Genomic DNA, 144,179 nt, shown 5'->3' on the forward strand with positions numbered 1-144,179 from the left:
GTCAGGAGATGAGCATGGCCCAGATAAACATGAACCCTGAGAGCCATACTAAGGGATGTAAACTCCAACAGGAAGGCCATGGGTAGGAGTTTAAGAGGGGTAGTAACATGATCAGAGCTCTAGAACAGTGCCTGGCCATGTAGCCGGAGCTCAGTACATATCCATCCAATGAATAGATGGAGGGCTACATGGCAGTTGTATAGAAGTTGGGAGGCAATAAACTAAGCTAGAGGTAGGGAAGCCAGTTAGGAAACTGATTTCCTTAATTACTAAGGGTCTGAACTGAGGTTCTGGAAATGGAGATAACAAAGATAAAATGGATTACAGGGAAATTAAATAAGGTTCTTCCCTCTCACCAAGGGTCCCCCCTTGTCAGATGGGTAGAATACCTTTGCTTGGCGCCCCAGGCTAACTCTTCACAAGCCTCTATTACCCCACTTCTCACATTGAATTGAAACTTTCGGTTTAATTAACTAGTAGATGAATTAGTGATTAAATTAACATGCAGAGGGGCTTCCCTGGTGGTTGGCAGTGGTTGGGAGTCCGCCTGCTGATGCTGGGGACACAGGTTCGTGCCCCAGTCCGGGAGGATCCCACATGCCGCCAAGCGGCTGGGCCCGTGAGCCGTGGCCGCTGAGCCTGCGCATCCGGAGCCTGTGCTCCGCAAAGGGAGAGGCCACAACAGTGAGAGGCCCGCGTACAGCAAAAAAAAAGAAAAAGAAAAAAAAAAATTAACATGCAGAGCATGTTGGTGGCTTTAAATGCACATGAGATAAACTTTTACGCCCCAGGCATCTACTCTATTAAATTCCTATAGATCTGAGTTATCTGCCAAGTCCTTGTTTGAACTAGAAACATTCCTATACAGAAGAATTTTGAAATTCTCAGGGCGCAAAAACTTACTCTTTGTGTAATAGAGATTTTAAATTGATATTATATACTTCAGGACGTAAGGTTATGTTACTTCCTGTGATTGTTTTAAATGCAGTTAATGAGAGAATTGAGAACAAGGCCTCAGGGGACAAGCATTTGCAGGAAGAAGCTTGCAATGCAAAAATGCTTTAAGCCATTAGGTGGTACACACCTTTTTTGGGGGGGTGGGGCATTCTCTATTATTATGTTTTAGACAAAATATTTATACTCATATGGTTAGAGTAAATTTAACCAGCATGACAAACTTGTGATTTCATGGATGATAAGGCTAACTAACAACCAACATAATCAATTAAGAAAATAATAGTACAGACAATACTCAGATATGGCAAAGATTACCAACGTGATTCATGAATGTTAGGAAACGATCAGCTCTCAAATGCAAGGAGTAGGACTGACCCTTCCTATATTTCTTAGTAAATTCCAGTTAATTTTCTGCAGTGAGTCAAGGTTAATTTGTTACTACTACTATTATTACTACTTTTTAACTCAGGCAATTGGAGTTTTCACCACTAGGATTTAGGTGTGTGCAACCTTTCCAGTCTCCTCCCCATTCAGGGCTCCACTCTACCAAGTACCTCCTATGTATGTACAAGGAGCTGATATGTTATATCATTAGATTATCATATTTAACTTTCACATCAAACCTACAAGAAAGGCATGGGTATTTCTCATTTCCATGAGAAAACTGAGGAGCAAGAATGTTGGGTAAATAATGAAGCTGCGATTTCTACACAAATCTGCCGAATCAAATGTCCACGTTCTTTCCACAACACACTGTGCCTCTTCATCAACTCATCCTGTGGAATTCCCGGCATTCTGAGATGGACATGCTACACCTGAAGTTAAAAACAAAGCAAAACAAAGCTGACCAGAGGAGAAACCCAGCACCGCATACATAAGAAGAGAAACAACATTTAATAACAGTCCTTGAAATCTGCACCATGCTTCATTGTTCACAAGCCCTCTCAAATACAGCACCTTCTCTTCTTTTTTAGTTTTAATTATTAATTTATTCATTCAACACACATGTACTGAACAGCTATTTATGTTCCCAGCACAAACAAGTACATAGAAAATGTCACACCTGGTAGATAGGTGCTGTGAAGAAACTTAAAGGAGGTAAGGGTAACAGAGTCATGGGGAGCAGGGCAGGATGCTCTGAGAAGGAGGCATTTGAGCAGACACCTCACGAAGTTAAGGTCAGAACCATCATGATATCTGGGGGAAGAGGGTTCTAAGCAAAGGTAACAGCAAATGCAAAGGTCCTGAGGTAGAAGTGTGCTTGGCATGTTTAAGGAACAGCAAGGAGACCAGTGTGGCTAAACTGAGGGAACTAGTGGTAGAACATGATTCCGGAGAGGAGGCCAGATCATGTAGACGTTGTAGGATATGACGCAAGTTTTGGACTTTACTCCAAGTGGGATTAAAAGCCAGTCAGAGTTCTAAGCAGAGAAATTCCATGATAAGATTTCCATTTAAAAGATCACCCTAATGTGATGCACTGTTTGAATATACCTGCCAAAACCAGGGGTCTGCAGACTTCTCCAGTAAATGATAAATCAGTAAATATTTTAGGCCTTGCAGGCCACACAGTCTCTGTCACAACTATTCAACTCTGCCACAGTAGGGCAAAAGCAGCCAGACAATTTGTAAACAAATGGGCGTGGCTGTGTTCTAATAGAAATTTATTTATAAAAACAGGAGATCAGGTCAGAGTTTACCAACTTGGCTCCAGACCTAATTTCGGGTTTACGGGAAATATAGGCACATGGGAACAAAGTAAAAAGCACCTAATAGGAGTGTACAACTTTCTCTAAGAGAGCTAGCCTGGCTCATAAAAAAAAAAAAAAATCAATGTCCTGGAAGGAAAAAAAAGACAGAAGGGCTGAGTTAGATTAAAATAGGCCAAAGAGACAACATGTATCTTGAATGAATCCTGGTTTGAAGCATAGCATTTTGAGGACAACTGGGTACATTCAAGTATGACGTGGATATGGAGAGGATATTAGTAAATCTGGAGTGTAAACAATCATCTCAGGTGTGATAATGACACCATGATTCTGTAGGCGAAACTCCTTATCTTAGGAAATGGCTGCTGAAGTGTTAGTGAGGAAAGTGTAGAAAGTATGAACAGAAATTCAAGAGTCAGCATAAAATACAGCCAGATGAGGCAAACATGGCAGATGTTGAGTTGCTGTACAGGGGATCTGGACGTCATTCATTATGCTATTATTTCAACTTTTCTGTAGTCTGAAACAAGGTGGTGGGGGTAGAGGAATCTCTCTAGCTGCCCTGGGGAGCACCGTCGGTGGAAGGCAGGAGAGGCTACTGGGAGCCCAGTGAGCAGGCCGCTGCACCATCTAGGCAAGGACCTGTCACCAGTGTGGCCTCTGACTGTCCTCCATCCCCAGCCCGACTCCCCACCTCTCCCCAGGCTCAGGAGCAGCCTACTGCGTCAGGCCTATGTGGGGCAGGGCAGAGAGGACAGCCAAGAGAGCAGAATGGCCTCTCTCTTGCTGGATTTCTGGCTCACACCTCCCCTTGGGTAAAGGTCAGAAATCTGGCGTTTGGTCTCAGATCAGACCCAGGGGCAGATTTCTCTCCAGTGGCAGAGGAGTTGCCCTACCCCCCCTACCCCTCCCACCAAGTCTTAGGAAAGGGATTCTTCTCCACACTGAAGGGCATGGTATCTTACTATAATGGAAACCAGAGCAGGTCTCGTCCCTATTAAAAAGCTTTGCCGGCTCCCCACTGCTCCTTTTCCAGGCTTGCAAGCTGTGTGCCAGGTACTGCTGAATCAAGGATTTCCTGTTTATTACCTCCCTGAATCTTTTAGCAATCCTGTGACGAACCCCAGTTGATTCATGGTTTGCCAAGCCCCGTGGAGATCTCCATCTAGAATCCAGGCCCTGGCTGAGCTCTCCAGTTTCAAGGCTTCCACTTCCCCTCTTCCAAGATTCCCGGCCCTTTCATTCATTGGTGATGCAGAACCCTCTGTGGTCCTGGGAAGATGAGCTCTCTCAATTCTTGGGCTTTGAATATGCTGGCCCCTTTTCCCGGAGTCACTTTCTCTTTCCTATCTCTGTGGTCAACTCCCACCCACTCTTCGAAACTCAGCCCAACACCCAGGTCCTATGCACTTACAGGTCTCAGTTTGCTTTCACTGGCAGTCCATGTTTTGGCCCCCAGTTTTCAGCCGAGTAACACCTAGCTAGCTTGAGATGGTAATTCTGTTTCCCTTGGTGGGGCAAGTATATTTTCAGCCTTAGGAAGGTAGGTAACCATAATTACAGTAGAGATTGTGGCAACACATTTTGTGATATTATTTTGTATACGGTCTAGAAATGTATTGTTCAAGAGGGCAGCCACTAGCCTTATGTGGCTGCTTAAATGTAAATTAATTAAATAAAATAAAAATTACATTTCTCAGTCATACTAGCCACATTTCAAATGTTCCACAAGCACATGTGACTTGTGGCTACCCTTTTAGACACCACAGATATTAAACATTACTATAATGGTAGAAAGTTCTCTTGGATGGCACTGTTTTAGGGTTCTCCAGCAGGTCAGATGAATCCTCATCTCACAGACAAGCTAAAGGAGTGTTTCTCAAAGTCAGGTCCAAAGGGACAAAGTGGGGAAAAAATATTCACCACTCATTACAAAGGGTTAAGCTCCCTAATATATAAAGAGCTTTCAAAAATAAATAAGAAAAAGACCAACTACCCAATAGAAAAATAGACAAAGGATATGAACAGACAGTATAGAAACTGATATGGCCTTTGAACACATGAAAAGACACTCAAACTCACCCACAGAAAGAAAAGCCAAAACTACCCTGAGGTGCCATTTCCCACTGATCAGATTGGTAAAAAATCCAACATTTGAAAACAAGGCTGTGAGAAAACTCTTAGACATGGCCTAATAGAGCCTTTTCTCAAAATTACAAATGCATATTCCCTGTGACCCAGAAATCCTATATCTAAGAATTCATCTTACAGATTTACTTGCACATATGTCAAATGAAATAAGCACAAGGTATTGGGTTGGGCAAAAAGCTCATTTGGTTTTCCCATAAGATGGCTCCAGTAGTGCTTAGTTGTCTTTTTTTTTTTTTTTTTTTTTTTTTTTTTTTTTTTTTTTGCATTACGCGGGCCTCTCACTGTTGTGGCCTCTCCCGTTGCGGAGCACAGGCTCTGGACGCGCAGGCTCAGCGGCCATGGCTCACGGGCCCAGCAGCTCCGCGGCATGTGGGATCTTCCCAGACCGGGGCACGAACCTGTGTCCCCTGCATCGGCAGGTGGACTCTGAACCACTGCGCCACCAGGGAAGCCCCTGCTTAGTTGTCTTTAATGTCATTTGAAACAATTTTGTTAGATTGTATTGTGACAGCTGTCACATCAGCATGCATTTTTAAAAATACTTATCAAAATTGGTGAATTTTTGTGTGGCCATTTTAATATTGAAGATGGAAGGAAAAAAGCAACATTTTTGGCATATCATGCTTTATTATTTCAAGAAAGGTAAAAATGCAACTGAAACACAAAAAAAGATTTTTGCAGCATATGGAGAACGTGCTGTGACTGACAGAACATGTCAAAAGTGGTTTGCAAAGTTTCGTGCTGGAGATTTCTTGCTGGACGACGCTCCACGCAAGGTCGGGTAGACAAGTTGAAGTTGATAGCAATCAAATCGAGACATTAATTGAAAACAATCAAAGTTATACCAGGCGGGAGATAGCCGACAAACTCAAAATATCCAAATCAAGAGCTGAAAATCATTTGCACCAGCTTGGTTATGTTAATCACTTTGATGTTTGGGTTCCACATAAGTTAAGCGAAAAAAAACCTTCTCGACCGTATTTCCACACGCTATTCTCTACTGAAATGTAATGAAAACATTCTGTTTTTAAAACAAGCTGTGAGAACGGAAGAGATCATGGGGCAAGCGAAATGAACCACCACCAACCACACCAAAGGCCAGTCTTCATCCAAAGAAGGTGGTTATGTATATGGTGGGATTGGAAGGGAGTCCTCTATTATGAGCTCCTTCTGGAAAACCAAACGATTAATTCCAACAAGTACTGCTCCCAATTAGACCAACTGAAAGCAGCACTTGAAGAAAAGCGTCTGGAACGAGTCAACAGAAAACGCATAATCTTTCATCAGGATACCACAAGACCACATGTTTCTTTGATGATCAGGCAAAAACTGTTACAGCTTGGCTGGGAAGTTCTGATTCATCCGCCATATTCACCAGACATAACACCACCTTCGGATTTCTATTTATTTCGGTCTTTATAAAATTCTCTTAATGTAAAAAATTTCAATTCCCTGGAAGACTGTAAAAGGCACCTGGAACAGTTCTTTGCTCAAAAAGATAAATTTTGGGAAGATGGAATTATGAAGTTGCCTGAAAAATGGCAGAAGGTAGTGGAACAAAATAGTGAATATGTTGTTCAGTAAAATAATTGGTGAAAATGAAAAATGTGTCTTTAATTTTTACTTAAAAACCAAAGGTACTTTTTGGCCAACCCAATACTTCACTGTGGCATTGTTTGGAAACAACCCCAGTCACCATTAATAAAGAACTGCTAAACAAACTTAGGGGCATACATGTGCAGCTATTAAAAAAAAAAAATGTAGCAGCAGTTCTCTATATATGGAAGCAGAAAGATTCCTCTAGATAACTTAAGTGAAAAAAGCAAGCTCAGAACAGTTTGCATACAATGCCACCTTTAGCGTAAAAAGATAAAACAAGGAGAGTAGAACCCAGAAGGATCTGAATGGATCTGTCCATGTGTGAAGAAGCTCTTCCCAGACACAGAAGAACAGCAGTTAACTCGGGGGTGAGAGCATATGAGGCAGAAATGAGAGCAAAGCTTTCACCAGACACTGCCTCTTACTATTTGTTTTGACCTAAGTGATTCTACACCGTCTCTTCTAATTATTAAATAATCTTTTAAAAACGGATTCTCCGGGCAACCTGTCTCAAAATCAATGAAGATGCTCATTAAAAATGCAGCCCCCTGACCCTCCGCAGATCTCCAGACAGGCAGAGGCCCAGCCCCAGTACTGTCAACAAGCTCCGCCCAGGATTCCCACGAACCCGCCTGTCTGAGGACGCAGAACCGGGTCAGTGGACTGAGAAGCCCTGCTCTTCCCAGCTAGCGGAAGGGCTGAGACGGTAAACTCCTAATCTGTCCATCTGCGCCCCTTCTCACACTGGGCTTGGAAGCTCTCAAAGGGCGGCCTCGAGGAGGCCCAGACTCACCTCCCTCTGGCGAGTCCACGTGGATGGTCCTCTTGATGACTGTGGTCCACTGCAGGCAGCGTATGACAAAAGGGTTGGGCACCGTCTCCTGGTCTTCATCAGGGACTTTCTGCGACAAAGAAGTTGTTGAGAGGGGGCAGGGCCTGGTCGGGGGCTCCGGCGCTCCTTCCATCCAGCGAGGAGCCATCACTCCAGGTCTTTATGGATTCACTGCGCTCGTGGAAACAACCTTTTTTCACGACAGACACCTAGTCCACGGTGGCAGTGAGACATGTTGTCACCTAGCTTGGGGTGCAGAAGGCTTGGTGGAGAGAGCACAGTCTGTCGCCCGAGGCTGCCCAGAATACCCGGCTGGGATCTACTCCCGCCGGCACCGCTACCGCCACCCTGCGCTCGCTCCAGCTCTTCGTGTTTCCAGACGCACTGCCCCCTCCTGTCCAGGCCCCGGGCTCCAGCACCTTCTTCACACCATAACGTAGAAATAAATAGACTGGACTTCCTATTCTCATTGTGGATGAAGAAACAGAATTTTCTCAGGAAAATTACAGAGACTTGCCCAAGATCACAGGCTAATTTAAAGCAGAATTTTGCTTAAGAATTTAAGGCAGGATTCTTCTGAGAAGCAGAATCCAAGATTGCTAGTTTCTGACGCTGTGAGGCTTTCCTGTGCACTAAGCAACCTGCAGTCTTCCCGTACTTCAGTTAGGGCGGGGCTGCAGACTCCGCTGGAGCAGCCAACCCAGATGTATCCGCAGCGAAGGAGAACAGGACAGAGGGTTTGCGCATGCGCCACCCCAGGCTCCAGAGTAGATTTCTGGTTGGCGGGATTTCAAACATCTTACCTACCGTTGATGTATACCCTTTCATTTATTCATCCGTTCATCCATTCATCATCATCATCATCATCATCCTCGCTACTAATATTGAACATCTGTGTTGTGCTGGGATATGAAGTTATAAAGTCAACCAAGAGTTTCTGCTTTTAAGGATCTCAGAGTACAAAGGAAGAGATATATAAACAAATATTTGTATTATAAAATGGGGGATCTACTGGGATTCTGAAAGTACCGGGCCTTAAAGATGGACACCGTGCAGAGTTTGCATTGCCCTCCACCCCAACCCTCCCTGCCCCCAGCCAGCGATGCCAGACACGGAGACAACAGTCTTTTGCAGGGAGAAAAAGTCTTTATTGCAGGGCGGCCACGCAAGGAGACAGGAAGCAGAACTCTCAAATCTGTCTCCCAGATGGCAAGGTGAGGTGGATATTTAAAGATTGGGCTCTGGGGCTGTGAAGAAAAAGGGAGGGTGCTGTGCTTACAAAGGCTAAGAAAGTAAAGCTTAGTAATACTAGGAACTAAAACATTCTCATAATTAGAACTTGCTCATCAAGTTTAGTCCCTTATAGTTTCTTTGTATTTTGTTGCTTGAGGAGACGCTTGTCCAGGTGCAAGCACTGCAGCAAAGTGTCCCACGTCCCAGGCCCTAGGTCCCAGCCTGTCTCAATATCAAAGGGTCACCAATCGGACAAGCAGGTTTATTCTGCCCAAAGTTTGATCAGCCATCTTGGCTCCAGCTGGTTTCAGCCCGTCTTGTTGTGTTAGACGCAGAGGGGATTTCAACAAGTTGTTTCTTTATCTGCTGTTCTGTAAGACAAGCTCAAGAATTTGTGTTCGTTACCAATTTTTTTCTTTTAACCCTATGGGGCAGGCTCTCACTTGTGGGGAGGGAGAGTGTGATGTAGGGAAGGCTTTAAGGGGGAGAGGTCACCTGAAGGATATGTAATTTGGGATGAGGAAGAAGAAAGGATTTTTCAGAGGGGAGGCATGTAGGAAGGCACAGAGTTACTGAACATGCTGGTGTATTTGGAAAAATGCATGTACACCCAAATGACTGGAATATAAAGTGTGAGGAAAGAAGTGTAGATGTCCAATTATATATGGGATAAACAACAAGGTCCTACTGTATAGCACAGGGAGCAATACTCAATATCTTGTGATAAACCATAACGGAAAAGAATATGAAAAAGTGTCTGTATGTGTATAACTGAGTCATTTTGCTGTACAGAGGTTGGCACAGCACTGTAAATCAGCTATACCTCAATTAAAAAAAAAAAAAAGAAGTGTAGAAGTCGAGGTGGAGAAGGGTAGGGGAGAGATAGTTCACTGCCAGAACAGATCTCATAGCAAGAGGGAATCCAGGAGGAGGAGAGCTGATTTTAGAAAGTAGGAAATATGGCAATATTTGTGTGTGTGTGTGTGTGTGTGTGTGTGTGTGTGTGTGTGTGTGATGTTAGAGCACTAGATTCTGAGAACGGAAATAGAGGGAAGAAAAAAGGGTCTCAGACTTATCTGGAGTAGAAAGATAAGTTGCTGGGCTTTTCAATTCTTAGATCCTTTTACACTAACTGCTCTCCTGTCTCTTTAATGCTCTTTCTTTAAAGAAAGATTTAAAGCAATGTCACTCCGTAGGGAAAACAAAACAAGGGAAAGAAGTATATATGTCACTGCCACTGATCAGTACCCATGTCACTGATGATCTTGTTCTATGCTTACTTTTCAGGTAACAAGTTTGTGTATTTTTTTTCCTGTCTTGTTTTTATATCTGTTGCTAGAAAATTCAAAGCAAGAGAAAAGAATCCTCAATAATCTACCACTATGAGAGCAATTAATCACTTGGTTCCAAAAAAAAAAGGGGAAAGAGGTAGGGTACAGAGGACCTAGAAGAAATCAGTGGGATCAACCGCTCATCCTTCTGTTTGTCCACTCTCTGTCTCATTGTGGGTCTTCTCAAGGTCCTGGGATTACCCTTTAGAGTGGATATAACTCATAATGGGTGTGATCTTACTATTAATTTTTAGGCAATGATTTTACCATATGGAACTCCCTTCTTTACTTGATGTTCTTAAAGGAGAAGCTAACTGGTCAGATTTCAGTGAATCCTTTAAATAAGCAGGGGGTGCACTGCAGCAGTGCTGCCTCTCCAGGGTTCACCTTCCACCTTGTCATCACAAGTAGGGGGGCCTGCTCTTCACCGGCTTAGGTCCCCATGTAGGGACATCAGAAACCCAGGCTTTATTCTTATAAGCTTCATTACTTCTAAAACCTACTTATCAAAACAAGACTATAATTATTATTGTCTCACATGCTTGGTGAGACAAAGCTTAGTAATACTAGGAACTAAAACATTCTCATAATTAGAACTTGCTGATCCGAATGAGTTGATTATGTTTACCTTCTTATTCTAGTATATGCCATGCATCAAAAACTTGACATTAGGGCTTCCCTGGTGGCGCAGTGGTTGAGAGTCTGCCTGCTGATGCAGGGGACACGGGTTCGTGCCCCGGTTCCGGGAAGATCCCACATGCCGCGGAGCAGCTGGGCCCGTGAGCCATGGCCGCTGAGCCTGCGCGTCCGGAGCCTGTGCTCCGCAACGGGAGAGGCCACAACGGTGAGAGGCCTGAGTACCGCAAAAAAAAAAAACCCCAAAAAACAAAAAAGAAACTTGACTTCGTTCTCTTTTCTTTATCTCTGAAATGGAAATATATACAAGAAATTTTCAAAAGGAATTAGTATAGATTTATATCATACTTTAATGAAGTTATTATACAATAAGCATTTTTCATGCTTTTATCTATAAAGATATAGGGGATATATATATATATTTATTTATATATATATCCCTTCATAATTTACTCTATTTACTATTGTTTTCCACTATATGTACTTTATTTGGCTTTTAACTTTTCGCTATTATAAATAAACCTTTATATGCAAGTAGCTTTTTCCATAGTTAATTTTCTTAGCTTTGAGTCCAAGGAAACAAATAATGAACCTAAGTATGTAGTAGTTAGGAGCACAGGTTTTGGAGCCAAACAGACCAAATGCCAAATTCCAACTCTGACATTTACCTGTGACACAATTTATTTTTATTGTTGTCTTGGCATTTTCTTCTGAAATATTGGGGTAATGCTACTTAACTCACAAATTTGGTTGTGATAAGCAAAATAATGCTTCTATATAGCAGTTGAAACAGTGCCTGGAATAAGTAAGTGCTTTGTTATTGTCTACATTTTAATTATTGTCCACTAGATTACAAAAATGTTTCTCAAATGTTTTTAGTAATATGGAACGACACTAACAAAGTGTGAGAGCACCAACCTGCTTTGCATATTTTTCTCTCTGTAAATGTTATAGGAAGTTTCTAATTTACTTTTTTACTTTCAATTTACAAGTCTAAGACATGAAGATACCAGAGCCTAATTAATCCTTACCTTTGGAGGTATGAAGCATCTCTAATTAGAGTAGCTATTACACATTATGTGTAAATATTTAACTGGCACAAAAGCTCTCTGTCGGAAGACCTGATCTCTTCCGTTATAGAGATAAAAAGATATTCTCACTTTTTTAATTGTAAACATATCAGAGAGGAATGAAGCAGCATAGAAGTAGCAACCTTTTTTTTAAACACTGCTGTGTATATGCCAGAATTTTTGCTAGACATTTGAATCATATTTTTTCTAGTGTCATAATGATCCCTATTGTACTATTTACATTTCTCAGATCACTGTATGTAATTGTGATTTATTTGCCACGTTCCCTTCTAGGACAGAGGCGTGATAGAATGAGGACAACTGTGGGAAAAGGGATAGGACTGAAGGGGCAGAGAAGCTACCAGTGATAACCTGTGATGATCAGTTCTGTCCTGTAATCATCTCATCCCAAAGCCCCATAACTTCCTGTTCTGATTGTGTCCATTAGGCAAAGCAGCCTGCACCATTTTCCCCCATGGAAACAGTGGGCAGGAAACTTGCCTCTGAGACCACACAGTTTGTCATTGGAAAAGCTACAGGCAGTCCTTTCCACTCACTCTGCCCAAACCCCTTCCCAGAGTTGAGGCAGAACAGTGACATAAGGTCCCTTAAATTATCCAGTAGAAAGAAGCCTAGATACCTTTGTTCTAACGCACACTGTTGCAGGCACTGACTTTGAAGCTCACTTCCTTTGGCTAAAAGTATGTGACTCCAGAGCACAAGCTAATTAATGTTATGCCAATATTGCTTTTCTTTGCCACTGAGGAGATTGATTAGGTATGTATCCTGTTTTTATTTAAGCTGTACAGCTTTTCCATTCATAACTCTAGGGGAAAACCATTGCTGTAGCAAATGCAAAGACCCAGGGCAATGCAGACTCTGGGTGCTGATTTGGGGTTTCTACCGCTGTTACCAGCCAGAGCCAGAACCGAGCTCAAGGTCAGCTGCTCATCGCTCAAAAGTCAATGTTTGAGAGACAAGGGTTGGTGGAAAAAGAAAGATGCTTTCTTCAGGAAGCCGCCAACCTGGGATGATGGCAGACTGTTGTCGCCCAAAGCATCTCCCTCTTGTTGGTTAGAGGGAAAGGGCTGTATAGGGAAAAGCCAGGAAGTTTCAGGGGTGTGCAGGCAGGGGCCATGTGCAGAACATGGCACCTCACTGAAGGCCTAAGAAAACCGGGTAGAACTTAGAGCTGCAATATGGGGCAAAGCCATATTGCTTTGAAACTGGTCATTTTGAAACTGGTCATGTGGTGGTCTGGTCAGCGTCATCTTGATTGTTTAAAGCAGTTAGTCTTCAACTCCAGGGTCTCCTTGTTCCCATTTCCTTGAGGCCAGTTCCTGGAATTGTGCAAGCCATAGATTCAGTACTGCTCAAGATGCAGCAGCTTACATTATGGCTATAGTCTGGTCATCTGGCCAGCTTTTTCCCTCTGGTGGTGGTTATAGTATCTGCAAAACAACTCAGGAATGTGTATTGGACACTGTTATCTATGTCCTTCAGGGAGGAACTACAGATTCTGTGACTCTATTGTCCTAACCGTTAATTGCTTGAGCCTTTTGTGACTCGGGATGCCTGGGAGACTGCAGCTTTTCTACAAACAAGAGACAGGGAACACAGAAGGGCTTTCGTAACTGGGAGGGCCTCACAGGGTTCTGCTCGGTTTCACTAATGTGAATGTGTGACCTAGGTTGGTTCTTTCCCTGATTGGCTCCCAGATTCCTCCTCTGTGAAAATGAAGCGGTTGGGTCCTTGCTTTCCTTGGTCCATTCCAGTATAAGCATCCTATGGACTAAAGTGTTTAGTAATGGGCAGGAGATGACCATAGATTTTATGGGGCTCCACCTAGTGGCTTTGCCCCATATTGCAGCTCTAAGTTCTACCCGGTTTTCTTAGGCCTTCAGTGAGGTGCCTCAGATAGTTTTGGTTTGCCCATCACACAGTATGTTCGTAATTAGTAGAACAGGGGAGAATGGAGCGGAGTGGTAAGAAGGGGAGAAGGAAAAATACTTATTTTGACTCTCACATTTAGTAAAACCTCAAATTTAGACTTTGCTGTTATCTGTAATTGAGATAATATAGACAGCTATTGAGTCTGTGAATGCATGTGTTTAAGCATTAATTAATTAAATGTAAACATTAAAATGTGATTCAATTTTTGAAGCCATGTATCAGTATCATCATTTAAAATAATTAGAACTGCAGCCTCAAATAATGGAAGAAGTTTAAACTATTCTTACTTTCGAGAAATCTCATATGTAGAGAACACAGTCACTGCATGCCAAGCAAAGTTCTGCTGTGGTAGATTCCTTGAGAGAAAAGTTCTTAGGGGAGGTAAGAAAAGCATGTAAAAATAATTAGTCCTATAAAATAATGAAGATGTTTTCACCGAGCACCTCCTCTGTCATTATGTTGAACACGGGGCCTAGAAAGATGCAGGAGACATGGTTCCTAACATCCTCAAGAGACTGATAGTTCATTAGGAGAGGCAGATGTTTATAAACATATTCACAATATTATATATAAGTATATAAGCTATAATAGAGAGTTTTTTTGGTTTTTTTCAGTAACTACAGTGGTAATACAACAGAGACATCTGTTTTGTTGGGAGAGTTAAGGAATGCTTCATGGAATCAAAGGCACAGAATATTGTAGAAGAATAGAATAGAAAAAATCCTTCACAGAATATTGTAGAAGAATAGAATAGAAAAAATCCTTCACAGAATAGAAGCTGGTGCTTAAAGGATAATTCAGTATTTTCAAATAGGATGGGAGGAGCTCTTCAGAGAATTTGAAGAGCATATAATGGTGCATGTTAAGTGGAAAATGATTCACAGCACTGATGTCAAATGTGTAAGTGTTTAGAGACTGAGGAAAGTAAATTTATCTTTTTCCTGTTCTAGTTGCTTGGACAGAAGCCCTGCCCCTACATGCACTTTTTTTTTTTTTTCTGAAAGGACTGAAATCAGCAGTCATGACTACAATGTATGTTTGAAATGAGTGTTGACGTGTTTGTAAAGAATATAGGCTTTTGAGGCTACAGACCTTGCTTTGAGTCCTAGCTCTGTGCCTTCTAGCTAATTAAACACGGGAAGCTGTTTAGCTCTTTGAGATTCCTTTACTCCTTTGAAAACATGAGAAATAATAATAATCACTACATAGAATTGTTATGAAGATTAAATGTGAGCACAAATAATATCAGGAACGAAAGTGAGGCATTATTATCAGATATGAGAGAAATGAAAATGACAGAATAATGAAAGACATTTGCTAACAAATAGTGAAATTTTGATAAAATGAGTAAGAGTAAGTTATTTTATTTATTTTTTAAAAAATTTTATTTATTTATTTATTATTTATTTGGTTGCCCCAGGTCTTAGTTTGTGGCAGGCTGGCTCCTTAGTCACAGCTTGCCAGCTCCTTAGTTGTGGCACACGAACTCTTAGTTGCAGCATGCACATGGGATCTAGTTCCATGACAAGGGCTGAAACCCGGGCCCCCTGCACTGGAAGCTTGGAGTCTTAATTGCTGTGCCACAGGGGAAGTCCTAAGAGTAAGTTACTTTAAAATGCAATTTATTGTAGCATACATAGATGTATTATAAAAATTGAATAGTTCTATATCTAGTAAAGAAATGTGTCTCAAAATAAAAACCATCCCACAAAGGAAACTCCAGGCACAGATAAGTTTAGTGGTGAATTATTCCAAACATTTAAGCAAAAAAATAACACCAACCTCTGCTAAATTTTATTAGAGAATAGAAAAAAAGGGAACACTTCCAATTTTACTAGGCCAGTATAATCTTGATAACAAAACCTGATACGGACATTATAAGAAAGAAATATTACAGGTTAATATCTCATAGATGCAAAAATCCTAAATTGTATTAGCTGATAACTGAATCAAGTGAGATTAAGGTGGGTTTATTTCAGATTGTTTCAATATTCAAAAATCAATATAATTCACTATATTTAGAAAATTATATGATAATCTCAATAGTTGCAGACAAAAGCATGGATACCTCTCAACATCCATTCATGTTATAAACCTGTAGCATACTAGAAATAGAAATAAACTTCTTTAATATGTTAAAGAACATCTACCAAACCTTCCCTGTATACTTCACAATTAATGGTAAAATCTTTGAAGTTTGCACCATGAGATCAGGAACAAGATTAAGATGCCCACTATCACCTTTTTTGTTTAACAATATACTGGAGATCCAGTTAGAACAAATGGTGTGACTATTGGAAAGGAAGAAATAACTGTCATTATTTGTGGATAACATGATTATAGATGTGGAAAATCCGAAAGGATCTCCAGATAATCTATAAGAATTAGCAAGTGAATTTAGTAAATTCAGCATACAAATATCAATTTGCATTTTATATACCAGCAAAAGTGATTAGAAAAAAATTTTTAAACTACATAGCTAATGAATGATGTGCAAGGTCTCCCTCTACACAGAACACTATGAAACATTATTGAGAGATTTTAAACGTACTTGGCTGGATCCAGATCAAAAACAAAAACATTCAAAATTGCCCATAAAATGTTAGCACTAATTGCACGCAAGCCCCCATTAGGAGACAACCTATTAATTGCTCATCATAGGATGGTTTTAAAAAAAGTTCTGTGAAAACTGTCATTGATTTCAAAGCTTTGTTCATGTCTGGCGGGAAAGGTTGTGGTATGTCTTATGAGTGTCTGGAACATCAGAGGAGCTAAAGAAGGTAATGTTACTAGTGATCTTCAAACTGCAGCTGAGTGAGGGTGAAGAAAATGGAGCGGGCTGGTGGAATAAATTAATTTTTATGCATGTAAAGCTACCATGAGGATCCAAAGGCAAGCAGCAAGTCACCTGACTTAGTTTTTCAGCTGCAACTAAGGCATTGTAAATATTAACAATAGTTTCTGTCTTTTGATTCAAGATTAATGTGGACCCCAATCTAGCTTTTTTTGTAAAAGTCATTTATAGTCTGTCCTCTAACTGGTGACACTAAGGCCACATGGTGAGAAATATTAGGACAATGGTATTCAAAGCATGGATAAATTTTTTGTACCTACTGTTAGGCTTGTAGATTTATTGAGCACATACTATGTGTCAAGTGCTTTAGAAGAGGTTTTACACATATAATAGCTGTTACATATTTTGGTACCTTTCTTAAAGATAAGGGAATGAGACTAAGGGAATGAGACTCAAAGAGGATATGCAACTTGTTCAAGGCACCCAGATAGTTAAGAGTCAAAAGTCAGTTTTGAACTCAAACTTACCTGACCCTAAAACATGAGCTCTTTTCTTTATACCATGATGCCTGCAAACCTGATGTGTGATAAATTGTTTAGCCCAGTATCTGATATATCATTAGTATTCAATAAGTTCTATTATTATTGTTATTAAAATATGACTAAGTCTCATAAGGAGCCCCTCTTTTTTTTTTAATGAGTTAGAGCCTGAATCTCTATCCAATCAACGATTGCTTCTTCTTGGCGGCACACCTTATGAAAAACTATAGGGATGATAATGCAAAACATGGTAGAGGTAGATCTCTCTAAGCTTTTCTCTCAAGAAGTAACAGTTATGATAGTAAGTGAAGGAAGCTAGGATTTAACAAAATCTGTATGGTGGGCTATTTTCCCTCTACTGTATTCCCTTGGTAACAAACCCTTAAAAGTCTGTGATACTCTTCAAAGAGAAAAAAGTTTGCTCCAGAACTTTGAGGACTGGTCTATCCCTGCAGTGTATTAGTCATTGGATAAAACCTTAATTTATTTCATAGATAGCAATCCTGAAACCACCATAAATAAACTGCTAGGACCTAAAATAGTTCTTCCATCTTGAATGGGTTAGATTCTTGTGGCCAATGGATTTGCAATAAAGGAATCTCTTTCTGCCTTTTGAGTAGGTGACAGATTAGAAAGATGCACTATAAAATTCCCCGTACATACTAGTGTGAACTTCAGAATTACGCCTGAGTAGGTATATTTCAAACAGTAGGATGATTATGGAAAGTTACAACTACTTATCTTAAAATTTTTATATAAGCTAGACTGCTTAATATGGTTAAATAAAAAATCAAAAGGAAGAGGGACCATCTGCGCTCTTTGATATTTAGTTAATGCAACATATCAAAATTATACATTAGCTTTGTGCAAACAAGAACAATAAAATCTTGAAATTTAGCTCTTTATAATTACTCAAATTTTCAGGCAATGTTTCCTCCTCCTCACTTCTCAGTTCTACCTGTACAGATCTTAAATATCTGCATGGCTCAGTGCTGCATCCTTAGCCCACTTGAAGACTTTTTTCCCATAAGGCCTGTTATGTGGTCACTTGTATGCATAGTTTCTGTATAAATATCTTTCTTCCTCACTGAGATACACAGGCTTTAAAGACAGTGATTGTTTTTAAATTTAGTTTTGTAATCCCGAGAGCCCACCGGCGGGCCTTCCATCTAGTAGGTGCTTGACAAATGTTTGGTTGTTGAATAAATAGCAGAAAGATTACTTTGAAAAAAATGCAATAGAAATTAGAAACTGAAAAGAGAAGGTAGGCTTAAACTCTCCATGGGAAAGGACTATTTTTCTTTTTGCTATTCTGAAAAAAAAAAAAAAAAGTCCAATAGAAACGCAAGAAGCTGTTTAAAGTGTTTGCATGATAACAAGTAGGAATGAATAACAACATTTCTAATTCACCAGTTGTTTTCAAGGAGAGAGAAAGGCAACTTTTTATTTAAAAATACAATTAAAAAATATTACCCACATGTGAACCCACATTGTGGATTGTCTGTGACAAATACTTCATCTTCAGCAATCTTTTTATTCATGACACTAGGTATTCCAGGTAAGAGACAATTCCTATCAGAGCCCATTTCTCTCTAGGAAGTACAAACTCTTTTTTTATTTGAAGGTAACAGTTACTATTTCTCTGATCATTCCTTCCTGGATTCATTTCATGCCCCACAACATAACAGCCACTAGTGTTCCCACTTTACACCTCTTTCTCACAAATCTCATCCACTGTTACGAACTCAGTTAGCACATTATATAGGTGCCTGTTGTTTCAATGCTCACCTTTATCCCAAGCTCCAGTCATACATCTGTAAATTCATCAGACAGTGCCATTTGAATGCCCCATGACAACCTCAAAATCAGATTCAGATTAAATAGACTCTATTTTTTATTTTTTAAATTTTACTGAAGTATAGTTCATTTACAGGGCTGTGTTCATTTCTGCTGTACAGCAAAGTGACTCAGTTATACATATATATAATATATTCTTTTCCATTATGGTTAGTCACAGGCTATTGAATATAGTTCCCTGTGCTATGCAGTAGGACCTTGTTGTTTATTAAACTGACTTTAAATACCAAGTATTTGCTAGGCACTTTCTAGACATGCTTATCTCTGTCATCTAACTGCAAAATAAAGAAGATCTTAAATTTAAATACATAGGCTTCTTTCACCCCATACAATGTTGCACTATTATAAGAGCTACTGTGTATTGAGCCACCTAGTGTGCTCTATGTACTGTACACGTTACCCTTTATACCAGAGATCTTTTGAATTGAAAAATAAATAAAGGTAGGTGGTATTATTTTCATTAAAAAATATTTAGACTCAGAAAGTTTCATATGCCCAAGATTTCATATAGCAGAGAAAGGATTCAAGCAACAATTATTATGATTTCAAAGGTAAAACTCTTTTCACTACCTCACCACCTCCAACATTCACTGTCTTATTCTTAAAGCATAGTATGGTGGTTAAGAGCATTTACTAGAGTCACCTACTTGAGTCTGAATTCTGGATGTTAAACTTGCTATGCTTATGACTTGAAGTCAAGTTACTTTACTTTCCTCCGCCTCAATTTTCTCATCTATAAAATGGAACTAATAAAAGTCCATACCTCACTGAATTATAAGAATTAAATGAAATATAAACAACCTAGTACAGTAACTGGCACATGGTAAGCTCTCAATATATTTTCCCTGGGAATCATCTAAAAGTCAGTTATGCTATCTTATTAATCCTTTATTCAAAATTCTCCTGTATCCCTTTTCATCTTTTTTCCCCTTAATGTCCATGGTCCAAATATAGGAAGCTATCATGTTGAATGACTCGTCCATTTTCTATCCTAGCAACACACTCATCCTGTATCTGCAGCCATTCTGGGGCTGCACTTCCCTCCAGAATACCCGCTCTGTTCTTCTTTGTCTAATCAGATCCTACCCACCTCTCCAGGCCAAGCTCAAATTGGTGCTTAACCAAATTCTTCTCTGGTTAATCCAACCAGAAGTCTTAATTTCTTCTTCCCACTGAGAAACCAGGAGTTAACCTTGTTTTAGGATTGAGGCAGGGGATAGATGGGCCCCTGGGGCAAATGGTTCGAGTTCCTTCCTTGTGGACAGATACTCCGAGATGGGAATAACAGGATAATTGAGAGAGGAGGCTGGGCCCTGCCCAGATAGAAGATAAGACACCACATATTTCTACTCTCGAAGTCAGGAGGCCTCCCCGACTACACAGGTGCAGAAAGCCTCCTTGGATGTCAAAAGGGGAGTGATGCTAACTGATGCCAACTGATGCTCACTACCCATAGGCCTCTTTGGTAGAATCCATCTTGGCTAAGAGATGCGCACGCACACATGGGAAAATCCCGAGATATACCAAATATGGACTTTGAGCCAGGCAAATTAAAATGATTGGCCAAAGGAAACCAGGAAGAAATGCCCCGTATAAGTGATTTAAACTGTCACGAGGGCGTGACTCTCTGAGCCACCCCGTGTGTCTATCCACACATACTGTACTCTTTTTTCCCTAATAAATACTTTACTCGTTTCACTACTTTCCGTCTTTGTGGGAATTCTCTTTCTGCAAAGCCATAGGGCCAGGGCCTTGTCACTGACCACTGGTCTAGTGGCTAGGATTCAGTGTGCTCACCGTCGCGACACGAACTCAATCACTGGCCGGGAACTGAAACCCTGCTTCAAGCCGCTACAGGCCAAGGCCACCAGAGATCAGGATTAGATAGGGTTTAGAATTCTCAGGTGGTCTTAACCATTCCTGTGGACCTCAGATTGATAAATACTACTCCTCTCTCCACACAACAGTCTTATGACATAGTTATAACCCCGTCCACTGAAGGACAGATTTCTGTGAGTCGCATCTGGCTTTAGGGAGAGAGCCTCTTGGATACTTGGTTCCCTACAGAAATCATTCTCTACTTACTGTTACCATTCACTTATTAATCACAATCAGTTGTGAATATGATGCATATAATTGCTGATATTATCAAAATTTTGTGGCAAGAGAATTAGGCTGTGTATTCATCAGGGTAATTAATTCTAGCTGCTGTGGAAAACAAACTCAAATCAGTGGATTAAAAAAAAATTTATTTTTTGCTCATACTACAGTCTGCCTAGGGTCAGGTGATTTGCTGGAGATCTTGGGGTAGTGCTGGCTTCCAAGCAGTGACTCAGGGACATTGATTTCCCATTGCACAGCATGATTTCCCTCATGTATAGTCTCCCTCATTTCTAGGCATAGGTCAGGAGAAAATTAGACTGGGAATCACTGGGGTGGTTTATAGCTAGGGCTACATAATAGTATACCTCCATTCACATTTTACTGGCGAGATCCCAGTCACGTGACCCCAACCCAACTACAACAGAAGCTGAGAATTACTTTTCTTGTGTTCCCTGGAAGAGGAAATGGAATTGATCAGCATCCAGCTTGTCTGTGACAAGTCAACAGTCTCCCCTTGACTGATAGCAATTCATACAACTCCTCTGAAGCTGTTTCTTACCTGCTTCACCTGAAAACTAGATCATGTCTTAAGACTATTCCAGTCACTCCCAGATAATAAAGCATCACTTTAGTTCCCAGAACAATCTCAGTCTAGTAACTGAAATGTCCAGTCTGAAAAAATAAAACTATGAAATGCATTTGAAACTAAAGTTTTCCTCTTTCCATCCTGCATCTCCATCATGGTGAGAAGCCAGTTATGGGATAGGAAGCATGATGGGCTTCTTTTCACTAGCTGCGATTCTCGAGACTAGGATAGGCATAGGGAAAAAACAAAGAGATCACATTCAGAAAATATCAGGCTTTAATTGTGTGGCTGTAATCTGGAGCTAGTGCTCTCTGGGCATGGTAGATATTCAGTGATTTTTTTTTCCCCCTCATGAAGCACATTTGTGAGTTCTTTGGAGATTTCCCAATCAGGGACATTTGATTTCCACACCCTGGATGTCTGCAGTATCTTCACCTTGGTTGTCTACTAATGATCCCTACCCTTTTCTTTATGAATCTAATAAACACTTTCATAATGACGCTGACTCTTGGACCATTTATGCTTCAGACTGGCTCCCTATTATGCAATCTTTGTTGGGTCCTTGACAAATATACATCTCTCCCTGACATCAGTGGAAACTAAGCTATTTCCCAATGTAGATACTGCTTTTCATTCTGGCACTAGGACAATAGTCACAGCCTATTCATTTTAGATTTCTCAAATGGTGATTTCTTGAAACCTTTCTCAGTGTGTCTGAAGTAAGGAGAAGCACACCTTTTCCTTTATCAAAGAGCAAGTGGTGAGGAAAAAAATATTATAACATTCTCAACTCTTTCCTTCAGTATTTCTCTCAGTATTGAACCTCAACTCAGGAGGTGGCTTTCTAGTCACATTGTTTGAGAAAATCTGCATAGGTAGTTTAAATCCCTTTGAAATTTTGGGGGAGTGAGTATTGTCATATATTGCTTTGTTTCTCTGTCCTCAACCAATAGTGAGAAAATTACCAATTTAACATACTATTAGCTTAATAATAAGTAAAATTTCCAAGGAATCATTTGCTTTTAAAAAATAAATCAGAATGGATTGACGAAATGACATGTCTCATTCATTTGCATTCTGATTGGGAAAGAAAGAGGAACAATTAGAACAGTGCACTGGGCATCATATTGAGATTTTTTTCCCCAGCACTATTTATTAATAAACCTTATGTTTCCCTTAGTTTTTTTTTAATTGATTTATAATTAACATACAATATTATATTAGTTCCCAGTGTATAGCATAGTGGTTCAACATTTTTATATGTTATGAAATGATCACCGCAATAAGACCAGTTACCATCTGTCACCATACAAAATTCTTCCAATATTATTGACTGTATTCCCTATGTGTACATTACATCCCCGTGACTACTTATTTTATAGCTATAAGTTTGTACCTCTTAATCCCCTTCACCTATTTCTTTCAACTCCCCAACTCCCTCCCCTCTGGCAACCACCAGTTTGTTCTCTAGGAGTCTGTTCCTATTTTGTTTTATGTGTTTGTATTTTTTTTTTAATTCCACATATAAGTGAAATCATACTCTATTAGTTTTTCTCTGTCTGATTTAGTTCACTTAAGCACAATACCCTCCAGGTCCATCCATGTTGTTGCAAATGGCAATATTTAATTCTTTTTAATGTCTGAGTAATATTCTGTTGTGTGTGTGTGTATATATATATATATATATATATATATATATATATATATATACTACATCTTCATTACCCATTCCTCTATGGATAGACAATTTAGGTTGCTTCCATATCTTGGCTATTGTAAATAGTGCTGCAATGAATAGGGGTATATACATCTTTTTATTTTTTATTTATTTATTTATTTTTCTAGTTTTGTTTTATTTTATTTTATCTTTCTCCATTCTACTTTTTTTTTTTTTTAACATCTTTATTGGGGTATAATTGCTTTACAATGGTGTGTTAGTTTCTGCTTTATAACAAAGTGAATCAGCTATACATATACATATGCTCCTATGTGTCTTCCCTCTTGCGTCTCCCTCCCTCCCACTCTCCCCATCCCACCCCTCCAGGCTGTCCCAAAGCCCCGAGCTAAAATCCCTGTGCCTTGCGGCTGCTTCCCCCTAGCTATCTACCTTACTACGTTTGTTAGTGATATACATCTTTTTAGAATAGTGTTTCATTTTCTTCAGATAAATACTCAGAATTAGAATTGCTGGATCATATGGTAGTTCTATTTTTGGTCTATTTGAGGAAACTCCATACTGTTTTCCATAGTGGCTGCACCTATTTACATTCCTACCAACAGTGTATGAGGGTTCTCTTTTCTCCAAATCATCATCAACACTTGTTATTTCTTGTCTTTTTGATAATAGCCATTCTGATAGGTATGAGATGGTATATCATTGTGATTTTGATTTGCGTGTCCCTGATGATTAGTGATGGTAAGCACTTTTTCATGTGCCTATTGGCTATCTGTATGTCTTCTTTGGAAAATGTCTTTTCAGGTCTTCTAACCATTTTTAGTTGGGTTGTTTGTTTGTTTGATGTTAAGGTGGTCAAGGGACTCAGCGCTTAACCTGTGGAATCTGATGCTATCTCCTGGTAGGTAGAGTCAGAATTGAGTTGAATTGTAGGACACCCAGCTGGTGTCAGAGAATTGTTGGTGATGTGGGAAACCCTCCCCCATACCCTGGGAATTCGGAGCAGGATCACTGCAGCCTTTGAGGTCCCTCAAGTTTCCAATTTCTTTTACACCAGCCCTGCGTGATTGCTGAAAGCTTTGTGATTTCTCTTTCCCCAGAAAAGGCCATAGGCTTGGGCCAAACCCAGTCCTCAGCCTGCTGTTGGAATGGGCAAATGTCCTTAGTGGGGAAAATGACTGGAGATCATCAGCTCACTTACCCAGGGCAATCCCTTCTCTGAAATTTTAACCTGGTTCCTGTTGTTCCCACAGAATCTTGCTACCATTCTGAAGTTAATCTTTCTGTCTTCTGAATAATTTCCTGATATATATATATATATACACACACATGTATATGGCACATATATGTATATATACATATTTTACAATTTTTGTCATACTGTTTTACAATTTATTTATGTCTATGTCTCTTAGTGATTATTCATGGGGATATATTATATCATTTCATTTTCACAACACCTAGCATAGTGACTGCTTTCAGTACATAATTAATAAATTTTGTTGAATTGAAATATGTTTGGTTTATGGACTAATCTGCCACTTCCTTAATCCTGACTAATTTTGGAATGTATTTTCTTAAGTTAACACATATTTTTAAAATAAGATAGAATACAAGACAGTGATGAATCAGATATGAAAACTTCCTTAAGACACTTAAAGTCTAGGGTAGAACAAAAGGCATAATGACACCTCTGAAGTGTCTCCATTCACAGAGGGTTTTTTATTAATTGTCTGAGGGGTGAGGAGTTTCTGGGTGGTACATTTCCATTTCATAACTCTCTTCTACCTCTTTCTCCTGGATTCCATTTCTTCTGGTATTTTTCCCATCAGGCTTGAGAATTTCAGAAATGTAGAGCAAGCCCGCTAGCTACATGTTTACTTAAGAAAAAGTTCTATATAAGATTGTTTCTCAAACTTGACTAAAATATAAACCTCCCTTAAAAGGAAAATATTTTCATGGATTTCTAGTGTTGTCTTAACTTGTTTTTATTATAATGTTAATAAAATATGTTTAAGAATAAAAGTAGGTATAAACTCACTAGCTCTTTTAGAACTAAAACACCAAAACACATTTATAGATTATATACATAAATGTAGAACTTATTTTATTAGAATTAAAATATTAATTAAATGTGAAAGATGATGTCAGTTTTGAAATTTAAATGCCAATTTTGAATTTAATAGCACAAATACGCATTTGCTCGTTTTATATTTTACTTTGTTTTCTTTTCTATTTATTTTATTATTGAAGTATAGTTGATTTACAATGTCATGTTAGTTTCAGGTGTACAGCACATTGATTCAGTTTATATATATATATATATATATATATATATATATATATATATATATTATTTTTCAGATTCTTTTCCCTTATAGGTTATTACAAAATATTGAGTATAGTTCCCTGTGCTGTGCTATACAGTAGGTCCTTATTGGTTATCTATATGTTTTACTTTCTGTTTACTTGATTTTATTCTTTTGAACAGCTCAGACTAATTTTTAGATATTTTCCCTATCCCTACCATTTTAATTTCATTTTTAATAGAAACATGTTTGTAACTACCAAAACATTATTTTAGTGGGCCAATTAAATTAATGTTGCATTGTAAAGTGTAATACTGGAAAAATTAAAGGACCATTTAAAAAACTCTCTTCATTTTATATTTACTACTATACATAGTACCAATGAACTTGTATAAGTTGGTATGTAGAAACAAATGATCTGCCCAATATATTTGCTTGCAACTTGATTTGACTGTTTGGGCACAGATCAGTGTGCGTTCAAGCCCAAGTCTAAGTTTTTTATTGCTGACATCCAGTCAAAAATTGCCAGCACCCAACATGTTCTCTGTGCCCCTATAAACATTGTTGAGCTTTGCTCTGGGATGATGTTATGTTAGAAACAGTTTTACCCTTTGGGATTTACTTTTAATATTTGTTTGGAAGAACTAGAGAGCATTTAGTTTCGAGCTAATTTAGTCCTACTGCTGAGACAAGAGCCTTCTGAAAACTCTACCTAATACCCCATGAATTATGAAATTTTTCAGCCTAGCTGGTGAGAAGACACACTAATTTCAGCCCTGTGTGAGCTCCAGGTACTGTGCCTTCTAGAACATTCTTTTTCCAGGCCCAAATAGTTTCCTTACACTTGCTGATCAGTACTTTGCGGAACACTCAAGGGGTTCCCTCTGTATATCTCCCAAGGTCTTTCTCTTTGGGCAGCTCTGCCCTTTATAGTACTTTATCCTGGGAACTCTAGCTGCCTTGGTCCCCCCAGACTTCCATCCTCCTCTAGACAGTGTGCTGGGCCCTGCCCGAAGTCTCACTGCCTGAGCCATGTCCCAGAACCTCTCTCTCGATGGTTGTAGGGGCTTGCCTTACTTACAGTTTCTCAGTGATCACTGTTCTTCACTGCCTGATGTCTATGACCAATGCCTTGAAAACCATTGTTTCAAATATTTTGCCCAATTTCTTGATTGTTTCAGGAAGGAGGGTAAATCTAGTCTCTTAACTTCATCCCAGTTAGAAGCGGAAGTGCCCAAGCTCCTTACATCTCGTGGCTCCTCCATTCTCAGTATAAAGCTTGCAAGATCTCTGTGCTCTTTTCCATCAAGCCATGGAAAGAGAAAGAGCATGGAGGATCACATGCAAGTAATTTTTATGAGTCACGTCTGAAAGGGGTTGCTCATGTCTGTGCCATCCCCCTGGCCAGACATCGATCACATGGCCAAACTGAAAAAGGAAATGGTTTTTGGTGAACGGCAAGCCAGTTTCTGCCACATTGCACTTTTATGGGCACCACATACCTATTTTACTCTTCCTTCCACATAATAGAAGACACTTATTCTGTGTCAAGGGAGATAGCCATCCAGGTATTTATGATCTTTAGGTAATGCTCTTTATTCTCCATTGAGTCTGAATATACCTTTAATTATCTTGCAGCATATGAAACAACATATTAAATTATTTGCTCCCCCACGCCCACCCAATATAAAGTATTGGAGCAGAGATGGGTTAGCTACAGCTCAAGCTTCCGTTCAGACCAAGAAAAGAGTGGGATTCTACTAAAGTCAGTGGCCCATAGCGATGGTGAACATTCTGTCAGGCAGGCTTGAGGAGGCCCCTTTCCCCTAACAAATGGGGGAGGTTCCTTGACTAGATTTTATTCTTCTTTCTGAAAAGAACATTTTCAGCTGTTGTTTCCTGCAGGCCCTGAGTCCTCCTTCTGGGAGGTACTTCCCTATTAATTATCCTCCCTGACCTTTTATGGTGACAGTTGAAATTAGTCTGGGAGCAGTCCTTTCTCAGGGGTTGCATAGATTTCATACTTCTTTTCTGTTCTTGAGATTTTGGAGCCTGTATGTGTTGGAGGCATGTGTGGTCAAGATATCTTTAGTATTAGTTCATGACTTCTTCTGTGTGTAGCCCATGCATGATTCTGCATGCTTTCTTCTTCCACAAGCTATTATATTTTTGCTTCTTCTTCTTGGCCAGAACATAGTCACATGGCCAAACCTAACTGTGAGGAAGGCCAGGAAATCATACAGTCCACTTGCATCATCAGGAGAAAGAGCTAAAAACTTTGGTGAACAGCTAACCCGTTTCTGCACAGACATCAATGCTGTGGAAGGTAGAGTAGGAAGATTGGAAGAATGGAATCCTTGATATCCTTGAGCTACTCAATCAAGTGTCACTGTATCACCAGAGTTTTCAGTGATGTTAGCTAACATTCTTTTTATTGCTGAAGAGTTTTAGTTGTATTTTCTACTACTTGCCGTGCCAAATATTGTAATTCATACAGTCGCCAGTTGAATTTTCCATTGACATCATCTAACAAACACCCCCTGATGACTTCCTGTTATCTATTTGTGTAAAGCACAGTCAGAATGTTTAATGCTTGGGTTTCCAATAAAGTATCTGATGTATCAGGCTTGCATCCTGGGAGATTCAGTTTGGTCCAAGGGATGAGGCTTCAAAATACATAAGACAGGAGTTTGGGGGCAGGCTAATTCCAGGTTTGAGAGTTAATCTTGCAGCAGAAATGTGGTATAGGATGTTCCACTAGGGTCTCAGAATCTATAACCACATCTTTGAACTTCCCTAGAGCAGAAGAAAATCTACAGATTAGTCTCTGGTGCAAAGTTGACTTCAGTTTTTTGTCTGTTTGCTTTTTCCAGCTGAGAGATCACCTGAGTCCTAATCACACTTCTTGGTGATACCCAATCTGAACTCATGTCTTAAACTAATTTCAAACAACCTTACTTTCCAAGGCCAAAATAGAGCTAAGCATAGTTTCACTTTCTGGTGTCTGCCTCCCTTTGTTTCCTTTATAAGAAGAGAAGCTCACTTTCCCATTTCCTTTTTATGCTTTTGGGAATCATTCATTCATTCGACAAATGTTTACTGAATGTCTACTGTGTATCAGACTCAGCAATGTAGAGAAAAGCCACATTGAGCAACTTCCATAAATCAGGAAGCAGAAAAGCTCATAGAGCATTCGGGCAATATCTAGCATGGTACAGCGATATTAAGGGAAAAACAATATAGGCTTTGAAGTCAGGTACTATTGAGTTTAATCTCCAATTTAATTACTTACAAACTGTGTTAATTATGAAATTAAGCTATCCTTTTCTGTGCTTCAATTTCTTCATTGTAAAAATGTGGATAATACCGTTATTTCAAGGTTAGATTAACAGCTAAATGGTACAGATTTAGTGAAAATGCTTGGCACAGAGTACAATGAACCCTCTCTTTTTTCCTCTTTTTTTTCTTTCTTCTCTCTCACCTTCCCTCTATTTTCTTTTACCTTCTCTTCCTAATTTTCTGTTTTCCTTCCTTCTTTTCCAACACCCTAATTTCCTAACTACCTTTTGCAGGTAAACATGCTAATGGCAAAATTTCCACTCTCCAAGATTAAACTGAAATCCCAACAGATACTCCTCAGCACAAATACTCTGGATTATATGCCCTTTAAATATCTAATCAAGACTATAAGTAAAACTATCCCTTATGAAATCTGTACTTCCTTTCCTTCCTAGACTACTGCATGGATAGTTTTTTCTTCTGACTCTAAAAGTAACACATCACTCGCCAGATGGGATGATGTCTATTGCTACTTCCCAGACATATCATGGGAGGGTTACTGTAGAGAGCAAACAGACATCCAAAATAATAATCACAAAGGGCTAAAAACTAAAAAAAATGGCAATGCAAAACATTTTATTGGAAGACAGAAAAGCATGAGGATTTAGCAAAGTTTCTAAAGCTGTTTATTTATCTAATTGACCATACTTGATAAAAAAATTACTATTTGGATCTACTTCATTTTAACAAATAATTATAATAGGTGAATAATGAAAATAAATAGGTTTGATTCTATTTGCTGTATCTTCATCTTGAAATACAGTATTCATTTTAGTGCTCTAGAAATTGAGTATATCATATATTATCATATATTACATGTAGCATTTTATAAAGGATATTTTTGTGTCATTTATTTGTTGAATATCACCCCAAATTCAATCTTTAACTAAAAAAACCTTTTAGTCTTTATTAAAACGTGTGAAATGCTTTGATGCATTCAAGATAAAGAGTGCTAAGTACTAAGTATAATTAGATGTAGAAAATTTGCATGTGCTAAAAATTATGTTCAAACACCACATTGATTTTTTGTAAAATTCACATTTTGGATGAACTCCGAAAATATATGAAAGATAATTTATATAGCTCAAGAAGACTATTTTTATTACTCCCTATTTAATTTTGAAAAAAAAAAAGCAGAGGTTTTATTATCTTTTGGAAACAAAATGATATTTTTTTAACATGTCATTTCCTGTGATACATCCCTTCCTACGTAATATGTTAAAAATAAGAAAAAACCTCATTAAGACTCTAGTGATGTTATATTTAACGAGCTCTATTTGGGTTGAAAAGTGATAATTTGCTAAGCTTCATCTTAGATACACTTTTAAGGGACAGTGATCTGATTGTTTGGAAAAAATGTATTTCATAAAGTTTGAAATGAAGGAAATCACCATTATGTAAACAAGTAGAATTAATAAATCAAGGTATATATATAGTATTGTTATAACTGTATTTATATATCTACATATTACATATACATTCCAAAAATAGAAATTAATAATAAAATAACATGCAATATAATGTTGGCAGTGATTGTGTTAGATGATGAAATTTTGGCTGATTTATTTTTTCTACTTTCTATATTTGCCAAACTTCCTAAAAAATGCACCTATATGAATGTATAATAGAAAAGGAAAAATAGCTACTATTTGTCTCAGAGAGTAGTGAATGAAAATTCAACATTTAATATATGTGTTAGCAGAAGCATTTATGATTTGCTAGTAACTCTCCAAAAATAAATTTTCTTTTTGGTAATTATATTTTGTTCCTTCAAAAGGTGGACAGTAGTATGTTACAGATTTGTGAAGAGAAGTTCAGAAAATTATTACTATTAAGCAATAATAGTTCATATTTTTTGAGCACCTACTACTTTAATGCATTAATGTAGTACTCAGAACAACCATATAAACTAGCACTATTTTTATCTCCATTTTACAGGGGAAGAAACTGAGGCACAGAGAAGTTAAGTGTCTTGCCCATGGTCACACAGCTAATAAATGGCAGCAGCAGAATGAACCCAGGTGGTTTGGCTCCCGGGTCAAACTGAACCAGTATCCTCTGCCTGCAGGTACCAAATGTCTGCTCTGTGCTCTTAAGTTTTGATTTTGCATCATTGCTTAATGGAAAGGATGAATACTTCAGATCTAGACGGTTCTGGGTTTAAATCCCAGTTCAAGTATTTACATGTACTATATTTTTGGAAAAGGTATCTAGCCTCTCAAGCTGGATTTCTTCATAAATAAATGGCAATAATGGTACTAGTCAGCCATAAAAAAGAATGGGCTTGAATTACATACTGGATACAGACATGAAAAAATCTCCAAGACACATTGTTAAGTGACTTCCCCACGATTATACAGGTAGCAAGTGGTAGAGCCACAGTTCAAACTTAGGTCTGCTTGAGGCAAAAGCAGTGTTTTAGACTTACAGAGGGGCTGGGGAATCAATTCTAGTTGGCAGAGTTCAGTGATGCTTTCTTAGAGGAAGTTGAATTCTTTTTGTCCTTTAGGTTTACCATATGAGCTATAGAGTTCTTTTAGCCCTATAGCGTAAGCCTTATATTTAGTTTTACAGTAGAGTATTGGTATTCAGTCTTATAGCAGAGTTCTTTTCCTCTTATAGTATGGGCAATAGGAGTACCAAGAAGTTATAACTTACTTTTGTATAGAGATCTCTTCAATTTCCTAAACGATTGCTTAGTCATTTATCTGATTTGATTTTTACAGCCAGGGAGGATGATAATATTCATCACATTTTACTGCTAAAGCATCTGAGGCTCAGAGAGATCCAATGATAGCTCAAGGTCACACTCCTAGTGAGTTATAGAGCTGAGACTAGACCCAGTAATTTGTCTTTTTCAGTGGAATTTGAAGAAACATGAATGCAAAGTTGAGAGTTACCACTGGCCTCCCAACTTAGTATGCCCCAGGGATCTGTTATGTATGTTTCCTTCTTTCCGCTGAAATGACCATTACTTTCCTTGCTGGGACCCATAAATATAACCTTTTTAATAATGCTTGTCAGCCCAGTGTTCCAAATCTTGTTTTTCCTAGTCTGTATAATAAATGCCAGGTGGCACTAGCTAATTAGCAAACAGCAGACAATGCACATTGATACATAACTCTTATTCTTCCAAGGCCCCTATTTACTGCCAGTGACTTGTGACCTCACTGTGAACCCAGATGCCATAAAGCTACCACTGTGATTGGGGTTAGAATACATGTAATCTTCTTAGCCTTAGTTGAAACTGTGAAAATCCCTTTCATCTTCAATTATTATTTATTTGGCCCATTACTCTAGAGGGCAAGGGGCTGTCTAATCCTCCAGGCTGAGCCTCAGGAGTCGGTTTTAGTAGGAAAGAATGCCAGCCTTGCATACCAGGAGCTTGGAAGACTGGGCCATGGAGCAGAGAGGCCACGACCCCCATGGGGCAGGAGATGGGGAAGCTTCAGGGCCTTGCTTGTCTGATGGATATTTTCCAAGGGAGCTCCTTTAAAAATGACTCAAGAAAAGCTCCTAGCAATGTAAAATTTTCCTAAATGGAAGAGAATTCACAAAATGTAAAACCTTTTATTAAAATAACAAATAATAAACTGAGGTGCTAAGAGTGACCCAGGAGGCACTGGTTCAGGGGATTCAGCTGATTGAAATACTGCCTTCCCAAAAGATCTCAAGTCGGCAAAGCCAAGGTGTGCTCGTTGAAGATGCACAGACTATCCCAGAACAGCTGAGAATGTTGGAAGATGTGTTTAGCAAGACCATATGCCCAGATTGAATTACCTCAGAGGAACTCAGCTTTAATGAGTCAGTGGTAAAGACTTGGCTGAAGTACTGTTTCATCAAATGGAGGAAGCCGCAGCAAAAAACCTAACACTTGCCCTATGGGGCCTGGAGTTTTAGATGTATACGGCCCTGATCTTCCTGAGACTTCTGGAGGTCCTCGTGCCATTTTATTTTTGGAATTTATCATGGAATTATCAGCTTCAAGAAATCTAACAGGCAAGTCTGGGGGGCCTCTGATCTTCCTTGTGTCTCTGTTCCCTATAGCATAAGCCAATTTGTGCAACAGTATGCCTTACCTGGCGAAGATAATACCAGCTGTCTAGATAAGCATCTCGTCTCAGAGGCTCACTGGCTGAAGGAGGCTGCCACCAGTCAGTATGACTTCTGACTCAGGAAGACTGCTGCTGACAAAGATCTGGAATTCAGACGCTGATCAACAGAAAGATATTTCCAAACAACTCTACTGGTTAGACTTAGTCTAAACAGACCAAAGCTAAGAGTTTTTTGTTGTTGTTTTTTTTTTTTTTTTGGTAAGAACAGCAAAAACAAGCTCCCACCTTTCCTCATTGTCACATTTTCTGTATTTCCTTTGAGTTCTTCCTAACCCAACTTTCTGAAATAAAGATGGTCATTTGATGTGGGGTGGGGGGGCAAGGGATTATTGGGGAGCAGCAGAAACAGGTCACTTTCTCCTGCCTCCCAGCTTTCCCCAAGTGAAGTTTACCTCAACGAAAGGGTCTTCCAACAATAATACAATTTAAGAGTTCCTGCTCCCCACAGGCCATCTATTACCTGTTTCACAAAACACCTAGGTTATTGCTGAGGCCTGGGCATGTTAGGGCTTGCACGTCTATATGCAACCTACAATTCCAGTGCTGTTTAAACACTTCCAATGTGGTGCACTGGTGGGTGGGAAGTGCTGGGTAGTAAATTTTCCAATAATTCTCAGGAAGCTGCCATGAGATTGTTATGAGAAATCAACTTAATTGATCAAGCTGTATATTTATGTTTTAGGAAGCTGTCACATTTCTTAAAAAAGTAGATAAATAGATCTAAACATCTCCTGGAAATCGACTAATAAAATACTCTCAATGGAAGACTTGGAAAAGCAAGCTGAGGAAATCTTCCAGAAAGCAGAATAATGAGACAAAAAGAACAAAACAGTAATTGTAAAAAGTCTTAATAATAGTAACAATGCTTCTGGAAAATCACGTGCATGGGTATCTAGGTGTCAGAAATTACTTAGTGACTTAAACAAAGTATATTATGTAAAATTTCAAAATGCCAAAAGTAAATAAAAATAAATAGTAAATCCTAAAAGATTTCCAAAATAATTATACATTAATTTTCACCAATTTTTAAGTCAGTATATGTATATTGTAGAGAATTTAGAAAAGCATAAAGAACAAAAATCACCAATAAGTCTATCATTCATATTTCGTTAAGTTTCCTTCCAGCTATATGTATAATCATGCACATATGTTAGCAAAATAGGGATGAATATATATATATGTATATATACATATTTGTTTCATACGTAATTTTATACTATGCTTTTTCCAAAATAATGTTATATTCTAAACATTACATGGCTCTAAATATTCTTTATAAACATGACGTTTAATGGCTGTAAATATTAAATTTTATGGATATGACATTGTCTTTTAACCAATTTTCTATTCATTGGTACTCAGATTGCTGCTAAAAATAGTGCCGCTTTAAATAGCTAGTGCATAAACCTTTGAAAGACTGTCTGATTATTTCTTTAGGATGGATTCTGACAAGCAGAGTAACTGTTTAAATGGCATTAACTATGCGTTGGATAATTATGCCTATATTTAGGACTCAATGCATATGGCCAGGTTATCTTGGAGAAGGTCTAAACAATTTAGAGAAGATATTCAAAGGGGGTTGCAGGGGTGTGAGGTGAAGTGACCAGGTTGACTTGGGAGTTAGTAGCAGAATCACAAATGGAACACAGTCCTTAAAACTTCCAGTCCAGCAGACTTTGGACCCCCCACCCCCTTCCCATTGCTTTCTGTAGAAGCTGGCAGCAATGCTCAAGTTCCTTGTAGAAAAAGACAGGCAGCATATAGCACCCAGGACTCAGAGTGTTTGGCAGTAATATGAGACATGGTTTCACATCGTTCGTATTTTCCATTCTCATTGAAACATTTACTGACAGTCTGTGCCAGTCAGCTTGTAAATGAAAGTGGGGTCCGGCTGCTCGCCGCTCAAAAGCCAATGAAGAGGACAGGCTGGTTGACTGACTCCTGAGGAGGACCTTCAAGATGGTGGAGGAGTAAGACATGGAGATCACCTTCCTCCCCACAAATACATTAGAAATACATCTACATGTGGAGCAACTCCTACAGACACCTACTGAACGCTGGCAGAAGACCTCAGACCTCCCAAAAGGCCAAAAACTCCCCCACGTACATGGGTAGGCAAAAGAAAAAAGAAGAAACAGAGACAAAAGAATAATGATGGGGACTGCACCTCTGGGAGGGAGCTGTGAAGGAGGAAAAGTTTCCACACACTAAGAAGCCCCTTCACTGGTAGAGACAGGGTGTGTGTGGGGGGGGAAGCTTCAAGCCACGGAAGAGAGTACAGCAACTGGGGTGCAGAGGGCAAAGCAGAGAGATGCCCGCACAGAGGATCAGTGCCGACCAGCACTCACCAGCCCGAGAGGCTTGTCTGCTCACCCGCCGGGGCACGTGCGGCTGGGAGCTGAGGCTGGGGCTTTGGAGGTCAGATCCCAAGGAGAGGACTGGGGTTGGCTATGTGAACAAAGCCTGAAGGGGGCTAGTGCGCCACAGCTAGCTGGGAGGGAGTCCAGGAAAAACTCTGGAACTGCCTAAGAGGCAAGAGACAAGTGTTTCAGGGTGCATGAGGAGAGGAGATTCAGAACACGGCCTAAATGAGCTTCAGAGATGGGGCGCGAGCCATGGCTATCAGCGCAGACACCAGAAACGGGCATGAAATGCTAAGGATGGTCCTGCAGCCACCAAGAGTCCTGTGTGCAAGCACTGGTCACTATCCACACCTGCTGTCCCGGGAGCCTGTGTAGTCCGCTACTGCCAGAGTCCCGTGATCCAGGGACGACTTCCCCAGGAGAACACACGGTGCACCTCAGGCTGTTGCAATGTCACGCCAGCCTCTGCTGCCACAGTCTCACCCTGCATTCCGTACCCCTCCCTCCCCCCAGCCTGAGTGAGCCACAGCCCCTTAATCAGCTGCTCTTTTAACCCCCTTCTGTCTGGGCTAAGAACAGACACCAGAGGGCGACCTACATGCAGAGGCGGGGCCAAATCCAAAGCTGAACCCCGGGAGCTGTGCGAACAAAGAAGAGAGAAAGGGAAATTTCTCCGTGCAGCCTAAGGAGCAACTGATTAAATCTCCACGATCACCTTGAGGTACCCTGCATCAGTGGAATATGTGAATACACAACGGATCATCCCAAAATTGAGGCTGTGGACTTTCGGAGCAACTGTAGACTTGGGGTTTGCTGAATGCGACAGACTAGTTTCTGATTTTTATGTTTATCTTAGTATAGTTTTTAGCACTTGTTATCATTGGTGGCTTTGTTTATTGGTTTGGTTGCTCTCTTCCTTTTTTTAAAATTACTTTAGTTTTTTATTTTAATAACTTTTATTTTATTCCTTTTTTTTTCCTCCCTTTTCTTCTGAGCCACGTGGCTGACAGGCTCTTGGTACTCTGGCCGGGTGTCGGGCCTGAGCTTCTGAGGTGGGAGGGCTGAGTTAAGGACATTGCACCACCAGAGACCTCCTGGCTACACGTAATATCAATCGATGAGAGCTCATCCAGAGATCTCCATCTCAATGGTAAGACCGAGCTCCACTTAATGACCAGCAAGCTCCAGTGCTGGACACCCTATGCCAAACAACTAGCAGGACAGGAACACAACCCCACCCATTAGCACAGAGGCTGCCTAAAATCATAATAAGTTCACAGACACCCCAAAACACACCACCAGACACGGTCCTGCCCACCAAAAAGACAAGATCCAGCCTCATCCACCAGAACACAGGCACCAGTCCACTCCTCCAGGAGGCCTACACAACCCACTGAACCAACCTTACCCACTTGGGGCAGACACCAAACACAAAAGGAACTATGAACCTGCAGCCCAAGAAAAGGAGACTGCAAACAGAAAGTTAAGCAAAATGAGAAGATAGAGAAATACACAGCAGATGAAGGAGCAAAGTAAAAAACCCACCAGATGAAACAAATGAAGTGGAAATAAGCAGTTAACCTGATAAATAATTCAGAGTAATGATAGTAAAGATCATCCAAAATCTTGGAAATAGAATAGAGAAAATACAAGAAATGTTTAACAAAGACCTAGAAGAACTAAAGAGCAAACAAACAATGATGAACAACACAATAAATGAAATTAAAAATTCTCTAGAAGGAATCAATAGCAGAATAACTGAGGCAGAAGAAAAGATAAGTGACCTCCAAGATAAAATACTGGAAATAACTACTGCAGAGCAGGATAAAGAGAAAAGAATGAAAACAATTGAGAACAGTCTCAGAGACTTCTGGGACAACATTAAATGCACCAATAGTTGAATTATAAGGGTCCCAGAAGAAGAAGAGAGAAAGAAAGGGACTGAGAAAATATTTGAAGAGATTACAGTTGAAAACTTCCCTTATATGGGAAAGGAAATAGTTAATCAAGTCCAGGAAGCGCAGAGAGTCCCATACAGGATAAATCCAAGGAGAAACACACCAAGACACATATTAATCAAACTATCAAAAAGTAAATACAAAGAAAAAATATTAAAAGCAGGAAGGGAAAAGCAACAAATAGCATACAAGGGAATCCCCATAAGGTTAACAGCTGATCTTTCAGCAGAAACTCTACAAGCCAGAAGGGAGTGGCAGGACATATTTAAAGTGATGAAAGGGAAAAACCTACAACCAAGATTACTCTACCCAGCAAGGATCTCATTCAGATTTGACGGAGAAATTAAAACCTTTACAGATAAGCAAAAGCTAAGAGAATTCAGCAGAACCAAACCAGCTTTACAACAAATGCTAAAGGAACTTACTAAGACAGGAAACACAAGAGAAGGAAAAGACCTACAATAACAAACCCAAAACAATTAAGAAAATGGGAATAGGAACATACATATCGATAATTACCTTAACTGTAAATGGATTAAATGCTCCAACCAAAAGACATAGACTGGTTGAATGGATACAAAAATAGCACCCGTACATATGCTGTCTACAGGAGACCCACTTCAGACCTAGAGACACATGCAGAGTGAAAGTGAGGGGATGAAAAAAAGATATTCCATGCAAATGGAAATCAAAAGACAGCTGGAGTAGCAATTCTCATATCAGACCAAATGGACATTAAAAGAAAGACCATTACAAGAGACAAAGAGGGACACTACATAATGATCAAGGGATTAATCCAAGAAGAAGATATAACAATTGTAAATATTTATGCACCCAACATAGGAGCACCCCAATACATAAGGCAAATGCTAACAGCCATAAAAGGGGAAATTGACAGTAACACAATAATAGTAGGGTGCTACTATTAGCACCCCAATTTCACCAATGGACAGGTCATCCAAAATGAAAATAAACAAGGAAACACAAGCTTTAAATGACACATTAGACCAGATGGACTTAATTGACATTTATAGGACACTCCATCCAAAAACAACAGAATACACTTTCTTCTCAAGTGGTCATGGAACATTCTCCAGGATAGATCATATCGTGGGTCACAAATCAACCCTTGGTAAATTTAAGAAAATTGAAATCATATCAAGTATCTTTTCCGAGCACAATGCTATGAGACTAGATATCAATTACAGGAAAAATCTGTAAAAAAATAAAAACACATGGAGGCTAAACAATACACTACTAAATAACCAAGAGATCACTGAAGAAATCAGAGGTAATCCAAAAATACCTAGAAACAAATGACATTGAAAACAGGATGACCCAAAACCTATGGGATGCAGCAAAAGCAGTTCTAAGAGGGAAGATTACAGCAATACAATCCTACCTCAAGAAACAAGAAACATCTCAAATAAACAACCTAACCTTACACCTAAAGCAATTAGAGAAAGAAGAACAAAAAAAACCCCAAAGTTAGCAGAAATCATAAAAATCAGTTCATAAATAAATGAAAAAGCAATGAAGGACACAATATCAAAGATCAATAAACTGAAAGCGGTTCTTTGAGAAGATAAACAAAATTGATAAACCATTTGCTAGACTAATCATGAGAAAAACGGAAAAGATTCATATCAACAGAATTAGAAATGAAAAAGGAGAAGTAACAACTGACACTGCAGAAATACAAAGGCTCATGAGAGATTACTACAAGAACTATATGCCAATAAAATGGACAATCTGGAGGAAATGGACACATTTCTTAGAAAAGCACAACCTTCAGAGACTGAACCAGGAAGAAATAGAAAATATAAACAGACCAATCACAAGCACTGAAATTGAGACTGTGATTAAAAATCTTCCAACAAACAAAAGCCAAGGACCAGATGGCTTCACAGGTGAATTCTATTAAACATTTAGAGAAGAGCTAACACCTATCCTCCTCAAACTCTTCCAAAATATAGCAGAGGGAGGAACACTCCCCAACTCATTCTATGAGGCCACCATCACCCTGATACCAAAACCGAAGATGTCACAAAGAAAGAAAACTACAGGCCAATATCACTGATGAACATAGATGCAAAAATCCTCAACAAAATACTAGCAAACAGAATCCAACAGCACATTAAAAGGATCATACACCATGATCAAGTGGGGTTTATACCAGGAATGCAAGAATTCATCAATACACGCAAATCAATCAATGTGATACACCATATTAAAAAATTGAAGGAGAAAGACCATATGATCATCTCAATAGATGCAGAAAATGCTTTTGACAAAATTCAACACCCATTTATGATAAAAACCCTCCAGAAAGTAGGCATAGAGGGAACTTACCTCAACATAATAAAGGCCATATATGACAAACACACAGCCAACATCGTTCTCAATGCTGAAAAACTGAAACCATTTCCTCTAAGATCAGGAATAAGACAAGGTTGCCCTCACCACTATTATTCAACATAGTTTTGGAAGTTTTAGCTACAGCAGTCAGAGAAGAAAAAGAAATAAAAGGAATCCAAATCGGAAAAGAAGAAGTAAAACAGTCACTGTTTGCAGATGACATGATACTATACATGGAGAATCCTAAAGATGCTACCAGAAAACCACTAGAGCTAATCAATGAATTTGGTAAAGTAGCAGGATACAAAATTAATGCATAGAAATCTCTTGCATTCCTATACACTAATGATGAAAAATCTGAAAGAGAAATTAAGGAAACATTCCCATTTACCATTTCAACAAAAAGAATAAAATACCTAGTAATAAACCTACCTAATGAGAAAAAAAGACCTCTATGCACAAAACTATAAGACACTGATGAAAGAAATTAAAGATTATAAGAACAGATGGAGAGATATACCATGTTCCTGGATTGGAAGAACCAACATTTTGAAAATGACTCTACTACCCAAAGCAATCTACAGATTCAATGCAATCCCTATCAAACTACCAATGGCATCTTTCACAGAACTAGAACAAAAAATTTGACAGTTTGTATGGAAACACAAACTATCCTGAATTGCCAAAGCAATCTTGAGAAAGAAAAATGGAGCTGGAGGAATCAGGCTCCCTGACTTCACACTATACTACAAAGCTACAGTAATCAAGACAGTATGGTACTGGCACAAAAAGAGAAATATAGATCAATGGAAGAGGATAGAAAGCCCAACAATAAACCCACGCACATATGGTCACCTTATTTTTGATAAAGGAGGCAAGAATGTACAATGGCAAAAAGACAGTCTCTTCAATAAGTGGTGCTGGGAAAACTGGACAGCTACATGTAAAAGAATGAAATTAGAACACTCCCTAACACCATACACAAAAATAAACTCAAAATGGATTAAAGACCTAAATATAAGGCCAGACACTATAAAACTCTTAGAGGAAAACATAGGCAGAACACTCTACGACATAAATCACAGCAAGATCCTTTTTGACCCACCTCCTAGAGAAATGGATATATAAAAAAATAAAGAAAGAAAGAAATGGGACCTAATGAAACTTAAAGCTTTTGCACAGCAAAGGAAACCATAATGGGACGAAAATGCAACCCTCAGAATGGGAGAAAATATTTGCAAATGAAGCAACTGACAAAGGATTAATCTCCAAAATTTATAAGCAGGTCATGCAGCTCAATATCAAAAAACAAACAACCCAATCCAAAAACGGTCAGAAGACGTAAATAAACATTTCTCCAAAGAAGATATATACAGATTGCCAACAAACACATGAATGGATGCTTAATATCACTAACCATTTGAGCAATGCAAATTAAAACTACAATGAGGTATCACCTGACATTGGTCAGAAAGGTCATCATCAAAAAATATACAAACAATAAATGCTGGAGAGGGTGTGGAGAAAAGGGAACCGTCTTGCACTGTTGGTGGGGATGTAAATTGATACAGCCACTATGGAGAACACTGTGGAGTTTCCTTAAAAAACTAAAAATAGAACTACCATACAACCCAGCAATCCCACTACTGGGCATATACCCTGAGAAAAGCATAATTCAAAAAGAGTCATGTACCACAATGTTCATTGCAGCACTATTTACAATAGCCAGGACATGGAAGCAACCTAAGTGTCCATCGACAGATGAATGGATAAAGATGTGGCACATACATACAATGGATTATTACTCAGCCATTAAAAGAAACGAAACTGAGTTATTTGTAGTGAGGTCTATGGACCTAGAGTCTGTCATACGGAGTGAAGTAAGCCAGAAAGAGAAAAACAAATACCGTATGCTAACACATATATATGGACCCCCCCCCCAAAAAAAAAATGGTACTGAGGAACCTAGGGGCAGGACAGGAATAAAGACGCAGATGTCGAGAATGGACTTGAGGACACGAGGAAGGGGAAGTGTAAGCTGGGACGAAGTGAGAGAGTGGCATGGACATATATACACTACCAAATGTAAAATAGACAGCTAGTGGGAAGCAGCCGCATAGCACAGGGAGATCAGCTCGGTGCTTTGTGACCACCTAGTTTGCTTTATTTTGGATGCCAGCAACCGTCAGAGAGGGTGGACGTCTGTCCAAAGGCCAATTCCACCCCCCCACCCTTGACAATCAGCGGGCAAGAGCTTTTATAGACAGAGGGAGGAGGCTCAGACAGTCATCTTGAAACTGGTCGTCAGTGGTCTGACCAGCGTCATCTTGATTGTTTTAGGTACAGTTAATATTCAGTTCCAGGGTCGGTATGTTTCCATTTCTCTGAGGGCAGTTGTCGGAATTGTGGCAGCTTATGTCATGGCTACAGCCTGGTCATCATGTAATTAACTTCTTCCAGTTGGTGGGGGTTTCCGTGTCTGTAAGACAGCTCACAGGATATGGCTCAGAATATTACCTATAGCACTTAAGGAGGAACTAAAGCTCCTTGACTTTGCTTAATGACTGAACTATTTTTATTTGGTCTCCTTTTGCTGTTTTCCTTCGTTTCTGCATTTTCTCACTTCTCTGATTAAACTTATTCTTTGGTTAAAGTTTTTCCACAAAAGCAGGATGAGGACTTGGGGTGGGGGGGGAGGAAGGACCATAGGGTCCTGCTCTGTTTCAAGGACATTTAATGCAGCCTAGCCTGAATGACAGAATGTATCTTGAGCCCTCAGGTGGGGCATGGCAGGGGCTGTGCCAGGTGCTGGTAAGGAATCACATTGGAAGGATATAGACTGGGAAGAAATCTACAAAAAGAGTGCATACAGGACATAGACAGTGAGAGGGCATATATATAAACTGCTATTACATAGGTGTACTTGGGAGGGGGATGACCTCTTCCTGTCTGACTCAAGGAGATTTATCATTTAGGATTTGCTTTGGCTGCATAGAACAGAAAATGCAACTCACCAAAGGGTTATACCTCATTGTAGTTTTGATTTGCATTTCTCTAATAATTAGTGATGTAGAGCATTTTTTCATGTGCTTTTTGTCCATCTGTCTATCTTCTTTGGAGAAATGTCTATTTCGGTCTTCTGCCCATTTTTGGATTGGGTTGTTTGTTTTTTGGATATTGAGCTGCATGGACTGTTTGTATATTTTGGAGATTAATCCCTTGTCGGTCACTTTGTCTGTAAATATTTTCTCCCATTTTGTTGGTTGTCTTTTCGTTTGTTTGTGGTTTCCTTTTCTGTGCAAAAGCTTTTGAGTTTAATTAGGTCCCATTTGTTTATTTTTGTTTTTATTTTCATTACTCTAGGAGGTGGGTCGAAAAAGATCTTGCTATGATTTATGTCAGAGAGTGTTCTGCCTATGTTTTCCTCTAGGAGTTTTATATCCAGCCTTACGTTTAGGTCTTTAATCCACTTTGAGTTTATTTTGGGGTATGGTGTTAGGGAGTGTTCTAATTTCATTCTTTTACATGTAGCTGTCCAGTTTTCCCAGCACCACTTATTGAAGAGACTGTCTTTTCTCCATTGTATATCCTTGCCTCCTTTGTCATCGATTAGTTGACCATAGGTGTGTAGGTTTATCTCTGGGCTTTCTATCCTGTTCCATTGATCTATTTCTGCTTTTGTGCCAGTACCATATTCAGAATGGCCATCATCAAAAAATCTGCAAACAATAAATGCTGAAGAGGGTATGGAAAAAAGGGAACCCTCCTACAGTGTTGGTGGGAATGTAAATTGATACAGCAACTATGCAGAACATAATGGAGGTTCCTTAAAAAACTAAAAATAGAACTACCATGTGATCCAGGAATCCCACTCCTGGGCATATACCCTGAGAAAATCATAATTCGAAAATATACATGCACCCCAATGTTCATTGCAGCACTATTTACAATAGCCAGGACAAGGAAGCAACTTAAGTGTCCATCGACAGAGGAATGGATAAAGAAGATGTGGTACATATATATGATGTAATATTACTTGGCCATAAAAAAGAATGAAATAATGCCATTTGCAGCAACATGGATGGACCTAGAGATTATCATACTAAGTGAAGTAAGTCTGACAGAAAAGGACAAATATCATATGATATCGCTTATATGTGGGATCTAAAAAAATGGTACAAGTGAACTTATTTACAAAAAGAAACAGAGTTACAGATGTAGAAAACAATCTTATGGTTACTGGGGGGAAAAGGGGGAGTGGGATGAATTGGGAGATTCAGATTGACATATATACACTACTATATATAAAATAGATAACTAATAAGGACCTACTGTATAGCACAGGGAACTCTACTCAATACTCTGTAATGGCCTGTATAAGAAAAGAATCTAAAAAAGAGTGGATATATGTATATGTGTAACTGATTCACTTTGCTGTACAGCAGAAAGTAACACAACAGTGTAAATCAAGTATGCTCCAATAAAAATTTTAAAAGAAAGAAACAAAGTGTTAAATAAGATAGAATGTATTCCTCTCACACATAAAATAAGTTCAGAGGTTGTGAGTGGAGGAGTGCCCCACTGAAGAAGTACTTTATTTTTAATGACGATTGAGCTGGGAATGGTGACAGGTCCAAATAGGGAAGATAGAGTAAGGGAGATATCCTTAGGAAACAGCTGCTTGATGAGATATCAAGAAGGACTGAAATGAACAGGATAGGATGAATGCAAGAGATTCTGGAGGGAAGAATCAGATAATTGGTGTCTGAGTGGAAAAGTAGGGCACAGCAAGAAGGGGAAAAAATGACATCAAGGTTTGGGAGGGCCGCATCTTTGGGGGAAGATAAGTTTCCTTTCAGGCATATGGACCTTGTGGGGAAGGCTTCGATCAGTTTCTTGAGAGCTAAGCCTGGGCTGCTGTGGCAGTCACTCCAGGACAGTGTAGGGACCTCGTGTGAGGTTCTGAAGTGTCAGCCTGATTATGCCGCCCGTGAAGTGGTGCTTTGGTTCTCTCAGGAAGGCACACCTCTCAGCACTGATAAGTGGAATCAGGATGAGAAATGTTTGGCTGGAAAATTACTGAAACCTAAAACACTGATACTCTGTATCAACTGGAGAGACCTAGAAAAAAATCGTTATGATGATTGCTGGGAATCCTCCTCTAAGACCCATTCAGTGCACATTCTTTTTTTTTTTTTTTTTAGTTTTTTTTTTCTTCTTTTGAAAACAATAATGTTACCTGTAAAAATAAAATGTGAAATATAGAAAGGTAGGAAAATATATAATAAAACAAAGCAGTAACTTTATCATCCAGAGATCATCTCTGATAACATATTTCTATATCTTTATGTGTGTGTGTGTATGTTTGTATAATGGAAATTATGTATTTTATGCCAAACTGGGTATATATTTTGTAATTTTTTTTCCAATTTTAAAATGCTGTGAAAAAACATTGTGAATATCTTTCCAGGTAACTCAATATTTTTCTTAAACATCATTTATATAGGTTGTATAATATGCCATCACGTATTTAAAACATTATAATATTTAACCTGATACATATTTAGAAAGTGCCTGTTGTTTTCCAATGATAAGCAACGTTCATGAAGTTAAAGTTTTATAAATCTCTCTCTCTGTAATGATTGATTATCATAAATTCCTACAGATAGAATTTTTAGGTCGAGGGGCACATACATTTTTAAGGTTTTTGATACATATAACCAAATTTCTCTCTAACAGCTTTTTCTTAAATTATAATCCCACCAGGATCATGATAGTGTCTATTTCTTCGCACCCTCATCGCTATTGGATATTTTTAGTATTAAAACATATTTGTCAGTTTAAAAAGTGAAAAATGTCTCATTATTGTTTAACTCTTCTACTTCTGTTACTGTGGAAAATATTGTTTAAATAATAAAATATTATTATTGGCTTTTTGTGTGGTCATTTATTTGTATCCCTGTTCCTTTATCTATTTGGATATTTTAAAATATTTTACAAGAGCTTTTTTTAAATATATATAGTGTATTCTATTTTTGCCTGTCTTAAATGTCAGACATTTAAGCAGAAAAAAATCTTCCCCATTTTGCATTTGCTATTTGTCTTGCTTCTGGTGAGTTTATATATATATGAGTGTGTGTGTGTGTGTGTGTGTGTGTGTGTGTGTGTCTAAAATTCTTTTCCTTTTTATGATTTCTTCCTTTTGCATAATGCTTAAAAATCCTTTGCCCACAATAATATTGAATGGATATTCACCTCTATCTTCTAATAGTACTTTTAGGGAGTAGAAGAAATGCACTAAGGGATCTGAGATAGAATCAGAAGACTCAGGCTGCAGGGATGTTTGGCAATAAGGAGGCAGGAGTCACGTGTGACTGAGTTTCCAGGCTTGGTAGACTTTGCGGAGGGTGGGACCAATGACTAAAACCAGGAATACAGGAAAAGGAACAAGTCTGTTAGGGTAGATAATGACTTCAGCTTTGCACATGTTACATTTGAGATGTCCTCCAGAAAGCCTGGTAGAAATGCCCAAAAGGCAGCTGGAACAAGGGTGTGAAATGCATGAGCGAGGCTGGGGTCTTAAGTACAAATATAGAAATCATCAGCAGACACTTGATAGTAGAACAGCATTTTCTTTTCAGCGCATATCCTGGGCCAAACACTATGCCGTGCACTTCACTGCATTACTTCCTTTAGGCTTCTGACAACTTTAGGAGGTAGAAGTTATTATCCTCATTTTATACACAAGGGGACAGGCTTACAGAAGTTAGATTACTTTACTGAGGTATTACGCCTGGTTAGTGGTGGGCCTCACATGTGAAATCAAATAAGATGGTCTGATTGCTGAGTTTAATCTCTAGCCCGGTTTTCTCTCCTGTCACGGGAGTGGATGAACTCAAGCAGGCAAAGTCGGAGTCCCAAGGGTGGAGAATTGCCCTCTGGAGTGGTGGTCAGCAAGGAAGGGGAGAAGCCAGTGAAGGAATCTGAGAGGGAGATGGAGGGATGGAGGGTCAGGTGTGCACACGCTGACTGACAGTCTAAGCAGAATGCCCACAGTTTGATGACAGGGGCTTATATTTTATGTATTCCTGTAGATAAATGAGACCCCACTCCTGACCCTGACCCTCAGAAAAATCTGTCACAGTGCTTTATGCCGAAAATATTTCTTGATTGGACCCTGATGGTGTGTCAGTAACTTTCCTGAGTTATCCTCCGAGCGAGAGACCGTACCAGTCGCTGTGTCCCCACTTGTTATGAATGAGGGGCTCATTCACGGGAGAATCTCAGTATTATTAAGCGATTGACTTCTCTGAGAGTAACAGCGGTAGACTCCTAGGTTTATACCCTCTACACAGGCTGGGTAAGATCACTCCCACGAACGAATAGCATGCCACTTTTTACTTGTGCTGCCCTTCTCCCTGAGTTGTTGAATGACTGTGAGATATATCCTTGTAACTTTGAATCATACATTTTTCTTTTCCTCCTTTATTAGATATTTCCCTACATACTTAGGACTTTGTAAAATATACAGTCAACCCCTTTTCCTTACAGCCTGAATATTTTTAGCAGTTTAGCAGAAACAAAGCTGGAGTAAATGTCTGGGCCTGGAATTTATCACATGCAAAAGGAATGTGTTAGAGTAGGAAAAGCATAGATTTAGGAATTAGGAGTTATAATTTTCATTCTGTCACTTTTGGGCAAATTATTTAAAGCCGTTGAGCCCCATTTCCTTTATTATAAAGTGGGGATTTATACTAACAGAGTGATTGTGAGGTTTAAATAAATTAGCCAAGATAAGTGGCTTGGAACCCAATACAAGGAAACTGAAATTCTGAGTTCATACAGAATCATTTTGCTCCATGTTCTTCTCAAATGCTTGCCTTTTGCCCATTCCATAGCTCATTTCCACTCATTTCGTGTTAGGTGGGTTAGAAGGAAAATGAGTCCTAACTCACCATGTCTGTCCAATGCAAATCTAATGTGTACATGATTTCAGTTGTTGATAAATCTATTGCTGGCAATGATTTAGGGCATAGTCTGGTTTTCTTGGTTCAGACGAATGGAGGGTTCAGAAACTCCCTTGCAACCATTTTCTGATGATAATCAATAAATATCCTATTACAGCTTTTCTTTCTGGTGAAAAAGTCCAACATCAAAATTCTTGTAGACTGAAATGTACTCATTTCAAGCACTTCCCGTTCAGAATCCATCCTGGCCTCTTTCCAAATAATCTAAAAAGTGTTGTGTACTTCCAGACAACAGCTGCACCTCTGAATCAATACTGGATGTAACTCCCATGGCAAGTTAGCACGGGTTTTAGACAAGCCTACTAGATGAAAGGGGAATTCTTTGAAGATAAGAGAGAAATGAGCCTCAGCCTTAACTTGGCAGAGCTAGTTATTAAAATAGTGATTTAGGAGATTTTTCAAATGCCACTCTTAGTTGTAGATCTCATTTGAGAACTCTAACCCTCTGCTTCAGGTATGAACATTCTTTAGGACAGCCCTGGCTTGTTCCTGTGGTTTGGTGTAATTATTAATAGCGCCCCCATTCACTTTAAAGAATCTTGGTTTTGATGATAAAAATTTACGGTCTCCTCTCACAGGCCTTTTCAGAGTAAAGTCCATCTTTTTGAAGACTGCATTGATCTAAAAAAAATTATCTTACCTGTCCTACAACAGAGTATTTGGCACTCTGTCTTACAGTCATTTAAATATTTCTTCAGAACAATAATTAAGAACTACAAAAGCTAATGAATAACTCCTTATGGCTCTCATTGCTGAAAGCAAATAAGGTAACTTCCTAGGGGCTCACCTTACACAGCTGGTCTGGGAGGGAAACATGAGGATTTCAAGTTTATGTTTGCAAAGCCATTTCCAATGATTTAAATTAGTTTTTCCACTTCATATGTGTGAGTATATGTCCCCACACTGGACAAAAAGGAAACGGAGTCTTAGAGAAATCCGACTCTGCTGTCTGGAGTACCATTCATCCTTGAATTCTGAGCCTTTGTGGTCTCATTCCCCCTTTAGAGACTCGGGTCACCTGCCTTCCTGTTCTTCAGGAGAGGGTGTGCTGTGGTTTAGCAATTTGAGGGTAGTAAGATTGTCAAAACATCCCCGGAGATGCTTTTAGAGTTACTGCGGAAAGCAGGTTTCCATGGTGCAGGGCGGCTGCTGGGAGGAGTAGCCACATGGCACAAACCCAGGTCCTTTCTCTCTGGAGAGAAGGAGGGCCGGCTTGTCAGGATAAAGCCGGGCATCCTTGCGGACAGTCTGAGGCAGATGGAGTCGCAGGCTGAGACAAATGGGTTCTTATGAAGCCTCATAATCTGGGAGTACACGGAGGACAGAAAGACAAGGATGGTCTACCTGTTAGCTAATGCCCTTTTCATCTAAAGAAGCTCTAGCCTGAATCTAGTTTATATTCTGTTCCCACCTACCTGCCTTCCTGTTTGCAACCTAGCTCTGAGTAAAGGAAATAAGTTCAAAGCAAAGCAAGGGAGCACAGAAAGGTTTGCCCTCCAAAAACATGAGCTTGGAGAGCCCTTATCTTGGGGAGAAAATATACAGCAGCTGAGGAGAGAAGAGAGCCATGAAACCAGAAAGGAACTATGGCATAATGTTTGCTTTGAAATGGCCCTTCCACAGCCTTTCTCCCAAATCTCCTTAAGTGGGGCTGGTGGGGGGATGGAGTGCAGGATAGAAAACTCCACCTCTCGGGTAATGGTGCCATGGTGGAGGTAATTAGAAGGCTGGGGTATCACTCTTGCCGGAAGATGTCTAGAAGACCCAGAATTCTGAAATTTTAAAGTCAGAAGTACTCCCCAGAGATCTTGCAACCCAACTCCCTCATTTTACTTAGAGTCTTTCAGGATTTTACTGAACTGCTAGCCTGGGGTACTCACCAAGCTGCTTCAGTCTACAACATTTAAGAATTATAAACCGAGAGTCATTTCTTCCCACTGTGAAGCATGGTCATGAGACCTAAATGAGTGACTCTGGAAACGAACTGCAGTGCTTCCTGCATAGCCAGGGAGCTCACTCACCATGCTTGGCGACTGTCCCCAGAGAGGCGGTGAAGGAAAGCTGAAACTTTAGGACCCGGTCCTTAATTTTGCATTCTTTTGCTTAAAGAGTCCCCTCCCCTCAAGTGTATAAGCTTCAGGTCCCAGAAAATCTGAATTTTGGTCTGCCTGCCCCACACAGTAAATCTAAACATCTGATGCTCCAACAGGCTCCTGATCAGAAGACGAGACCAGGTGAGAGAGGATGACTCAGCTGGATTGGCTGGGGAAACATGCTGGGGCCTGTGAAGAAGTTGGATCAGGCATAGCGTGGAGAGCTGGCTCACATGATGTCTCAAACTTCCACCCCCTCCTTGCTTCAACCACCATTAGCTTCTTTGCTTTCCTTTCTTTGTTTCTTTCTTTGTTTCTTTTTTTTGTTAACTTGTGAAAGCTTTACTGTTTTAAATTAATTTTTAAAAACAGACCCAATCTCTAATCAACGTACAATGAATGATCTAGTTTTTCCATTTTGGGGGGTCAATTTTGTTAGTTGTGTTTTTCAAGGAATTTGCCCATGTTGCTTAAATTTCCAAATTTATTCACAGAAAGCTGTTCATAATATATTTTCATTATTTTTTTTATGTCTATAAGAACTGATACTGACAATTTGTGTTTTCTCAAATTAGTTCTTGATCAGTGTACTAGGTGTTTGTCAATTTGTTATTTTTTACAAGGAACCACTTTTTGGCTTTGATGATTTTCTTTTTTATATTTGCTTTTAATGCCATTGTTTTGTACTCTCATCTTTATTTTTTTATTTTATTCTACTGTTAAAAATATTAGCTTCTTGCCCAGACCAAACTTGTCTTTCAGATCTACAGAACCAGAATTTTAGATCTGGTGGGGTCTTATTTTGCCATCACCCCTAGTTTTTTGCAGGCTCTCAAAATGGCTTAGGCACCTCAGGTTCCTGATCCACCCACCTGCTCCCATTCATGAAGCCTCAGTGTTGGCCAATGCTCTAAGCAGACAGACTACGTGGTCCACTTATTAGATATAACCTGCCTGGTGTGTCCCTGTGTGGGTAGAAATCAACTAATATATTACAAATTGTGTTTATTTTTCAGTTGTCTGTCTCTACTCACAAGAAGGTAATGCTTTTGAGACTAGGAATCTCTGTGTTATTCCTTATCATCCCAAGCACGAATATATATCTGTTAAAAGAATAAATGGGAAAAAAACCAAAACAAAACTCTTTCATACTGAAAGATTTAAGTCTGAATCTGGCTTTCTCCTCACTGGCTGTTTGACCCTAGGTACATTACTTAAAATGTCTAGGCCTTGGTTTCCTCATTTGTAAAATGGGAAGAATAATGGTATCTATTTGTTTTTTTTTTTTGCGGTACGCGCGCCTCTCACTGTTGTGGCTTCTCCCGTTGCGCAGCACAGGCTCCGGACGCGCAGGCTCAGCGGCCATGGCTCACGTGCCCAGCCGCTCCGCGGCACGTGGGAGCCTCTCGGACCGGGGCACGAACCCGCGTCCCCCGCATTAGCGAGCAGACTCTCAACCACTGTGCCACCAGGGAAGCCCACAATGGTATCTATTTTTAAGACTGCTGGGTCGATTAGGTGACATATGTATAAAACCTGGCACATAGCAAGTGCTGGATAGATGCTTGCTAGTATTACTACCACGTAAAATAATCTGACTAGTTGTTTAAATTGTCTTTCAGTGCTGCTCAGAGCTTTTAGGATAGGAGAGGTGGAGGCTAAAAGCATGGATGCCCTCAGCATTTACAGCCCAATTATCTTCCTGGTTAGACGATTACTAGTTGAATAGGTGTGAAGGTGCTCAGTGTTCACACCCGCAGGCTGCTGACAGGTCAGGATTACCATTACCAGATCGCCAAGGAAGAAAGGAGGCTGGGGCAGCTGAAATGACTTGCACAAGGTCACTCACCTCGAAAACCAGGGCGTGCCGGACCCAAAACCAGCTGTATGCCTCTTGAAATTGTAGTACCTGCTGCCTTGCCTCCACGCTCTCTCTGCCATATGGGATGGTGGCGGGGCCCATGACCTCAAGAGCCCTGTGTTCAGCCAGGCTTTTTACTACCGTCTCGGCAATTCACTTAATTTTTTTGACGCTCTCGCTTGCAAAACTTGGAAAATAAAAACCACACCTCCAAGCTTTGTGGCCAAGATCACAGGCGAGAAAAGCACTTCGGAAACTGTAAAGTGCTGTACGAATAACCTCTGCAAAAGGCATTTGCCTTGAGGCCCCCTAACTTATCGGGCCCGGGAGGCGCTCGGGTCTCCACCCCTCTCCAAGGCCGCGCGGCGCGGGGTAGGAAGGAGGATTAACCCCTGGGCTCCTGTCTGGGCGTTTCTCCAGGCGGCCGCGGAGGAGTTCCGCCCCTCGCCCCGTCCAGTCCCGCCCCGCCGCCTCCGCGCTCTCTCGCCCGCACTCGCGCTCCGCTAGTCTCTCCCGCCCAAGGCCCAGCTGCGCTTCCCCGGCCCGCACTGCAAAGCAAGGCGCGGCTGGCGGGCCGCCAGGATGCAGGTCCCGCACAAGGAGCACCTGTACAAGCTGTTGGTGATCGGCGACCTGGGCGTGGGCAAGACCAGCATCATCAAGCGCTACGTGCACCAGAACTTCTCCTCACACTACCGGGCCACCATCGGCGTGGACTTCGCGCTCAAGGTGCTCCACTGGGACCCGGAGACCGTGGTTCGCCTGCAGCTCTGGGACATCGCAGGTGAGCAGCGGGGGAGGGGATCGGGGGCGGGAGCGCTTCGCAGCGGGTCTCCAGTCGCTGGGCAGCGGCTTGCGGCCAAGTGGGAGACCCAGATCTCCTGGGCGCTGCGCCGCAAGAGAATTTTCCCGGTGGGCTGGAAACTTGGTGTCAAAGAAAACAGTTTCTCTCTCGCGCGCAGAAATTTCAAGTGCATTCACTGGAGCTTTGGGGCTGTTGCTTTATCTCCCTCCCACAGCCTCCCCTGGGATCTCTCGCCCCAGCGCGGGCCTCCCGGGGGACCCAGAGGGAGAATACCCGGAGTTGCATTCAATTCTTGGTCTCCAGCTCATTTTCCGGGCACGGGCAGTCCCGCCGGTGACGCGGCCCTGAGTGTCCTGCCCACCCTTCTGTGCTTGGGCCATCGACGGGAAGCCCCTAGACCGGTTCACAGCGGGAAACAGGAGAGTTCCAGGCTAGAGGAGTTTACCAATTCCAGTTTCCAACCTCTCACTGCATTCCAACTTTTGCTACCCCCCTTTTCTACCCTTCAATCAAGCAAGTTGGACGTTCTCTGCTTTGAGAAAGCCGAGGAACTTTCTGTGTATGTATTGGGGGTAAAGTATTATTTCTCTCTCTCTTTCTTTCTGTCTCTTTGTCTGTCTGTCCCTCTCTCTCTCTCTCTGGCTCTCTGTCATCTATGAAAAGGAGACTGAGTATTATTTTAGGGCCATTTTTGTCTAAGGGTCTATGACATTAGCCACAGATTTCTTGATTTGTCCCTAAAGTTTTCACTGAGAGGTCTGGAAAATGAGAAGCATCTTTACAATGTTTGAAATCAGAATTTGATTCCTAGGGTTTGTACCAGAAGTTAGGCCTTCAGTCTAAGCTTGGGGTATAAAGAGTGAGTCCTTGGACAGAGGCTGTTGGCAACCTGGGCATGTCCAACCCCTCATTACAGTTACCGGCCCTGCCACTCACTTAACCTGCTCAGTGGCTCCAGAGAAGTCCCTTCAGCTCAGCTGCATCCCTGTTAAGTTGGAGAGTGGTTGGACAATGACATCTTAGGACCCTTCCTGCTCAGAAGTTTTAAGGTCCTCTGGGATTCCCTGTGAACCCCTTCAAATAGTCTGCTTCACTTCTGTCTATTTCATAGTCTGTGGCACTAGGAACCTTTATAAGTGCTGGACCCAAACTGACCGCTTCTCTTGCAGAAAACAGGTTCACTTTAGCTGGTGCGTTTGACTGGAAACTCTTTATCATGGCCTGAAGCGAGAACAAATGTGGAAATTTTTCAAAAAGGCGTTTCTGGTTCTGGGGACTCTAGTGCCTCTTTAATCATGAGCTTCCAGGTCTTCTGATAAAACTCTTGGCATCTGAACAGATTCATGCCTTTGGTGTCATTTTTAGCAGCTCTAGTAGCACAGGGGTTATCAGAGACCAGAAGGTGTCATTGGCCACTATCTGATTGGGCTTTATACCTAGAAAATCCTCTATGAGTCTGTGCACTTCGTTGCTGCTTGTTTCAGTGTCTGACAACTCTTTCGGCTGCATCAAAGTCTCTAGGACCGAGGTTTAGAATTAGCTTACTGTTTGAAGGGGATGTAGCTGTAATTTAGATTTTTATGTGAAAAGCAAATAATGATGTGACCTCAGACATGTTACATAATGTCTGTGGGTCTCAGTGTCATCACCTAACAGGGACAATAGTAGGGTATAAAGATGAAGAGCCTAAATTCCAGAGTCGAACTGCTTCTGTCTGGATCCCTGTTTTACCCCATGTGTCCTGGGCGATTTTAGGCAAGTTCCCTAACTTCCTGGTGTCAGTTTCCTTGTCTGTAAATAGACAGAATGCTTTCTCTCAACAAAGGAGCAAACAAGAGATGAACAGCCAGCAAATGCTCGCTAAACCCCTTAGTACTTACTACCTAGGAGAGCTGCATGGATTGTTGTTACACGAGCTACCAATTTTTTTGAACATGTATAAATGCTAGGCAAGAAGGACGTGATATAAATGTGCTCATTAAACCTTATTAAATGATAATTCCTGGTAAACAATGAGCACATATAATCTATTCCAAACATCCAGCACTATTTTTCAGCTTTGTCCATATTACAACATGCTGTCTTGAGCAATTTCATTCCCAAGGTTCGAAATACCTCCTGAGTCATGAGTCAGTTCTGAGGTGGCCATGGAGGCTATAGTCGCAGAAGTCTGTATAAGTAAGAAATCTGTGGAGCCTTGGAAAGTTAGTCCTACAGATACAGTGGCGTGTACCATCTCTGTAGGGAAGCTTCGTTTTCCCGGAGCTCTGATGTTCAGTGCTAACCTGTCTTTGGCAGCTTCCAGCCCAAAGGCCCTGTGGGCTGAGTTAGAAGTTGGGCAGCAGGCAAAGCTGGTTGGGGGGAAGTTGGGCCATTGCGGGAAAGGGTGACTGGAGCGCAGTACTGACATGTTTCAAGCTGCATAGCTGGTCCTGTGAGGAGTGAGTTCATAGGGAATCCAGCCTCAACTTCCCAGCCAGACTTCAGTCAGCTAAGTGTATCTTATAGCACCTTCAGATCAGCCTGTCTGTCCAACCTCGGGGAATGCTTCTCTGTCTCCTTCGTGCTCACTTCTGGTGTGTGTCTGAAAAGAACAGGTCGTGAAAGCTGGGGGACTCGCGTTGAGATTGCCGGGAGTGTGGATGAGGTAGAGGGGACATGCCCTGTCTTGATAGGGTATCACATCCATCTGTTGGAGAGGGAATTTTTGCTCAATTAGACTTTTAATATCCATTTGGTTAAATGCCAAGTGGGGTCCTATTTGTTCAGCTAATTCCCATGATGTGTGTCTTGTGGCCACTTAGACGGGCCAGTCTGCCCCTGAAAAAAACTCCAAGAAGTACTTTTCAGGGCTTGTGAAGTAGACCTTTTTTTTTTTTTTAAACACCTTTATTGGAGTATAATTGCTTTAAAATGGTGTGTTAGTTTCTGCTTTATAACAAAGTGAATCAGCTACATGTATACATATATCCCCATATCTCTTCCCTCTTGCGGCTCCCTCCCACCCTCCCTACCCACCCCTCTACTTGGACATAAGTACCGAGCTGATCTCCCTGTGCTGTGCGGCTGCTTCCCACTAGCTACCTATTTTACATTTGGTAGTATATATAAGCCCATGCCACTCTCTCACTTCATCCAAGCTTACCCTTCCCCCTCCCCAAGGACTTGTGAAGTAGACCTTTAAACCAGCGTGATGAATCCCACAAACCCCATAGGGGACAGCAGTTGCCCTGTATCCCAGTGATTCTACCGTAGAGGAGCAGCTGAGTTAGCTCTGGGTTCAGAAACTCTTGATAGAGTTAGAGAAGTTAAGTCACTTTGCCCAAGGCCACCCAACTAATAAGTGGAAGAGCTGGCTTTGAAGCAGGTCTGTCTGATTTGGAATCAAGCCATGCTCTATAACCAAAGGCCTGTGAGTGCCTGGTGCAGAGGTGGCCCACTGGGGTGATGCTTTCTTCCTTTTTAATGGCACTGCTTCTTTAGTAGATAGATTATTCTTGCCTTCTCTCTCCTATTTCTAACATGTTTTTGGATGTTAATCAGTACCACTGTGCAGAGAGTGGAAGGAACTGGAATGAAAATCTATTTCTGAAAATTTGATTCTTGGTTATAGGGTTTTTTCACTTTATAGAATTATCAAAAAAAAAGAAAGAAAAGTTCACACTTGAGACTCTCCTTTCCTGCTCCTCTCCAAATCCTGATGCTGTGATTACTCCATTAGCACTTTCAAAGAGAACTACACAATTTTGTCTAGAACTCTTGATGTGATTTGGGAACTGGCAACAGGAATTAGGACAGTGATAGTAATAGTAGCTAACATCTTTTAGGCATTTATTCTTACAATTATCTGTGCATATTTAATTTTTAATTTTCCAGTAAAATAGTTGGTTAAATGGTAGTGCTGGAATTTAAAACATGGCCATTGAATCCAGCACCCAGGTTCCTAACAGCTTTGCTCTACTTCCCACAATTTAAAAATAGAATATTTTAGAATACTAATTAGAATACTAATAAACGTATTATTACTTATTCTATCCATAAATTGTGGATATTCTAAAACTGGAATACTTGACATTGGGCAAATCATGAAACCCTGCTGGATCTGAGTTGCTCCATCTTTAAAATGGCAACTGTTTCATTTTCCTGTGATATCACATATTCATGCTGTGTTATCTCTTGCAGTCTCTATCAGCTTTAATATAGTCTTACTGTGCCCAGTTAGTACGTGGCAGCTTATTCCAACTTCTTTACTTACTAGCTTTGTGACTTGTGCAAGTTACTTAACTTCTATTCCTTGGTTTCCTGTCAAAAAACTGGGGACAACAGCAGAATCTGAATCTTAGCGTTACAAGAATGAAATGAGTTAATTCATATAAAGCTGTGCCCGACACATTCGGAATGTTAGCTATTACTCTTGTTTTAATCGCTATTACAAACTACTTTCACATACATTTTCCTGCTTGATCTTTCCAACGTTGCTGAGGATATTGACAGAGCAGGTAGTGTTAAGCCTATTTTGTGTGAGATCAAGAATCAGAGACCCAAGGTCACAAGAGCTCGCACGTGACGGAGGAGAATAGGAACAGCAGGTCTGTTTAACTTCATCTTTTATGCATATATATGAGAGAAATGACCAGGTCTGTTGGTCATCAGAAAACCTGATGCTAGACTTAACAAATACAGTAGAAAATAAATTAAGTTGGCAGGTAATTTAGAGAATGCTTCTTCCCCATGTGAAAGTTTCACTGCAAGACTCTCCTAAATAATAAATTCCCCTATATAGCTAAAACAAGATCCAGAAAAATATTTCCCTGCAGGGCACATCTATACTAACTTTCCCCACCTAAGCTGTGTGACAAAGAAGCATTGGAGGACATTAATTATCCAACAGGCAGAGTGACAGCGGGGGGTAGCCCGGGTCTAGAGTCAGAAGCCTGGAGACGCTGACTGCCCACACCAGTGGCCGTGAGATTCATCTGGGTCACACTGGTGTGTTGTTTCAGTGTCTGTAAAGTGCTTCCACATTGTGAAATTCAACTGAGGGAAGGGATTGGACTTGAGCATCTCTTCAATATCTGTTTCTAAAAGACTAATTCTCCAGGAAGTGTTAGAAGTGTTTTAAATATCCACGTAATTAGATCTAAAAATGTAGAAAGAGCTAAATTTGGCAAACACTGTGTCAGGCCCAAAAGTAAAAATGCATGGCAAGTCTGGGCCACTTTCTGGTGGGCACTTTATTGCCTTGTTTCTAGCCTGGCTAATTATAGATTTTCTAAATACCGTGTGGATTAACATGCTATGTGCTTACAAGTAAATAGTATGTACACTGAACAAAACAGTGAACTTTCAAAGTGAGGTGAATGATGGGTGGGCAACACACCTCAGGGCTTCTTGCAGGGAGGTCATTAGAATCTCCATGTGTCAGAGACACAGGGGCATTAGGCCTGTGGGACAAGTCCCCTCATCTAGGCTTTAGAGGACTAGTTCCTCTAGACAAGAGGGCACATAGCAGCCTGACCAAGGAAAGCTAAGTCATTTGAGAGAAGGAGGGAATGCAGGGAACACCTCCTGTGTGTGTGGTTGGTTTCTTGAGCAGATGTGTATATTAAATGCCTGGTATGTGTTAGGCACTGTGCTAGGTGAGGGGAAAACAAAGAAGGCTAAAGAACTGAACAAGACTTGATTCCTGACCTCAAAAAGTTCACGGTTTAGTGGGCACGACAGCACAGAAGCAAATCATTGTAACGGTGAGTAAAGTGTACTGATATCGGTAACTCCAAAATACTCTGGTGATGCAGACGGGGTCCTGTCCACACCACATCCATCCGTTCTCTGAGCAGGTTGAACAAAGCCTCTAGCTAGTGTGATATTTCCTGTGTTCTTACCTAGCACAAGTTACTCCCTGTGAGGGACTTCAGGGCCACATGACGTGAGACAGAAGTTCATCCTCTGGCCCTTTTTAATTCTGTCTCCTTCTCCTGGGGAGCTCATGCATTCCCGAGGCTTTAAACTCTATGCTTATAACTACAAAACTGTGCTTATAACCTTGCCTTCTCACAAGCTTCAGGCCTACAATTTCGTCTTCCTGTTGGACATCGTCTTTATGATATCTCATATATATTGCAAGATCAGTATGTCATAGCCAAGTTGCATTAAAAAAACAAGATGGTTGGTTTTTTCTCTTAATAAAGTAATATATGCTCAATGTAGCAAAAATGGAAAGTGCAAAAGAAAACAACAATACAACAACAAAGGAATACAAGCAGAGAATATCTACCATCACACCATCACCCCCTTTTTTTTTTTTTTGCGGCAGGCGGGCCTCTCACTGTTGTGGCCTCTCCCATTGTGGAGCACAGGCTCCGGACGCGCAGGCTCAGTGGCCATGGCTCACGGGCCCAGCCGCTCCGCGGCACGTGGGATCCTCCCAGACCGGGGCATGAACCCGTGTCCCCTGCATTGGCAGGCGGACTCTCAACCACTGTGCCACCAGGGAAGCCCCCATCACCCCTTTTAATGAAAGTAGTAAATGATGCTATTTGTAAACCTCAACTAGACATATCTTTCCACATACTGGTCTTCCTAGTTTATGTGAACTATACTACTTTTTACCCAGTCACTCAGACTTGAAACCTCTGCCGTCTTTTCTCCTTGTCTTTTGAGCCACACATGCTATCAATCTCCATGTCAGTTAGTGATTATGCCTCTCCTGTCACAGCCTTAGACCAGGGACAGCACTATTATTATGTACCTGTTTTGCTGTCATAGCCACCTGGCTAGTTCTAGTTTCTTCCTCCAACAGTTCTTATGTGTGCTAAGGTCAAGTTTATCTTCCCAGAACATCACTTTGGTGGTTCCCCATTGCCAATAGATTATAAACATCATGGTGGAAAGAATTAAAGTGGTTGGGATGAGGTGATTGGAGGGATGGTGACTAGAAGGAAGATAGATTCTAAGTTGTAGAGCTATAGAGGGAGGAGTTCATGGGCTCCTAGAAAGAAGGAGTAAATGGAGCCCTTGAGGCCCACCCAGGTCAAAAGGAAACCCAGGATCTGTTTCATTCTGGCTTTGTCAGAACACAGGTACTCTCACTGAGGGTCAAAATGGTACTTAAATATTTTGTTCTATTTTACTGCATTTCATTTAAAAGTCTTTTTATTTTTAATTTATTTTAATTTTTTAAATTTTATAGCATCTTTATTGGAGTATAATTGCTTTACAATGGTATGCTAGTTTCTGCTGTATAACAAAGTGAATCAGTTATATGTATACATATACCCCCATATCCCCTCTCTCTGTGTCTCCCTCCCACCTTCCCTATCCCACCCCTCTAGGTGGCCACAAAGCACCGAACTGACCTCCCTGTGAGATGCAGCTGCTTCCCACTAGCTATCTATTTGACATTTGGTAGTGTATATATGTCCATGCCACTCTCTCACTTTGTCCCAGCTTCCCCTTACCCCTCCCCGTGTCCTCAAGTCCATTCTCTATGTCTTGCGTCTTTATTCCTGTCCTGGCCCTAGGTTCTTCAGAACCTTTTTTTTTTTTTAAGATTCCATATATATGTGTTAGCATACGGTATTTGTTTTTCTCTTTCTGACTTACTTCACTCTGTATGACAGACTCTAAGTCCATCCACCTCACTATAAATAACTCAGTTTCGTTTATATTATGGCTGAGTAATATCCCATTGTATATATGTGCCACATCTTCTTTATCCATTCATCTGTCGATGGACACTTAGGTTGCTTCCATGTCCTGGCTATTGTAAATAGTGCTGCAATGAACATTTTGGTACATGACTCTTTTTGAATTATGGTTTTCTCAGGGTATATGCCCAGTAGTGGGATTGCTGGGTCATATGGTAATTCTATTTGTAGTTTTTTAAGCAAACTCCATACTGTTTTCCAAAGTGGCTGTATCAATTTACATTCCCACCAACAGTGCAAGAGGGTTCCCTTTTCTCCACACCCTCTCCAGCATTTATTGTCTGTAGATTGTTTGATGATGGCCATTCTGACCTGTGTGAGATGATATCTCATTGTAGTTTTGATTTGCATCTCTCTAATGATTAGTGATGTTGAGCATCCTTTCATGTGTTTGTTGGCAGTCTGTATGTCTTCTTTGGAGAAATGTGTATTTAGGTCTTCTGCCCATTTTTGGATTGGGTTTTTTTTTTTTTTTAATATTGAGCTGCATGAGCTGCTTGTGTAGTTTGGAGATTAATCCTTTGTCGGTTGGTTCGTTTGCAAATATTTTCTCCCCTTCTTGGGGTTGTCTGAAAGTCATTTTAAAACCTCAGGATTTGAGAGTTGTAAGATCTTGCCTGGGGAAATTTATTCATTCAGCTGATAGGCATAGGGCTTTAGGGGGGAATGAAATGGGCATTGGTATGGAGTCTGATATTCTGGTAGAGCATAAAGATATTTAAAGATAATCATGGAGATAATTATTGACTGTTTTGATAAGTGCCCTGAAGGAGAAATGTCAGGTGCTGAAGAAGGTCAAAACGTGGCATCTGCCATAGCCATGGTGTGGAGGTGAGGGGACGTGGTGAGGGCTGTGGGTAGTCCGGCATTGCCGGAGATTACAATGTAAGGAGGGAGGTGGTGAGAGGGAACGGCAGTCAAATTAGGAGAGGATGTATTTGCTAAGCCAATGGTTAAGAGTGATAGTTCCTTACATTTATCAATTTATCAAAGTAAACTTTGCAGTTTAAACAGCACAATGATCCTGCCAAATGGGTCATATTATTTCCAGTTTTATAGGTGAGGAAACTGGGCCAAGGGTAAGTAGAACATGGTGCCTGGTACATTATAGTTGCTCAGTAAAAGTGGTTTGGTGTTAAATAGCCAGTGGGGTTGGACCTTAGAGTCATTGCTCACCTGAACGCATTTTGAAGAGAGTTGTCTTGTGGTAGGTTTAGAGCCCGATTGCTCCCTCTTCTGAGAATTCGCTTTGGGAAGCCCTGCTTTCAAACCATTGAGAACCCTTTTTATTATTTTACTCTCTTTGATTCTGGGAGGGATATTCCCAGATGGATATGGTGGCTCCTGGGGTGGAATTTGGGTTTATTCTATCAAGGAAAGATCCTCACCTTCTAGGTGGGTATACTAGAGTAGTCTCCATCAACTTGGCAAAGTCAAGTCTGAGACTCTAGCCTGGGGTTCCAAATTATTGAGTTCCCCTATTTTTTTTCAGCTGTTCAAGAGCTTCATTGAGAAGTTATGTTATCTTAAACTATTCATTGAAAATAACTCAGGTTTTTGTTTTTTTTTTTTTTTTTTTTCCGGTACGCAGGCCTCTCACTGCTGTGGCCTCTCCCGTTGCGGAGCACAGGCTCCGGATGCGCAGGCTCAGCGGCCATGGCTCACGGGCCCAGCCACTGAGCGGCATGTGGGATCTTCCCGGACCGGGGCATGAACCCGTGTCCCCTGCATCGGCAGGCGGACTCTCAACCACTGCACCACCAGGGAAGCCCTAACTCAGGTTTTAAATTTCACCATTCCCCACTCCCTTTAGTTTTCCATTCTTACATATTAATCAAATCCTGTCTTTTCTACCTTGACAAATAACTCTATCTTATCCCTCCTTTCAGTAGCCATGTCTTCTTCACAACTTATCTGAACTACTGTAGCATCATCCTGATGCCCATCCCTTCCTCAGGCTTTCCCACCCATCAGCTTGTCATCTACAGAGGTGAGGCTTCTTAGCCTGGCATCATTCTCCAGTTAGGTGTTCTCCAGTTTGGCATCCTTCAGTGGATCCTCATCACTTTCGGAATGAAAGACTAAACATTTCAGCATGAAATTCACGGCCTTTCACGATCCGGCCTCTGTCACCCATTCCAGTCTCATCTCTCATATGTATGATTCTTGACCATTCTGGATATCGTATAATGCCTGCAGTTCAACCACCTTTCCCTTTATACTGTGGCTCATACAATTGCCTCTGGCTAACTACACTTTCCCTCTTATTTACTTAGATAGCTTCTATGGATCCTCTGTCACTTACCCGTCTCATCTCCTTCAGGAAGTCTCTTTTGAGTCCCTGTGACTGAGGGAGATACTGTTTATCTCCTCTCATAATATACCATGCTTACTTCAGATTAGAAGTCCTCTACTACTGCATTGGAATGCTTTTTCCTTCCAGCTGTAACCCTAGTACTTGGTACTAGTGGGTACTTAATGAGTATTTGTTCAATAAAAATTTTTAGTCAACTATTTCATCATTGCTCTAAAAATTTCTTTAATAAACAAAAGAAACTTTTTGTTTATGAACAAAATACAAGCTTTTTCATGCTTGAAAGACTTTGTAATTTTATGAACATTGACATATGAAAAATGCATACGTTTTAGAATCGATAAATATGGTGATCACTTTTCTTAAGTTGGCATTCATTTTATTTTTCACCATAAAAACTGGAGAGTGACCTTAAAGACCATTCTTAAAAACTGTGCTTCTTCATTTAACAAAATCTTCATAATTTGGAGTAAAATATCATTCATTTGGAGGTCAAATGACAAAACTGTTTTTCTTTATGATTTTTGGATAGATTAGATGAAGTAATATAGGTAATTTTCACAGAGTTAAAACCTTGAGGGTTCATCAAACCAAATCCTTCATTTTACAGATGAGGAAGCTATGCTCTGAAAGGGGGTTCGTATTAGTTTCTCAGGCTCAGAGAGCTAGTTAGTGGTAGAACTAGAACCAGAATACAAGCTTCTCTGGTTTATTAATGATGGGATTTGAAGAATTAAAAACTACTTTTTAACACCAGATGTCTTGCTGTTGTCTCAAGTACTGGGGCACAAAAAAAATGAACTTCGCATTCATCCAGCTATGGGAGTTCATGCCATAAAGAAGAGAGGATGGGGTTTCCCTGGTGGTGCAGTGGTTGAGAGTCCGCCTGCCAATGCAGGGGACACGGGTTCGTGTCCCGGTCCGGGAAGATCCCACATGCGGCGGAGCGGCTGGGCCCGTGAGCCATGGCCGCTGAGCCTGCGCATCCGGAGCCTGTGCTCCGCAACGGGAGAGGCCACAACAGTGAGAGGCCCACATACCGCAAAAAAAAAAAAAAAAAAAGAAGAGAGGATGGTGGTATGGAATTGGGGTGAACCAGTCACCCACAGTTTGGCTTCAAATGACATGCCTAATATAATTTCCTCCAGTGCTCCCTTATGAGGCTTCCAATGTGGCCATTTGGACTCCTTGCTCTTCCTTACTCACACCCCGTGTTTGTTGCTTCCGTGCCTTTGCTCCTGCCCTTCTTGCTAGTTCACGTGCCCTTCCATTTATTTCAACGTATCCAAAACCTACTTGATGTTTAAGACCCACCTGAAAGGGCAACTCCTCTACAAAGATTTCCTGAATTCTCTCCTTCCAGTGGTAACCTCTTCCTCCCTTGAATCCGACACGACTCTACTCCCTTCTGGCACGTCTCCCTTTAGCAATTCATTAGAGTTATGTTGTACTTCTCCAGATATCCTTTCCGATTTTTAGCAGAGCTTGACACAATTACTTGTTACATAATTTCATGAAATGACTGTGGAGTTAGCAAAGAAGTAGAAAAGGAGAAAGTACTATGGAGGAGGAGAACGAAGCAAAAGCAGGTTTTGGATGCAAAGGGAAGAGAGCTCAGGAAGGGGATAGTCAATCATTTCAAATGTCTGGGAGAAATCAGAATTATTACTCTTTGCCCCAAGTCGCTACTTTTTGTAGTCTGTGTTATCCTGATACATGATTTAACCTTTCTTCCTCATCAGCCTTACATACATCTGCTCTCTCAGGAAGAACAATGGAAAACTTAGCTTCTTGTGAACTCCTCAGCCTATTGGAGACCAAGAAATTATGTACAGTGTGAGGGATTCAAACACATTTCAATCTAATTTGTAGGGTGAAGTTGAAAACAAATTGATTTAAATTACTTGTTGGGAGGACTGTTTTTCCCCTGCAATATAACGTGTTATTAATAGCCACCATTTATTGGGTGTTAGGCATGGTGCCGTGCATTTTTATGTATCATTTTATTTACTGCTCACAAGGAACTGATCTGTAGGTACTGTTACTAACCCTATCATAAAGAGGAGAGAGCTATGCTTATACAGGCTAGAAAACAGATAAACGCTCAAAATTTTTCAAAAGTCACACAGAAGGTAAGAGATGATGCTAGGATATGAACTGAGATTTGTCTAGTTACAAATTCTATTTTGTAACCACTCCACTCTACTATTTCCTATTGTGTAATATAACAATGCAATTGTTTTCACATATCATGGATTAAGTTGCATTTTGAAGATGCACATTATTTATTTTAAAGGAATATTTATTATTATTTTTAGCCTTTCTACTTTGGACAGGGCTGAGAGTTGGATGAGCTGAGTTCTTTGCATACATCATTGCTTAGACTATGTCGTTGGTTTGGCTTAATAAGAACCATACTAATATACTACTTGAGACAGGAAAACCACAGTGCCTAAGGGACACAGTCTCTTGTTTGAGAATTAAAGATAAGAATGGCTGTGATGCTTGATGTTATTGGAATAAAAATTAAGTCTTGTACGGTGGTAGAGTTGTGTGTGTGTGTGTGTGTGTGTGTGTGTGTGTGTGTGTGTGTGTTTTAAACTTAAAGAAAACAATCCTCCAGGCTAGGCTTGGGAGAGGTTCTCAAACTTCCACAGTTCACAAAACCTTTGGCGTCAAAGTAATTTTTTCATGGTACCTCTAAGACAATAGAAATACCTAAAAGCTCTGTTTATTAAATAGTTAGCACCGAACAATTTAATAAGTATTATAGTTTAATAATTAATAGGCCTTTGGAAAAAAATGGAAGACATAAATTAAAAGAAAATGATTTTTATTTCACTTTTAATAACTATATTTATTATTGGCATATGCATTGCTTTGGGCCATAGAATAGTATCTCAAAACTTTGAGTCAGAGTGGACACCACCACCCTCATTTCCTGTTTCTCATTGATTTTCACATGACTCTTGCTTTTTATCCCACAAACTGCAAAAACCCCAGCTTCAAAAAGATATGATCACATCAAAGGGGATGTAGTACAACCTAATGTTAAAATTGTGAACTGCCTCTAGCTAGTAGTTCCTGAGGTGTCTAATTGATCTTGAGCACCACTGTGCTTGCCTTAAAATTTAAAATTATCTTGTTGCAACCCTGTGAGTTCACTGAGGCACCCCCAAAGCACCTGGGCACACATTTGGGGAATTTTACCTCTGAAGGAATCAGGAAATTCTTTAAGAGTGAAACCCTTAGAGTCCAGGGTCCCTTTTGAGTTATTTATAAAAGTATCTTTAAAGGTTACTTAGAGGTGATGTCTCAAATGGTAAGTAATTCAAAGATAGCTTTTTATTTAACACATTTGAGCTTGTAATTCAGTGGACATATTTTTAGGTTGTTTGCTAGCTGTTTGTTTAGATTGTAATTGGTTTAATTAAAAACATGAGATGCTGATCCTTCTATCTTGATTCTTGCCAACCTCTCTTCTGTGACATGGTTTCATTCCCTTCCTCCGTCCAATATTGCACACTGCATTACAATATGATCTTGTTTCTTCTCTATCCAAGTGAGTTATTTCATTTAAACTGAGTAGTGTCAGACCCCAGTCAAAAATAATTCTATCTCCTGAGGTACTGGGATACTTATTTTCACACACACACGCACACACACACAGCTTTAAATTTAAATACAAATTTAGAATTTAATGAGAATATTTTCAAAGTTTAATTTAAAAATAGATCACTATAACCCAGCCACCCTTGCTGTCTATAATGCTGTTACTTATGGACCCTAAGAAACCAATCGTTACTTTTTATGCCATCCTGTTCTGTTACACAATCTAGCTAAATTCAATACACTGCATCTGGCTTTACCTTCTTGTTAAGTAGAGACAAGACTTGCCTATAAGACGTGACAACCAGTAGTAAGATGAAATGAGAGCCACTGTTTATAGGGGAACTAAAGAAATTGTGGAGAGGCGCTTCTGAACTGGGGACAGATATTTTTCAGAGTGGATTTTAAGAATAAGCAGGAGTTTAGTAGGCATGGAAAGTGAACGAGTTGGATTAGAGATCTTGCTTTATTTGTTCCACTCCTCTCTCTGCTGGGGCTCCCTTTCACAAATAAGAAATCAATATTAATTGCTACTTTATTATGTAAAGAGTACTTGTATTACCAGTTCCATTTTATTTCGCAAGACCATTGTGAGCACCGACAAAGAGGCTCTCAGAGCGCATGTGCTAGGGAGAGATAGGGGACAGTTTTGGAGGAATTCAACAGTGGGCTCAAGGAGTCTACAGGGTAACCGGGGACATGGTCTGCAGAGGTTTGCGGCACGTAAAAAGCAGTATGAGGCAGGGCCTGACTGAATGGGCGAGCAAGGGATACATTCAGTCAGCGCTGTGTGAGTATAGGGGAGGAAGGAATTGAGCCCGGGACCAAGTAGTCAGAAAATGCTACAAGAAGTAGGGTTTGGGACAACCTTGAAGAATAGGTAGGATTTAGTTAGGCAGAGAATCAGAGGTAGGGTGTGTTCCAGTGAGGATAGGAGTGCCGTGGAATGAGTGTGAATGAAAGCAAGAGGCAGAATTTAGCAGAGCCTAGCAAGGCATAGTTCGGGGCAGGACGCTGACCTCGGTCTGAGGATTAGCCTTTAACTTGTAGATCGAGGTGTGCAACCTTAAAAATCCCATAGGAGCCCAGAGGGTAAAATAAATGAACTCTCTTCTCTACCGGGCCAACATTTGTTTATCTTTCGAGGTCCTCTCTGAAAAAATCTGTTCTCACTCTGGACTACGCAAGCTACTGCTCCCTGTTTCCCTAGGAAATGGGCACAAAACTTCCCCTCAATCCTGGCTCCCATTTTGTTTTTCCACAAAACGTCACATCCAGCTAGAGGCCAAGTGTGTTAAAGAGTATTTTGATGCAAAGAAACAATCATGGGATCCTACATAACCATCTATAAGAGACTTAGCATAAGAAAAATGGATCAATAGCAATGATTTATTTTAAAATAAAACTATATAAATTTCATTGAATTCTAAATATTTTGTTAGAATTATTTTAATAAAATGGATATAGATACATAAATTTAAATTTAGAGCAGTTTTTTGTAGTATCTAACAATGTCAAAGGAATAGTATCTCAGCCAGCTTTTTTTCTTTAACATTGAGTGTTTGGTACTGATCAGCGCACATGAACTTGATAACATTATTCATATAATGCAGACCCTGGATTTCTGAATATTCTGAGTTTTAAAGACATTCCAATATTTGTATTTATCTTCCAATTTATAACTGTTGGGAAATAGCTCAAATTGCTTTAAATCTTGTGTGGGTCACATAACATGTTAGCTGCCTAACCTCCAAATTTTGACAGCTGTTTTAGGCAGTAGTGGGTTTAAGTAGGCAAATGATAGGGTGAAAAGAGGACTTTGGGTGGTGAATCTGGCAGAGGTGTACAGAAATTAAAATACAAAGTAAATCTCCAGTCCTGACCCCCCGCCCTGGAACTTCAGACTCCTCTATCCAGCTGCCTATTCGACGTATCTATGTAACAGACATCTCAAACCTAACATGTCAGAGTCCCAGTCTACTTCCACAAAACCTGTGTCTCCGAAAGCCTACTCCATCTCAGCTAATGGCAACTCCATACTTTGAAAAATTCAGGTCAAAAGCTTATGGGTCATGCTTGAATCATCTCGTAATTTATAGCCCACCTATCTTCTCTATCTCCAAATATATCTGGAAAACAACCAATCTGGACCATCTTCACCACTACCACTTTGGTCCACATCATTATTTCTTGCCTGGATTATGGTTTCCCTACTTCCGACCTTGACTAAGTCATTCCTCAATGCAGCAGCCACAGTTATCCACTTGCTTCTGTCAGTTCATGTTTCTCATCTGCTCACAATCGTTCAGTGCTTTCTTCTTTCATCCAGAATAAAAGGCAGCATCAGTATAATAGCCTGAAACCGTCTACAGTCTGGATCCTGTGATCTGCCTGCCTCGTCACAGGCTACTCTTCCCCTTGTTCAGCCCTCTCCAGCCAACAGTCTCCTTGCTGTTCTCCACATGCTGGCCAGACACGTCTGTGACTCTGCATCTCTGTACTTGCCATTCCCTCTATCTAAAGCCCTCTTCTCCTAAACATCCATATGACTTGTTCCTTTACCTCTTTTTAGTCTTTACTCAAATGATACCTTCTTAGTGAGCCATCCATCCATCCTGCTTAACTTTACCTTTGCCTCCAGCATACCCGTTTCTCCTTTGCTGCTTTATTTTTCTCTGTAGTACTTTTTACTAGATAATGTAGTATTATATGTATCTTACTTTTTTGTTTACTGTTGATCTCTTTTTACTAGAATGTAAGCTTCATGAGGGCAACGATTTTTGTTTTTTCTTAGTTGCTGATTTTTTCTAGTTGCATGTTTCTAGTGTCTGGAAATTAATTGGAGTTCAAAAAGAAATGAAAGAAATGAGGTGAGATGAGACAAACTTCAAGTGATTTCACTGGGAGTGGAAAGAAAGTGATGATTGCTAGTGACATGACAGAGGATGACTCTTAAAGACTTGTTAAGCCCGCCAGTAATCATTGGGAGGGAGTAAAGAATTAGGGGTTATTTCTTCACTCAGCAAAGAGGTCTTACTGAACACTTACTGGGCACACAGGGCAGTGTTTGTCATGGGGCTGCAGAAACTTGGTCTGGCTAGGGAGAGAGGTTGGCAGTTTTGTAGGGGAAGATTACACAAGGTTAATTCTAGAAGAGAAGCCTAGATGACTTGGAAAAATGGTGATCGATTGACACTTTTCTGTCGCTGGTTTGGTGGAGCAAAGAAGTAAGGAGAGAAGATGAAAATGTTTCAGAACCACTGCCAGAGGGTCAGATGGGCTCTTAAAAAATGGAGAAAACTTTTCTTACCAGGTTGTCGGCCTGACTCTGATCCTAGTCTGGTGGGTTTCCCTGAGCCTTCAAAACCAGCTTATGCAACTATAAGTTCATAAGTTTGATCATCATAGCAATTGAATAGTTTTTTTTTTTCCTTCAGATCCTTGTTCAAAACTCATATTTACTTTTGGTTTTATTTTCCTGCTTTTCAGACCATTACTGTCTAGAAAGAAAGAGCATGCCTTGGTGGTACTTTTAGCTCTACTGATTGTGCCATGACCCCAAAAATATATGTTTAGAATAGAGTAAACTGATTCCAAGAGATTATTTCTTAAGAGGATGAGAATGATTACAAAAGCATAACATTCCAGTCTGAAACTCGTTGCAACAGATATGCACATAACCTTGTTAGAATAATGTTAATTTTCTCCATCAGTGAACATCTATTGATTATTTGCTGAAAACAAGAGCAGAATATAAAGTGCATCAGTATGTGGCATTGGCTCATGAATACAAGACAACGCTGTATTTTAGAGGAAGGAGGAATCTTAATTTCAGTTTATTTCTACTGTAGTGTCGTGAGCTATACCATATCCAAAAAGTGGAGAAATAGGCCACGGATTTACAACCTTAAAATGTGACCAACCTGTTTTCCAGGTTTTTCCAATGCCAAGTTGGAGAGAGAAGTATGAAGACACAGCATGATAAGAGTGAATGGAATAGGATGAAGAAAATGCTATGGGGTCGTGAAAAAGGGAGCCATGGTTCCAGCTGGCAGGATGTGTGAGGTTTCAGGGCACAATGATAGGCTGCATAGGATTTGATTGAAGGTGAGAGGGGAGATAGGGAGGCAATTCAGGCTTTGGGAACAGAGCTGCAAAAAGGCAAGAAAAGCCAGGGAGTAATGCAGGATGTGTTTCAGGAAGGACAAGTAGTCCGGTGTGGCTTGCCTGTGGAACACTCTGAAGGAAGGGACAGGAGAGGAGTTTGGAAGGGTGGTTGGAGCCAAAGCCTCCAAATGTGTAGTCTTCATAGAAGTGTAATGTAAGAGTCATTGGAGGGCTGAGCATCATGGTAATATTTATATATTATATTATATATAATATATTATATATATATTATATATAATATATTATATATATAATATATATTATATTTATATATATATAATATTTGTATTTTGAAAGTGGATTCTGATAGAAATAGAAGTTTTAAGACTTCACCTAGGGAGGGCTTTAAAAAACAGTTTCCTGGGTCCCACACAAAACCAGTACAATAAGAATCTCTGAGGAGGATGCCCTGGGAATGGGTGGTCTGTAAATAGCTCAGATGATTTCTTTTCCCCCCTAGCTCTATTGAGACATAATTGACATATAACTTTGTGTAAGTTTAAGGTGTACAACATGTTGACTTGCTATATGTCTATATTGTGAAACCATTACCACAGTGAGGTTAGTTAACATCTTTATCACGTCACCTAATTACCTTTTTGTATGTGTGTTTGGTAAGAACATATAAGACTTAGTCTTTCAGCAACTTTCTATTATGTAATACAGTATTGTTGACTATAGTCACCATGCTGTACATCAGATCCCCAGAATTTATTCATCTTACAGCTGGAAGTTTATACCCTTTGACCAACATCTCCCCATTTCTTCCATCCCCTAGCCTCTGGCAACCACTGCTCTACTCTCTGTTTTAATGAATTTTGACTGTTTATGGCATTTTTAGATTCCTCACATAACTGAGATTGTACAGTATTTTTCTTCCTCTGACTTATTTCCTCAACAAAATGCTCTCATAACATTTGCCCGTGTTGTTGCAAAAGGCAGGATTTCCTTCTTTTTTTATGACTGAATAACATTCTGTTGTACATGTATATAGTTGGTCCTCCGTACCTGCAGATTCCACATCTGCAGATACAGAGGGTGGGTGTACTAGGTCATTTTATCAGGGACTTGAGCACCCTAGGAATTTTGTATCTTTAGTGGGTCCTGGAACCAATCCCCCGTGGATACTGAGAGACGACCACAGCACATTTTCTTTACGCATTCATCTGTCGATGGACATTTACGTTGTTTCTATGTCTTGGCTATTGTCACTAATGCTGCAAAGAACATAGGTGTGCAGATATCTCTTCAAGGCAGTGATTTCATTTCCTTTATATATACCCAGCAGGTGATTTCTTATGCTGCCTGAATGGCAACTGTCTAAAAGCCTGTGTTATATTTACATTTATTTTGAGGGAAAGAGGGAGTGACAAAAATTAAGATGCTGAGAGTCCCAATTAGGAGCTTTCAGCGGTCCAAATGAGGAGCAATGAGGGCCTGAAGTGGATCAGTGGCAGTGCTGCTGGAGAGGAGGGGGCAAAGTCAAGAGCCCCTTTTGAAATGGAAGTGTCGATAGGATGTTGGAGACCCTTTGGATATGGGGATGAGGAATGAGTTGGAAGATGACTTGTAGGTACCACTCTGGGTGTGGATGGTGATGCTGTGAACCAGTGTGGAGAGCACAGGAGGAATGGGAGGTAGAGAGCTGGATGCCTGCGTACTGGGGAGGTTGATCAAAAGGGGTTGTCAGAGGTAATAATGAATTTAGTTTACGTATCCATTCCAGTTCCTTATTTTTACCAATGAGGAAACGGAGGCTCAGAATGGTGAAGTGGCTGATCTGAGGTCACAGAGTTAGCTGGTTAATAGAAAACGCTCTTGTTGTTTTTATGTTGTCTAGAAGGTACACTGCTTGGTTATACCCGCTGAGAGCATCTGGATAGTACTAATTATCAAGTGAAAAATATTATATACACGCTATGGCTATGTTGCTGGTGTATGTTTTTAGCTGAGTCCATGACACCAAATGGGCCACTTCATGCAGTTGGAACAGAAGACCAGATGTTGATTTAATGGTGGTATCATAGGGGTAGAAGGCATGAAAACAGAAAGGGGCTGTAGGGATCGGCCAGAATAACTTCATTTTACAGATGAGAAAACTGAGTCTCAGGGAGAGAACTATAGTTGTCTAAGACTGTACTGGTAACGAGGGATTAAAATGAAGATGCCCTGTCTTCTGACCCATCAATTTAGTGCCTCCTGTGGGAGGTTATGCAAATTATTACCACAAGCTTTGTACTAACGTTTGTGAGGCAGTTGATTGCTCTGTCGTTTAATATCCCTTGAGGCTGAGAACTGAATCACGAGCCGTATCTGCATGGCTATGGAGTGTGTACTTAGAGACTACAAGAAATGGGGACTTACATGGTGACCTGGATCATTTTTGGTCCATGCATCCAGTATAACACTTCTTAGTTTAGAAGTTCCTCAAGGACAAAAATTCTGTAACTGCAGCACAAAGCACAGAACCTGGATCGTATTATTCAGTAAATGTGTGTCGAATCAGTGATTTAACTCCAATGGCATTTTTTTGAACTACAGTCTTTTTCTTTCTTAACGTAAATCACCTATGATAGTTTCATCAGGTCTGTACTTTGTCCATATGTAGGCACTCATGAAGAGTCACATGGTTGTCGTTCTTTTCTTAAGAAACAGCAGACAGGGCTATCAGCTGACAAAGGCAGGATAAAATGAGTGCTGGAAAGGCCCTGGGCTGAATGTGACCTCTTGCTGGAATGCCAAAAATACAAACTTTCCAAGTCTCCTGGCCCAGTGACCTCAATATGCAAAGGTCTTTTCTTTCTAGAAACAAACTTTTTTCTTCCTGTTTCTGATCTGACACACATACCCTCACAAACTCACACACACGCACACAATCCCTATGAAGGTATAAGCCTATAGTGTGCTTTTTTGCATAGTCTTAAAAAGGACCTTTTGCCGTATATTTGAAATATAAAATCTTTCTTCTTGAGGGCTGCCTTACTCTACTATGAAAGCCCCTGGACAAGCAGATTATTGAATAACCCATGACTTTGCCCTTCATCTGATTAGTTCCCTGAAAGGGATCATAAGACATCCTTAAAAAGCCTAGAGGCCTTCAGAGTTCTGAATGATAACAGAGGGCCTTTTTCCCCTGTCCTCCTGAAATGTCATGGCCACCCTGATCAGTATCAAAGGAAATCACTGTATGCATAAGGAACTAAAAAAAAGGAAAACAATGAAATTAAGAACTCATTGGAAAAAATGAAAGTTCATCTGTGGGTTTTGTGTCATATGAGGAGTATTATACCACTTTCTTTCATTGACTAGATGACTGTGGGAAATTTTTTTAAATGCTAGTATAACCCATGTAAGAAATATTTTCGGATGGACATGAGCTGGCCCTGACAAAGTGTTCTTCTTTCCAGTGATACATGCTTGAGCACACAGGCTCACGCACTAGGATAGGAAGCCTTGACCTTCATGCATTTTCATTAAGTGCTTACGGATCCGTTTCTCTTACAATCCACAATGCTAACGCCAGTGTGAACATGACCTACAAAAGAATTTGATAACTTGAATTAAAACTCACCGTCACGAACCCGTGAACACAAACTTAAGTGTAAAGTGTTCTTAAAGGTTTGTTGACCTATATGTTCTTAGATACATGCCAGTTTCAGCATTTTATTTTTTAAGATAAGTTGACTTATTCAATACATATTTAACTTTGTTTTAATTTCTAAAACTTCATAAGACTCTGAACACAAAGAAATTCCCAAATCAGAATTAAAAAACCTTGGTCGTGCACTTCGGGAGTTTTGGGTTCAGAAAATATAAACCCAGTCTTCAACAGCTCCTGTCTTCAGCAACTCTTAGTGGATAGACTTATAAGCAAATAGGATTTTGTTCATTTTGGTTGACCAGCTCAAATTCCTGTAATTTTCTTTCATAAACTCTGGTCTAGAACTCTGATTTCACTACCTTTGTCATATTGTCTTTCATAATTTTTAACATGCTGAAGAAAGGGAGGGAAAACTCAAGTACCAACGAGTTGTAAGGGACTGTGCTGGATGTTTCACATGGGTTAATTTAGTTCATCCACATAACAACCCTGTGAGGTGCATATTATTACTGCCATTTTGCAGAGGAGGAAAGCTAAACTTAGTGTGTTTAAGAAATTTGTCAATATTCATTTAGAAAATTAAGAATCAGAGCGAAACTGATTCTAGCTTTGGTCTAAGACTAATCCATTTATTTATTTCTTTGTTTGTTTATTTCTATGTCAGAGTGCTTTCCTTATCCCATAGACTGTAGACTAGTTAAGGGTATAGGCCCTCAAGTTCACTGTTGTAATCCTAGCATGTAGCTCAGAGACTGGCATTGATGTGTAAATATCTGTTATCTGTTCAGTTGAGTTGAATGGGACACTCCTGCTATATAAACTTTGGGGAGAGATAGTATTATAAGACTATGGCTCTGTGGTTAAGAGTATGCAATGTTGGTAAATGACTATGGGCTCTGGATTCAAAAAGCTCAGATTTGAATTGTAACTTCTTAAGCTTACCATCTGTATAAATTGAACAAGTTACTTAGCCATATTGGTCTCAATTTTGTCACTTTAAAATGGGCCTAATAATTGTACCTTAGTGATTATTTATGGGAATCACATCACTGATGGTTAGTGAACATACAATAAGTGCTAGCTATTACTGTTATCCTTGATTAACGTTGACTGTGGATGCCTTTGTAACATACCAATCTATCGTCCCACTAAAATGTAAGCTCCATCATGGTAGGGATTTTCATGTTTTAATCATTGTATCCCAAGTATTTAGAACAATGTTGTCCAATAGAACATTCTATGATAATGGAAATGTTCTCTCTTGGGGTGTCTAATACTGTAGCCACTAACCACATGTGGTTATTGAACACTTGAAATGCAGCTAGCTAGTGTGACTGAGGAACTGAATTTTAAATTTTATTTAGTTTTAATTAATTTAAACTGAAGTAGCCACATGCGGCTAGTGGGATGCTGTATTAGCAGAGTTCTGGACTGTTACATGGTACACAGACATTTCAATAAATACTTATTAAATGAATGAATCCCCTCAGGACTCAAAGATCAACAACAGAGCTGCCTGACTTCATATTTAGTGCATTCTTTAGAGATAAACAATGAAGCACTTTCCTGAGTGGTCTGCTCATATGAGGTCTTATTAGGTTCCCATGTATGATTCAGTTTACAACTGTAACGTGTTTTTGATTTCTGTTTCTTTTTGGTGATAGGTCAAGAAAGATTTGGAAACATGACGAGGGTCTATTACCGAGAAGCTATGGGTGCATTTATTGTCTTCGATGTCACCAGGCCAGCTACATTTGAAGCAGTGACAAAGTGGAAAAATGATTTGGACTCAAAGTTAAGCCTCCCTAATGGCAAACCAGTGTCAGTGGTTTTGTTGGCCAACAAATGTGACCAGGGGAAAGATGTGCTCATGAACAATGGCCTCAAGATGGACCAGTTCTGCAAGGAGCATGGTTTCGTAGGATGGTTTGAAACATCAGCAAAGGTAATGTGACCTTAAAGGATAAGCTTATTGTAGGCAAGATTCACAAAGAAAATGGCATATAATCGTCGTCCTTATCATCATGTTAATAGTGTGTGTTCGTTTAGCGATTTATAGTTCCCAAACTGCTTTAAGCTCTTTCTCATTTCAAGGGGATGAGTGGAACTATGATCCACCATTTAAGATGACTGTGGCTAAGACGGCAAAGCAACTTGTGTGTGATCACACTGATAATGTTTAATAACCGTGTTCCTTTATTGAGGGCTTATTTTGCGTCAGGCATGCTTTTTGTGCATTTTCTCATTTAGTCCTCACAGCAACCCTGTTAGGTGAGTGTGGTTCTAGAGTCAATGAAAGAAAAGGGCCTCACATTCAGTGTCACTGCTTCATTCAAGTACGAATTAGTTTACCCCAGCAGCACTTACGTTCTTCTGTCTGCTGGGGATTGTGCTTGGCCCTAGAAATGAAAAGATGGCAAGAACACAGAACTAGCACGCTGGCAATACTGGAAGAGTGGGGTGAGAGAGTACATGGCAAATACCAATGTGAAGAGCATAGTGTGGCTTGGTACTGTTCGCTCTCCCGGGTGGTAGAGGAGTAGCAGGAAGTGGGGCAGCCTCAGGGCTGGAAGATGCAGAATCCAGTGTGGCATGGTGAGGGGTCTTACACTTCCCATTAGGCCCCACGCTGTTATCTGACGTGTCGGGGGCACTATTTTTGCTCTACTCCCTTTTGTCTCTGTTTATATTTTTGTATCTCAGTGTCAGAGAGAAAAATAGTATCATCATACATTTGGAAAAGATTTTTAAAAAGCACGAATTAAAAGTAAATGGTTTACTACATTTTTCTGAGATTTTCTGTGCACATATAAATATATATGCACATTTTACATTATTAAGATTGCATTCTGCATAGCTTTATATCACGATTTTTCCATTTTTATTTATTTGTGGAACACACATATTGAATACTTGTGGAGCACAGGCACTGCGCTCGTTGTCTGGGATTCAGCTGTGAATAAGATAGGCACTGTCTCTGCACTTATGGAAATTCACACTTAGGCCTTGTTGTGAACGTCTGTGTGCATCACCAGAGAATGGTTGGAAAATATAGCTTGCATGGACATCATTCAGATAGGCTGGGGAGGAGCCTCTGACTGGTTTTACAGAGGGTAGAATGGGCAGATTTGCCCTGGGGACTCTGGAAAGGTAGATTGGAGGCAATTAAACCTGGAGACAGAGCCACATGGTAGTTATTGTATTCTTACGGGAAAATGACAAAGCCTTGAATTAAGGTAATGGCTTTAGAGATTACAAAGAAAAACCTGATATGAGAATATCACTAAAGTGTAAACACCAGCAGGAGTAAGCAGCCACTTGGGGTGGGAGGTGATGGAGAAGGAGGAAAAGGTGGTGGTCCCTCTTTATTTTGTCATAGTTGGGATGTTCCTTTGTTTCAGCTGTTTCATGGAGAGTCTCAGTGCCTGCCTTCTCTCAGTGCTGTCTCTAAATTGGCCTTATGTTTAGAAATTTTTACTTCTCCGTGCCTTGTTTTCCTTCTTGAGGCCCCAGTGTGCTTGTATGTTTTTCCCCTTCTTTCCTTTTAAAATCCTTTGTTTCCCCTGTTTTTTTAGGATTTTTTTCCCCTTTGATTCAGGACACAGTATCTGTCATTTTCTACTTCTTGGCTCTCGTTGAACCTTTTTGGTTTGTTTGTTTGAAGAATTTATTGTTGTAAAGAGAGATTGGTCAAGCAACATTCGCAGATATGATTAACTTATAGAAATTTAAGAAATATTACATTTTTAATAGACTGATTCTTAGATGTTAGTCCGGCTTTTTAAAATATTCCAAAATGTGGGTGAATTCATCCATTCACCTATTCCTTAGCCCCATACTTTGAAGCCTCCAGGCACAGGGGTAAAAGAGTAGAATTTTGGAGAACTCCTTTTCTTAATTGGTTATCTTACATCTGGAGGGCAGTCGGTATTGAATGACTCTTTTTTTTTTTTTTTAATTTTTCTTGGAGTTTAGTTGATTTACAATGTTGTATTAGTTTCTGCTGTACCGCAAAGTGAATCAGTTATACATATATCCACTCTTTGTTAGGTTCTATTCCTATATAGGTCATTACTGAGTACTGAATAGAATTCTCTGTGCTATATAGTAGGTTCTTATTAGTTATCTATTTTATATATAGTATATAAATAGTATATATAGTGTGTATATGTCAATCCCAATCTCCCAATTTATCCCCTCCCTTCCCCCTTGGTAACCATAAGTTTGTTTTCTACATCTGTGATTCTATTTCTGCTTTGTAAACAGGTTCATTTGTACCATTTTTTTTAGATTCCGCCTATAACCAATATTGTATGACATTTGTCTTTCTCTGTCTGACTTACTTCACTCGGTATGACAATCTCTAGGTCCATCCATTGAATGACTCATATTTATATGAGGAGGGGAGTCTTCCATCATTCATTTGTTCATTCATTCAACAAATGTAATGGAACACCTGTTATGTACCAGGCACTGGGAATAGAGAAACTTACAAAACAGACAGAATCCTGACTTCATGTATAACAGTAACAACAAAACATAAGTAAAATCTTGGGGCGGGGGGTGGGAAGGGGTTGGCGGATGGATAACCAGTAAATGCTAACAGGAAAATAAAAGGAAGGAAGACACCTATAAATTTGTGGGGAGGGTTGAAATTGCTTGTGGGGCAAAGGACGTTCTGGACATTTTCTTTCACCTCACTCTGACATTCCTTGCACAACAATTACAGTGTCAAACTCTGCTTAAGGGCATGATGGTCATTAACTTAAGGCCTGGCTGACCCGCCAAGTACTTAAATACTGGATTTCTAATCCTCTAAATCCCTGCAAGTGTAAACTTTGAAGAGAAGCTTTGTATGGAGAGAGGGTGGAGGGAATTTCACAAGGCACTGAACTGCTAATATGACCAAGAGGGTACAAGGCCTCATTGTGAAAGGTAGAACCCACATTTCTCTTTCCTCCAAACATACTGCTGTTGAAATTGTCCTTCTGAATGTCTTAATAATGAAAATGGCTTCCCAGTGCCAAGTTAGTATTCAAAGTTGACACCTAGACACGCAGGAACAATACGGCAGCGTTGACAAGCTGGAGTGTCAAATGGTTCAAAAAGTCTTTTTTGAAAAAAGATCTCTGATAAAGCTCTACTTACTTTCCAAGGATAGTATTTCAGCATGTACAAAACAGAGGCCCAGATCAAACCGTCTGCCTGAAGCTAAGATGGCAGCATTCGGAGACAGCTACCAATTCATTTGTTGGTTACCTTTGGGATCAGGGAACATTTCCCATAAGATCTTTCTCTTAGAAAGTGAATCTCCTAACAACGAAAGTCCTCTTGAGTGACATCATAGTCAGTCTGGTGATAAACATCTGATTTCCTTTTTTTTACGTTTCCAAAACTTCTAATGAGCCAAAGTCCACAACGTCTGGCTTTGTCCTCATGGCCACATCCTGGAGAAACCCTGTGGGTATATCAGCTTGGCCATACCTGAAGCTGAAACTAGCAGGATGTTGAAGGAGTTTGTCACTGAGACCAGCCTCCTTCTTGCTGCTGACCCCACTGCCAAGGGAAATTCACCCTCTTGCTCTTCAATCTTCTAAAGAAACTTTCCACAAGAATTTTCCTGCCTGTGCTGTTGCTGGAATAATCGTGGTAACCTCTAGCTGTGAATTAAGAGAGAAAAAATAAAAAATAAATGTATGCTAGCATCTCTGATTTTTCACATCATCTCTTCAAATATTAAAAACCAAAGGAAAGAAAAGAAAAAGAGTCTCTCTTAAGTCAGGTTTTCTTTAGTTTTCAACCTTTGCATTCTTTCCTTTTCTTAGCCGTGTTTAGTTGAATTCTGCCTGGGGATTCACTAGGGCCAGGAAATATATAACTGGGGTGATCGTATGTCCCATTTTATGGAACATTCCTTGTTTATGCCTGTGGTCCTAGCATACTTATTAATAACCCCCCCATTTCTGGTCTGTAAGTTAATTTACATGGTCAGCCTATAGATCAGGAGCTCTGATACGTCTATCTCACTGTCCACATCATATTTAACTCTAATAATGGCTCTTTTATGCATTCCTGTACCCAAGCTCAGTCTTTATAATATGTTTTGGCAGATTTGTCTATTTAGAATGAGAGCCCTGGTCTGCCCTTGTTGGTGCATTCCCAAGATTGAGAATCCTGTCTTTCGGGTCCATCTCAATGGCTGATGGGGCCCCGAGACATTCTGACCCATTTACCTGGTGCTCTCTTGGTGCCCATTGCCTGAATCTCCACCAGCTACTTCCTTTGGATTCACTCTGTGGCCACATCCAACTACCTTTTAGAGTTGTTGTGAGATTAAGTGACAGAATGTATGTGGGGTCCCTGATGTGTTACGTCTGATCCCACCACACACACATACCACATTATCTCTGTCACCTGTCCCCACAGCCCATCTGCCGGTCCGGGTGTCCCCATCTGTACCTGGCTCTGGTGCACACAATACATGCACTCAGAGGAAGAAGGGTCTGTTTCTGTATCTCAGCCCTTCCCAGGCTGCTCCATCCTGTTCTTATGCTGTAGGGTTCCCATGTGGTTGTGTTCAGAAACAGGACACCAGGAAAATGCCAGTGTAGATGGGAAGTAATGGGGCAAGTAGGATCTACCCAAGCGGTGATGAGAACAGCAATCACAGAGAGAACTGCAGTGCCCTCTAGCCATGCAGCCTCCACCTCATGCCCTACTCCAGGCAGATTTCCTTGTCTGTTTCTACCCTGTTTATAGTGACTTTTAGGCCCACCCTCTATCTCAGAATGTTCTAAGATCAATGGGTGCCCTAGAAGACACTTTCTAACATTAAACTCTATTGAAGTTTAGTCTCTTCCCTGGAGCTAAAAAGAAAGATGTTGATGTGTGTCCTGCTAAGGGAAGGAATATACCCACTAGTGTTCTCTGTAAGAAGTTATAGTTTTTAGACGGAGGAGTAGGTGTTTCACAGTGTAGTGGACATTTGTCATGTGTTTTGGGTTTCCAGTAACTGTTAAACACATTTGCTACCTTTGGGGAACTTCTAGTCATGGGAGGCTCCCCTCCCCAGGAAGAGTCCATAAAACTTTCTTCCTCTGCTTTATTTGCAGCTAGGGCACAGGCATATGACCTAGATTCCACAGATCATACTGATTCAGAAGTGAGCAACTAGAGGAAGAGGGTGCCATGCAGAACCCATTTTTTTTCTGGGGAGGACGGTGGCAGAAAAGACCTCCATCCTTGGGAGATAGTGGAGTTTGCTGAGTCCTATACTTGACACAGAAACAGGATCACTGCTGGCCCCAGGAACAGTTGCATTCAAGTTGAATTCCTTGGAGCTTTGCAGATTACAGGACCTAGTGCTCAGTGGTAGCTGGCAGCAGTGTCCTCATCACGCCTGTTCTATGTAGGATCTGAGTTTCTGGAAGCTTAGGCTCGATCTGGTTTCTCTAGACTACTGTTTCTGTAGCCTACTGAGTAATTCTGCAAGCTACCCAACATCCCTTGAATAAATGATTTCATGTTTAGCCAGCATCGACTTCTGAATCTTGTGACTGAGAATCTGGATTAATATACATGGTCAAATACATTTAAGAAATCCAGCTTCGGGCTTCCCTGGTGGCGCAGTGGTTGAGAGTCCGCCTGCCGATGCAGGGGACGCGGGTTCGTGCCCCGGTCCGGGAAGATCCCACATGCCGCGGAGCGGCTGTGCCCGTGAGCCATGGCCGCTGAGCCTGCGCGTCCGGAGCCTGTGCTCCGCAAAGGGAGAGGCCGCAGCAGTGAGAGGCCCATGTACCGCAAAAACAAACAAACAAACAAAAGAAATCCAGCTTCACTGTCCCCCTTGCTGTAGGACTTCTCAGGCCTTTGATATCCTATGTACATTCTGAATCTCCAGTAATAAAAATGGATATGTTTCTTGCTGTTTGCTGTACGTTAACTTTGTGTACAGATTTTTACGTGTATGAACTCATTCAGTCCTTAGCATGATCCTATAGAATAGGTTATTATTATTGTTACCATTTAAAAACAAGTTGAGACTTAGGGGATTTCCCTAAAGCCATAGAGTTACTACCTTATTTCTTTGATTCTAACTTATGCTTTTTGTTCCTTCCTACGTTAACATTTCAGAATCAAGGTAGGTCCTCTAGTCAGTGTGTATCTCTAAAATGATGGTGTGTCATACATATAATAGTTTTTTTCACCATCTCCTCCAAAAGGGGACTAAACCATGCAGCAGTTTGTAAATGTTTTTGGCCACATAGAACACTTAACAAACTAATAGAACACGCTTAGGAAATACTGACCTAGAATTATCTTTTAAAGGGCAAGTTTTCTGTCTTCCATTGTTTAGTGAGCTTTTCCCATTATTATTATTAGTTTTAAATAGCTAAGAAAGCTAAAATATGCAGCAGTTAAGTAGCTAGTTTTCTATAAGCTGCTTGAAAGGTAGGATCACACATCATTTCTTCTTATAAGCTTTTAGAAGATATATATAATGCATTTATACAAACTGGGAATGCATAGATAATTGCACTTGAGTATGGGTAGACAGTTATTCTAAGTCCTTTTTAAATCATTTAAAAAAAATTTTTAAGTTGGGTAGTAGGCCATTTCTGGTTATTCCCAATTTTTAAATGTCAATCCATGAAAAAATTCTTAATAGTCACTGGTGCATTCATTGATTCAACACAACTTGTATTGAATGACTATTCAGGTCTGTGCTGTGAACAATGTGTATTAAGCCTTTTCTGGATTCAGAGCATACTGTTAGGTGCCTGTTCCTCTTAAAATGCCAGAATTCCCTAAGGGAAGTAGATAGGCCACGTTTTAGGCATCCATCTCCAAAGACTTTAGATGGGGTTGTAGGATGTGCCTCCCCTGACTTAACTGGGACACAGCACATTTAACCTTATTTTTTTAGCCGATCTGTTTAGAGCTAGTTGTACTTAGGAACGTAAAAGGAAGGGCCCAATCTGAAATTGCAAAACCAGAGCAAAGTTAGAAGGTATCGTTAAAGGAAATGATGGCAATGGTTAATAGTCATGATCGTTTCATATAATGACCACTAGTGTTAGTACAATTGTTTGAATCATCGTTTTTGACAGATTCTTAATGCCCTGCATGAAAAATGGAATCATTTCTTGAAATTGAGAGTAGCTTAAGTTCAAGAGTCTCAAATTCAAGCAACTCACCTGCTTAGGAATCAGTATAAATTAAGAATAACCTTTTAATTTTTATCTTTAGCTAATTGGTTCTCCAGAGGTTTTCTAGGGCTATGCTAATACTTTGCTAAATAATATGAGATCCAATTATGACTAAGACATTGTAGGAAAATAGAAAGAGACCCTCAGAGGCTATAACCACAGCTTGGTGTGCAGGAGGCAGGAGTTGCATTTGTCATCCTCGCCTGCGTGGTTCACATTTTCATTACCTACAGCGCAGGTCCTTCCTGTTTCGTGCTTAGACAATTTTAAATAGTCTCCAGACCTCGCTCGTGGTAGTCTGTACAGCATGGTGCTAAAAACTCAACCTACCCAAGGAATCACTTTGATTTCATTACAGTCTAGTTCAAGAATCTTCTGTAAGCTCTACTTCTTGATTCAGATTTAGACACATAAGAATGTAAATTGATACAGTCACTATGGAGAACAGTATGGAGGTTCCTTAAAAAACTAAAAATAGAACTACCATATGACCCAGCAATCCCACTACTGGGCATATACCCAGAGAAAACCATAATTCAAAAGGAGACATGCACCACAATGTTCATTGCAGCTCTATTTACAGTAGCCAGGACATGGAAGCTACCTAAGTGTCCATCAACAGATGAATGGATAAAGAAAATGTGGCACATATATACAATGGAATATTACTCAGCCATAGAAAGAAACGAAATTGAACTATTTGTAGTGAGGTAGATGGACCTAGAATCTGTCATACAGAATGAAGCAAGTCAGAGAGAGGAAAAACAAATACCATATGGTGACACATATGGAATCTAAAAAAAAAATGGTACTGATGAACCTAGGGGTAGGACAGGAATAAAGACACAGATGTAGAGAATGGACTTGAGGACACAGGGAGGAGGAAGGGTAAGCTGGGACAAAGTGAGAGAGTAGCGTTGACATATATACGCTACGAATTGTAAAATAGATACCTAGTGGGAAGCAGCTGCATAGCACGGGGAGATCGGCTTGGTGCTTTGTGACCACCTAGAGGGGTGGGATAGGGAGGGTGGGAGGGAGATGCAAGAGGGAGGAGATATGGGGACATATGTATATGTATAACTGATTCACTTTGTTATACAGCAGACACTAACACACCATTGTAAAGCAATTATACTCCAATAGAGATGTTTAAAAAAACAAAACAAAACAAATTTAGGCACCTGAAAACAGGAGTTAGCAAGCTATTACCTGTGGACCAAATGTGGCCTGCCCTTATTTCATAAAGTGTTATCAGAACACAGCCATGCTCATTGGTGCACATGTTATCTATGGGTGCTTTTCCATTACATCTACAGAGTTGAGTAGTTGCAGCAGAGGCCCAATGGCTTTCAAAGCCTGGACTCTTTACCATCCGATCTGGCCATCTACTCATTAAAGTTTGCCACTGATGCCTTACAATAGCATTAGCTTCTCTTTTGTGCTTGTGGCTTTACATGCAATAGCTCATCCTTGAAACAGTCTTGTAAGTACTTTTATTAGTCCTGTTTTACAGATGAGGGGATTAAAGTTTAAACTGGAGAACATAAATGACTAACTAAAGATCTCATAGTTGGTAGGTGGTAAAGTTGGGATTTCAAGGCAGATGTGCTCAGAGTACACCCAATCACCACACTGCACTATCGTATAGCCTTTTCCAATCTGGCCTAATTATACAATAACTATTTATGATAAACGGTTGACCAGGGATTGAGATAGACAGATAAGATAGATAAGGTAAAATGTAGCCCGGTCTCAAAGTTTAAAGTCTAATGACACATATAGAGACATGTAAATAGGTCTTCCAGGAAATGTAACAAAGTAGAGCAATTCACCTGGAAGTATTGAAGGGACTGAATAATGAAGGGGCCTTTTCTCGCATGTACATTGCCAGCCACTTGCCTTTCCCTCATCTCTGTGCTTTTGTCCTGATATTCCCTTTGTATGGACTGTACAAGGCAGAGGCAGTTGCCATTCTTTGTTCATATTGTTTTGTCCAAACACATCCAGCTCTGGGTGTGAGACAGGAAAGGGAGAAACACCCCTGGATTTAGCAGTAGGGAGTCTTTAGTAATTAATCATCGGTGGGCTCAAAGATGAGACACCTTACTTTCCGAATATCTTCTACCTCACAGAGATTCACGAGAACAAGCCTACAAGGAACCTTTGTTTAGAGACAGGATCAAGACAGAGCTCATCCCTCCTCCAGAAAAGACCGGGTCCAATAAGGCACAGACATATTTTTGTTAAATGATTGTTTTTAGTATTATTTAATTGTGCTTCTTAACAGGGGTGATCTAGAACTATTTTTGGTTGTCATAACTGATCAGGGAGAGGAGGGTGCTACTCACATCAAGTGGGTAGAAGCCAGGGATGGTGCTAAACATCCTGTGTGCACAGCACACAGCCTCCCAACTCCCACCCCTCCAAAGAATGATTTGGCCCAAGATGTCAATAGTACTGAGGCTGCGAAACCCCAGATGTCATGCTTTATGTTAGAATTTTCTAAATCGTCTAAGGAAAAGGCACTACCTGAATAAAAGTTCCTGTTAGTTAGTTGGCAGTTTTAAGAAAAATCAAGTAGGGTGGTCTTTTGAGTTTTGTATGTTTACCAAGTATGCAATTGTATGAAAAAAGTTAGGAGTTAATTCTTGCCAAATGATGACTGTTGTTAGATTGTGGGATTCTGGGTGATTTTATTTTCATGTTTCTGGTTTCCATTTTTTTAAAATTTGATTATATTGCTTTTACAATGACAGAGATAAAATTATAAATAAAGATATAAACAAATAATAAAAAGGAAACTGTTGAGTCTTTGGGTTCAGGCTTCTCTAGTCTATTAAGGATTCTCTGCCCGAGGGTTTGATGCTAAGGGACATGGTTTGATACAAGGCAGAGTTTTGCCTTCTCTGTTCCCCACCCACCTAATACCTTAATCTCTGAATTTTAGCATTTCCAGTACTCATCTCCATGCCTTTTCACATGCAGTTCCTTCTGTCTAGATCCTTCTATGGTCTTCGCCTTAGGAAATTCCAGATTTTCCACATCTTTGTTCTCTTCCTACTCACACCATATAGCCCCTACAGATTTCCTTAAGGGACTTCCTCTCTCCCACCTACATGTCTGGGGCACCAGTTAGATAGCTAACTGTTGGGCCGCCTTACATGATGTGGCTCAACCCTCTCTTCTAATGGATGGGCATTGCTTAGAGAGATGAGGCAGGGTGTGAGTCACTCTGAGTGATTGTGTCTTTCTGGTCCCAGAAAAACAACGCTGTCCTCAGCTGGACCCAGGCTCTAGGATCACCATGGATTTCTGAACCTGAGAAAGGGCCCTGAGAAGCACGGACGGGCACTTTGGCAGAGTATGGCGAGTGTGGGCTTGGATGCCATGTAGATAGGGGTCAGGCTCTTGCCTCAGACCCAAAGCTATGTGGCTTTGGGCCAAACCCTTAATCATGCTGAACTTCCATTTCTCATGTGAAAAGTGGAGATAATACTTTATGGGGTAGTTATAAGAATCAGTGCTAATAAGCGTGAAATGCCTGGAAGATTAGTATGCAGTAAATGACTGGTCTTTCTAAAGAAAATATACATGCATGCAAAAATTGCTCTCAGTTTCAGGGGCTTCCCAGACAATCCTGCCCACTGAAGCATGGACCCTGTTCTAAAGCCAGCCCATGTGCCTTCAATTGCTCAATTCCTCTCTAATGGTATCTTTAGAAAAATGTGTTCGAATTAGGGGATTCCTGGGGAAAAAGTTCTATTCAGCTAGAGCAGGAATTCTTTGTTGGGGTAGAGTGTCAGAACCAGGATGAAGGGACCAGGGAGCCTTTTCTCCTCAGATTTTTGCAAAATGCCTCTGTCGATGGTACATTGCTGTCCACCGATCCCCTTTGAGGATCACTGTGTGTGATGAGAGATGTTGCCCCTGGGAGTGTGTTGCTCTTCTGCATGGTCTGGAAACAGGAACCAAAAGCAGAAAAATTGATGGGCCTAGTTAGAGGAAATTGGAGACTGAAGGGAGGGCGGTATAAGCTCTATTCTGAAGGACAGAAGAAGAGTTCAGAAGGACTTGATGAGTTTCCTGGTGCGTCTAAGAAAGGGAGCCAAAATTAGAGGTAGGGAGAGTCTGAAATCTTTGTAAGATTTCCATGTTTGCACTTTTTTTTTTCTTTTATTTTCTTTTTGGCTGTGTTGGGTCTTCATTTCTGTGCGAGGGCTTTCTCTAGTTGTAGCGAGCAGGGGCCGCTCTTCATCACGGTGCGCGGGCCTCTCACTATCGCGGCCTCTCTTGTTGTGGAGCACAGGCTCCAGACGCGCAGGCTCAGTAGTTGTGGCTCACGGGCCTAGTTGCTCCGCGGCATGTGGGATCTTCCCAGACCAGGGCTCGAACCCGTGTCCCCTGCATTGGCAGGCAGAGTCTCAACCACTGCGCCACCAGGGAAGCCCCCATGTTTGCACTTTTAAAAAATCCTGTTCTAGCTCCCCATCATAATTATTTCTGTAAAAACCTTTTAAGGAAAAAAGGCCTATCTTTCAGAATTTCAAAGACGGGAGGATGCTTCTGAGGTTCTATCCTATCTTGAACTTAACCTGCAGCAGAGGTGAGCTGTATGGAAAAGTGTAGGTGAAGGAGGATGGAAAAAGCAAGTAGAATCCTGGTGCGTTTGGGAATGAAAATATTGCCTGGGTGCAGTGGAGTTCAGATCATGATGGAATATGGTCTCTGGTCTTCACTAGTAGACCACAGTTCCCATTCCCAGTCTCAGGGAATGATTAAATACAATCAGACTCTTCTTCTGGAGTCAGATTTCTTCCTGGATCTCTACCTGCAGCCGTGTCTTCCTTCCCAAACTTCAGACTTCCATGTCCCTCTGGATCTCTCCCTGGATCTCACCTAGATAACTTCAAATCCAATATGTTGGAAACTGAATTTATTAGCTCTTCTGCAAATCAGATCATCTGGTTAGGAGAACTTACATCCACCCAGACATCCAAGCCATATACCCATAGAAACAGGTTACTCATCCTTCAGAAACCCCAAGTTCCTGAGCACAGAAACCCCCATAGTGAGGCTCTTCTCTGTCTCTCCAGGTCTATCCCTGGCTACTTTGTCCCTCCATTCATCACCTAGTGATACCAAACTGCATCAAGTTCACATCTCGGAATTCCCCCTTCCTGGAACATGCTTCCTACACTTATTCACCTGTCTTTCACTCTTCCTTCAGAACTAGGCTCAAGCATCATCTGTTACTGGCTCTCAGGTAGTCTCTCCTATCTCTTGCCACATATGTTAAACTTCTTTCTTTATGGACCTGGTCCCTGCACTGCACTGTGAAATCCTCCTGGTTACCCACCAGCACGTTGGCTTGTACATGGTGGGTGATCACGTGATCAGTGTTTATTGGATGGAACAGAATGGTTTGCAGCACTGCTTTTCAAGCACTTATTCAGAAGATCCCTTTACCGTATTATACTTTTCCCTGCCCCTTGTGGAGTATTTCTGTCCTTAGAGAACTGTGAAGAAGCAGAAAACTTAATTTACGGCTGTATTTCCCAGGAGGACTCCACATTATGTAACTCCTTTTATCCAGAAAGCTCTCTAGACACTTTGCACGGCAGGGAGATTACAGTGCCCCACAGTGTGAAGCGGGAAGTAGAGAAGAAAAATGAAGATGAGGGAAGCAGTCCCCCTTAGTGCCTTGGGCCCAAACTGGGAACTGCAGGATTCTTTGCGTGGTGATTCCACATAGCATGCTGCAAGAGTCTGTCATCAGCCTGTAGATTTTATTAGCCAGCACATTCCTCCTTCACACCCGAGAACCGGAAGTTAGTGGTTTCCTCCTCATTGAATCCTCATCATCTTGTTTTACGCGCACCTCTTGTTTCAGCTACTGTCATTTGAGCTGTGCACAATATCATATTTGTCCTTTTTTAAAACTAATAAACAGAGTTCCAGAGAGGCTTTTCAATGATTTTCATTGCAGAAATGAGGCCTAAACTTCCGATCTGGTCTAGAACTCTATACAATGACGTGATTCTTGAACAGAGCTGTACATCAGGAACACCTGAGGAGCTTCTTACAATGCACTGCAGATGCCTCGGCCCTACTCTCGGAGATGTCTGGAGGGGCATAGATCGTATGTTTTTGCAAAACAGTCCTTTGGTGATTTTGATGTGCACGCTGGTTAAGATGCATTGTGTTAGACTTTGTTCACTCGCTCACTCATTCATTCATTTATTCATTCCTGGTGTATTCCTTGAATACCTACTGTGTATTCAGGTAGGCACTTTGCTAAGCACTGAGGCACTGGCGATAAAGGGCACAGTTTCTTCTCATTAAGAAGTTCTCAGTCTCCTGGAAGAAAACCCATAAAAATGAATAATTACAATACAGTAGGAAGTTCCATTAAAACTGGTGGATTCGCCATATGACCCAGCAATCCCACTACTGGGCATATACCCTGAGAAAATCATAATTCAAAAAGAGTCATGTACCACAATGTTCATTGCAGCACTATTTACAATAGCCAGGACATGGAAGCAACCTAAGTGTCTGTCGACAGATGAACGGATAAAGAAGATGTGGCACGTATATACAATGGAATATTAGTCATAAAAAGAAACAAAATTGAGTTATTTGTAGTGAGGTGGATGGACTTAGAGTCTGTCATACAGAGTGAAATAAGTCAGAAAGAGAGAGACAAATACCGTATGCTAACACATGTATATGGAATCTAAAAAAAAAAAAAATGGTACTGAAGAACCTAGGGACAGGACAGAAATAAAGTCGCAGATGTAGAGAATGGACTTAAGGACACAGGGAGGGGGAAGGGTAAGCTGGGACGAAGTGAGAGAGTGGCATGTACATATATACACTACCAAATGTAAAATAGATAACTAGTGGGAAGCAGCCTCATAGCACAGGGAGATCAGCTCGGTGCTTTGTGGCCACCTAGAGGGGTGGGATAGGGAGGGTGGGAGGGAGACGCAAGAGGGAGGGCATATGGGGATATATGTATACATATAGCTGATTCACTTTGTTATACAACAGCAACTAACACAGCAACGTAAAGCAGTTATACTCCAATAAAGATGTTAAAAAAACCAACTGGTGGATTCTATAAGAGCTGTGAGAGCACTTGAAGGAGAAGGTGTTACCTCTACCTGAGAGTGAGGCAACTTCCTTGATATTTGATCTGAGTCACCCAGGCTAAGAGAGTCCCCGAAGGAAGATCCCAGGGGACCACTGGGAGGAGCTCCTTTTTAACAGGTTTGTGCAGAGGTGCATATGGAAGCCACCTTCAGGAATCGGTGGGTGTCTTAAAAAGCAAGGACAAGGCTTTTCATCTTTTTAAAACTTTTTCTTTTTAAGGTAGAGTTTATTAATTAATTTATTTATTTTTGCTGTGTTGGGTCTTCATTTCTGTGCGAGGGCTTTCTCTAGTTGCGGCAAGCAGGGGCCACTCTTCATTGTGGTGCGCGGGCCGCTCACTATCGCAGCCTCTCTTGTTGCAGAGCACAGGCTCCAGACACGCAGGCTCAGTAGTTGTGGCTCACGGGCCCAGTTGCTCCGCGGCATGTGGGATCCTCCCAGACCAGGGCTCGAACCCGTGTCCCCTGCATTAACAGGCAGAGTCTCAACCACTGCGTCACCAGGGAAGCCCGATGAGCTGAGTAGTTGCAACTACTCAGAGTTGAGTAGTTGCAACAGAGGCCTGATGGCTTTCAAAGCCTGAACTCTTTACTTTTACTTTTTTATTGAAATATAGTTGATTTACAGTGTTGTACTATTTACAATAGCCAAGGCATGGAAGCAACCTAAGTGTCCATCAACGGATGAATGGATAAAGAAGATGTGGTATATATATGCAATGGAATATCACTCAGCCATAAAAAGAATGAAATAATGCCATTTGCAGCAACATGGATGGACCTAAAGATGATCATACTAAGTGAAGTGAGCCAAACAGAGAAAAACAAATATCATCTTTATCCTAAGATATCTAAGTAAGAACATGTCACTATTGCGGTTACCTAGCTTTATTAGTCATCAGAAAATTGTCAATACAAGACCACAGAGACTTACTATTATGAATAATAGTAAAAATGTATATTTATGAAATACATTCTTACTCTTCTTACCAGGCCTTGTTTTAAGTGCTTTACTGAATCATTTCACTTACTTTCCCCAAACCATTGTGAACTAGGTGCTGTTATTATGTCCATTTTACGAATTAAGGAGCTGAGGCTTAGAGAAGTTAAATAATTTATGCAAGACCGTATGGTTAGCAAGTGGCAGAGCCAGAATTAGAACCCAGATCCCTCTGTTCCTGTTATTTTTTCACTTCCATATGTCTACATAATAGTCTAATATTGCTATTCCTTGATGTGATACTTTTAGACATACCCACTGATAACCCACTATACTAAATGAGGATTTACCTTTCTTACTTGACTGCTAACTCCCATCCCATTTTACCAGTAGATTTCTATCACTTCCTGTAGCTGAATTATAACAAAAATCATAGTACGTATTATGAGATAGGAAAACATTATTCACTCACATAATTTGCCATCTTTCTTCCTTAGGGTTTTTGGGGAAATGTCCACCATATTATTTATTCTATCAAGACTACTTTTGTCCTGGTGGCCTCCATTCCAGAGTCCTCTATTTTCTTCATCCAATTTGACTGCCCTGGAGCCCCAACCCAGCTGTAATCCTGGGACTTTTCTTTGTCATTCTCCTGAGTAAGATAGCTTGCTGCCTGGGTCCCAGTTTTATATTCTTGTTTTACTGGAACATAACTTCCTGCAGCTGCTTAGGAAGAGCTGAATGGGCATTTCTGAGTCCTTGATATCTTCAAGAATGTGTATTTAACCCTCACACAATTTTAACTGTTTATATGGGTATAGAATTCTAGGTTGAAAATGATTTCCCCTATGCCTTGAAGGCATTGCTCCATTGTAGTATGGCATTTAGCACTGTGCTTTAGACATTTCAGACCATTCTGGTTCTTAAAGCTTTGTACGTATGCTGTTTTATTTTTTAAGGCAGTTTTGGGGATTATCTCTTTACTCCTGGTTATTTCTTTGGTAGTTTTCCCCCCTTCCTATTTGTTGTTGTTGTTGCTGTTCTTTCTTTATGGAACTCCTAGTTTGATGTAACTTTTTGAATTGAGTCTGTGAAACTACTACACTTTTTTTCTCATATTTTCAGCAGTTTGTAAGTTTTATTTTAGCCTTTATATATTTTGACTTAATTCCTATTCTTTTATTATAATTTTTTATTTCAGCAATCATAGTTTGAATTTGGAAGAGATTTCCTATTTGCTGATTGTTCTTTTTTGTAGCATCCTATTCTTAGTTAAGAATGTAATAGCTTCCTGTATTTGTGGAGATACCAATTAGTTTCTTAACTTTTTTTTGGTTTGTTTCTCACATTACCTATTTCAGTAGTTATTTTTCAGCCCATTTTGTTCTTTTCTTTTATGTTGATTGTTCCCCTTAAACATCTGATGATTCTTGGAAGAACATTCATGTTTAGAAACAAGACCATCAAAAGCAGATACCAAGCTCTGTGTGTATAAGTAGGCTTGTTGATTAGAGGCTACGTTGATTACTGACTAGTGGGTTTCACTTTAGGTTAGTAGTCACTGGGGACTCCTAGATGTCAGCTCTCAGAGGTCTTTTCTCAAAAGAACTCTTTTCTCTGCTAAGGGTGAAGATGCAAGAGTTCTGTGAGGGGAAAAGTAATAGCCCAGCTGCCATATTGACAGACTGTTAATTAATTCCTTTTTCAATCCCATACCACCCACATGGGGAAATTAGTTGGTATGTCTTTAGTCTCAAGTCTTTTCTCTTTGGTTTATTCAGAAGTTAAACCAGTATTTGAATTGGGGTGTCGATGACTAGCTGCTGGTATTCTACATGGAAGTATGGGGAAGGGATGTGGTTGACATTTCCCATTCTGACATTCAACTAGTCCTCCTGATTTCAACCACTCCCAATATTTGAGTCTTGGGACTCTTTTGGATTCTGTGGGAATTATTGAGTTCTCTGATTGTTCATATCTCCCTCTACAAACCCTATAGACCATGCTATGTACCTCCTAGTAAATCTACTACTCTCCGTTACTTTCAGATTTCTAAAAATGTGTTGAAATCTCTCGAATGCTTGTGTACATTCCTCATTCTTTTAATTCCTGAGATTCTATTTGAAATATTTTGCTTCTTTGAAATCATTTTTTCAGAATTTTGGTAAAGAAAATAAATAAATATATTCCCTCAGTCTGCTGTCTTTAACTGGAAGGTGCCCATGGTCTTTGACCTTTTGCTAATTGTTTATTTCTGACTCAATCTTAGTCATTATATAATTTAATTCATGACAGTTTCTTTTAAAATTAAGGTTATTTTATCTTCATTTTAAATGTGGAAACTGAAGTACAGCAGGATTTAAGTCACTTACCCAAAGGAGTACCAGAGCTAGGATTTAAACTCAGGTCTGATGGATTCTGGATCTAGCTGGTGCTTTCTATCCCAGCTTTCTCCTTCTAAAAGAAAAATCATGGCAAAGCCTCTGTCTCCTCTCTCAAAACCATTGTCAGAACCTTCTGGAAGGGGTTGCTTCCTTGTTTCAGGAGGGGTTTTGTTAATGAGACACGTTTGCTTTCTCCCTTCTTGTGCTTCTTCATTTTCTTCAGTGTTGATTTTGCTTGTCCCTGTTCGGTGGTCCTTCACCTTCTTTGACGTCTCTTGTGTGCCATCTCTGAAGCACCCTTAGATTTGTGGGCAGCAGCCCTGCCTTTCCAAGGCCTTGTTTCACCTCTGTCTGCTTCACTGACTAGTGAGGTATTGATTTCTTGGGAGAGCTTGCTGGGATTGGCGGGTGGGAATCAATAGCCCATTAGACATAAGTGGAAAGTAGCAGCAGCCACTCAGCACCCTGCTCACTGACCTATCGTGCTGGGGTGCTGGTCAGAGATGAGGTTAGCCTGACGTGTCCAGGGGTATTCCGAAGTGATTAGATTGTTCTAGGAACACTGTAGCAAAGCCACTGACAGAAAAATCAAGAGCTTTAAATCCGTGTCCTTGAACTAAATGAAGAGGAATCATTTCTGAGAATAAATTTGCCTGTCACAGGTTGCTTCAGGGGAAGGAAGTTCTGTTGAGAACTTTTCTAATTCTTGGGTCACTTTGAATTTTCTAGTGTAGGCACAATCTTTGTGAATCGTAAGGCAAGTCATTTAGCTTTCATGTTCTTCAGGGTTTCCAAAATGAAAGAGAAGGTGGGTGTCAGTAGTGGATGCCTAGCATTACCTATACAGTGTGTTTCTGAAACATTGTGTGTAAATCCCATTTTTAAATGCAACCTCAAGGGGCTCATTATGGCAGCTCTCCCTGGGTGAGTCCCTTTGAAGAGGAAGAGTTCCTTTGGAAAGAGAATTATCACTGTCTGTTTTATCTGGTTATAAGTGTAGTTCTTATGTTTCAAATTTTTGTAAAGAAGGACATACACAAGCAGTAAATTCAAATTAGCAAAATCTGAAGAGGTCTTGTGTTACCACTGTCATAGAAACCCATACTCAGTTCCCCAATTATCATGTCATTATGTCTTCTACATTGCATGGAAACACAAGAAAATTAGATTTGGAGAGTACTTCCAAATCATCTTGTCTAACTCCATATTTTATTGTTTCATTTATTCATTCTTTAAAGAATCACTGAGTAACTCTCCTCCATGTGACAGACACTGTGTTAGGCAGAAGGGCTCTACCTGGACAAAAAAAGATAAAATCCCTGCCTTCTTGGAGCCTGCATTGTAGTGGTGGACACAAGTAATAGAAAGATAAGTAAGTGCGATGTATAGTTTGTCTGGTGGAGCTAAGTGCTAGGGAGATCATTAATGCAGGGAAGGAGTCTAGAGCTTAAGTGGCATAAATGCATCGGATCGTAGGGAGGAATTCACAGAGAGGAGAGCAATTTTAGACAGGTGACCAGGGAAGGTTTCACTCAGGTATTTTTAAAATTAAAGATTAGAAAGAGGGACAGTATTGAGTCATATAGATTCCTGGGAGGGGAATGGCCCAGGAAGAGGGTAGAGCACAGGTAGAGGCACTGTGGCTGTGCTTTACTAGGAAGACAGAGATGAGGTAAGATGTGATGGGGTCCTGTTCAGTCTTTAGAACATTGTAACAACTTTGGGTTTTGCTCTGAATGAGAAGGGAAGACGTTGGGTGTGATCAGAGATATGATTTGATTTAAACAGTCATTCTGGTGGCTATATTGAGCTTGGATTATAGTGGGAAAGGTTGGAAGCAGGAGATTAGCTAGGACTCTATTGCATATCTAGAGAAGAAAAATCATGGGAAGTAGTCAAACCCTGTATGTAATTTTGAACATATAGCAGACAGGGTTAACTGACAATTTGGAAGAAGATTATGAAAGAAAGAGAAGATTTGGGAATGGCTCCACAGTTTTTGTCCTGAGCAACTGGAAAAGTTGAGTTGCCACTTTCTGAGCTAGGGGTCCTGAGATGTGGATGGGTCCATGGGGAGAATGATCAAGACTCAGTTTTGTGTATGTTAAAATCTGGACGACCTCTAAAAGCAGATGTCGAGTAGGTAGTTGTATATGATTCTGGAGTATAATAGAAAAGTCCAGGCTGCAGGTAAGAGGACCAAGGACTGATCTCTGGTCACTCCCAACATTTAGACAAGAAAATAAGGCCACAGAGAGAGGAGGGTGTAGAAGGAATACATACTTCAAAAAAGAGAGTGGACTCTTCTCAGAGTAGTATAATCCTAATAAGATTACATTGAACTAGCCTGAGTTTTCATCTTCTTTTCCTGTGCTACTCTTCTGGGTTAGTACAGTGGGAAGATGTTGGACAAGGAAAAAAAAAACAAAAACCAAAAAACAGATTGCACAGCATTGGTGCTCCCTCTATACATATATCATCAAAAATTAGATTTATTCACTGTGTTTCTGCTAGTTAGTGGGTCTGAAAATCAAAGTGGGCAAGTAAGACGACTAAGCGATTGTCTCCCTCTATGCTGTCAACCGTGAACTTCCTTTTAGGTATCTAAGGTATGATTGGAGCATGGCTTTCACTAGGTTTTAGACTGGCTGGAGTTATTCAAATCTAACTAAATCTAAATTCAAGTTTCAGGTCTATGAAAGGGCCAGAATATTTAGAAACCTTGTAAATGAAATTCATCATGTAGATTGAAAGTCTGCTGTTATTTGCCAAGAATGTTCAAAATGATAATATTTAACATTTGTAGAGCACTTTGAAATTTAGAATGTTTCCGGCATCTACTCACTTGGCTTTCGCAAATGCCCAGCACAGAATGCTTTTTCACTCTTTTGTAAGCCTTCTCTTTGTTAAGAGCTCCTGCCTGTTCATGTGAAATGGCTTTAAAAACACTTACCATCTGGTTCTCCTACCTGTATAGTCTGTAATCTGTCCATATGCATTTTTTGAGTGTAGTGTCCAGATCTGTTGACAACATACCAGACGTAGAAGCATGGTATGATAAGGCTTTAACTTACCTTGCCTAAGTCACATTTCTATTTTTGATAGTATTGTACTGTAGTAATTTCTTTGAACAGCTGGATCAAACTGTTGACACATGATGCACTCATGGACATCTAAAAGTCCCCCCTTTTTTTGCAAATAATAGACTGTCAGGTAAGGTCTTATGCATTTAAGCTATTGATAATTTGAACCCAAGTGTAGGATTTTATATGAATGTCTGTTAAATTTTATTCTGAGGCTTCAATCTATGATTCCAGTTTCGCTTTTAATCTATTATTTTGCTTACCAAAGTAAAGTATGAATTTCAGGAAGGGTTATGTCCATCTAAATTTGAAAGAGACTCTAAGAACAATGACAGCTGGCTGTTGGCTCGGGGTTGCTTTTAGGTTCTAGAGGCTGACCTCAGTTCCTAGCCACGTGGCTTTTTCACAACATGGCAGGAGAATCTCTTTACAGTTGGCTACGGTGGAGTCTTATATAAGGTAACGTAATCAAGGGAGTGACGATTCCATCATGTTTACAGGTCCCATCTACACTCAGTGGTCATGTACCCCAGGAGGTAGAAATCTCGGGGATAGCCTGCAGTAATGGCTTCAAGGCAGTAATAAGTTTTCTGGAAAGACTGAGAGCAAAAGTCACGTAACAACTGTGTCTGCCCTCCCCCTCTTTTTTGAAGTTCAGAAAATAAATTTTACTAGAAGCCCCACCCAGTTGACTTCCGCTTATATTTCATTAGCCACAACTACCCTTAGCACAAGGAAGACAGGAAAATCAAATATTGGTTATCTACAATCAGGATTTCGTCAGAAAGGAAGAGGAAATGTTGCATATTATGTAAATAGAATAGCCAGGGCAGGAATGGAAATGCCAAACGGAGAAAACAAATCTTGTCTAGTTTAGGAGAAATGGAAGTTAATGAAAAATATCACAAAAAAGCTCCCACACAGGATTAATCACTGTTAACATTATCATATTTCTTAACTACATCATATTATATGCAACTTTTAAATTTATCATGAGAACTTTTTCATGGTAAGCTTTTTGTAAATATAATTTAATAACTGAATAATGTTCCATCTTAAGAATACACCATAATAACTCTTATAATTAATCCCCAGTAGTTAACCCTATCTTTGGGTAGCTTTAAACTTTCACTATTATAAATAATGTCATGATGCATACTTTTTACATAAAATAGTTTATACATTGAAGATTATTTTATTAGGCTTTATTCTTATTAGAATTACTAGATCAAAGAGAATGGACATTTTTATGGTTCTTATTACATAACTTCATATCTTCTTTCCAAAACGATGAGCTAACTTATACTTGCCAACAATGAATAGAAGTGTTTGTATGAAAACACTCCAAAATCCCAATTTCATCATCGTGTCAGTCTGTTTCTTATCTTTAAGTCAAAGAAAACTTTGCTAAGTATGCCTTTTTTGACTTCCTCCAAACTTCTGATAAAAAAAATGAGGTTAATTCTTCATGAGGTCAGAGGTTTGAGCTATGTGCCACTACCTTAGAAGCTATTCTTGTTTAATGTAATTAAATAATTAGTAGTCCTCAGGCACCATTTGAGACAATTAAATTTACCCATTTTACTTTGGAGCCAACATATAGCCACCTTGTCCACAGGACCTTATGGGGGCATTATACTACACCTAAGATGCGAAAGGCAGTGTTCTGATCATTCAATCTGAAATCTTTCTTACAGGAGAAAATGAAGTTAGTTTGCTGTGTTAGCTCTGCCTTCTCTAGGTCATCTGTTTGCCTCACACCACATCCTTCAAGCATTAGTCTTACCCTTTGTGATAACACTTTGCTCTGAATAAACCCCAATACCGTCTTCTTCTGCCTTTAGCACCTTCTGCAGGCATGTCCTTAGACTTGGTTTGAGCTTCCTGACCCAATTTGGGTGAGTTCAGACCACCCTTGAATCTGTTCTGAGTTCACTTCCCTTCTCCTTCTAGCTTTTAGGCATGTTATTTTTAAACCTGATCTTACCTGAGATATTCCTGTAGTCAAACTGTTTTCTTAAGATCTCTTTCCTGTTTCTTTTTCATTGGGTTACTCATGATTGTATAGTTAGAATTTCTGTTTTTGAGCTTCCTGTCGTTTTTTTCTAGATTCAGTCTTATGGATAGTTTTTCATCTGTGGGGAAAACCTACATAATTTTCCATTCCTTTTTATATATTTCTATTTTATAGTTCATGAAATATTTATAGATGTTCTCTTTCCTTCCTGTTGTATGGGTAAAATAAAGATATTAAGACTTCCTACACTATTCATGGTTCAAAATTAATCACTCTCCTTTTCTTTGTTCTCTACCTTTGAATGTGAATATTAAAAAATACATACTCCTTATGAGGAACTTTAACCAGAATTATAAAATTAAAATGATCTGTAATCAAACCACCAATTGATTTCACTTTTTAGCATTTTGTCTGTTTCCTTTCTAACCAGAAATGTGTATATATTAAACAGAATTCCATCCTATCCCTTTTAAGCCATATTTATCCTTAAAGTGTCAACCCACAGAATTGGCTTATTAGCTACAGACCTATAGCTACATATACATAATGCCAGCGGGAGGAGGAAAAAAAAAGTAAAAGGTACCCAGGTCAGCAAAAAGAGCTAAATTGTCTTCAGAATAATATTTTATGATGCAAGAAAGCATGTAATACATCTTAAGTAGTTCTCAGGAACAAAGTCAATATTTTTAAAGTTTACATTTGAACCAGAAACATCCTTTATCTGGAAAAGTTATTGTCCTTTTGAATCTATTTAATTCAGTAGAATTCTATGAAAAAAATAGAAAATCAGAACTGAGGTTAAGTTTTAAGCTCCGAGAAGCCTCTTTTGTTCCCTTTTCTTTCCAGAAGAAAATGATTAAGCAACTACTTTATACCTTTCTGAAGAGGTACTTCTTGTCAGGCCATTTATGGTTCAACTTCGCATTTCTCTTTTTGTATGTCCAATATAAGAGCCTCAATTGTCCACTTATTCTGCATATGTTGAAGTTATCAGACGCCACTAGATATATATCTGTTTGATAATGCACAACTTTGTGGAAAAATATTTTTCTATTCCTTTTATAAATCATTGCTTGTATCTGTCTAAAATGTTAATGCATATATCTGCATTGTTGTAGTTGATTGCAAATGTCCATAAAACGATAATAGTAAATACCACTGAGGGTTTCCTGATTTTTGCAGTGATTCCTCCGTGGCCAGTTTTCTTCTCTTACTCCCACCATTCCCCTTCAGCTCTTCCTAAAGGTTGTCCGAATGTAAGTTTCCATCTCCTACGTATTCTGTCTCTGAAATCACAGAAATTGGCCAATAGTGTCTACATGACCTAAATGGGGTCCCTTCTAGTACTGCTTCTCTCTGGGACTCAGAGTTGCTTTAGTCTCAAGCACGAACACGTGACTGAAGCCAAACTTATTAGCGTTCTTCCCCAGGATTCCTCCAACTGAGTTTGAGGGTAGGAGGCCTTTTCTCTTGGGTGGCAAAGGTGCGAGGATGTAAGCCCAGAGGCTGCTGGTAGCTATCTCCCTTTTTATATGCAAGAAGCTGCTGGGCGGATAGAGAAAATGAAGCTGACCTGATGGTGTTTCAGAGTCTAATTTCATTTTCTAGGTTCTTGGTGTGGCCTTAATCTTTTAGCAATTCTGTTACTTCTGGGAGCTACCCTTCAGAGGACCTGGGCAATTCAATGAGTTTCTGATTTTTGCAACCAAAAACTTATGGCTAATCATGTAGATGGAGCATACTCGCTCTAGTAAATGACTGGTTAAATAAATGCCTCATACTTAAACTTTCAATGTGAGAAACCTTTCTCATTAAAAGAGTATTATTCTCAGGACTCTCACGAGTTTAACTATATTGGTCAAGAGCTGGAGGTAGTCTCAAGAGTCACCTTCAGTCCTGTTTGGAACAAGGCAGAGTATAAATTCTATCCCTCTGCTCCTGATGAAACTGAGTCAGAGAGAAGACTTGATCTGTTTATAATGACTGAGCTAATTTGTAGCAACATCAAGGCTAGGACTCAGGTCCCTTAATTCTCTGTCTAAAGCTGTCCTGAGTTTAAAGGAACTTCCCTATAATAGATTTCCCTATACTAGAGCAGCTTACAATGTGTGTTTTGTGATTTTTAATTGGTATTAGTCCATTTTTCTTTCCCTTTTACCAGCCAGTTCATTCATAAGTTACTTGTTGAGCACGTACATGCCAACAGGCCCTGTATCGACTGCTGGTAATATTCCAAGTGCATAAAAGTGCCACTTCTGATTTCAAGAATTTTACTGTCTGGTGAGAAGGTAAATTTCTAGAAATCATTGCAATCATGCGTGATTAAAGTTACTATAGGAAACGGCTATGGAAGCACCTAAGAGAGCTATCCAACCCTACCCAGCTCTGAACCTGCCTTTTCTTGACTCACGTGTTACTGTTGCAGGTCTGTCTCTTCTGCTCCCGGTTCTGCCCTGTTGCTTTGGTTTCCCTCATGTCCAACCCCCATGATGCTAAAGTTCCTCTCCATTTAATGCAAGAAGTGCCATCACGTACCGCATTCTGTGACTGTCTAGGATTCTGAGATAAAGAAACATTTTGATAAAGAAACATCTTGAATTATTTTTAATTCAAGAAACATTTTGAATTATTTTTAATTGTGATAAAGAAACATTTTGAATTATTTTTAACTGAACATTTCTAAAATTATTTAACCATAGATGCTTTTCTTTTTTTCCTGTGCTATCTTATGAAACTTCGGAACCTGCTTTGAGATACCGTACTCTAACAAAGAAGGATGTTTGTCCCTCCAAACATTCCCATATAAAACTTTAGTAATATGCAATGTTGTTTTATTTCCTGAGTGTTGTATTTTCTTTTCAGGGCCTATTGTATGCCTACACTATTGCTGAGTGCTTTTAAGTATCTCATCTCGTTTTATACACATTCACAACCACCTTGTGAAGTTGGCATTATTTTGATCACAGATTATAGGTAAAGAAACTGAGGCTCAGGGAGAGGTTATGGTGACTTCCCTGAGGTTACCCTGTTAGGACTGGCAGAGCTAGGATAGTTCTGAGTCTTTCTATTGCACCTTTCCTCTTCCATAAAGAAATATACAAACCGTAAAATTTCAAATTGACTAACAGATTCTAAAACTTGGGAATGTACCTGAGTTTCATCCAAAAATTCAAAGCGGGATTCAAATGAAATCCCAGTGAATCAGATAGATGTCAGCAGCTGAATACCTCCAAGTGAGATGCGTTTGCTCTGGATGGGCAGAAGACCTGAGATAGAGATGGAGTAAGAATAACCCAAGCAACGTACATTGAGGGGATGGCCTGAGGCTTAGTTCGGCTGGAACCTAGCCAAGTAAGGACAGCCAATGGAGATGAGGGAGGAGAGTTAAGTTGTAGCCGTGCTTGTTGGCCCTCAGTGTGGTGGTCTGCATTGATTCTGAGTAGGCAAGGTGAGGCAGCAAAGTTTTCTGAGCTGGGAATGGGGATGAGGTATGGCCATCACTACACTTTTATGAGAGTAGTCAGGAGACAGTTTGGCAGGAATATGGAGGACAATTGCCATGGGAAGAAAATGGAGGCATGTGATCAGAGAAGAGATTACACAGGGCCTGACTCAGGGTGAAATGTCAGAGTGATTGTGAGAAAGGAGGATATCACCATCATCATCTTGAAGCAGAGGTGGAAAAGACCTGGGCTAATGAGATAATCACAGCATGGCTGACTCCACAGTGTATGAAAACTCAGAGTGTAAAGACTTTGATGAATGGTGCCTGGTCCAGGGAAAGTGCTCGATGATTATTTGCTGAATAATGAATTATTTCATTTAGTTACATGATATTTCAATATTACACGATAGGAACTTCAGATTGATGTATCTCCTCTTTTTTTTCCTATTACAAGTTCGTAGAATGAAGAAAAGTTATTGCATCAGGAAGAAGTGTTATTCCACATCAGGAAGAAGAAAATTATTTAGCACATGCTAACTACTGCTTCAGGGAGGTTGCCCAGGCTAAGAATGACTTGATATGTGACTGAGGAATCTAGGAGTTAGACAACAGGGGTTAGTAGGGAGGAGTAGACATAGATTCTAGGGTTGGGGCCAGAGTTCTGGTAGCTAGCTAGCATCATGACATTCTAAATACAAAAAGGTGATTAAAAGATGAATTTGTTTAGTTTTATCAACACATTCACTTTCACTCATAGTTCTTGTTTCTATATGTTTTCACCCAAGATAACATTATTCTAACAACGGTGGCAGAATGTTGCCTACCACATCAGTAAACAAAGAATGTTGCAGCCATCAAGCCATCACATTACAGCTGCCCGGACAGTGAGCCCTGAGGGACTTCAGGATAGAAAAAGGACACCCCCCATCTAGCAGTCAGACACCGCAGCCGCCCCAGACTGTCCACCCTGAGGAGTCTCAGGATGAGAAAGCGCAGGATACTGGCCCCAGACAGCTGAGGTGCATATCAAAGGAATGATTTCAGTGAGTCCAGACCCTTGCATCTTCCCAACATAGAAAAACGCTAAATTCCTTAACTTGAAATGTCTGATTTTCTTTAACTAACAGTAATCTTTTGATGTTCTGACTACTTGATCTTTGTTGCAAAAATTCCTATGTATCCAGGCTCCACCTTTACCTCTTCAGAACAGTCCCTCAGAGCTATCCAAGAGGCTGTGTCCCAGGCTTAAGTTTTGTCCACAAATACAACATAATTCTCGACTTTTCGGTCAACAGTACTATCTGGAAAAGCAATGATTTCAAACTCTCTACTAAAAAGTTAGCTGAGGGCTGGGCAAAAGGATCATATATAAAGAAAAAACTAATGAAGTCATTAAGCTAGAATTGACCTTTCATTCAGTTTCATAAAGTTCTTAAGAGGAAAGGATGATATTAAAATAATTATGTATAATATAGTCATAAAAATACATAATGTTACTCAGCTTCTACTTTTGCCCAAAATAATATATTTCTAATCTTGGTAATTCTGTCAAGTGGGTGTTATTCTCTCTAAATTGTAGGTGAGGCGCAGAAAAATTAAGCATTTGTCTAAGTTCATCTAGTTATTAAAAAGCACAGGTCACCTGAAATCTTTTTTTTTCTTCATTTTTTACAACTTTATTGGAGTATAATTGCTTTACAATGGTATCTTAGTTTCTGCTTTATAACAAAGTGAATCAGTTAAACATATACATATGTTCCCATATCTCCTCCCTCTTGCGTCTCCCTCCCTGCCACCCTCCCTATCCCACCCATCCAGGTGGTCACAAAGCACGGAGCTGATCTCCCTGTGCTATGCGGCTGCTTCCCACTAGCTGTCTGTTTTACGCTTGGTAGTGTATATATGTCCATGCCACTCTCTCACTTTGTCACAGCTTACCCTTCCCCCTCCCCATATCCTCAAGTCCATTCTCCAGTAGGTATGTGTCTTTATTCCTGTCTTACCCCTAGGTTCTTCATGACATTTTTTTTCCCTTAGATTCCATATATATGTGTTAGCATATGGTATTTGTCTTTCTCTTTCTGACTTACTTCACTCTGTATGACAGACACTAGGTCCATCCACCTCACTACAAATAATTCAATTTCGTTTCTTTTTATGGCTGAGTAATATTCCATTGTATATATGTGCCACATCTTCTTTATCCATTCATCCGATGATGGACACTTAGGTTGTTTCCATCTTCTGGCTATTGTAAATAGTGCTGCAATGAACATTTTGGTACAAGACTCTTTTTGAATTATGGTTTTCTCAGGGTATATGCCCAGTAGTGGGATTGCTGGGTCATATGGTAGTTCTATTTGTAGTTTTTTAAGGAACCTGCATACTGTTCTCCATAGTGGCTGTACCAGTTCACATTCTGACCAGCAGTGCAAGAGTGTTGCTTTTCTCCACACCCTCTCCAGCGTTTATTGTTTCTAGATTTTTTGATGATGGCCATTCTGACTAGTGTGAGATGATATCTCATTGTAGTTTTGATTTGCATTTCTCTAATGATTAATGATGTTGAGCATTCTTTCATGTGTTTGTTGGCAATCTGTATATCTTCTTTGGAGAAATGTGTATTTAGGTCTTCTGCCCATTTTTGGATTGGGTTGTCTGTTTTTTTGTTATTGAGCTGCATGAGCTGCTTGTAAATTTTAGGGATTAATCCTTTGTCAGTTGCTTCATTTGCAAATATTTTCTCCCATTCTGAGGGTTGTCTTTTGGTCTTGTTCATGGTTTCCTTTGCTGTGCAAAAGCTTTGAAGTTTCATTAGGTCCCACTTGTTTATTTTTGTTTTTATTTCCATTTCTCTAGGAGGTGGGTTAAAAAGGATCTTGCTGTGACTTATGTCACAGAGTGTTCTGCCTATGTTTTCCTCTAAGAGTTTGATAGTTTCTGGCCTTACATTTAGGTCTTTAATACATTTTGAGCTTATTTTTGTGTATGGTGTTAGGGAGTGTTCTAATCTCATACTTTTACATGTACCTGTCCAGTTTTCCCAGCACCGCTCATTGAAGAGGCTGTCCCTTCTCCACTGTACATTCCTGCCTCCTTTATCAAAGATAAGGTGACCGTATATGCATGGGTTTATCTGTGGGCTTTCTATCCTGTTCCATTGACCTACAGTTCTGTTTTTGTGCCAGTACCATACTGTCTTGATTACTGTAGCTTTGTAGTATAGTCTGAAGTCAGGGAGCCTGATTCCTCCAGCTCCGTTTTTTGTTCTCAAGATTGCTTTGGCTATTCGGGGTCTTTTGTGTTTCCATACAAATTATGAAATTTTTTGTTCTAGTTCTGTGAAAAATGCCAGTGGCAGTTTGATAGGGATTGCATTGAATCTGTAGATTGCTTTTGGTAGTAGAGTCATTTTCACGATGTTGATTCTTCCAATCCAAGAACGTGGTATATCTCTCCATCTATTTGTATCATTTTTAATTTCTTTCATCAGTGTCTTATAATTTTCTGCATACAGGTCTTTTGTCTCCTTGGGTAGGTTTATTCCTAGATATTTTACTCTTTTTGTTGAAATGGTAAATAGGACTGTTTTCTTGATTTCACTTTCAGATTTTTCAACATTAGTGTACAGGAATGCCAGAGATTTCTGTGAATTAATTTTGTATCCTGCTACTTTGCCAAATTCATTGATTAGCTCTAAGAGTTTTCTGGTAGCATCTTTAGGATTCTCTATGTATAGTATCCTGTCATCTTCAAACAGTGACAGCTTTACTTCTTCTTTTCCGAATTGGATTCCTTTTATTTCCTTTTCTTCTCTGATTGCTGTGCCTAAAACTTCCAAAACTATGTTGAATAATAGTGGTGAGAGTGGGCAACCTTATGTTGTTCCTGATCTTAGTGGAAATGCTTTCAGTTTTTCACCATTGAGGACGATGTTAGCTGTGGGTTTGTCATATATGGCCATTATTATGTAGAGGAAAGTTCCCTCTATGCCTACTTTCTGCAGAGTTTTTATCATAAATGGGTGTTGAATTTTGTCGAAAGCTTTCTCTGCATCTGTTGAGATGATCATATGGTTTTTATACTTCAATTTGTTAATATGGTGTATCACGTTGATTGATTTGCGTATATTGAAGAATCCTTTCATTCCTGGTATAAACCCCATTTGATCATTGTGTATGATCCTTTTAATGTGCTGTTGGATTCTGTTTGCTAGTATTTTGTTGAGGATTTTTGCATCTATTTTCATCAGTGATATTGGCCTGTAGTTTTCTTTCTTTGTGACATCCTTGTCTGGATTTGGTATCAGGGTGATGGTGGCCTCGTAGATTGAGTTTGGGAGAGTTCCTCCCTCGTTATATTTAGGAAGAGTTTGAGAAGGATAGGTGTTAGCTCTTCTCTAAATGTTTGATAGAATTCACCTATGAAGCCATGTGGTCCTGGGCTTTTGTTTGTTGGAAGGTTTTTAATCACAGTTCCAATTTCAGTGCTTGTGATTGGTCTGTTCATATTTTCTATTTCTTCCTGGTTCAGTCTTGGCAAATTGTGCTTTTCTAAGAATTTGTCCATTTCTCCCAGGTTGTCCATTTTATTGGCATAGAGTTGTTTTAGTAATCTCTCATGAGCCTTTGTATTTCTGCAGTGTCAGTTGTTACTTCTCCTTTTTCATTTCTAATTCTATTGATTTGAGTCTTCTCCCTTTTTTTCTTGATGAGTCTCACTAATGGTTTATCAATTTCGTTTATCTTCTCAAAGAACCAGCTTTTTGTTTTATTGATCTTTGCTATCGTTTCCTTCATTTCTTTTTCATTTATTTCTGATCTGATCTTTATGATTTCTTTCCTTCTGCTAACTTTGGGGTTTTTTTGGTCTTCTTTCTCTAATTGCTTTAGGTGCAAGGTTAGGTTATTTATTCGAGATGTTTCCTGTTTCTTAAGGTAGGATTGTATTGCTATAAACTTCCCTCTTAGAACTGCTTTTGCTGCATCCCATAGGTTTTGGGTCGTCATGTCGCCATCGTCATTTGTTTCTAGGTATTTTTTAATTTCCTCTTTGATTTCTTCAGTGATCACTTCGTTATTAAGTAGTGTATTGTTTAGCCTCCATGTTTGTAGTTTTTACAGATCTTTTCCTGTAATTGACATCTAGTCTCATAGCATTGTGGTTGGAAAAGATACTTAATACAATTTCAATTTTCTTAAATTTACCAAGGCTTGATTTGTGACCCAAGATATGATCTATCCTGGAGAATGTTCCATGAGCACTTGAGAAAAATGTGTATTCTGTTGTTTTTGGATGGAATGTCCTGTAAATATCAATTAAGTCCATCTTCTTTAATGTATCATTTAAAGCTTGTGTTTCCTTATTTATTTTCATTTTGGATGACCTGTCCATTGGTGAAAGTGGAGTGTTAAAGTCCCCTACTATGAATGTGTTACTGGTGATTTCCCCTTTTATGGCTGTTAGTATTTGCCTTATGTATTGAGGTGCTCCTATGCTGGGTGCATAAATATTTACAATTGTTATATCTTCTTCTTGGAGCGATCCCTTGATCATTATATAGTGTCATTCTTTGTCTCTTGTAATAGTCTTTCTTTTAAAGTCTATTTTGTCTGATATGAGAATTGCTACTCCAGCCTTCTTTTGGTTTCCATTTGCATGGAATATCTTTTTCCATCCCCTTACTTTCAGTCTGTATGTGTCTCTAGGTCTGAAGTGTGTCTCTTGTAGACAGCATGTATATGGGTCTTGTTTTTGTATCCATTCAGCCAGTCTGTGTCCTTTGGTGGGAGCATTTAATCCATTTACATTTAAGTTAATTATCGATATGTATGTCCCTATTACCATTTTCTTAATTGTTTTGGGTTTGTTATTGTAGGTCTTTTACTTCTCTTGTGTTTCTTGCCTAGAGAAGTTTCTTTAGCATTTTTTGTAAAGCTGGTTTGTTGGTGCTGAACTCTCTCAGCTTTTGCTTGTCTGTAAAGGTTTTAATTTCTCCATCAAATCTGAATGAGATCCATGCTGGGTAGAGCAATCTTGGTTGTAGGTTTTTCTCCTTCCTCACTTTAAATATGTCCTGCCAGTCCCTTCTGGCTTGCAGAGTTTCTGCTGAAAGATCAGCTGTTAACCTTATGGGGATTCCCTTGTGTGTTATTTGTTGTTTTTCCCTTGCTGCTTTTAATATGTTTTCTTTGTATTTAATTTTTGATAGTTTGATTAATATGTTTCTTGGCGTGTTTCTCCTTGGATTTATCCTGTATGGGACTCTCTGTGCTTCCTGGACTTGATTAACTATTTCCTTTCCCATATTCGGGAAATTTTCAACTATAATCTCTTCAAATATTTTCTCAGTCCCTTTCTTTTTCTCTTCTTCTTCTGCAACCCCTATAATTCGAATGTTGGTGCATTTCATGTTGTCCCAGAGGTCTCTGAGACTGTCCTCAGTTCTTTTCATTCTTTATTCTGCCCTGCAGTAGTTATTTCCACTATTTTATCTTCCAGGCCACTTATCTGTTCTTCTGCCTCAGTTATTCTGCTATTGATCCCTTCTAGAGTATTTTTAATTTCATTATTGTGTTGTTCATCGTTGCTTGTTTCATCTTTAGTTCTTCTAGGTCCTTGTTAAATGTTTCTTGCATTTTGTCTACTCTATTTCCAAGATTTTGGATCATCTTTACTATCATTATTCTGAATTCTTTTTCAGGTAGACTGCCTATTTTCTCTTCATTTGTTAGGTCTGGTGGGTTTTTATCTTGCTCCTTCATCTGCTGTGTGTTTTTCTGTCTTCTCATTTTGCTTATATTACTGTGTTTGGGGTCTCCTTTTTGCAGGCTGCATGTTCGTAGTTCCCGTTGTTTTTGGTCTCTGTCCCCAGTGGCTAAGGTTGGTTCAGTGGGTTCTGTAGGCTTCCTGGTGGAGGGGACTAATGCCTGTGTTCTGGTGGATGAGGCTGGATCTTGTCTTTCTAGTGGGCAGGTCCACGTCTGGTGGTGTGTTTTGGGGTGTCTGTGGACTTATTATGAATTTGGGAGGCCTCTCTGCTAATGGGTGGGGTTGTGCTCCTGTCTTGCTAGTTGTTTGGCATAGGATGTCCAGCACTGTAGCTTGCTGGTTGTTGAGTGAAGCTGGGTGCTGGTGTTGAGATGGAGATCTCTGGGAGATTTTCACCATTTGATATTATGTGGAGCTGGGAGGTCTCTTGTAGACCAGTGTCCTGAAATTGGCTCTCCCACCTCAGAGGCACAGCACTGACTCCTGGCTGCAGCACCAAGAGCCTTTCATCCAAACAGCTCATAATAAAAGGGAGAAAAAGTAGAAAGAAAGAAAAAAAGAAAGAGGGTAAAATAAAATAAAATAAGATAAAATAAAGTTATTAAAATAAAAAATAAGAAAAAAAATTTTTTAAAAAGTAAAAACAAAACAAAAAATGGACAGATAGAACCCTCGGACAAATGGTGAAAGCAAAGCTATACAGACAATATCTCACACAGGAGCGTACCCATACACACTCACTCACAAAAAGAGTAAAAGGGGAAAAAATAATAAATCTTGGTCTCAAAGTCCACCTCCTCAATTTGGGATGATTCGTTGTCTATTCAGGTATTCCACAGATGCAGAGCACATCAAGTTGATTGTGGAGATTTAACCGGCTGCTCCTGAGGCTGCTGGGAGAGATTTCCCTTTCTCTTCTTTGTTCACCCAGCTCCCGGGGCTCAGCTTTGGATTTGGCCCCGCCTCTGCGTGTAGGTCGCCGGAGGGCGTTTGTTTTTCACTCAGACAGGATGGGGTTAAAGGAGCCGCTGACTCGGGGGCTCTGGCTCACTCAGGCCGGGGGGTGGGGGCGATGCGGGGCGAGCCTGCGGCGGCAGAGGCCGTCAGGACGTTGCAGCAGCCTGAGGCATGCCGTGCGTTCTCTCGGGGTAGTTGTCCCTGGATCCCGGGACCCTGGCAGTGGCGGACTGCACAGGCTCCCCGGAAGAGGGATGTGGATAGTGACCTGTGCTCGCACACAGGCTTCTTGGTGGCGGCAGCAGCAGCCTTAGCGTCTCATGCCCGTCCCTGGGGTCCGCGCTGTTAGCCGCGGTTCACACCCGTCTCTGGAGCTCCTTTAAGCAGCGCTCTTAATCCCCTCTCCTTTTGGGAGGTCTGAGGTCTTCTGCCAGCGTTCAGTAGGTGTTCTGTAGGAGTTGTTCCACGTGTAGATGTATTTCTGGTGTATCTGTGGGGAGGAAGGTCATCTCCATGTCTTATTCTTCCGCCATATTCCCAGGACCTGAAATCATTTTTGAAGCAACAAGATATGAAGAATTATTTTTAAAAGAATGAAATCAGTACTCCAACGTAGGTCCATTCAATTGCAAAGCCTTTAGCAGTTCAGCTCAATTTTTATAAACTGGTTCAGTCAGTCTTCCTTCGTTTTACCTAAAAAGAATGGTGTCAGGGCTTCCCTGGTGGCGCAGTGGTTGGGAGTCCGCCTGCCGATGCAGGGGACACGGGTTCGTGCCCCGGTCCGGAGGATCCCACATGACGTGGAGCAGCTGGGCCTGTGAGCCATGGCCGCTGAGCCTGCGCGTCCGGAGCCTGTGCTCCGCAACGGGAGAGGCCACAACAGTGAGAGGCCCGTGTACCGCAAAAAAAAAAAAAAAAGAATGGTGTCAAATCATAGCTGGAAAACAAGATAAGAACAGGCAGTTTGACTTGTTAAGTAAATTCTGTTGTGAATATGTTTTCCTTTTCACTCCCTACAGAAATCACCCACATCTGAAATTATTTTTAGGTTGAAACCTGAACTTGTTACACTTCTGAGGACCTCATTGATTGGTTCATCCATCCATCCATCCATTCATTTATTCATTTGTTCATTCATTTACCCAGTATATTCCAGGTGCCTACTTCCTGCAGGCACTGCCCTAGACACTAGGCCACAGCAATAAGGCCCCCAGTAGCCCCCTGTGCTGTGAAGATACAGACAAACGAGCTGTTACATATTGCCCAGTGCTAGATTCCCGAATAGAGTGGTTCTTGTCACAGTCTGGGGGAGTTAGAGGCAACTTCTTGTGAGAGGTGATTACTGAAGAATGACTTAAAGGGAGAAGGTGAAGAGAAGCAGACACAAGAAGGGAGCATGTATTCATCTGAGGATGTGTATGTAATGTCTAGGTGCTTCATCTGTGTGTAACATTTAATTCCAACACGTACCCTGTGAAGTGTAGCTGTCATTAACCTCATTTTACAGATTAAGCAGGGAAGTCTCAGGGTCTGGTCTTGCCCTTGGTCCTGCAGTGAGTGGCAACCAAGTTTCAAAGCTTGACTCCAAAGCTTATTCTCTTTCCGTCACTTCCTGGGACAGCAATGTTCTAGTCTCAGTTCTTGGATTTGGCACATAGAGGTGTCAGAATGAAAACATTTAATCACAGTAAAAATGAATTGTAAAGCGTACTTTCTTCTTGTAGTTAGCATTCCATAAATATGACTTTGGATTAAGTCCAGCCATTACTGTGACTAAGTAGCTTATCCTATATGTGTTTCAGTTTTCTAATCTGTAAAACAGGTTAATAGTATGCCCACCTCCCATGGTGTAGTAAGGTTGATGAGATTATTTATATATGAAGTGTACATGCATAGGACCTGAGTGAAGGTTCCATGGCAAGTGTACAATAAATGTCAGCAATTATTACTATTAACATTTTGTGTCTAGTGGGCCATTTATCTTCTCAAACTGATGAATGAGAAAGTATTTTGATTGAAGGCTTTTGTCTTTATTAATAGGGTTTATTAAATCAGGCTAAACGATAGTTTTTACACTTATGTTTATTCTTTACTCTCTTTTTGAGATGAGACTTCAGTCTTCATTCCTTCAGCAAACGTTATAGAGAGGAGTATGACACAGTAGGATAAGAGCAGGGGCTCTGGGCTTGAGTCTTGCTTTGTCATTTAAGAGCTCTGGAACTTTCTGGGGTCATAGTAGTGGCTGAGCATGGGCTAGAGAGTCAGGTGCCAAAAGTTTGACTTGCTGGCTGTGTAGCCCTGGGAAAAAATTTTAACCTCTCTATGCCTCAGTTTCTTCACCTGAGTTTTCATGAGGATTGACTTAGTTAATACAGTTAAAGCACTTAAAAGGTACCTGGCCTATAAAAAGTTATCAACAGGTATCAGCTAATTTTGGTAACGTTGTTTAGAGTTCTCTTATTACACTAGGCTCTGTACTGAGAACCAGGAACACAAACATAATGACAACAGGCAGTTATGAGTCAATGGTTAAGTGCCAGGTGGGTAGAAAGTGCCAGGGAGCATTTCAGATACATTTCAGAGTGCTGAGAGATGGCTACTCAGAAGACATAATGTTTCTAGAAGCAGCAAGAGCTAAGAGGTAGCCTATGTGATGCTAGGCAAGTCACTTTCCTTCTCTGTTGCCTTAACTTCCTGATGCATCAAAGATAGCAGGTTGAATTAGTGATGTCTAATTTCCCTCCCTCTTTAATATTGGGTGGTTCTCTCTAAGTTTGGAGATGCTTTACAGCTGAAGTGGGGTTCCAGATGCTGCTAGAGTGGTGAGAAGGAGATAAGGGAAGAGAGTTTTAAGGTAGGTGGCCCTGGGACTGTAGAGAAGAGGGGGAAAAGAGGGTGTGAGATGGACTTTGACATCTAGTGTGTAAAGGACAGGGGCTGAGCTAGGGCGATGGTGGGGATGGGGGAGGCATTGTCAGAGGGACACAGTCTTTGGAGTTGATTTTGTGAACTTTCCTCTTCCTTCCCATATCTCCATGCTGACAATGGGACTCTATCCTGCGTTGAAATCAGAGACAATATGGCTCCATCTGTCCTTCCCAGTGCCTATTAGATAGACTGAAGTCTGGTAGCTTTCAGATAATAGGACAGGATTAGGACCTGGTTTGTCTGAATCACACTCTCCACGTCTCTCTTCCTTTCATGGAGAAGTGTGACAAAGTGCAAAACCATGGGCTCTGGATTTAGGTAGACCTTCGCTTGGGCACTTACCAACTGTTGGCCAGAGACTTTAAGACATCAGCAAGGAGAAGAAGAGAAAATATAGAACCTTTGAGGATTGGATTGGGAGCCCGATTTTGCCCCTTACTCTCGCTGAGACTTTGAGTCTGTCATTAGCTTCTCTGAACCTCACTTTCCTGTTCTGTCAAATAAGGGCAGTACCTCCCACCTTGGCTTTATTTTGAAGATTAAATGAAGTGCCAACTTCTGAGAACAATGTCTGAGATATAGGACTCAGTTTGGAGGAGCCCCAGTAGAAGCTCATGATTGCTAATGGGAGGAAGCAGTTACCCAAAGAAAAGGAGGAGTGATATGGGGGATAAGGAAGGAAAAAAGTGCCATACAGACAAAAATAAAGGTGTCCACTGTGCTTGCCCCTCATTAGACTTGAACTACGGTAAATGAGAGCTAGCAAAAGGTTTGGCACTTATGTGCTCCATAAACGAGTGCTGAATCTTCTTAGAGAAAGTATTTTCAAAACACCTGTTCTGTGTGAGACTTCTTACACTGGTGTTATTAACTAGTGGGCCACCTTCTCTAATTAAAATTTCACAGGGCTGAGGAATTTCGTGCCCTAACCTCAGAGCTTCTGGTACACTTGGTGTTATGTTGGAGGTTGATGTATTTGGAAAGATTACGGGAGGGTGAATTCTCTGCCAGCTTCTAACTAGGCAGATGTGAAGGTTTTCTGCTGGGATGTTTTTGCTGTCTGGCACCGGGGGTCAGAGACTAAATAATTTGCCACCAGACAGATGTTCTGAAGAGCTAATTAAAAAACTGACATGTACACAAGACCTCAGATAGATTTATATGCCTTCTTCTCTGGGAATATCCGAATCACCACAGCTTAAAATCACTGTATTAAATGTTATTTCCGGAGAGTTCACAATTGAAATAAAAAGGAGCATCTTTCAAGGCATTCTTTATATGAGTGTGTCTCAAATCTGGATGCACATTTTAAAAAATTTTTATTGAAGTATAGTTGATTTAAAATGTTGTGTTAGTTTCTGCTGTACAGCACAGTGAATCAGTTATACATATACCTATACTCACTCTTTTTTAGACATTTTCCATATAGGTCATAATATTGAGTAAAGTTCCCTGTGCTATACAGTAGGTCCTTAATAGTTATCTATGATATATATAGTAGTGTGTATATGTCAATCCCAAACTCCTAATTTATCCCTCCCCACCTCTTTCCCCCCGGTAACCGTAAGATTGTTTTCTACATCTGTGACTCTATTCCTGTTTTGTAAATAAGTTCATTTGTACCATTTTTTTAGATTCCACATACAGGTGATATCATATGATATCTGTCTTTCTCTGTCTGACTTGCTTCACTCAGTATGACAATCTCTAGGTCCATCCATGTTGCTGCAAATGGCATTATTTCGTTCTTTTTATTGGATGCACATTTTAAAGAAGTGGAAGATCTTTAAAAAAATGCTTATGCTGGGCCTCATCCCAGACCAATGTCTGGGAGGAGGGTCCTGGTAATAGATTTTTTTGAACTCTCCAAGTGACTTGAATATGTAGCCAGGACTGAGAACTACTGATTTAGAAATAAAAGTATTTTAATATCTGTTTTAATCCTTGGAGGTATGACCATGTAATGTATGGGAGCAGAATAGAAAGTGCAGTTAGGGCGCTCTTGGTTGGAATGACGGATTGACCGAGATCTTGTTCCGTTCTGGTTAAGTTACTCAACCTTGTTAAAGGTTAAAGTTTCCTTACCTTTAAAATATGACTGGGCTTCCCTGGTGGCGCAGTGGTTGAGAGTCCGCCTGCCGATGCAGGGGACAAGGGTTCGTGCCCCGGTCCGGAAAGATCCCACATGCCGCGGAGCGGCTGGGCCCGTGAGCCATGGCCACTGAGCCTGCGCGTCCGGAGCCTGTGCTCCGCAACGGGAGAGGCCACAACAGTGAGATGCCTGCGTACTGCAAAAAAATAAAAAAATAAATAAATAAATAAAATATGACTATTAGTTCTTAAATAGATTTTCGTGAGGATTGGATGAGAACAATGTCTCATAAGTAAAGCACCTGCTATATGCCCAGCTGGGAGTAGACACAATAATACTCTGGTAGTTACTACCAGTTGTTTTTACTAAAAGACTTTGTTAGGCATTTTAAGCTTATTTCTCAGGCATGCTTACCGGTATAAATTAAAAGATTCTGGGCTTCCCTGGTGGCGCAGTGGTTGAGAGTCCGCCTGCCGATGCAGGGGACACGGGTTCGTGTCCCGGTCCGGGAAGATCCCACATGCCGCGGAGCTGCTGGGCCCGTGCGCCATGGCCGCTGAGCCTGCGCGTCCGGAGCCTGTGCTCCGCAACGGGAGAGGCCACAACAGTGAGAGGCCCGCATACCGCAAAAAAAAAAAAAAGATTCTGAGCAGAGACACAAACATGAGCACACATCAACCTAAAGTAGTCAGCACAATAGACCGTCTTGTCATATTGCAAATATGTAAATAAATCACAGTCAGATTCAGTCTAAGTGTACGTGTCTTGAAAGCCAGAGGATGTATAATTTACCTTTACAGCAAAAGATGCTCCTGGAGGTGTTATTACAGCTCTCTAGAATAGACATCAATAAAAATTCCCAGGTAGTATTTTGCGCTTGTACCAGAGCTCTGCTTCTTGACAGTCGCCTAGAAAATGTGGGCTTGGCTCTGTCTGCTTGGCTGCCAAGCAGTACAGTCAATTATATTGGGATCTAATTGCCCAAAAGGTCCAAACCTATAGTTTCTTCAGGCAGGGTTTGATTATTCGTGCTCACTTTGCACAGAAGGGGAGAGGGAAGTTAGTTCTGTATTGCTGTTCCTTCTCCTAGCCGAAGTCTTGGCTGTGATTTCAGCAGTGGTGTACAGAAAGACAGAAGGACCAGCAATGCAAAGTAGCCTTGCCTGAGGCCCTGACTGCAACTTCTTACCTTTTTTTTTTTTTTTTTTTGCGGTACGCGGGCCTCTCACTGTTGTGGCCTCTCCCGTTGCGGAGCACAGGCTCCGGATGCGCAGGCTCAGCGGCCATGGCTCACGGGCCCAGCCGCTTGGCGGCATGTGGGATCTTCCCGGACCGGGGCACGAACCCGTGTCCCCTGCATCGGCAGGCGGATTCTCAACCACTGCGCCACCAGGGAAGCCCTTTCTTACCCTTTTAATGCTGGAAACACACACCCTGCCCATGCTGTGTTCCTTTATTTATTTGGGGGAAATATTTAGGGGGACTTGAGATAAGGGGCTCCAAGCATGTGCCCTAAACACTATACATCTTGCCTTTTTGTAATGAGTGTATAGTAAAGATCACGGCAAATATTAGTGTTTACTGTTCTCCCTGGACTCACACCTGGCCCTACCACTTACCAGTGTGTGTCTTGGGACCAGCCACTTATGCCTACTCAATCTCAGTTTCTTCAGCTGCAAAGTGAAGGAATAGAATACACACATTATCATGTTCTCCTGATAATTAATTGAGGAGAATATGTAGATAACATTTATTGAATGTATGCCCTATCCCCTTCACTGTTCTAAGTGTCTCACATGTTCTAAGTATTAACATGTATTAACTTTAAATTGCCTATAAAGTAGATCTCTTGATTCCCTTTTTACAGAGGAGGAAACTTAGGTGTGGAGTGGAGTGGTTGAAACAGTTTTCCCAAGGTCACACAAGCAGAAAGTGGGAGCTGAGACTAGAGTTTGGCTTCAGACCTGTCCTCTAGACACTATACATTGTACCCTTTTGTAGAAAGCATGTGATCAATATAAGTACTTGCTCCTCTTCCTGGCTTCCTCTTGAAGGTTCCAATCTGAAATAGGTATGCCATGGCAACCAGCACCACGGTACACATAATAGGTATTTCCTAAGTGCTCACTGAAAGATTAAGTAATTAAAAAGAGTGCTAAGGGTCCATATAGTTTTGTCTAGTATCGGATTGTGTTTATTGACACTTCAGTTGCAAAAAAGCCTCAGTGACTCTATCTGGCCAACTTAGCGTTCAAGGCTCTACAGTAACCCGGCTCCAGATGCCCTTTCCAACCATATACCTCTGCTGTTTACCTTGCTAGTATAAGCTCAGTCAAGGACAGCGCTTATTTTAACCTCTTTATCTTTGTATGCCTCATACTTAGTGGGACTCTAAATAATATTAATTGAATGACTGTGACTCAGTCATCATGGACTGCTACCCTGTTCCTATATAAAATCTAAAAGCAGGTACAGCTGCTCCTTGGTTCTGATGGTTTCCTTGGTCCAGAGCCCCAACCTGCATGATCTCCTGCCTTAGTCCTGACACCAGCCAGCCTTTACTCAGTGGGTTAAAGGTCACAATTTCACCAGCATCATCTTATCTTTTACTAAAATGATCCTGCTAGGCTGCCACTAATTGGGCTTAGGTTTTAGTTGTCCTTCCCATAATGATGATGGATTTTCATTCATTTGTCCACACTTCACCCTCTTCGTTAGTAGATTTTGCCAATTTGTACATTAATGAAAGAAAACCCTGTTTAACTATGATAATATTTGAGTGGAGGTATTAAATATACTACTGTCAAATCTAACTTGTATGTGAAGGAAGGCCCTTTTTGATGCTCAAAACTTGCTTTATGAAAGAGAGGGGGACTAAGATTTATTTTGCATCCACTGGGCCTAACCCTGTAGTAAGAACTTTTATTTGTTATTGCACTTGATTTTCAAAAGTCTTGAAAAGGAATATAGCTTGGTAAGAGCCAGGCTTTGATGTCAGAAACACCTGGGTGTGAGTTTTGGCCCTCAAACCCATCTGCTGCATGCTTTTGTGGGGGAGGTCTCTTAATCTCTCTAAACTTAAGTTTTCTTACCTGTAAACAGATACGATGATATCCTGTGTTTGGTATTTGGGGCTCGTTCCCCAACACACAAGCAATAGGCAAAAGAGAATCAAAGTATATGTTTATTAATGGCTAGGAAAGCACCTTCATTAGTGAGATGTGCTGGCCCTAGCGGCCAAGGCCTGGGAGGCTAAGTGAGGCTACACTTCCCCACTCTCCTTGAATAAGAGGCAGTGGAAGACCATGGGCCAGGTTTCTAACTGATCACATAAACAAGTGGCTGGACCCGAGTGCAAAGCATTGACCTGGGTCTGTCCCAAAGATCCAGACTCTGCCTACATCAGATTACTTCCTGGGAGCAGGTAGTTTCAATGTGATCCCTGGGCCTGATACTAGGAAGAAGAAGAGTGACAGAAGGCATGGTGAGCATGGGAGATGGGAAGAGGGCAGAAGTATGGCTACTCTCTATGGACTGGTTTCCATGGCGTAAGGCAGATACTTCAGCTGAAGGGAGAAAGGTCACTCTCACCTCTACCCCAACAATAACACTGGAATAAATAAGAACAAAAAACGAATCCTTGTCTTATAGGGCTTTAAATAGGTTTAAATAAGATTATGTATATGAAGTGCCCAGCACTGTGAAAGCACCAATAACCCCTGCATCCCATAAAGAAAAGCAATTTTTTATTAGATAAGTATTCTCATTGAGAACGTCATACAGATGAGGAAAGGGAAGCTCAGAGACGTGAATTCTGGTCTGGTATAAAAACGAGTAACAGCAACATCACAAACAAACAAAAAAGCAACCAGAGCTTCACCTTGTTTTAGATTTAGAAACCCTCAGAGGAATTTTTATTAAGGCTCTGTAAATGGGAGAGGTTTGTTATTTCTGGAACTTGAAAAGTTACCTTAAGCTTTCATAGCAAGTGAGCTCAGGGTTGGGCTTGAATGATCGGAAATGTGCTAATGAATATTTACACCTAATTGCATCAGCCACAGATACCATTTGGAAAGCATCACTACCTCTTACATCTTCCATGTACTATGATTTCATGCAATACATCTTCCATGTAATATGATTTCATGCAATGATCTCAAAAGATATCAGCAACGCTGACATACATACAAAAACCAGGTATAAATAGTTATACTTCAGATTGGGCAACAAGGCCTTGGGGCAAAACAGTTTGACAAAAATGTCCTTCTCTCTTTCCATTGAATATAAGGAGACACATTAGAGAAGTTCTACAAATTGTGATAAAGACAGTCAAATCTGACTTTACAAGAGAGCAAGGTTTTTTGTTTAGTATATTAGTAGTAAATATTCTGTATTTCTCAGTTTTCTGACTAGCAGAGAAAAGGCAACTTAATCTACAGTTACTGATAAACTATATATATATATTTGACCCAGTAATCTCATTCTTTTCCTATAACTCTATTGAGATGTAATTCATATGCCATACAATTCACCCCTTTAAGGTGTACAATCCAATGGTTTTTAGTATATCCAGAGTTGTGCAGGCATCACCACAACCAATTTTAGAACATTTTCATCACTCCAAAAGGAAACGCCACCCACCCTGCATCCACTAGCAATCACTCCAATTCCCTACAACCCCTCTCCCCACCCGGCCCTAGCCAACCACCAACAATCTGTTTTCTGTCTCCTTGGATTTGCCTGTTTTGGACATTTCATGTAAATGAATCGTACAATATGTGGTCCTTCGTGACTGGCTTCTTTCACTTAGCATGATGTTTTCAAGGTTCATCCATGTTCTGTGATTGCATCATATTCCATGTTGCGTGTATTCCATTCCTGTTCATGAGCGTCCTCAGCTTTTCCAGTTTTTCTGTTTTCTTTCTTTATTGGTTATGAAAATTTCTACAGTAAACATTCTTGTACATCTTTCCTGAGGCACAAATGCTTTTATTGCCATGGAATGGATTCCCAAGAATGAAACAATATATTTTATTTTTTATTTTATTTTATTTTTTAACATCTTTATTGGGGTATAATTGCTTTACAATGGTGTGTTAGTTTCTGCTTTATAACAAAGTGAATCAGTTATACATAAACATATGTTCCCATATCTCTTCCCTCTTGCGTCTCCCTCCCTCCCACCCTCCCTATCCCACCCCTCCAGGCGGTCACAAAGCACCGAGCTGATATCCCTGTGCTATGCGGCTGCTCCCCACTAGCTATCTACCTTACGAAACAATATATTTTAGATTCAAAGGTTTGTTCCATATTTTCTCCAAGTTGAAGCTTAGTTCATTCTTGAAACTAGATTCATATTTCTGATTTCATATTTTTCTTTGAAGAGTTATGTCCACCTGGATTGTCTAAGTAATGTCACCGTAATAAACAACCCCAAATCTCAGTGGCTTAAAGTCATAATTCCCATTCATCCTACATGAATCATCATAGGATACTTGGTTCTTTTTGAACCTCATTCATAGACTTAGGCCAAGAGAATTTCCATCTCTGTGCTTTTTATGTTTGCAGAAGCAGGGAGAAAAGAACATGGTGAATTGAGCATTGTCTCTTATTGCTTCTACACGAAAGTGAAAGTGAGACACATCATTTATCCTCCCATTTCATTGTCCCATGAAAGTCACATGTCCATGCCTAACTTCAAAGAGGTCAGAGCAGGGCACTCCTACCATTTGACTGGAAGGCAGAGAGCCAGAAGTACTTGTGAAACCACTAATGACTGCTGCAAGAGGTGTCTTATTATTCCTATTTCATATCAAGTTCACAAAAGTAGTATGTGGGAGAGTGCAATTATGAACCTAATTTACATTGAAGACTTACTGTGTCTTCTACAGTATTATTCTATAATGTAAGAGTATGTCAAAATAAGACAATTGCCCTCTAACTTAAATTCAGTCTACTAAGTGAGCCCACCAAACACTATTCCTCCTAAGTGACAAAACAAATACATACTTCACTTTTGTGAAGGACTAAAGAGTAAAGTTCTTAGAGGTAATAAATGAGAGTGAAGGGAATAGAAAGAGGATGCATGGATAGGGTTTAAGGAAGAGATATTTAAATACTGCCCTTTTGTCTCATATAAATCTCTGCCATAGCATCACTGTAGAATATTGAATAATAAGAGCTGTTTTCTCCCCTTAGGAAAATATCAACATTGATGAAGCTTCCAGATGCCTGGTGAAACATATACTTGCGAACGAGTGTGACCTGATGGAATCCATTCAGCCTGACATCGTGAAGCCCCATCTCACATCTCCCAGGGTTGTCAGCTGCTCCAGCTGTGCTAAATCCTAGTAGGCTCCTCTGCTGGCCTATGATGGAAGTGATCCAATCATCTCATGAATTGTGTCTCAGTTCCTACCATTTTGGGCAAATATCAGGATAGGGATACACCTGGGGCAAAGCCAAAGATCTGTGCCTGTATCTTTCCTCTAAGAGAAATAGCAAATGTTCTTCTTATGTTTTTCTCAGCATCAGCACAGTGTTTACAAGCTTTTAAAATATTTAGTTTGTTACAAAATTCTGTCTTGTAGCTGACCATAATTGTGCAGGGCCAGAGTCGGCCCGGTTATTTGCTTCTTTGAGTCAGCCAAGGCCTCAGGTCTGAAAGAGAAGGGGGAGAAGAACAGGCTAGCTGTCAAGTTAAGCATTGGCTTTCACTTTGCCCCTGGTGTCTTTGTTCAGATTTCAGTACATCCTCTGCTGGTCTGACAGGCCTACTAAGTAGAAACAGTATTTTCTCCAGAGATGACCTCAATTCTCAACAGACCTAAAGTTGTCTCTGATTTAGCTCTTCAGAGTCATGTACACAGGCTTCCTGTGCTTTTGTTGCTTTTACTGTCCCTTGCCATGCCCTGAATGTTGGTTTAACTGAAAACTTTATGAAAAGACTGCCCCTGGTATGTGCCTTTCTTTTAGCTTTCTCTTTTAGTCCCACTCAAGCTGTGGGACTCTTCTGTGCGTGTAATACATATTATATATATTTTCACAAGTGAAAATAAAACATTAAAAGATGCTGTTTCCTTATTTCTGCAAGTGCTTTAAGTTTCTTAGTATTCTAAACTTTTTTGTTGACTGTGTGTCCATAGTTCTCAAGACCCATTTCTAAAATTTAATTTCCAAAAAGAGATGCGAAATATGCACTTAAAGGAATGGTACTATTAAAACGGAGATGAATTCAAAGCATCTATATCTACAGTTCACACTGGCATTTAGGTCAGGAAAGCAAGCAGTGCATATACACATTTTTGGTTAAGCAGAGGAATATATCCTCATATATTCTGGTCAGGAAAGGTGCCAAGCTAATCAACATACAGAGAAACAACTAAACTATGCATGGTGATATCTTGCTTTTACACAATGGCTGTGGTGCAGGTATGCTGCAGGTAGCTACTACTGTTTAAAGGCACTATTTTTCATTAATATTCATAATGCACTCACAGGAGCTTTGTAACAGATGTTTTTGGGTATCCTCTCCTTATTATCTTGGCAGTCATTGTTTCCATAAGTACCAACCACACAGCTTCCTATTATTTGTCTTTGTGACCCTTTCCCTAAGGGCATTCTCTGGCCTCTGGAGCTCTTGACGCATGAGGCAGGCAGGCCAGTGAGTTAATGTCTCCAGAGCAGCCCAAAACCAATGATAGCAGGGACTGGGGGGTGAATACCTTAGGTTCTTTGTCTCTTGGGAAGACCAGTTCTGAGGCATGCTCTATGCAGCCTCTTAGACAACCCCAGTGGTACTAATAGTCGTTGGTTCCCACAGGGGAAACCTTCCCACCTGCTGCAACCTTTATTGGCTTCATTTCCTTCTTTCCTCACTTCCCCAATCCTCTACTGGTGCTTCCTAGGTCAGTTTCCAAATAAACTACTTTCACTCAAATTCTGTTTCAGGGTCTTATATGGGAACCCAAACCTCGCCTAAGTTAGTTGGGACAGAGGTGGTTTAGGAAGCAGATCCTCAATACCAGCATTTGAACTGAATGATTCACTACCAGCTGGTAGCAGGGACCCCCTTGCTGGTGGATAATGTAGGGGAGCTAATCCCTGGCAGGCTATAGCACCATAATTACTAAGACTCTCATGAGGTGGATTGGGATGGACTACAGACAGAAGTAAAATCCTATTGCTCTTGTATTTGAAAGACATGAGATTGCAGAGCTAGCTTCCATAAAACTCCATAGGGAAAAAAATTATAGACTTGGGTCAGCCAACACTCAACTCAAGATCTGGTGTAAAAATTTAAAGACCTCCGAGCAACAATCAAAATGACCTTTGTTTCCTTCAGCTACAGGGTAGACCATGCTGAAAATCAGGCCTAAGATTTAATTTTAGGAAAAGTGGATTTATAAAGGAGGCCGAATTCACAGAGCTAGCAAATCTTCTCCACTATAATCAGGATCTTTATAGGGAAAGAGTCAGACACTGAAACATTGGAGGAGATATTTGGGTAGATGCTCTTAAGAGTCTTGAACCCAGAGAATCTTCTGAAACTCTGCTCCAGAAAAAGAGGCCCTTACCCTTTCCGGTTGGAGAACAGTCGATTACCATGTTAAAGCCTCACCTCAGTAGAATGTTTTATATAGTGATATTTCCCTTCTCAAGCTCTGCTCCCATCTCCCCTCATTGCTTCTAGACAAATAATTAGGATCAAGTCTCAGTATGACTTGAGTAGAAAAGTATGATCTATGTTGTAGGATGAAATGGATGATTAATCAAGTGAACTACAGAACCTGGCTAATAAATGCTAGTAGTATCTGCAAAACATTCAGAGGAATTGGTCTTGAGATGCTAGATCAGGGAGGACGGAATGTAAGACCAGATCATTATTTCTGTGAGAGCACTCTTTCATGAGTTAATATTTAACATTCTGGCAAGTACACCTGGAGCTGATCCCAATGTGCTACTGGAATAGCTCCTTGAAGCTTGGAAAGAATGTTGGCCTAAAATAAATGATGTGAAGTTGCCGGAACTACCTTGGCAAAGCACTGGAGAAGAGTAACAAGGTCTCAGAGAGGTGGGCATGTTATAATGTATTTATTCTGTAACGTCAGAGAAACGACAGGTTGATTATGTTTCCCGGGAGAGTCCAGAAGACACTCCCTTCGCTAAAGCAATAAGGAATGTCCCCAGAGAGGTATGGCAGCTTCAGTGAGAAGCTCAGTGGTGACTGTTCTCTGTAGACCAGGTTTGAGATTGTAAATATGTTGTTGTGTTTTGCTGGGAATGACACCCTACATGGTTAAGGTTCAAGACGTGGTTGTACTATTAAATGACGTTAGTATATGTAGTGCTGAGTCCTGAATAGCTGTCATCGAAAGGTGGAAGTAAGAATGAAGCCTCCCACTTAAGCACATGGGCCTCCCACTTAAGCAAATGGGCCTCCCACTTAAGCAAATGGGCTTCCTGTCCTACTGTAGAGCCCAGGGAACTATATTCAATATCCTATGATAAACCATAGTGGAAAAGAATACGAAAAAGAATGTGTATGTATTATATATGTATAATGGAATCACTTTGCTATACAGCAGAAATCAACACAACATTTTAAATCAACTATACTTCAATAAAATAAATTTAAAAGAAAAAGAAAGTGGCCTTCCCCTTTTTACAACTTCCAGTTCTGCAGAGTTAGAAGTCTTGATACGTCTACCAGGGCACACAGTAAATCTACAGCTTCAGCTGCTGCCTGATTCTTCTCGGCTCTTATGCCCACAGGCCAGCAGTCAGAGAAGGCAGTTACTATACAGACAGGGGTAATTCATCCTGATTATGAGGAGGACATAGGGTTGCTGCTAAATAATGGAGCAGGGAGGAATATGTCTGGAAATCGTGCAACTCACTGGCCTGTCTGTTGATGCATCCCTGGTGAGAAACAAAAGGGCAATGGCAGCAACAATATCTTAATGAGGACAAGTAACCAGGGACTCAATCTCTCAGGGATAAAAGGCTGAGTTATTGCATCACACGATGAACCTAGACGAGAAGCAGTTTGGTTGAGGGCATGGAGGTAATAAAGGAGGGAAACGACAAATATCGATTATGGTTTCAAGATTAACTACAACAGTTGAGGCTATAGGCCTCCTCTTGTGGAATTGTGACAAGTGACCTCCTAAAATAATCAGTGAAAGGACAGGATGAACTTAACCTGCAGCATGAGTGAATCTGGGTAGTGCAAAGTATGGGCTATGGTAGGCCATAGCAAAGGAAGTGTCCATACGCCCTCAGCGTATGGCCTCCATTGCAATCCCCTGAAATCCCCGCAGCTCTGCCTTCAAATGTTCTCTGGGTGCATGAAGCATATTTGTCTTGCATGCTGGACAGGCGGGAGTGCTACAGAGTTAACACCTCCAGGAGCAGCCTCATCTGAGATAGACATAAACTGGTAGATAAATACTCCAGGTTCCTCACCCCTCAGGTAGGGTGAATCTGAGCCTTGCTCTATTCACTTAGAGATCCCCAGCAGGCGGGATTGGGGCAAAATTCCACACAGTGGTAACCTGCATTACCACACCCTTTTTGGTTTCCTTTCCTTCCCCGTCTCACTTCTCTACTCCTCTACCAGTGCTTCCAAAGATTAGGTAGGAGACTCAAACATGTAAACAATTGACCATGTGTCAAGAGAGAAGTCAAATGTTCAAACCAAGATATCTCTTCTGAAAACACGATTTGTTTCTAAATGTGGGGACTGCAGCTCCAATTGTATTTAAGGAAATAGAATATATGTTCCTACCATCTTCTTCCTGGATCACTGGGATCTAGCCACTTTGGACTACTTTGTTCAGCTACCTCTTCCTATTATTTGTGATATTCTTTTCTTTTCTTTGCCTGGAAACCCACCCATTCTTTAAGGATCAGCATCATGGCACAACCTTACAGCCTTGTTGATCTTTGTAGGTAATACCAATTTTTTCCAATTTGCACAGCTCTTGCTTGATTCAATCATCAAACACATGCTGCATTATAGTGATATATCAACTGTTATTTATTGAACACATACTGTGGGACAATCACTGATCTATAACTTTACCTTTATTATGTTGTTCAATTCCTTCAATGACCCTCCACGAAAATACTCATCTCCTCGATTTATATATGAAGAAACTGAAGTACAGAGATATTGAGCAACTTGGCAAAACTCGTGCAGAAACCAACCGGCAAAGCAAGGATTCCAACCCAGCAGCCTAATTCCTTAATTAGGGTGACATGTCTAGAGTGCAAATAAATAGGAATAAAGCTATGACAAGGAAAAAGTAAGGCCATAGGAGAAAGCAGTATGAGGTCCTTGTTTCCCCCATTGCAATATGTTAACCCCACTATGGAGTACAGTCCTGGTTTTATTCCAGAGGAGGGATCCTAGGAGGTACCTTTATACCACTGTTTTCATCCACCTATTAAGTCATCACTTCTCCATTCATGACTTGCACTCAGATGTTGGAACTAGCATTATACATGTGTTTAAATTCAGCTGCAGCTCAGCTTTTTCTGTCTGAAAATATTCTTGTCTTTCTGGGATCTCCAAGCACCACAAACTCCCCAAAATTATAAGAGAAAAAAGCATGAGAAATCCCAATAAACAGGTCAGAAGTGCTGATGGACTAAGCCAAAGCAACTCTCAAAGATGAGGGCAAATAACTCTGAGAAGCGTACGTACATTATTCCACTGCATTGATGAGTCTGAAATTTCCCATTTCAACAAATCAACTTACCTTGTTCTATTTGATTGCTTTTTCAGAATATTAATCCCCAGGCACAAGCCTTAGTATAGTCCTAAGTGCAGTGTCCTCACTGAAACTGTAATGGTAGACATAAGACTCTGGAATTCAAATTTCCAGCTGGCCCAGATTATGCTTTCTATTAGGACAAAATTTGCTTTCAAAAGAATTTAGAGAAACCTGATGAAAGTTCTTTTTTTAATGTGAAATGTCAAAGAGTTGCTACTACTTGTAATACAATGCAGTGTGTTCTGCTTCGTCTTGAACTTTTAAGAAGTTACCTTATGCCAGATGTATAACATCAATCAATTTGCATTTACTGAACAAATAGCTATCAAATGACTGCTCTGAGCAAGTTGCTGTGTTTGGTGCATTTAAGTAGATCACATGTCAAGGTCTCTACTAAAATGCATAGTGCTTAATATATGTTAGTTTCTTTCCTTTCTCTGTGTTAGTTGTCATGGAAACATGAGGAATAAAAGTCATGGGTCTCTGCTCTTTAAATTTGCTCTTTCCTTGGGGAAAGGGAGGTGGGTTAACAAGACAAGCAAAAGATATCTGTCTAGATCAAGAAAAGAAGGTTGTTTCTGTTTCTACTACATAGCAGTCTTCATTTTTATTTTACTGTTATAACTGTTAATAGTTATCATTTATTGCTCAGTTCTATAGTATATCTTTTCCAAACATAATGTCATTTCATCATCACTACCACCCTATTGAGGGGAGAGTGATTTCCCATTTTATGGATAAGAAAACAGAGTGATAAAAAACAATATCCACACGTATTATGTGATTCTGGCAGGATTCCTAGTCTACGTATCTGCCTTTCTGGTCTCCTAATCAAAGGACCTCATTCCTCCCAGCTAAAGTGACAGATCTAGAGATGAGCTTGTGATCCAACTGAACCATGCAGAGTCCTCTCCTGTGCCTTCCCCCATCCCCCACCAACACTTTAGGAAAGGGGTCATAGGAAATGGCCATTATTTTCTTACCCCATGTGACATGTGACAGTTAGATGGGCACACACCAATACACAGAGAGATGAAGAGGCAAGCTTGAGAGAGAGAAGGGCAGGGAGAAGTGAAAAAGAAAACAACCCATGTGACTTAGATGGGACTTGGTCCAGCTCTATGTGATTCCTGATTTAACTTTAACTTGCTAGTTTACATGAAGCAATAAATTCCTCTTTGGTTTCTTTGTTCATCGGTTTAAGGCATATTGAGTTGCTTTTCTGCCACATGAAATTCAGACTCTACTGACTAATACAGCCACACAATTAAAAGTGGAGTTAGATTTGTACCCATGTATCTCTGTACATGGTCCTCAAGGTCCATGGTTTTTTGAACCATTTTTTAATTGGGTTATAACATATAAGTTTTATGTATACAGTATTATACTTTTATTTCTGTATACACTACAGTGTGCTCATCACCAAAAGTTTAGTTTCCATTTATTATCATACAGTTGACCCTCATTACCCATGCCCTCCCCCCACCCCCTTCTTCTCTGATAACTACTATTCTGTTCTCTGTATATATATGTTTGTGTTGTTTGCTTTGTCCATTTATTTTAAATTATTTTTAGATTTCACATATGAGTGAAATCATGCTGTATTTGTACTTCCCCATCTCCTGATTTATTTCACTTAGCATAATGCCCTCAAGGTCCATCCATGCTGTTGCAAATGGCAAGATTTCATCTTTTTTAAATGGCTGATTAGTATTACATTGTGTACATAGTATTATATTGTGTCTGACACATCTTTATTGATTCATCCATTGATGGGCACTTAGGTTGTTTCTATATCTTGGCTGTAGTAAATACTGCTATGATGAACACAGGGGTACAGATATCTTTTCAAATTAGTGTTTTCATATTCTTTGAGTAAATACCCAGAAGTGGAATAGCTGAATCATATGGTAGTCTTATTCTTAATTTTTTTTAAAAAAATATTTATTTATTTATTTGGCTGCATCGGGTCTTAATTGCGGCACGCGGGATCTTTCATTGCAGCACGTGGGCTCTTTGCTGTGGCATGAGGGCTTCTCTAGTTGTGGCATGTGGGCTCTAGAGCGTGCAGGCTCAGTAGCTGTGGTGTGCTGACCTAGTTGACCTGCAGCATATGGGATCTTAATTCCCCGACCAGTGATCGAACCTGCATTCCCTGCATTGGAAGGTGGATTCTTAACCACTGGACCACCAAGGAAGTCCCTATTCTTAATTTTTTGAGGCAAAACCATAGTGTTTTTATAGTAACTGCACCAATTTACATTCCCACTGAGAGTATATGAGAGCTCCTCCAGGTCTGTAAAGTGTATTTACAATAATAACTCCCACTTAAATAGGAGATTTTTATAAGCATTGGAGGCTTTACTTCAAATATTCTCAAATATTCTATTAGTACGGAAATATGTAAAGACATGACTGATAGAAGAACGATGTTTTATGCTAATAGTAACTAAACAGTCAGTAACTCCAAAATAAATAGGTAAATAGTGACAAGAGGTTTAGAGAATAAAAATAAAGCTTACAAATGTTTTTTGGTAATCGATGACATTGTGAAGTTACTATAGAGGAAGTTCTAATAGACATATCATACCACATGTAGTATTTAAATTAATGTTTAAAAATTAATACTAAAATGCTCTTTTTTTAAAGTTTCTAATTTAAATTAGGAATTTGGGATTAACAGATATACACTACTATATGTAAAGTAGATAAACAACAAGGACCTACTGTATAGCACAGGGAACTCTATTCAATACCTTATAATAACCTATAACGGAAAAGAATCTAAAAAAGAATATATATACATATATATATATATATATATACACATGCATATATAAAACTGAATCACTTTGCTGTACACCTGAAACATTGTAAATCAACTATACTTCAATAAAAAATTAAGTTTTAGGGTTTCCCTGGTGGTGCAGTGGTTGAGAGTCCGCCTGCCGATGCAGGGGACACGGGTTCGTGCCCAGGTCCGGGAAGATCCCACATGCTATGGAGCAACTGGGCCCGTGAGCCATGCCCGCTGAGCCTGCGCATCCGGAGCCTGTGCTCCGCAGCGGGAGAGGCCACAACAGTGAGAGGCCCACGTACCACAAAAAAAGAAAAAAAAATTAAATTAAATTTTAAAAAGTGCTTTAACCAGATGGTGTTTTCAATCAAGAATCAGGAGATAGTTATTCCTAAAATTCCATAAAGTTGTGGGAATCTCTACTTTAGTGAGAGAGAGAGAGAGAATACTGAGAGGGATCCAAAAAAGATGGAAAATAAAAATTTTGGAAAGAGGAAATAAAAATAAAATACAAGATGGAAAATAAAAATTTTCCTCCAGCTCCGTTTTTCTTTCTTAAGATTATTTTGGCTCTTCAGGGTCTTTCATGTTTCCATACAAGTTGTAAAATTTTTTGTTCTAATTCTGTGAAAAAATGCCATTGGTAATTTGATAGGGATTGCATTGAATCTGTAGATTGCTTTGGGTAGTCTAGTCATTTTCACAATATTGATTCTTCTAATCCAAGAACATGGTACATCTCTCCATCTGATTCTTTCATCTTTGATTTCTTTCATCAATGTCTTATAGTTTTCTGAGTACAGGTCTTTTGCCACCTTAGGTAGGTTTATTCCTAAGTGTTTTATTCTTTTTGTTGTGATGGTAAATGGGAGTGTTTCCTTAGTTTCTCTTTCTGATTTTTCATTGTTAGTGTATAAGAATGCAAGAGATTTCTGTGTATTAATTGTGTATCCTGCAACTTTACCAAATTCACTGATGAGCTCTAGGAGTTTTCTGGTAGCATCCTTAGGATTTTCTAGGTATAGTATCATGTCATCTGCAAACACTGACAATTTTACCTCTTCTTTTCCCATCTGTATTCCTTTTATTTCTTTTTCTTCTCTGAGTGCCATGGCTAGGACTTCCAAAACTATGTTGAATAACAGTGGTGAGAGTGGACATCCTTGTCTTGTTCCTGCTCTTAGAGGAAATGCTTTCAGTTTTTCACCACTGAGAATGATGTTTGCTGTGGGTTTGTCATATATGACCTTTCTTATGTTGAGGGAGGTAGGTTCCCTCTATTCCTGATTTCTGGAGGGTTTTTATCATAAATGGGTTTTGAATTTTGTCAGAAGCTTTTTCTGCCTCTATTGAGATGATCATATGGTTTTTATTCTTCATTTTGTTAACATGGTGTATACAGTCAACCAATTTTAGAGGTCAGAGACATTTAGAGACTCTTCCCAGGACCCACAGCTGGCAAGTGACAGAGCCAGCCCTCAAACTCAAGACTGGCTGACTTAAAGGACTTTGTTTCACCATGATTCTGTGTGACCATAGTTTAGATGGCACCAATTTTTAAGATTGTATATTTATTTTGTGTATGTATCAGTTAAGGTTCAGTAGAGAGATAGTCATCATACAGTAAACAAGTAACATTTAATACAAAGAATTATTAGCTAGCAAAAAGGGATTAATTAAAGTTAAAAATAACCTTAAAGAATACAGGACTAGCAGTTGCAGGGTAAAGCCGCCACTTCTGTGGCAGAGGAAGAGCGTCCGAAGAAGGAAAACATTTGTCAGAGCCTCCCTACTTCCCGCCCTTGCCCTTTCTGCCTTGTGAGGTTGCAGTGAGAAGTGGACCATCAGTGAGGAAGTGGTCTCTCACCAGATGCCGTTTTGGATGACACCATGACCTTGGACTTCTTAATCTCCAAAACTGGGAGAAATAAATGTTTATTGTTTACAAGCCACCCATTTTACGATATTTTTGTTATAGCAGTGCAAATGCCTAATAACTTTCTCTCCTTCTTCCATGAGAGTATATATTTTTGCTGGGCATTTGGACACTCAGATAAATACATTTTCCAGCCATCCTTGTAGGTGAGCACGGCCACGTGATAAAAATTTGGCCCATATAAAGTCAACAGAAATTATGTAGGTAACTTCTGAGTGTTGTCTTTCAAAGAAAAGAATGTGTTTTCCCCTTCATCTCTGGAATGTAGACATGAAGTGGGGAGCTGGAGCAGTCACCTTGAGCTCCAAAATGGAAGCCTCATATGGAGAAGAGAAGAGTAAAATGATAGAAGGATTCTGGGTCCCAGGTAATGTTGACTTGCCCTAAGAATCGTGAACCACCTACCTGAGTATTGTTAGAACAGGGAAACATTCTATTCTGTTGAGACTCTTCAAGGTGTCTGGTAAACGCTACCATGTGTTCTTATAATCCTCTGCTTTTTCTAATCTTTAAAGTTGAGATGATGATAATAGTACCATACTTGAATGTTCTTCCTTGTAAAGATTCAACGACAGCAACAATAGCTGTGTCAGATGTTTACATGACACTTCCTCTGTACCAGGTACAGTTCTGAGAGCTCTACTTGTAGAAAAACGTCTGGCACATAGTAAGTGCAGGTGTTTGCTATTGTTATTTTCTTACTTTCTCCATGATCCCCAGGTTAACCACTGCAATTTATATTTCATTCTATTTTCTCTGAATCTCATGGGGAATTATAATTGTCAGTGTCCAATTATTTCTACATGGGCAGAAATAGAAATAGTTATATAAATAAATAACATAATTTAAAATATGACTATAGATCATATAATTTAAAGAACAGAATTATATATATTCTTAAATTTCTTTATTGGTCACCTGATAACCAGCTGTTGAAAACATTAGCAAGCTTGTGTCCATGAGAGTCAAGACATTTTTTGCTGTATGAAAGATAGCAATCTCTTTATAACGTATTGTCTCTCATAATGAAATTAAACATATCTATTATAGAAAATAAGTAAAACTAATATAAAAATCATGAATGATTCCACTACCCACTACATGGGATTGTTTTGAATATGATGTTTTGTGTCCTAAATTTCTTCTCTTAATAATTGGTAGTAAATACTTTTAAGTTCATTAAATATTTTATACAGCATACATTTTGAGGATGAATAAATATTCTGTTGTATTACTATATATCATGTGTTTTTTTAACCAAACCATTAATGATGGACATTTAAGTTATTTCAGTAGCTTTGCCTTTAAATAGTGCTACAAAGATAAATTTTTATGCACACCCATGATCAGTTCCTTAGAATAAATTCCTAGGAGTGAAATTGCTGAATCAAAAGTTAAGCAAAATTTTAAAGCAATCTTAAAATTACTTTTGGAAAGCGTGTACCAATTTCTTCTCTCATCAGTGATGTTTTGAAATATCCAAAGGGCACAATAAGATATGATCATATCTCCTATTTAAACTCACAAGCATAGCAGATCCCCTGCAGAAGGTCTTCCAACATATTTGGGGGAAGGGTGGTAAATATATGAAAAGAAGAGAAAGCTTTGCAGACACAAAACACGTGATGTCAGATTACAGCAATGTCACTTTCAGTTGGAGGAGATCAGATTGAATTCAAATGTGAGTCTTTTCTCTTCCCCTCTTCTGCAATACCCTTGAGAAAAATCAGTTTGCTCTATAATAGTTGAAGAAAAGTGTTAGGGCAGCAAATAAAAATAAATTTAAGAGAAAACAGGGTGTCCTAAGAACTGTTTTGTCTACTTGAAAGATAAAACCTGGGGGCTCTTGCAAAACCTGCTTGCCCATAATATCAGTATTACTAAAATGAATAAGTCATCTTTGTGATTTATACTTAGTGTTATAGTACATCTATGCTACCAAAAGTGCCATTACAATTTTGACTACTGAATTATCTTAGTTTGTTTTAAATCCATGGCCATAAAAGGTACTTCCCAAGACTACTGAGGTTGTTCATACCTTAACTTTGCAAAAACTAGAATTCTAATAACAGAATAAATACAGACATGACAGTTTCCTCCCCCGAAATGCTCAGTCTTCTATTTTAATTAAAAAGGGAACCAAGGGGCTTCCCTGGTGGCGCAGTGGTTGAGAGTCCGCCTGCCGATGCTGGGGACACAGGTTCGTGCCCGGGTGCGGAAAGATCCCACATGCCGTGGAGCGGTTGGGCCCGTGAGCCATGGCCGCTGAGCCTGCGCGTCCGGAGCCTGTGCTCCACAACGGGAGAGGCCACAACAGTGAGAGGCCCGCGTACCGCAAAAAAAAAAAAGGGAATCAGGTTCTTTGATATATTGCATTCGTGGAACATAAAATATGAAATATCAAGGACTATTGTGCTGTGGATTATAATTTTAACATGCCATTTTAAAATACTTTCTTATACTATTTTTTTAAGGTTACATGCCATCTCATTCCCTTCTTTCATTTCTTTTGTTCCCTCCGAAGAACGCTAGACTCCCATAAAAGAGGCATTCTATAACTGCTTTTTAATTTACTTTGACCTTAAATTAGAGTTTAGGACATTTGTCAGTACTGTGCTATCCTCATTCTTGGGGATTTGGGTTAGAGGATGGGGTGGGATTTTTACCTTAAATACTTTCTAATAAAACAGTAAGAATAAAATTCTTAATCATGGAGTTGCTGAATGTATTGAATGAGAGAATCTATTTGAAGTAGAGTCCCTGAAATCTTGAACTAAGGGAATGTTAACTATTATTATTCTGATATGAATTAAAATTCAAATTATCACAAGGCAAAAGTAATACCTTGACCCTATGTGTCAAGGGTCTGTTCTGTGGCAACCATATATTTAGATTTAGAGAGATCAGACCCCATCATTCTTGTTCTAAGAGAATGTGAAGCACCACAAGTGTTGGAGGAGGCTCATCTGGCATATCTTAATGTATGCCTCCATTCATTAAGCTCCCTAGATGGGAGCTCTGTGTTTGTGAGGTGTATGTGTGTGTATGGGTGTGTGTGCCTGCACGTGTGCCGCTGTATTGTGTTTTAATTCAGCTATGCTTACACTTTGGATTCGTTTGCTCGCCTTAGGAGATTCTAACTGACAGCAATGGAATGTTAATGTGATTTAAACAGAATTTCCACCTGTGTCCATTTGAAGGTCTCTTTCTCCCTCCCTTCATGTGATTTCTGGGATGTCACACACACACAAAACTTGAGAGACTCAGGTGGAGGTAATGAATTCTGTGAAAATTGAAAAACAAAATAATATAACAAGGAACAGGATTTCCTTGAACTCTAGAGCATAAAAGTCACTGAATATTTAATAATAAACCAGCCTTCATTTTAATCCCAGATTCTATTTTTCATCATGTTATTGCACTTTTATATATTACACATTATCAGTTTGCATAAGAGAAAATTACATAGACAAATTTCTTATTCTATTGATATGGCATTTGATTTTTTTAGATCTATTTGGTTTTTAATAATCATTAAAACAAATAGAAATTATTAAAGAGCTTTATGTGAAACAGAACAAACACTTAGGGAAGCATTTTCATTTCTATTGTTCCACTCTATGCTCAATTAAAAACAACCACCACAAAAAGATGTAGGAGAGAGTTAGCTTCTCTACAAAGAATCTATTTTCTTACAAAGAAAATTTTTTTTAGTATCATGCCTGTTAAGAAGACACAAATTGAAGATGGACTATTTTTAAACAATGTAGGGGTCTGTTCTGTTCTCTAGGACATGATGGAGATGCTAGGAATAAATACAATGCATAGGATGCCCTGAGTCATTAACTGCTAAGTCAGAATTCTAATAGGAACAGCCTACTGAGGTCAGCTAAAAAGTACACTAACGGCCCTGGCCTTGGATTTGATTCTCTTGTTGCATCCCAGAGGTGCTTTTGTAAGACATTAGTAAAAATAGAAAACCCAACCTTTTTTACACATCATCCCCCAAACGAGGCTGCTTTAAAAACTTTGAGTGAAAATGTCTTTAGGTTTTTATCCAAGCCACTCATTTTACAGATGAAATTGAAGTTCAAGGAGGTTCAGTGACATATGTGAGGTCACGCAACTAGCTAAGATATAGAAAGATGGCTAAAAGCTACATCTCCACTGTTCCACTAATAATATCTCCTTCCATTGAGAGTCTGTTGGGTACCAGCCATTCTACTAACATTAGTTTACTTAATTGGCATTGCAAACTTGCAATGTAGATTTAAATTCACGTTTGACAAGTATAGGAGCATAGGCTTAGAGAGGTTACTCACTTGCGTGAGGTCACACAAAAGTAAAAATGGGTTCAAATCCAGTTCTGACCCTTAGCATAGAGTCTTTCTGGTACTCTGCTCTAACTCCTTCATAACAGCCCCTTGATTCCATCCTGCTCTCTCTAGTATTGAAATAATATTTCATTGTGCTCCTGGCTGGTTTGCTGTGTACCAAATTTCTGATAAGAAGTCAGGCAGGCACAATCAAATATGAATGTATATATGATACCTATATATAAAAAACATACATACATATAAAACATATGTATTATACAGTAATATGTATTACATATAATATCCACATCTGCATCTCTAACATAGCTGGTCTATACAGGCTCAGAAGTGGCTCAAGGCAAATTCCAAATGCGCTTAGCCATTCTCCTTGATAAGTCAAATCGAAAGGAAAGTTGATGGCTGCGTAGAGGGGCTGACTCCGCAAAAGAGGGTCCTGAGCAATAGGGTACTGATAAAGTGACAATATTTTGTTAAATGCTTTTGTATCTTTATTCAATTTTCACAAGCAATGATTTCTTTTTCTTATATAAATAAATAACTTATTATTCATCTCTAATAACAATAGAATCAATTTCAGCATAACAGTATTCCAAATATCTACATCTTGACATCTTAAAGTTAACAATCCTATGTATCATCATTTAGAAGGCTTAATATGCTCTAACATATTTAAAATATTTTTGCTTGTTTCTTTTTTGTTCAGGTTCATTGAGAAATAATTGACATACGTCACTGTATGTGTTAAGGGGTACAGCAAAACTGTTTGATTTACATATGTTGTGAAATGATTACCACAACTGTTTTAGTTAGTGTTCATCATCTCATATAGATACAATAACAGGGAAAAAATTTTTCCTTGTGATGAGAACTGATAGGATCTATTCTCTTAACAAGTTTCCTATATATCACACAGCAGTGTTAAGTACAGTCATCTACGTTGTACATTACATTTCTAGTACTTATTTATCTTATAACTGGAAGTTTGTAATTTTGACCACCTTCCTCCAATTTCCCCTCCCCTCCCACCTCTGGTAGCCATAAATTTGATCTCTTTTTCTATGAGTTTGCTGGGAATTTTTTTGTTTTTTTAGATTCCACCTGTAAGTGAGATCATATAGTATTTGTCTTTGTCTGATGTATTTCACCTAGCAAAATGCCTTCAAGGCCCATTCATGTTGTTGTAAATGGTAGGATTTCCTCATTTTTTTAATGGTTGAATAATATTCTGTTGTATATGTATATCAAAACTTCTTTATCCATTCATCCATTGATAGACACTTACGTTGTTTCCATGTCTTAGCTATTATGAATAATGCCACTATGAAATGGATGTGCAGATATCATTTCAAGTTAGTGTTTTCATTTTCTCAGGTTATATTCTGGGAAGTGAAATTGTTGGATCACATGACAACCACTTATTTCACTGATAAGAAAATTGAAGCCCTGAGATTCAAATGTAATTAAGGTATCGGTTATTCAGAAGCATAATCAGAACTTCTCCTCCTCCTTCAGAAGCCCATCACTGCTTTTCTAATTATTCAGGCCTTCTATTAGTGTACGAATTTCTTTAAATGTGGACGTGGTATAGGTTGGCTATGAAAATGTAGAGCCAACAGAGGAAATGAAAGGATGAAGGAACTCAAATCTTAAATGCCCATTGACAGACAAATGGATAAAGAAGTTGTGGTACATATTTACAATGGAATATTACTCAGCCATTAAAAGAAACGAAACTGAGTTATTTGTAGCGAGGTGGAGGGACCTAGAGTCTGTCATACAGAGTGAAGTAAGTCAGAGAAAAACAAATACCATATGCTAACACATATATATGGAATCTAAAAAAAAAAAAGAAGAAAAAAAAGAAAATGAATTTTTAAAATATGGGGATCCAGGTCTTATTCTTTTAAAAAAAAATTTCTGTTTAAAATTTTCACAGGTAAAATTCTGTTTTTTATTTTAAAAATACAAAATAACAGACAAAAAGAGCAGACAGCCCCCACCAAAAAAACCCACCTTCATCATATTCACACTACTGAAAGATATACTCTGTTGATATTTTGATACATATATATATATTTCTAGACTATTTTCTATGTATACACATTTTTCTTTTCTTTTAAAAAATTTTTAAAACTTAGTATCAAATTATATATACACTGTTACCCTAAATAATAAGATAATTTCTTCTATGTACAGAACCTTTTTTTTTTTTTTTTAAACATCTTTATTGGGGTATAATTGCTTTACAATGGTGTGTTAGTTTCTGCTTTATAACAAAGTGAATCAGCTATACATATACATATGTTCCCATATGTCTTCCCTCTTGCGTCTCCCTCCCTCCCACTCTCCCCATCCCACCCTTCCAGGCTGTCACAAAGCACCGAGCTAATATCCCTGTGCCTTGCGGCTGCTTCCCCCCAGCTATCTACCTTACTACGTTTGTTAGTGTGTATATGTCCATGACTCTCTCTTGCCCTGTCAAAACTCACCCTTCCCCCTCCCCATATCCTCAAGTCCGTTCTCCAGTAGGTCTGCGTCTTTATTCCTGTCTTACCCCTAGGTTCTTCATGACATTTTTTTCCCTTAAATTCCATATATATGTGTTAGCATACGGTATTTGTCTTTTTCTTTCTGACTTACTTCACTCGGTATGACAGACTCTAGGTCTATCCATCTCATTACAAATAGCTCAATTTCATTTCTTTTTAAGGCTGAGTAATATTCCATTGTGTATATGTGCCACATCTTCTTTATCTATTCATCCGATGATGGGCGCTTAGGTTGTTTCCATCTCCGGGCTATCGTAAATAGAGCTGCAATGAACATTTTGGTACATGACTCTTTTTGAATTTTGGTTTTCTCAGGGTATATGCCCAGTAGTGGGATTGCTGGGTCATATGGTAATTCTATTTGTAGTTTTTTAAGGAACCTCTATACTGTTCTCCATAGTGGCTGAACCATTTCACATTCCCACCAGCAGTGCAAGAGTGTCCCCTTTTCTCCACACCCTCTCCAGCATTTATTGTTTCTAGATTTTTTGATGATGGCCATTCTGACTGGTGTGAGATGATATCTCATTGTAGTTTTGATTTGCATTTCTCTAATGATTAATGATGTTGAGCATTCTTCCATGTGTTTGTTGGCATTCTGTATATCTTCTTTGGAGAAATGTCTATTTAGGTCTTCTGCCCATTTTTGGATGGGGTTGTTTGTTTTTTTGTTATTGAGCTGCATGAGCTGCTTGTAAATTTTGGAGATTAATCCTTTGTCAGTTGCTTCATTTGCAAATGTTTTCTCCCATTCTGAGGGTTGTCTTTTGGTCTTGGTTATGGTTTCCTTTGCTGTGCAAAAGCTTTGAAGTTTCATTAGGTCCCATTTGTTTATTTTTGTTTTTATTTCCATTACTCTAGGAGGTGGGTCAGAAAAGATCTTGCTGTGATTTATGTCATAGAGTGTTCTTCCTATGTTTTCTTCTAAGAGTTTGATAGTTTCTGGCCTTACATTTAGGTCTTTAATCCATTTTGAGCTTATTTTTGTGTATGGTGTTAGGGAGTGATCTAATCTCATACTTTTACATGTACCTGTCCAGTTTTCCCAGCACCATTTATTGAAGAGGCTGTCCTTTCTCCACTGTACATTCCTGCCTCCTTTATCAAAGATAAGGTGTCCATATGTGCGTGGGTTTATCTCTGGGCTTTCTATCCTGTTCCACTGATCTATCTTTCTGTTTTTGTGCCAGTACCATACTGTCTTGATTACTGTTGCTTTGTAATATAGTCTGAAGTCAGGGAGCCTGATTCCTCCAGCTCCTTTTTTCGTTCTCAAGATTGCTTTGGCTATTCAGGGTCTTTTGTGTTTCCATACAAATTGCGAAATTTTTTGTTCTAGTTCTGTGAAAAATGCCAGTGGTAGTTTGATAGGGATTGCATTGAATCTGTAGATTGCTTTGGGTAGTAGAGTCATTTTCACAATGTTGATTCTTCCCATCCAAGAACATGGTATATCTCTCCATCTATTTGTATCATCTTTAATTTCTTTCATCAGTGTCTTATAATTTTCTGCATACAGGTCTTTCGTCTCCTTAGGTAGGTTTATTCCTAGATATTTTATTCTTTTTGTTGCAATGGTAAATGGGAGTGTTTTCTTGATTTCACTTTCAGATTTTTCATCATTAGTATATAGGAATGCCAGAGATTTCTGTGCATTAATTTTGTATCCTGTTACCTTACCAAATTCATTGATTAGCTCTAGTAGTTTTCTGGTAGCATCTTTAGGATTCTCTATGTATAGTATCATGTCATCTGCAAATAGTGACAGCTTTACTTCTTCTTTTCCAATTTGGATTCCTTTTATTTCCTTTTCTTCTCTGATTGCTGTGGTTAAAACTTCCAAAACTATGTTGAATAAGAGTGGTGAGAGTGGGCAACCTTGTCTTGTTCCTGATCTTAGTGGAAATGCTTTCAGTTTTTCCCCATTGAGGATGATGTTTGCTGTGGGCTTGTCATATATGGCCTTTATTATGTTGAGGAAAGTTCCCTCTATGCCTACTTTCTGGAGGGTTTTTATCATAAATGGGTGTTGAATTTTGTCGAAAGCTTTCTCTGCATCTATTGAGATGATCATATGGTTTTTCTCCTTCAATTTGTTAATATGGTTTATCACATTGATAGATTTGCATATATTGAAGAATCCTTGCATTCCTGGAATAAACCCCACTTGATCATGGTGTATGATCCTTTTAATGTGCTGTTGGATTCTGTTTGCTAGTATTTTGTTGAGGATTTTTGCATCTATGTTCATCAGTGATATTGGCCTGTAGTTTTCTTTCTTTGTGACATCCTTGTCTGGTTTTGGTATCAAGGTGATGGTGGCCTCGTAGAAGGAATTTGGGAGTGTTCCTCCCTCTGCTATATTTTGGAAGAGTTCGAGAAGGATAGGTGTTAGCTCTTCTCTAAACGTTTGATAGAATTCACCTGTGAAGCCATCTGGTCCTGGGCTTTTGTTTGTTGGAAGGTTTTTAATCACAGTTTCAATTTCAGTGCTTGTGATTGGCCTGTTCATATTTTCTATTTCTTCCTGATTCAGTCTTGGCAGGTTGTGCATTTCTAAGAATTTGTCCATTTCTTCCAGGTTGTCCATTTTATTGGCATAGAGTTGCTTGTAGTAATCTCTCATGATTTTTTTTATTTCTGCAGTGTCAGTTGTTACTTCTCCTTTTTCATTTCTAATTCTATTGATTTGAGTCTTCTCCCTTTTTTTCTTGATGAGTCTGGCTAGCGGTTTACCTATTTTGTTTATCTTCTCAAAGAACCAGCTTTTAGTTTTATTGATCTTTGTTATCGTCTCCTTTATTTCTTTTTCATTTATTTCTGGTCTGATTTTTATGATTTTTTTCCTTCTGCTAGCTTTGGGGTTTTTTTGTTCTTCTTTCTCTAATTGCTTGAGGTGCAAGGTTAGGTTGTTTATTCGAGATGCTTCCTGCTTCTTAAGGTGGGCTTGTATTGCTATAAACTTCCCCCTTAGAACTGCTTTTGCTGCATCCCATAGGTTTTGGGTCGTTGTGTCTCTATTGTCATTTGTTTCTAGGTATTTTTTTATTTCCTCTTTGATTTCTTCAGTGATCACTTCATTATTAAGTAGTGTATTGTTTAGCCTCCATGTGTTTGTATTTTTTACAGATCTTTTCCTGTAATTGATATCTAGTCTCATGGCGTTGTGGTCAGAAAAGATACTTAATACAATTTCAATTTTCTTAAATTTACCAAGGCTTGATTTGTGACCCAAGATATGATCTATCCTGGAGAATGTTCCATGAGCACTTGAGAAAAATGTGTATTCTGTTGTTTTTGGATGGAGTGTCCTATAAATATCAATTAAGTCCATCTTGTTTAATGTATCATTTAAAGCTTGTGTTTTCTTATTTATTTTCATTTTGGATGATCTGTCCATGGGTGAAAGTGGGGTGTTAAAGTCCCCTACTATGAATGTGTTACTGTTGATCTCCCCTTTTATGGTTGTTAGTATTTGCCTTATGTATTGAGGTGCTCCTATGTTGGGTGCATAAATATTTACAATTGTTATATCTTCTTCTTGGATCGATCCCTTGATCATTATGCAGTGTTCTTCTTTGTCCCTTTTAATAGTCCTTATTTTAAAGTCTATTTTGTCTGATATGAGAATTGCTACTCCAGCTTTCTTTTGGTTTCCATTTGCATGGAATATCTTTTTCCATCCCCTTACTTTCAGTCTGTATGTGTCTCTAGGTCTGAAGTGGGTCTCTTGTAGACAGCATATATAAGGGTCTTGTTTTTGTATCCATTCAGCCAATCTGTGTCTTTTGGTGGGAGCATTTAGTCCATTTACATTTAAGGTAATTATCGATATGTATGTCCCTATTACCATTTTCTATATTGTTTTGGGTTCGCTACTATAGGTCGTTTCCTTCTCTTGTGTTTCGTGTCTAGAGAAGTTCCTTTAGCATTTGTTGTAAAGCTGGTTTGGTGGTGCTGAACTCTCTCAGCTTTTGCTTGTCTGTAAAGGTTTTAATTTCTCCATCAAATGTGAATGAGATCCTTGCTGGGTAGAGTAGTCTTGGTTGCAGGCTTTTCTCCTTCATCACTTTCAGCATGTCCTGCCACTCCCTTCTGGCTTGTAGGGTTTCTGCTGAGAGATCAGCTGTTAACCTTATGGGGATTCCCTTGTGTGTTATTTGTTGTTTTTCCCTTGCTGCTTTTAATATGCTTTCTTTGTATTTAATTTTTGACAGTTTGATTAATATGTGTCTTGGCGTGTTTCTCCTTGTATTTATCCTGTATGGGACTCTCTGTGCTTCCTGGACTTGATTAACTATTTCCTTTCCCATATTAGGGAAGTTTTCAACTATAATCTCTTCAAATATTTTCTCAGTCCCTTTCTTTCTTTCTTCTTCTTCTGGAACCCCTATAATTCGAATGTTGGTGCGTTTCATGTTGTCCCAGAGGTCTCTGAGACTGTCCTCAGTCCTTTTCATTCTTTTTTCTTTATTCTGCTCTGCAGTAGTTATTTCCACTACTTTATCTTCCAGGTCACTTATCCGTTCTTCTGCCTCAGTTATTCTGCTATTGATCCTATCTAGAGTGGTTTTAATTTCATTTATTGCACTGTTCATCGTTGCTTGTTTCATCTTTAGTTCTTGTAGGTCCTTGTTAACTGTTTCTTGCATTTTGTCCATTCTACTTCCAAGATTTCGGATCATCCTTACTATCATTATTCTGAATTCTTTTTCAGGTAGACTGCCTATTTCCTCTTCATTTGTTAGGTCTGGTGGGTTTTTATCTTGCTCCTTCATCTGCTGTGTGTTTTTCTGTCTTCTCATTTTGCTTATCTTACTGTGTTTGGGGTCTCCTTTTTGCAGGCTGCACTTTCATAGTTCCCGTTGTTTTTGACGTCTGTCTCCAGTGGCTAAGGTTGTTTCAATGGGTTGTGTAGGCTTCCTGGTGGAGGGGACTAGTGCCTGTGTTGTGCTGGATGAGGCTGGATCTTGTCTCTCTAGTGGGCAGGTTCACATCTGGTGGTGTGTTTTGGGGTGTCTGTGGCCTTATTATGATTTTAGGCAGCCTCTCTGCTAATGGGTGGGGTTGTGTTCCTGTCTTGCTAGTTGTTTGGCATAGGTTGTCCAGCACTGTGGCTTGCTGGTCGTTGAGTGAAGCTGGGTGCTGGTGTTAAGATGGAGGTCTCTGGGAGATTTCCACCGTTTAATATTATGTGGAGCTGGGAGGTCTCTTGTTGACCAGTGTCCTGAAGTTGGCCCTCCTACCTCAGAGGCAGAGCCCTGACTCCTGGCTGGAGCACCAAGAGCCTTTCATCCACACAGCTCTCTTCAATTTGGGATCATTCCTTGTCTATTCATGTATTCCACAGGTGCAGGGTATATCAAGTTGATTGTGGAGCTTTAATCCACTGCTTCTGTGGCTGCTGGGAGAGATTTCCCTTTCTCTTCTTTGTTCTCACAGCTCACAGGAGCTCAGCTTTGGATTTGGCCCTGCCTCTGCGTGTAGGTCGCTGGAGGGCGTCTGTTTTTTCGCTCAGACAGGACGGGGTTAAAGGAGCCTGTGATTCGGGGCCTCCGGCTCACTCAGGCCAGGGGTTGGGGGATGGGGGAAGGAGGGGCACTGCGTGCGGGGCGGGCCTGCGGCGGCAGAGGCAGCGTGACGTTGCGGCAGAGGCCGGCGTGAGTTGTCCCGGGGAAGTTGTCCCTGGAACCCGGGAACCTGGCAGTGGCGGGCTGCACAGGCTCCGCGGAAGAGGGGTGTGGAGAGTGACCTGTGCTCGCACACAGGCCCCTTGGTGGCGGCAGCAGCAGCCTTAGCGTCTCCCGCCCGTCTCTGGGGTCCGCGGTTTTAGCCGCGGCTCGCGCCCGTCTCTGGGGTTTGCACTTTCAGCCGCGGCTCGCGCCCGTCTCTGGAGATCCTTTAAGCAGCGCTCTTAAACCCCTCTCCTCGCGCACCAGGAAACAAAGAGGGAAGAAAAAGTCTCTTGCCTCTTCGGCAGGTGCAGGCTTTTCCCCGAACTCCCTCCCGGCTAGTCGTGGTGCACTAACCCCTTCAGGGTATGTTCAAGCCGCCAACCCCAGTCCTCTCCCTGAGCTCCGTCCAAAACCAAGACCCGAGCCTCAGCTCGCAGCCCCGCCCGCCCCGGCGGGTGAGCAGACAAGC

At 40.0% G+C, this 144,179-nt stretch overlaps 1 protein-coding gene across 1 annotated transcript; it reads left to right on the plus strand.

The window, feature by feature from the left end:
• Positions 1-52,030: 52,030 nt before the first annotated feature.
• On the plus strand, positions 52,031-120,987 carry RAB38 (RAB38, member RAS oncogene family). Its single transcript, XM_065882964.1, has 3 exons — positions 52,031-52,232; positions 75,318-75,598; positions 120,835-120,987. The coding sequence occupies exons 1-3, from the start codon at positions 52,031-52,033 to the stop codon at positions 120,985-120,987; spliced, it is 636 nt and encodes a 211-aa protein (XP_065739036.1).
• Positions 120,988-144,179: the final 23,192 nt, after the last annotated feature.

Source organism: Phocoena phocoena, chromosome 8 (assembly GCF_963924675.1).
Source record: "Phocoena phocoena chromosome 8, mPhoPho1.1, whole genome shotgun sequence".
Classification (NCBI taxonomy): Eukaryota; Metazoa; Chordata; class Mammalia; order Artiodactyla; family Phocoenidae; genus Phocoena; species Phocoena phocoena.

Coding starts and splice junctions, on each gene's coding strand:
- RAB38 (XM_065882964.1), top strand. CDS start 52,031: ATGCAGGTCCCGCACAAGGAGCACCTGTACAAGCTGTTGGTGATCGGC. Junction 52,233..75,317: donor GCAGCTCTGGGACATCGCAG/GTGAGCAGCGGG, acceptor TTTTGGTGATAG/GTCAAGAAAGATTTGGAAAC. Junction 75,599..120,834: donor GGTTTGAAACATCAGCAAAG/GTAATGTGACCT, acceptor TTCTCCCCTTAG/GAAAATATCAACATTGATGA.